The sequence below is a fragment of the Grus americana genome, chromosome 3, assembly GCF_028858705.1.
Source record: "Grus americana isolate bGruAme1 chromosome 3, bGruAme1.mat, whole genome shotgun sequence".
In the NCBI taxonomy this organism is placed as follows: Eukaryota; Metazoa; Chordata; class Aves; order Gruiformes; family Gruidae; genus Grus; species Grus americana.
In genome coordinates this window covers 16,494,699-16,638,156 of record NC_072854.1, presented here as the reverse complement: position 1 = coordinate 16,638,156, position 143,458 = coordinate 16,494,699, and the positions used below count along the sequence as shown (strand labels likewise).

The window sequence follows — 143,458 nt, the reverse complement described above, 5'->3', positions numbered from 1 at the left end:
TTTTTTGTTTGTTTTGTTTTTGCTTTTGTTTTTGTTTTGGGGTTTTGTTTGGGGTTTTTTTTGTTATAAAGTAGATATAGAAGAGAAATTCAAATTGACAAACTAAGCAGCAGACTATTTGGAAAGTTAACTTTCCCCATACTCCTGTGCTCAGCAAAAGCCCTTCAAAAGGAGTGGAGATGAACCCCCTGTCTTTAAATGCAAACTGCATTTAGACAATGGATTTTATTAATACCATCTTCATATAAGCTATTGTATGAGTAATGTTTTGCATTATTTGCATGCCTCTTACTCCCTTAGGATTCTCAGTGAGATACACTGCCCAAATTGTCTTCCCATTTTCCTTCTTTATTAAGCAAAAATGACCTCTCTCCCTCCCCTGGTTTCCAAGTGTCCTACCAAGCAAGAAAACATAGCAAGTCATTGTCATCTGGGTGGAGAAATGATGTGCAATGAAAGCTACCCAGAGATGTGTCTCCAGGTAAGCAATACAGTGCCAATGAAATTCTGAATGAACCAAACCTATGGACTGAAAGGAATACAACAAAGCAAAGGAAAAAAGGGAATGTGCATTTAAGCAAATGTGCATTAAAGCACCCTGAGCCCTTATGGTCTGTTTAGAAATGTCTTGTCAAACATAACGTTTAATTTCCATAACAATGTCAGCCTTAGATAGTATCTCTTCTACCTGATGCGAAGACTTATTATTAATTGCTGTCTGAACGCTCATCTCTATGCAGCATTGTGGAGACAGAGAAATGTAGCATTCAGGGACTTTCAGTCAATCCACATAAATACGAGCCAAGTACTATTGCAGGGAACTTCTATAGCAGGCATGGGAGTGCATTTAAAGTTTATTTGCTGGGAAGATATCAGGTAATCATCCCTTCTTTTACTGTGTGAGATAGTGTTTGGGTCAGAATCGGAACTAAAATTACATGATTGTTGTTATTCTGACTGCTTCCATAGTTGGGTAGAGAATGAATTAAAAAATGTAATTTCCATTTTTACAACTTAAAGATAGTGTCAATACTTCTCCCCTATTTAGCCTATTCTAGTTACTGCCTACTAATCTCTGCTTTTTATAGTAAATTATAATTGCTCTTTGCAAATCCTTTCCTTCTTATCTGCTGACTTTTAAGGGTGAGTTATGTTGGCAGATAGATTCCAGCAAATTCTTTACTCTGAGCTGTTTTGAGTTCTGCTTATGCTTTTTTATGATAGATTGATTTTTATGCTTACATACATAGTGAAATCTTCAAAGCCTGCTGTTTCTTTCTGAAAGAGAAAACAAAAAGAAATACCCCAAACAATAAAAAAAATTAATCTCTTCCTATCCAGTGTCTCTGACTTCACTCAATCTTTCTTGCTTATGCTAAATAAAGCTTTTTGTACCAAGGAGTAGGAAAAAGGATTTTATTCTTCTCCAGGTCTGAATGTATTATTTTCTAGTTACCTGATGACTCCACTTCTTTGGAAATCTTTATATCTTAATCGGAAAGGTACACTGATTAGAGTGCTCCTTCTCTTGTTTGCAATCAGCCTGTGTTTTGTTCCCTGAACTTCAAAGAGCTTATTATATTGTATCCTGGCTTCTTCTGGGTCTGGATTTTGATCTTTCTGATAATGGTGTAAATAGGAAAAACTTGCTTGAAATCACTGTGTCCTGTCAACAAAAATAAGATCTGACTTGGAACTTATTAAGAGAACTATATTTGCTCCATGCCTCACACTCCAATTCTCCTTTTCTGTCTGCCTCTGAATCCTCATTTCAGAGTTTCCATCTAGTACAAGGAGTACAAACTCCTCATGAGCTCTAAACCTTAGCTCTAAATCTTACATTTTTCACACTTCTAATTCCTGTTTCTGGTGCTCCTACCTTGGGCTTGCTGTGACTAATCAGGACATTATCTGCTGTATGAAATGATGGCTTGCAATATTTGCTTCCCTGTAGGTCACAACACTGGACAAATAATATTCCAGAAGCAGCATTAGACTTTCCTCTTGTTTGCTCCAGTTTCATTTTTTTGACACCCTGTGGGGAGAATTGACATGGGGTTTTGTGAAGACAAGATGACCCTTGCCATGGTTTGCAAGCAACATCGAGTGAGATAATTTAGATTTCAAAGCCTTTATCTTGATATGACTTTGTGTTTGTGAATTTTGTGCCCATAAACAATATGTGACCAGATTATATCATGGGACTTGGGTGTTTAAGCAAATTTGTTTTCCTGACCTGCTTCAATGAGCAGTTCCAACTGATGATGTGGCCTTGCCTTTGGCTATGGTTGCACTCAAAGAGTTGTGGTCAATGGCTCAATGTCCAAGTGGAGACCAGTGACAAGTGGCGTTCCTCAGGGGTCAGTACTAGGACCGTCACTGTTTAACATCTTTGTTGGCGACATGGACAGCAGGATCGAGTGCACCCTCAGCAAGTTTGCTGACAACACCAAGCTGTGTGGTGTGGTCAACACGCTGGAGGGAAGGGATGCCATCCAGAGGGACCTTGACAGGCTGGAGAGGTGGGCCCATGTGAACGGCATGAAGTTCAACAAGGCCAAGTGCAAGGTCCTGCATGTGGGTCAGCGCAATCCCAAGCACAGCTACAGGCTGGGCGAGGAATGGATTGAAAGCAGCCCTGAGGAGAAGGACTTGGGGGTATTTATTGAGGAGAAGCTCACCATGAGCAGTGTGCGCTTGCAGCCCAGAAAGCCAACTATGTCCCGGGCTGCATCAAAAGAGGTGTGACCAGCAGGTCGAGGGAGGTGATTCTGCCCCTCTACTCCACTCTTACGAGACCCCACCTGGAGTACTGCGTCCAGCTCTGGGGGCCCCGGTACAGGAGAGACATGGAGCTGTTGGAGAGAGTCCAGAGGAGGACCACGAAGATGATCAGAGGGCTGGAGCACCTCTGCTATGAGGACAGGCTGAGACAGTTGGGGTTGTTCAGCCTGGAGAAGAGAAGGCTCCGGGGAGACCTTATAGCAGCCTTCCAGTACCTGAAGGGGCCTACAGGAAAGATGGTGAGGGACTGTTTATCAGGGAGTGTAGTGACAGGACAAGGGGTAATGGGTTTAAGCTGAAGGAAGGTCGATTTAGATTAGATGTTAGAAAGAAATTCTTTACTGTGAGGGTGGTGAGGCACTGGAACAGGTTGCCCAGAGAAGCTGTGGATGCCCCCTCCCTGGAAGTGTTCAAGGCCAGGTTGGATGAGGCTTTGGGCAACGTGGTCTAGTGGAGGGTGTCCCTGCCCATGGCAGGGGGGTTGGAACTAGGTGATCTTTAAGGTCCCTTCCAACCCAAACGATTCTATGATTCTATGATTTACTGAGGTGAGATTTTTTTAACCCTCTGGAGAAAAATGTTTCTTCTGTGAATCTTCTCTGGTCATGACAGTAAACAAATAATAATTTCTTAGACAGAGCTGCACGACACTTCCCTACCTCTCTTTTCCAAGAACACAGGTCTCAATATTCTGCTCCAGTGCTCATCTCATCACACAGCCCATCTGCTCACAGCCTTCTAACACAGATGACTTTCTTTTGACTGGTCACTATAATTGCTGGTGTGGAAAGGCTGCACCAAGAAGCATTTATTTTTTTTGTTGCCTCTTAATGACATTTGGCAACTGACAGTGAGAAGGAGTAGCCGGCACCATGACATTAACAAGCAAGAGGAAGAGAGCAATGGAGAACTTCAGAGAACTTCAGCACAGAGCAGTGTGGGACAAAGGGTTTCTATTTCTGGGAGATGTTTCTCTAAAGGAAAAGCATTATGAGAAAAAAATCCATTATCTATTAAGAATCAGAAATCATTCCAAGAAAATGGAACAAAGCAATTTACCTATGCTTTTTTTAAAAGAAGTGAGCAGTGGAGGTAGTTTCTTAGCTTCATCCGAATGCATTCACCTTTGTGATAATGGCATTTCATGGGTCCCTGAGGGTAACTTGGCCTCATCCCATGCCTGGCAATGCAGTGGAGACTTTCAATTACCCAAGGACAAGGAAAAGGCTTGTTCAAACAATGGGTAGCATGAAGCCAGTTCTGTAGAGTTTTTTAGAGCATTATCTTGCAAGACCATTTGTTTATTAATGGCATTCATCTTAGGTGATCAGAGGTCAAACTTGTGGGACAGCAAACACGTTTGGGATCTGCATTTACCTGGAGCTGCTGGAGAGGAGAGTGAGCTCTGGAAGGACCCGGGGGGGGGGGGGGGGGGGGGGGGGGGAGGAAATTGGTAGTTGTGAGTTTTGAAGGTTTGTAAGTACTCTGAATATTACTGTGTGCAACTTGTATGTTCAATGCCAAGCTAAAAATGCCATTGTTACTGATCAATGAGACTGTATTTACAAGGTTTGTGTTCGCCATTTTCCTGGAAGAATGGCAGTAAGAAGTACTTGGAAAACTCTAGGGGAAGCTCTAGACTCGATGGAGGAAACAGGAGTCCTCCCAATGGCTTCATCTTTATGATGAGATGGCATCTTCCCTAACAGTGGTCCAAAAACCTGGTGCCTGGTCCGTGTGGGTCCTCCAGGATCTGCCTTCCATGTCTCCCTGCAGCAGGGACTGAAGGCCCCATGGAGGTGCACGTCCTCCCACTGACTGTAGAGGGCCAGCTCGGACTAGGCACCTAACGGTGGAATGTTGATGGTTGAGAGGAGTCCTGCTTTCACCAGCTGGGGCCAGATCCTCAAAACAAATCTAATCCCTAAAGACCATGCTTGGGGGATCTTTACAGCTGCCTAAGCAGGTTAAAAGCCTCCTTTGAAATGAAAAAATCTATATAGCTGCTTTTGAAAATTCACTGATTTCCAATCAGCACTGTATGGATCTACAAGTTTGGTGGTTGGTGGTTTTTTTGTTTGCTTGGTTTTGTTCTTGGCTTTTTTAAATCTAATTTTAAATCATTATTTCAGCCATGAAGCAGCAGTCAATATTTCCTCTCAAGAAATTCATCCCCAATTCTGCTGATACTAAGACCTTCTCCACAGGGTCATTTGTGTTACTGGGAGCCTCTCCTGATAGTGTTGATTGCTCTTTGGCTGGGAAGCATAAAATTAAACAGAGAAAACACTGAAGGAAACTAATGTCTGAATTTGCTGGGGTAGAAGCAGGGAGAATTCTCCCAAAATGTACAATTTCTATTGCTGATGATAGTCTCACTGTAGACAACTGGGACATAGAAATCCACATTTGGTCACATCCAGATGACAGACTCCTGAATATCTTGGACTTTTTGGAAAATGTTGAGTAAATCACTCAAGTGGCATAGGAAAACTTGGGAGATTTGGTTTGGGGAGGAAGAGGAAAGATGGAAGACTTTTCCATAACTGTTCCTAGCTTCATATATCCTAAGAATTAAATAATGTCCTTCCCCTACTCCCTTCCACGTTTTTTGTGAGTGGTTGAAAATTTTTTTCAACATTGAGGTACTAGTATTGAAAATTGTAGAAGGCAAATGTGGTGGGTTTTTTTTTTTAAATGTCATGTGGGGTTTTTGCAGCTGAGAAATACTGCAATGAATACTGAGTTAATGCCACTTATATATCAGTTCAAAACCATCTTGCTTTTCTCATTGTTTAATTTGGAAAAGATGAGCATCTTGTCTTGTGTCTCCTCACTTTACTGGAGTTGGCACTGGTGCAATATGGAGCTTGGACGTGAATCACAGCTCTCCTGTTTTCTGGTGAGGTGGGAGTGGGAGCGGGAGCAGCCCACAGAGCAGGCTCAGGCTTCCTCAGTGGTGGTAGCAGAATTCAGAGATGGATGGAGTGGTGTGAATGAAATTTGTGGTAGCAGTTAACTCAGTGTCTAGAATAAAAATTAAGAATATTTATGAAATTTTGGGGTGTTTGGCTGAAAGAAGTGTCAGAAAACTTTGTGGGCACTCTCTGTGGTACAAGGGAACTATTGGTTTTAGGGATTTTGATGCTGCTCCTCACTTTCCTTCTGCCCTAGAAGAGGTTCCATGACCTCCTGGTCTGTCCCACAGCCCTGGAGGAAGGATCCCTACCAACATCTTGGACAGCAAGGACAGCCCATCCCCATCTGCTCAGGCATACACAAAACAGCCAGTGTGAGAGCTGAGCCAAATTTTTCATGGAAGGTTTGTCTCCCAGTAGTTTTCTGTGAATGTACATTGAATAATCTGTAAGAAACAATTGGAAAGGAGATCAGTTTTAGCCACAAAAATGCAATGTTAGTGACCTGTTTAATGGGATAATTCTGCTCAGATTACAAGTGTACGTTTCTGGGTGTGGGACCTCAGCTCAGTGATCTATGGCATGGCACATGAGCAGCCAGCGTAGCTGAGTAGATGGCTCTGCATGTCGCTGCTCAGCCTGTCCCCCGGCCGCTCATGTATGCTGGGCATTACTGTCCTGTTCATACACGGCTGTAAATCTGGCTGCTAATGCTGCTCATTCCTTAGCAGACACTCCCCTCATAAACAGGTTGCACCGTCTCTGGTTTCTTGGCCAAATTACAACACAGACAATCCCCTTGGTGCTTTCAAATAAATAAGTTTTCCTCCATCCCATCCAAAAATTTGTGACATAGTCTTTTCCCTTCTGGTAGCACTCTCTTTCTGATTTGGCTGAGTTTCAGTAGCAGATGAACGAAGTACTTCTGCAACAGGTGATCAGCAGGCATCAGCCAAAGCAGCTCTGCTCGTTATAATGGAGTTTTTCTTGCACCAGCGGATGATCTCACCCAGGTTCCCTAAAAGTGCCTGGGATGCAGGTGATGAGAACACAGTATTAACTCAGTGCTCACTGGCACTTGGGAAGATCCCCACCAGAGCCAGCAGGATAATTTTTATGAGCAGCAAGCCTTTTGGCAAGGCTTTGCCCTACAGGACAAATCGGTCAGGAGAGTCTCCAGCTGCAGCCCTGGCATCGGTCCTGGGCCAGCTGCTGGAGTACGACAGAGCTGCCTGTGCAGGTTCGCTTAGATTGAAAGGTAATTATCGCTGCTGCTCTAAACTGTCTCTGAGCGTACAGCCTTAATGGTTATTTGTGTTGTAATAGTGCCTTCAGGTTCACAAAGCCGCTAAGGGCCTCACTCTGTTATGCTCTGTTCATACAGCTACTAGGAGACCATCACTGCCCCAAGACCTGCCAGAATAAAGACAAATGGGTCATTATTCTGTGAGCCGTGCAGTTAACGAACCCTAGATTCATACAGATTTGAAGCCTATATGTCTATCCTTTTCCAAAATGCTGCCTCTCCAAATCCTCACAATCCCTTCTGTTCTTGCCGCAGGAACACCAATTTCTCTCCACAGTGACTTTTTTTCCCTTCCTCAGCCTCAGCCACAGGTCAAGCCAGAGGCAGAGCCTACCCTGGCTGTGTCAGGGATGGAGCCAGCACGTACCCTGGCTGTTTCAGAGCTGTACGTGTGGTTTGGTCAAGAAGCATGCACGTGCTGAATGCTTAGCAAAAGAAGAGGGAGCTTCAAAGCTTGCCTCTGGTGGGGCCACTAGGTTGGCTTTCTTTCCTTAAGCTCACGGAAACACGATGCAAGCAGTTCTTCTGCCAGGGAGGGTGTTTGATGGCATTAAAAATGATCAGGTTCAATATAGCTTGATACCTATTTAAACCATCTTAAGGCCTCCATCCAACTTTTGTAGCAAACAATCCCTTTGCACCTCTGCCTTTTTGATTTGCAAGTACTCCAGAGCTGTAACAGGAACTCTTTACTAGGGGAAATGGAACACTCCTAAGCTGTGGAAAACACAATAGCAAAATATGTGCAGTTAATACATGTAACACTATCCTTTCCAAATACCTTTATCGCCATGTATCTAATCACCTGCTCTGCTACAACTGCAGATGTGTTGTTATTGTAGTCTCTTAAAATGTAAATTAAATAATTCACTGATGAATCTGTTGCACAGATTTAGCATACTGATAAAGAAGATTTTAGGTGCATCACAGAAACATCTTACAGCATGCATCTGGTCAATTACCAAGTCTTGGCAAGGAAAGGGTTTTTTGGTCGGATCTCTTTGGTCACCATGAGCACAAGCTCCATCTCAACGGCTTTGCCTGCATTCAACTGAGTTGTAGTCTAAGGATCACACATTGTGCCCAGCCCCGACAGAGACACCTGAGGTCTACATGCATGTGTATTAGAACAAGTCCTCTGTGGTCTTAGAATGTCTGAGGCAGTGTAGTCTAATGCAGAAAGGTCAATTTAAGAGCCATTTGATCTTTGATTCCTGTTGAATCTTCTCTGACTTTAGTCAGTATCTTTGAGTTTTGATATTTTTCAGCCTATTTGTAGGTGCAGGCTAGTAAGAAGTGGATTTCCTAATCTTCCTATATAGTTACTAGAATAAGAAAAGACTTGATTCTCCTTCTGAAATTGCTTGTTTCTCCATTGTCTCTGTTGTGAGCCTACAGCAACTGCAATACTAGCTTAGGTACCTAAATATTACATTGGGTGCATTTAGACTTGACTTTCATTCTCTCTTTGGTTACATTTAACCTCTAAGGAACAAAAGATTTTGCTGTGCTACAGTGCTAATTCTGTAGCACGTCCTTTAGGAGATGAAAGAAAGAGAACAACAGTGATCAGAGAATGACAAGGGAAAGCATGGTTGCTAACAAAAGAAAAATAACTTCCTCTCCCCATCCTGGGTTGTCAGCATGCCACCAGACCTCCCTACCCACTCACTCCTGCCTCCCTGGCTAGGCTGGGCAACAGTTGCCCCCTTTTTTTCAGTAGGGTTATAGAAATCAATCCATGTAAGAAAAGGAAGAGAGCTAACAAAATGATGAGGAGACATTTGTGACAGTTAGGGGGTGGAAAAGAAAGTGTGGGTGTGAATGCTAGGATGAGGAAAAGAGAAACAGGAAAGAGCTGATAATAAGCCTGAGTAAGGCCATGAGTACAGGAAAGAGCAGTGTAGAGATGGATAGCACAGTTCAAATGCAGAAGAAAATAAATGCAAATGAAGAATGAAAAAGAAGAGTAAGAAAAGAAAACTGAGTTTGGATTAATTAATTTTATTTATACTCTTTTAAATATAAAGAAGTCTTTTCCTGGAGACTTCCTACATCACAGTTTAAAAAAAAAAAAAAAAACAAAACAACAAACAAACCAAAAAAGTGATGTCAGTCAGTTAAGAATGACAACTCGCGCTGCCTGCCTTCGATCCTCAGGACAAACATATGCGAACAGCCCTAAGCCTGGAAATCCTGCTGCAGAAATCCACTTCTGCCAAAAGTCCTGCAGGTGCAGTAGAGAGATTGCAGTACCGATAAACAATTCTTGTAGGGATGCCCGGCATGTGTCCCGCTTCATCTTGTGCCACTTGCCTCCTTTTTCACGTAGACCTGTAGTAATCATTCAGAGGAAGATGAGGGAAGATACACACGAGAAAATTCCTTTAACAGAAAGCAGTGGCTTGTGGTTGGGCGTGTTTATCTCGGCTCCCTGGGGTTTCAGAGGGCTTTCTCCTCCCCCTCTTTCCCTCTCTTACTGCTGCCCTTCCCTTGAATGTGGGTTAAGCTACTGCTGCAGATCTTTTTAAATACTGATATGAAACATCCTGCCTCTGTCACCATTGCCTAGTTTATGCTTTTCCTAGGACCCTATGAATTAGTCGGAGCTGGGTCAGCTGGGGCTTAGTGGCAATTACTCTGAGGGAAGGATTGATTGCTTCCCCAATCCACCATCACTCCACATCAAGCTGGGGAGGGGGAAGAGAGGCTATTTTTTCATCACGTAACAGTGTTTGCCTGAAGATAAGCAGAAACAATCAAAACTAAGCTATAGCTTTTCTGTTTCATGAAAAGAAAGTGGCTTTTCCTACCAACTTTTGCTAACTGCAGGAGTTCTGCTCCACATAATTACCTCCTTAATTACCTGCTCCAGAAAGACTGTGAGCATCTGCAGATCCCACAGAAAAAGGAAATAATGGCAGGGAAGAGGGAAGGAAACGACACCCTCTTTCCTCTGGAGGAATGAAGTGAATGGGCAGAATTTTGCAAGTATTGGTAAGACTGTGTGGGAAAGATGAAAACTGAATATCACCCATAAAAAATAAGCAAGACAAGCACAGAAGCACAAATTAATAACTTGCCAAGGGCCTCTTGTTTAGTGGTGCTTAGCTTTAGAAAAGCTGGAGGGAGTCTACAATAGGAGGATAAACCAGTCCAGAAGGCATACAGCATCTCTCTTGTTACCAGCAGAAGATGATCTGCTCTGATGTATGTCCCAGGTTTACCTGTGGTGATGAGCTGATCATCACGGCAATCCAGTTAGATGTTTGTTAGGTCTGGTGGTAATGTGTCAAAACCCCTGACTATGGCAGAAGAACTCTACTGTTCCCCTTGTCAGCAAGCTGCTGGTCTTCTACGTAAGGAGCACGCACTTCAGTATGTGCTCAACCTTACAACATATTAAACGGTATGTCTCCCAGGAATTAAAAAGCAAACCCCAAACAGGCTCAAGTTTACTCACTAGATCCTCCTCTTGAATCTCACTAGTCCAATTTAAAAGATGGTCCCTACATCTCCTGAATTAGCCTGGTGAGCTGATACTGGGAAGAGTGTGACTCCTAAGTATAATTGCTATGGTTGGTGTGGCCGATCAATGCCTTTCAACAAGGTGGGAAGCTCAGATTAATTGTGTGTGTGATATGAATGGAAGCATATTGACAAGTTCCACGTACTTGGCTTCAGTCCTGTTTCATGCAATAAGGACATGTGATAGTCAAGTTGCTGTTAAGACTCTCCCCATTGAGTTGGAAGCTTGGGGTCCTGGATTCAGGCAGATGTGCTCAGCATATACGAGCTGTTTGTCTGTAGGTCGTTGTGAAATAAAGTGTGAAATCGAGCAAGTGGCAGCACTGAGGCTGGTAGGAGTCTGCTATTCTGGAATTCCCAGATGCTCATTTTGTGGGCCAGCGTCCTCTGAAAATATCCTCACAGATCCATGTTGATGCCACGTTGATGCATCTTGCATCCTAGCTCAACAGATCAGATGGTGTCGCAGGCTACACAGTCCAGGGAGACAGCCATGGTTTTATTTTGTTCCCTCTCTTCCCCTGCCTCATTAAAGAGTATTCTTTGCCTGACTTTGCTGCAGTCATCCCCTTTGCTTTTCACCACGCCTTATGTATTGTGCCTTTCAGTGTAAGAAACTATGAGGACAAGCAGCCAATATTGGCTTTTATTTTCATGAGCTGTAAGACATCCTTGTCTTCATCTATCCCTTTGAATTGAGCTGTGGAAATTCTGTACACATTTCTTCTTTTCCTTATGAGTCGTTCAGTCTTTATTTTTGTCCTCTTCAGTGAGGAAGAGCAGCGAGCCCTTCTATTGATGTGCATCTGGTTTTGTGCTGCACCAAACTTATTTGCAAGAGTCCCTACTTCCATATCATTTTAGCATGCATGTTATTTAGTTGACTTCTCTCCAGGCTACAATTTGCACTGCATTTGTCCACATTTATTTCTGGATTGTGTGTGCAGATAAGGAGCTGTTAAAATTTTTGTAGATACAGAATATAGTTGTTTTTCTGACCGCAGGTGGCTGACTGGGAGATTTCCTTAGAGATTGCTTCAGTAAACTTTGAATGTGGTCTGTGGTGACACTGCGTAAGATGCAGACAACATACTGAGCTCTAACGGAGTTGCTGCAGTCTCCACTACTGCAATTACTAAGTAGTCTTGGTGTGTTAGTCACTGTCAACAGGGTAAGCTTGGTGTGGATGAGACCAAAGCGAGTCTAGCGGCTAATCAGCACACTGAAGTGCACCCAGGATCTTATCACGTATGCTGTAATTACCAGCTAGGAGGAATCGAAGCTGTTGACAGTGAACTGAATCAACTGAATCCTGATAACAGTGGATGTGGGTATAGCTGTGTTTATCCACAACTGTGTTGGCCTCGGAGCCGATACTGGAAGTTGAGCTGCAACTCTACTTTTGAAAGTATTGAGCTTTTGAAAATACTGTCTGTCATGAGACTGGCAATAAGAGTGCAAATTCAGAGCTCCTGAAGGTAGGTTACAATCGATATCTGATACCTAGTTTCAGTCTCCTAAATTACAGTGGACAGAAATGCTGTGGCTGAAACAGTTAGGTAAGGCCTGACTTTGCTGGTACATAGAAATAGTCTGTGTCTGACTGTTGCCATGGTAGTCATAGCCTTCTCTTGTTGGTCACCCCAGCATGTCTCTACCTGTGTTGGGAACCTTAGCCACTCCTCCTGGAGTCCACAGAACTTGTACAAACTCAGCTTCTCATGATGAGCTGTGTCATTCCCATGACCCTGTATACCCATCTCCGCTGAAATCACAGCTGTAACACTGGGGCTTGTCTGTGGTGAGATGGTCCTACCGCCCCATGGATGCCTGTGCTCTGCTCTGCCACTGCCGCTGCTCTGAAGACAAGACATGCACATGTGAAGAGGACCAAATATGGAGCTCCCCTCATGGCAGGTCTGAAAAAACCAAGGGAATGGCAAACTTGTGACATTTTCCTTGTGGAGAGCAAAAAAAAGTAATTCCTGAGAAACTGAAGAATGGGTAATAATACTAAGAAAAGAAAGAACAAGCACGTAAACAGATGCTTATGAAGCAATAACACTTTATGCCACCAGAAGAACCAAACCTGTTCTGTGTCATAAAGCAGTGACAAACTGACCCTAGTAGGAAACACCGAGGTCCCCTTCCCTGTTACTTGTCATGGGGAAGGAGAGAGAGATGTGCAGAGCAAGCTGAACAAGGGGAAGAGCCAAGCTGTGGTCTGCCTCCGGCTGGGTGGAAGGTCTTGAGCCCATGAAGCACAACCATCTTCATCTCAAGGCAATTAAAACTGTGACAGTCTTAGACTACCACAGTATCAGCATCTTCCTCCGCATGGCATTTGGTTTCTTGTGAATTGAAAGCTGAAGTCAAAGTACTAAAAATGGCTGCATAACAATACCAAGCTACTGTGCTGGCTAAGTCCATACACTTAAAACAGTGTGGGTATTTCTGCTGCTATGGGATCACTGGATAGGGATTAGCCCAGTGCAATGCAAGTTATCAAAAATCATGAATGTGTTTTGCTAATGTAGAAACAAGAGCAAGTTTCAGAGTGGCTTTCTTGGGGGCAGATGGGGTGACAAGCTTAAATTAATGTCAAAGACCACCAAAGCTGACAGGCTTGAAAAATAAGGGAAAAGGGGGGCAACAGCTGGTTGCCACAGGAGTCATCACTATAGTACTGGTAATGTCATGAGAAGAAACTAAACCTGCTGGTATGCTGGGCGTAGATGTTCGGTCAATGGGGAGTTGCATGCTCTCAGCACCAGGGTGGGATGTGCTCTTTGGTGGATATTGAGAAGGATAATTCTCTAGCAGCTTCCAAGTAAACAGAGGTGAAATTGAAGTTTGCGCTGAGAGATCAAACTGTATTAAGCAATAAAATTGGCTTTGGCTTGCACCTCCGAACGCTTGCCTTCTGCAGCCACTAGCACTGGCTCACAGATCAGTGAGTTACGATACGGGCGAGTGTGCACTGGGGCTGCGTGGGTGCCATTACTGTGTATTATTTGTTTCTGTTGCAATTCATCTCTTTTTCCAAGTGATAAAGCTAACAGCAAATTAACAAAGAGTGACAAAAATCTATCTGGCACGTCTCCAAATCCCTCTCACCAGCTGTAACTCATTGTGACTTTATTTTGGGCTGATATTTCCTTCTTGTTGAAAAATTACCCGACCATTCCCATTAGTTCTTTGACCTATTACTTAAAAAGTCGAGCCTTGGCACACCGTTTGTTTGTATGAGCCTTGGCACTTGATGAAAAGCTCTCCAAACAAAACTCTGTGCCTACGTAGACCAAGGATACAAGTCCAACTAAATTCTCTCCTGCTGCCCCTCTTAATTTTTTTAATGAAGTTTATTTAAAATGTAGGATTTATAGATTTCTCTTCATATTAATTAGATTAAAATGCAGTGGGCATTTTCCTCCTCCCCCCCCCCCCCCCGCCCCCGGAGGTATTGTGCAAACTTCATCTAGATAATATGCTTGTCTGCTCATTTCCTCTTCATATATTGACTAGAATTTTTCACCATTTCTGTGCCGTAGATTGCTGCACTCTCCGGTGGCTCTTGCATTTCACTCTGAGTGATTGCAACAACTGTCTGAAAGCATATGCAGAGAGATATTTGTGCTTCAGTGAACTTGATTGCTGTTCAAACATCAACCAACCATGCTGTTTGTTTTAAGACACTATTGTTAGCATGACCCCATTAACTACAAATTTGCTTGTTATGTTCTCAGAAATCTGAACAATCAACAAGGAAGGACCATGAACTCTGGAAAAGTGCACCCTCTTCGCATGGAATAGAAAGGGAAAAGTGAAAACAGAGTACTGAGGTGATGTCAGGAATGGAGAAAGTCCCCCCTCTACCAAATAATTTTTTGAAAATCTTCTTTGTGAGATGTTAAAACTTCCCCCCCCACCCCCCGCTCCCAGGAAACTGGAAAAGGGAAAAAAAAATAGCTTTCATAACAAAATATGATTTAATATCTACAATGCAATAGTGAGAGAGAAGGGGGCAAATGGGAGAAAGCAATAAAGGGGATTGATGAAGAAACCAGGAAAATGCACTATCTTAAAAGATGAATAGAAAAGTTTTAGGCATCAGTCAGAGGTTTCCAAGCTTCTGAAAATTTGGATATGAAGGGCTAAAGGTAGGGAGGAGCAGGCTGTCTTTGTTCCTTTTTTTTTTACTGAAAATGGTCATAGTGTTAGTGAACCTGACTGAAAAATGCAGCAACACTTTCCATGATAACCACTTTTATTACAATTTAGTTTTCTAAAAATTCTGTTGACCTGACCTACACAGTTGTTGGGTGGTGGAAAACCAGAAACGCTCCTCCCCATCCTCCCAAAATGCTGTCAAGACCCCAAAAATTTCAAAAGCAATAGTAGTGGTGGTGGTGGTGTCAATGTGGTAACTCACACCATCCAGATGTGTCTTTCTAAATACATTTATACTGCCTGCATCACTATAGACATTGCACATGTTCTTATTCTGCTCTAGACATGTTCATATAATAACCGTGTGCTATTTGGTATTGTGTTGAGTGATGTGACTTATACGTCTTACATGTTAGTGGTTCTTCTGTCTTTTTCCACAGCAACGTACTTACACAGTGGGAGATTTTGCATATATGTGTTACGTGCGTAGCGTGTGGCTGTTGGAAAACCTCTCACAGAGAGTGCAGACTGTGGAGTTGGTGGTTTGACAAAATCTTCATTCTGTCCTAAACTAGCTCCAGAAATTTCCCTCTCCTCAAGAGAAGAGGCTGCCCTGGCTGGAAGCTCTCAGGACTGGAGGAACAAGGCTGTTAGTGGTCTGCAGCCCAGAGCCTTGCAGGAGGCTGCTCAGATGCCCTGGGGTACCTGCAGCATGAGTGACTGGGGTTGCTTTTTTCTTTTTTTTTTTCTTTCTTTTTTGCCTCCAGTAAATATTGTGGAATGAAATTCTGTCTCAGTTGTGGCTACAACAAAAATTAACTGTGCTGTAGACACTGTTGAAAGCCATTCTTAGTCTGACTACTATAAACCACCTGGATAAATCTGTCCAGTTTATCTACTGAGATACTGAGCAGCCTCAGAAAGACATTTGTTATGATCCTTCAGCATAATTCCTCTTTATTTGGGTTGTCTGTATTCTTTACTATCTTGCAGTTTTCCTATGCTGTTGTATATACCAGTATAAACTGTTATACTATGGAATGCCTGGGATGATAGTGCCATGAATAAATTAACGTTTTCATGAAAATACACGAGGAAAAGTGTTTATGGAGAACTTGCCTTGCACCAACCAAAAATAACATGGAGCATGGTGCAGGGAAGAGATAGCAAGATGTTGGTAGTATAGTTAGAACAAATCTAGTTTAGTTGGAATTTTTCTCTCATAGAAAAGGGAAGTCATGTGGATGGTTTGCCCTGGTAACAAGGGTGGTCATAATAGGGGTCTGTGCTAGAACTATAACTGTTCTATGTAAAGACATTTCTTCTTACCACCCAAGCTTTGTCGGACATGACAAATTTAGAGTTGAGTCCAAACTGCAGAGTTTCTGCTTCCTTTCTGTGCAGACCCAGATTCCATCATCACAAAATAAATGTAAAATAAGATGAACATCAAGTTGGAAATATATAATCTGTATGTCTTAAAGCCCATGCCCAGTGTGAATGAGACAATGTTGTCCCTTTTAGTCAAATATCCAAACTATTTAACCCACCTTTGACCTCAGTAAAGCACTTGTATCTTATGATATTACTGTGAGGCTATTCATTGAATAACATCATACAGAAATTTCTAACTTTCTTGCTTGAAGACTTCTGTCCTGAACTCTATCTCTGGCTAGTAGCTGATCACCAAATATTATTAGTATGGGATTAGCAGGAGTCCAACAGATATATATCATCTTTTTGGATCACCTCAGTGGTTAAAGCTACCTTTCTGTTCTGCAGCATTTAAAGGATTTTCACAGTCCACTTCTTCTAAGCATGCCCAGTCTCTTTCCTTATCTTTATACAACAGTGGTTATAAATTGTACAAGTCAGATCAATAAAAGGGGATTTTGAAGAAGGGTGAAAATAAATGTCATGCTTCATAATTTCTTTCAAGACATTGCTATCTTTATTATTGTCATGCCTACACCTTGCTAAAAATAAGCACAGGTTAGAAGCCAGAGTCAAATTCATTTTCAGAAATGTCCTTTTCAGGTGTTCCCAAAGAAATACTTAAGACTGATAATATGCACCACCACTATGCCAAATTGTACACCTTCAGAAACTCAAAGAAGGCAAATCTTCTCCAGGCTTCCAGCCCAAAGGGTTCATGATGTTGTCACTCACTGTGAAATCCTCTGTGAGCTTTTCATGCAGTCATGCCCTCTCAGTGGAGGAAAAAGTAGCCTGATCCTTAATTTGGGGTGTAAAATTGCTAGTGTTTTCATTGGATTGCCATGTGCATAAATACCTGCTGGGGAGGAAGGCAGGGGAGGAGTAAGGACGAGGGAGCCAGACATTTCTCCAGGGTGCCCACTGACAGCGCAAGAGGCACTGGCCACAAGTTAAAACACACAAAATTTCATCTGAACACAAGAAAACACTTTTTTCTTGTGAGGGTGGTCAAACACTGGCACAGGTTGCCCAGAGAGGCTGTGGAGTCTCTATCAGCGGAGGTGCTCAAAACCTGACAGGACATGGTTCTGGACAACCTGCTCTGAAAAGGTGAGGTTGGACAAGACAGTCTCCAGAGGAGACCCAGTTGCAAGGGGCTGAGGACCCTTCCAGCCTCATCCATCCATTTTGTGAGTCTGCAATTTCACATTGCACTCCAGGAGCTTGCAGATAACCTCAACACATTGAAAGGGATGGTGCATTTCAGCATCCCTAAAGCTATGTTGTGGCTGTATCAGAAAGAAATTTCCCATCTACCTATGAGTCTCCTTTCACATGTCCATGGAAACTTTTTTCCTTTGGAATATGCAGTATATAGACCTTAACACTTGCAGGGCTCATGTCTGAATGCACAAATATAAAAGCAGGGAGGGAAGGGGAAAATCTTGCTGGGCTGCAAAGCTTTATTGTGAGCTGTAGTTTCCTGCTGTGATCAATGAAAGTAGAGGGAAGCCTCTTCCTCTTACGAATTACCGGGTCAAGCCCTTCATCTGTGAAGACTAAAACTGCGGAGAGAACCTGCAGAGGTTATATTAAAGTTATGGATTGAAATCCCTTGTGTGACAGCTTGATACCTTTAGGTTTACAGAGGCAGCTAATTTATTACATCAGGATTACATTCCTTTGAATGCTTTTTGTGATCCAACTGTTGAGATGTAGTGCAAATGCATACTTTAAAATCTTGTAGGAAAGATCTCAGCTCATTTAAGTGCTCTCTTGGTAGTTGCTCTGTCTTTTAGGGAAGATAGATTGCTGTATGTATGTGGAGACTTTTGTTTTTGAAGTGCCCTTGCTATACCTTTATTACAGGCTTTATTATGGTTTTACATGTAATGGGATAAAATAAAGCTTAATCAATCTGAAAGAAAAATTAAGGCTACAGAAACAGCACTTACCGCTGCCTCCTTCATAGGTTCATGCCTGCAGCTCTGGTCTGGGGCACTGCTGTGTTCAGCAGCCTCAAGGGACTGTCCCCAGCCCAGATGCTGCTTGTACAACACCAGGGCTGCGGGGAGTGGAAATCAGCCCCTGTGATGCCGAGGGTGATTTGGAAATGCTTAAGGAACTCTCCCTTCTTAAGCTTTAGCATTCATCTTTCTCTGCCCCAGCTAAGTCCCTCTCTCTGGTGCGTTTACAGCAGCCTTACCTCAGCCCTGGAAGTACTCGTAGTGCAAGGGGCTATACCCACCTCCCTGCCGGGGCTGGGCTTGTTAGACTGTATTGCTGAGCTAGCAGTAGCACAAACCCCTTACACCCCACACCGCAATGGTAATTTCTGCATTTTCACACACGCAGCCCTCACTTCAGGCCATCTGAACCTTGATGCATATGACAGGCCTTCAAAACAAGCCTTCAAATAACATCATCAGACAACTTGCGTGAATAATTTTTTTGAGAAAATGTGATGCGCGAGGACTACTAATAAGGAGAAACAGAGACAGGGAAGTGAGGGAGGCATCAGAGACAGAGACTGGGGGAGGAGGATGGCTCCAAAGTAAACCTATGCCACCCACGCTGCCAAATTGTTTAAGGAGAGGCTGGAGTTTAGCATGCATCAAAGTGTAATACTCCTGTCCACCTCAATAAAGAGCACTGTTGTGTCAAGTAGACAAAGTTGGAGGGAATTTAGCAGGCAGTAAGCCCCAAAAATGGTCTGAAAATTAAGTATGGGTGGAAGAGCCGAGAAAGCCAGAACTGATCAGAGCAGACTGAGCTGAAATAAGAGTGCCTGAGTGGAGATGCGATGGCTACAGATACACAACAGGAAACAGTAAAGAGGTCAGGGATGGAGTATCACCGTTAATGAGTGAGGACAGAACGAGGAATAATGGGCTCAGCATGCGGCTGGACTCAAAAGGTGACTTTGAAAATGGCACCATATCCAGGAGATCTCTTTTTTGTTTGTGATATTCAATGACTTGCACAGGCAAACCACTGCAGCACAGGCTTTAACAGTGAGCTTGTGCGGTCCCTCTTCCTTGCCTGGGAGGATGTATATGCAGCAGATACTCCCTGGGGAATTTCCCTGCTTTTCTCCTTTTGCTGGTATGCTGGAGCTGCAAGAGGACCCAGTGTAGTGAAGGAGCATGCACCTGAGATGCCTCAGGGGAGAGGGGGTGTCCTGTATCCCAAATCAGCACATCACAGGGGTGTAGACAGAGGAAAACTGCAGAGGATGTGGGAAGAAGAAAAGCAAAGGAAAGGGGCAGGAACATCAGAGGGAGGGACGAGAGGAGGCACTGGTTAGGAAGGGTGACTACAGGAGGTGAATGGAGGGAGCAGGACCATGTCCAGCCTGCAGCAGCCCGGGAGTGGGGTGATTCCTGTTTGTGTGTGCCCATTGCGGTGGTCTGGTGGCTGAACTTGCTCTACTGAGCAAGTGAAAACGCCAGGGCTGCTGGTGCTTACAGCACAGCACAGCCGGGCATGAGTGGGCAGCACTGGACACAGCCTGTAATGTCACTGTTTCCCACCTCCCTGGTGTCCTGTGCTCCAAAGGAAGGACTTGGAGAGTTCAGAGAGAGGCGGTCAGAGTGATCCTTGGAAGGTGGGCAAACAGCCTTTCTCCTCTTGGCCATTTTACCAGTTTGGGCTTATGCGTTGTGAAAGCTTGTTTGCAACTTCAGTAACACTGAGTTTGGTTTCCTCCTATAGCAGACAATCACATCTCATTACTAACTACATTGATTTCTTTAAATGGAGATGGACACTCCTTAGATCCACTACCCCATCTCCAGGGCTGGTAATCATTTCCTTTTGTGCCACTATTAGACTATGAAATACTTGTCCTTCTCTTTATTCCTTGTCTTGTGATGTGTTTAGAAAGTGCAATCACATTCCTTCTCAGCCCATGGTTAGCAAAACAAGCAATTCTTTTTCGCTCTTTGTGGCAAGTTGTAGTCTCCTGCTCATGCGAGTTAACCTCCCTCAACAACTGCTCTGCTTTTAACCCTTCTCTTGTGTGCAGTGGGCAGAACAAAGCACCCAGTTGCAGATTAAGTCTCATTTTCTGTTAATACAGCTTCTTCATCCTTGCTGGAAATATCTGATGGCATCCTAAGTGTCCTTCAGACAATTTGTTGAGGTTGGTGAGTGCAAGCTGAACAGGTCTCATGAGTGTGACTTCAAAAGCTTACAAGACCTGAAAACAAGTTTGAAAAAAAAAAAAAATTAAATGGATAGGATAAGGTATAAAGTAAGGGTGGGTCGTGCTGGAGTAATCCAACCTATCCTTGGTAAACGAGGCAAAGAACTGCTGCACTGTGCATATATGAAATGGTTTTGCAAGGAGAAATGTTAGGGAAGTAGAGAAGATTGCTTCTGCTTCAGGGACTGCATCTCCAAAGAACTGTCTCACAGGGCGGGTGATGCAGTGAGGAGGAAAGCTTTGGCAGCAGGAATTTGCTAGAGGAATTTCCCAAGGTCTGTCCCAGTGGGAAGTCTCATGGTAATGTTTTCATTAACGGCCTTGGCACAAAAAGGAGTATGCTAATGAGCTGGTTTTTGGCATTCCCAATAAATAAGAACGGAAGATGATTGAAGAAGAGACCTTCAGAATGAATAAGGTAAGTGGATGAAACAGGACCATACAAAGGTCAGGATCATGCATATGTGAGTTATGGAAATATTAATGGAAAATATCCGAGCCTAGAGCTATTAGGGGTCTAACTCCAGCAATGGAGCATTTAATATGACTTGAAACTTTAATTGGGAGTTTTGGACAGCCTCGGTGGCAGCTATTAAGTTGTGTGTGTTATCCAATATGTTGTACAATAGTTTTTCTTGTGCTCCTACTTGTAGCTCTTTTGCTCTGAGGAATAAATGCTATGTCCTTGCCGTGTGATCCACATCCAGCTGGACTCCACAGGTTTCTGTGGGGCCGTGAGCAGGCAGAAAAGCCACAGACAGCACCTAGGCTGGACCGAGACCTCTGTCATCTCCATATCACCAGCAGATGTGTGGTACCTGTGTCAGCCAGGAAGCAACTGCTTATCCTCAAGGAGATGGAAGAATCTGGGATGAGAAACACTGCTTTTGTCAGTCTTACCCATTCTTGCATTTCAGCGTTGCTTTCAGTAATGCATTACTTACACCTCTGGTTTCTGATTGTAACAATTCACCTTTTCTGTCTTTAAAAGAACTGTTCTTTCTTGGGAGAGTATTGTTGCTTGCTAATATTTCCCAGTAAGGTGGTATCCGGTCCTTATTTTAAGTCATTCTCAGGAGTGCTGAATCAAACAAACTACCTTCTGTGAAGCATGACTAAGCTATGTAGCTTGATGAAATTTGATTTACACTGTAAAGTCATCTTGAGGAAACCTACACCTTTAATAAAGGACAGGAGAGCTTGAAAAAGAGGTATAAGAAAAGGTACTCGTATTTTTACCTTACCTTGGATTGTCCTGCACTTATATACACAAAAATTCAGGGTATAGTTTTAGGTGGGAAACATGACGGGGAGGGGGTGGTGGGGGTGGTGGGGTGTGCCTTTTTCTGGCATGTGCATATGATTTGCTTACCTGGATTAGAAGGAAGGACGCTACTAAAGAGGTCCATTAACGGCTATGCCAACAGCAAAGGCTTGCTACTAGTAGATGCTAGTGTTTTCATTGCAAAGATTTGGTGGGCTCTGTGTGTTGTACAGGACCCTGAGTAATGGTAGGAGCCAGGTCCTCCTGGTGGGGTCAGGCCTTTTCGCAAAGGTGTTAATGGAGCTGCCTAAACTTTCATCCCAGCTGAGCAGCCCATGGACACAGAGATGGCTGAGCCACTGGTGCCTCCATCGCAGCCAAGAGAATTGCAGCAGGAAGGTGGCACAGCCTTCGGAAGGAGCTCCTGGTGAGCCTGGGGTGAGGACTGCAGGAGAAGGCGATGAAAGTCTCAGGCATTTAATGAAAACCAAGACACATTAGGGAAGAGATTCTGGCAAAGCTCCACCAAGGCTGCTAGAAGGATGAGGAACATGAACAGACTTAGGTGAAGATCAGGGAATGACTGATATGCCCCTGGGAGAGGAAACAGTCATTTCTGAGTGACTCAGTCTGTAGTATTGTTGCCCATGGCTGCTTCATTTCCTCAAACAACAGTGTGCATTTATGCAATACATTTAAAATCAGCTTTATGCAGAAACAATTTTAACAGCCGCCAAAAGGCAAAAAGATACACCGAAAATGTTTGTACAGGATGAGTCATCTGCCTGTAAGGTTATAGTGGGATGACCATGTCAACATGACCATTTGATATCCGAAGGTGTTATTGATTCATAACCTTGTATCACGTTCTAGATGTTGGCTGTATGGGGAACAGTCTCCAGGATCTCCTTACCTGGAATGAAGAAGGTGCAGAACAGAGAAAGCAATCATGTTCTAAGTTTGAATCTCAGTGTTATTTATATATTCCTAGTTGTTGAAATTACAGCTCCACCTAAATGATGACCATGACACTGATGGTTGTCTCAGCATTTGAAGATACACCTCCTGAAAAGAGAAGAGATTTACACTTTTCAGTGAGTTGAGAAATCTTGTATAGACCTGTAAAAACAGGAATAATATAGTTTATGCAGATTTTACATACTAATTTGCTCATTATGGACTGTCAACTGTAAGAGTATGCAAAAGGGACAGATGATAATTCTGTTATCATCTAAGAACTAAATTCTTAAATCTTTTTGCCAAGAAATATGAATGTGCAAAAACTAATGACTTGTAGAAACAGTGAAAGGATGCCACAGATTTTTCCACTGTTTTTTATATAGATGAAGTGATTGTGACAGTAAATTTAAAACTGGTCTTCCTATATTCACCACAGCTCGAGTCATACATCTCAGAAGGACAAAAACTTCAGAATTACAGAAGGGAATTCATTTTGTCAGTACGTGAACATGTGGAAATGTTAAGGCATGTCCAGCTGAGAGGCTGTTAAATGTTTTCTAACAGACGTGGGTTTTGGTGAAGCTTACTCACTACAATATTAAGTTCTTCAAAGATTTTCTTCCTTCCCTAAGCACGTACAAAACAATAGGGATGATGGACAGATACTTTATTACTGAGTACTATTAGCTTTTTCACAATATCCTGAGTGCATTCCTGTTATTGTGTTAAATTTAGGAAAAAACCTCCTGATCATATGTGCTGGAATTTGACATGAAAATTAAGCTGAATCAAAAAATATTGGAAAAATATTCATTTAATGAGGCATATATTAGCTCTCAAATACTGGCTTCACATTTTCATTTCAATGGTGTTCATATGTTTCAGGAATCTTTGGGTTAGAAGTGATTTGGTATTTTTATCTTCAGCTCCTGGCTGTCTCCACTTCTTGGAACTAATGGAAGTTGCTGCTTTCATTTCTGCCTGAAATTCAACAATGGAGAGACCTTTGTGTGTGTGTGTGTGTGTTAACAGACTTGGACAGATTATATAAACCTGCTAAATATTGATTCTGCAAATGCTGAGTGTCAAATTAATTTGAATTATCCCTTTAAAGAGCTTAGGAACTGATTAAATATACTAAATGCAATTTTAAATAATAAATTGATGCTTTGGATAATGTTATATATTAATATAACTGCATATTTTATGATGATAGAAAAGCATGCATGGCAGTAAAAATGCACACTCCGTTAAGGGCAGTGGTTCAGCTTTTAATTTTTAAGAGATGGTCCTCATTTCCACCCTAGAGACACAAAGATGCTACTAGTGAATGATCCATTTAACATTTTTGGCAGGAGAGGGTTAGGAAGCCCAAGCCCTCATTCAGCTCTCAGCTGCAGGGGTGTAGCTCTCCCCACCTCTGCCCTGGCCCCTTTCCATGAAGGTCTGCACTGCTGCAGAGGGTTGTCCAGCTGGATTTCTTTAAGGACAGAGCTCTTTCTATAAAACAGTAAGAAACACTTCCATATCTGCCACAATTATATTTTACTGATGCAAAAATGTACATTTTACTGAACAGCTGCTTGAAAATGCCTTGAATAGCTATCCAGTCGCCCCTAGATGTGAGCCGCTGCTCCAGCCTCTGATGCAGCAGAGATGCTGGGGTGTACCTTACAGCAGAGCTGAGCTGGAAAGCATAGCTGGCACCTTTGGGGATGGGGTCAGGCTTTGCTTCCCAGTGCAAGGGCACACGTGCTGCGCTTTAAAGTGCAGTTTGCACATGTTGGCACTCATCTGCGTTAGCAGGCAAAATTGCCTAGAACTGCCCAGGGATCAACATTTACCCAGATGGCACAGACGGTGTAGTGCTGGTGTGATGGGAACTGTGTCAGCTCGCAGGTCTCAGCGGGTCCTGGGTCTGGCTGGCCCTACACTAGCTATGTGTCACAGGGACCTCCAACAGACCCTAAAACCCCTTCTGTGCTCGGTGCAAGGTGCCTGATGCTTGCTAGTGAGTGATCTTGCAGGAGTAGCCAAGGACAGGAGGAGTATGAATTATCTTCTTGGTAGCTCTGTAATAAAGCATAGGGCAAGGGGTAAGTGTGAATGCTCTGTGACAAACATTTATTCAAGCCAGTGGAGCTATGTCCTCTTACTGGCATTGTCCCTCTGAAGAGCTGTTTTTCTTTTATGATCATAATGTGCACTTGTATGATGGTTTCTGTCTGATGCTGAGGTCTTTGTGCTCTTTAAAGTTCTTGAGTGAGTTTTCTATAGGCAGGAACAAATATCAAATGTTCCCCTGACTTAGCTTGTCAGCTGTGTTGGTGAGTCAGGAGAAGAAGGGCTGTGATATGTTTCTGCTGCTGGGACGTTAGCACACTGGCTGGTCTGGCAAAGAGCAGTGATGCTCTGGTCTGAACTAACATACTGGTACAGAATGTCTCATCATCATGGAGTGGAGGAGATGGATTTAGATTATATGGAAATCTTCACAAGAATACACCTCCTTTTGCTTTTAAACATTTTTCATAGAATCATAGAATGGTTTGGGTTGGAAGGGACCTCAAAGATCATCTAGTTCCAACCCCCCTGCCATGGGCAGGGACACCCTCCACTAGACCACGTTGCCCAAAGTCCCATCCAACCTGGCCTTGAACACTTCCAGGGATGGGGCATCCACAGCTTCTCTGGGCAACCTGTTCCACTGCCTCACCACCCTCACAGTAAAGAATTTCTTTCTAACATCTAATTTAAATCAACCCTCCTTCAGCTTAAACCCATTACCCCTTGTCCTATCACTACACTCCCTGATAAACAGTCCCTCACCATCTTTCCTGTAGGCCCCTTTAGGTACTGGAAGGCCACAATTAGATGTCCCCGGAGCCTTCTCTTCTCCAGGCTGAACAACGCCAACTCTCTCAGCCTGTCCTCAGAGGAGAGGTGCTCCAGCCCTCTGATCATCTTTGTGGCCCTCCTCTGGACTCTCTCCAACAGCTCCATGTCTCTCCTGTACTGGGGCCCCCAGAGCTGGATGCAGTACTCCAGGTGGGGTCTCACAAGAGCAGAGTAGAGGGGCAGGATCACCTCTCTCGACCTGCTGGGCACACTTCTTTCACTTCTTTTTTTATTAAAGTAAATTCTCCCATTTCTAGCCCTCATCTCCACCCAAAGCCTGTTTTTCTATTTATCTACTATAACACTGTTCCTTAAGTAAATACAAAGATTTAATGAAGTGATATCTCAGAGTAGTTCCTTTCCCTTTGAAGCCCCACTGGAATTTTCTTACGCAAACCATATTATATCAGGACAAATAATATTCTTCTGATTCCTTCACATATGATATGTTGAAACAATACTAAGTTCATGGCACATAAGATGCCCCTTTGAGTCAGTACTGGAGTCAAGTGAAGGAGATAAAATAAAATAAATTATTCAGTGCGGTTCAGATTTGCTCATGCAAGTGAGTAAGCTCAGAGCTCTTGATCCAAGGCTCTGAAGCATAGTAGCAGTCAGAAGTTCTGCTGCCAGCCTTTCTCTCATAAAGTCACTTGTTGTTCCTCCCTGTATTCAATGTTGCATATAATGTGCACTGGCTGGCAATAAAACACTGCGTGCAAGGCTGTAAGTAGAGCACCATGTGCACTAAAGTGCTTACCGAGCACTTTAAGGAGCATTAGGTTCCTGCCTCTTGGAGACGATCTGTGGGAACTGTGTGTTCAATTCCCATGTGTCCTCTCCAGAGAGGGGGAAGGACCTTTGAAAAGACTTATGCTCATTCTTGCTAAAGCTGTATTAGCTTCTTTTCCAAGCTGTAGGCTTTGGAAGCAGAAAATATTAGGTCTGTTGCTCTCTGTAGAGATGGGGACACCTGCAATGCGTGGACATCACCTTCCTGGAGTCCAGGCTTGAAGGAAATGCAAGGCAGTGAAAGAGGTCTCCTATAGTATAGCCAGGTGTCTAGGGGAGACAAGGTCAGAAATGGTGCACAGGTGGCTGGCAGGGAATAAGCAATTTGCCAGTTCCTAATTAGAGCTTGGGGTAGAGGAAAAACTACAGTTCTCCGATATGGATTCCAAGGAGGGTGGTTTAAAAATCCTGCAGGGTGTGAGGGATGGAGTAGGATTTCAAAGTCAAAGCATGAATTCAGTAGAAATTTGCTTTATTTTTACTGTATTATAGTTACTTATCTTCGCTTACTCTTGCTAAAGAGTGAAGAGACATCCTTTGATTTGATCAGAAGAGCAGGCTATTTTCAGGAGCACTGTGATGAAGCCCTCCAAGATCAGGGGCCTGAAGTGTCTGGAGCTCAATGACTGGTGCGGGAGACAGCAGCTCAGATAAGGAGGAAGATAAGATATGGTGCAATGGACTCAAACACAGTAAAGCAATCATGCCATCATGAATTCCCAAATCTCAGACTTACAGCTTTTACAGTGACTTTAACCACTGCTCAGGGGTAGTTGAACAGCTACATCTCTTCTGAAGATGAGGGCCAAAGTTTTTATTACCTTTCTACTACCTCTTGCGGATGACATTCTGGTTTCATTCCAGTCTCATTCCAATTTAAGAGACAGAGAATCACAGCTGTAACTGCTGACATTTACTCTTCTCCACAGAGAAGCCAAGTACAAAGACCTAATTCAGCACAGCAGTTAAGTCCACAGTTTGTCTTCTACTGAAGTTTGCCGAGCCTCCAGACAAATATGTGTGTGTGAGAAAGGGTGCATTCAAGTGCGTGTTTAATCACGAACCAGCGTAGGATGAACACTTGACTTCCCACCCCAGATTAGCTGGTCTGAGGCATGCTGGTCTAGTGATGCTGAGAAATTGTGGCAGCTTGAACCCCTCTGTAGAAAAGAAGGCATCTTCGGTCTCCAGGAGTGGTGCCCCAGCACTTTTTGCAACATTTAAATCATTTTAAAAGGTCTTTAAGAATTTACGTAAGCCCTTGAGTTCTTCCACAGGCCCAAATTAATTAGCTTGCTCCTTAAATTCCAGCAAGCTAAGTGGAATTGCTTCAGAGGTTCCTTCCCCGGAAAATGTAAAACATCTTTTGATTAACTCCCCACTTTGTGATAATGAAGGCCTGGATTTTTTAAAGAGCTTGATGTGATTTTTAAATTTGTTTAAGTGTTACAGTAAGCTTCCAGTCAGAGTGTTCGAGATTAAACTGGTACTTTACTCAAAGTCAGAGGGAAAGAATTTAGTTGGCCACCAACAAGGAGAGACCCTTCTGCCATGAGAGAAGGAGCATCCAGCTCTGTCTGCTGGCTGAGGCAGTCTGAAAAAAGAAACCCAAAAAACTCCCAATGTACTACTTCAAGTTGCAGATGGAGATCTCAAGGGATTTGAGATGCTACAGTGAGAGAACAGGCTCCTCGGAGCTGCTGAAAACCATGAGCTGGCCAGCCCCAGAGCAAAGAAATCATGCTGTCTTTTACCTGGAGATAAAATAGTTAGAAGGGAGGTGGGATTTCTTGCAGAAGCTCTAGTTCCAACTGACCAGCCAAGGTGGGTTTGTTGCCAGCTCCTGGGAGTAGGTCCTGTGGGGTTTGGACCACAGAGCCACAGAAATAGTCAGACATTACCCCAGTCCTGATGCTGAAGCCTCCTCAGTCAAGGCCTTGGAAGAGCTCTGTGAGGGTGCGCTGCAGTAAGGAATTGCCAGCAGGTGCAGGTATGGAATATCTATGCCAAAATACACAGCTTCACTGCAAAACAGGCAGCTGAGAGCCGTATCTGGACCTTGAGCCAAGGATTGACTTCACGTAAGATCTGGAGGAGCTGGTATAGCTGGCACAGTTTAAAAATCAATTTTTCCCCATTACATCCCTGTTCTCAGATCCTCTCTGCAGTGAGAGTCAGGACTGGGTAGACCTCTCCACAGCCTTCAGTATCCGTGATCACTTAAAAGCTGATATCCCAAGTCCTGAGACTCCTGGTTCACTTTCATTAAATTCTGGACAAGAAAATGCTTGCACTGAGTTAACTAACATTTTTGCTTTGTATATCCCAAAATCCTTCATGACCAAGAAATATTACATCTCCATGGTATTTATTGTGGGCCAGTGCCAATAAGCCCTGACCATAGAGATGATGCCACAGAGATAGGTGCTGTACTATTATGACCAGCTAGTTGAACTTGTGAAATAACAGACTACCCTACAGTTCCTGAAATGCTTAACATTTCTGCTGCCCCACGAGATCCAAATACACAAGTGCCCCTGCGACATGAGGGGTCTCGTGCCTGCTGTCTCAGTGGTAATTGCCTCCCAGCCCCCCATCGCGCTGTTCACCCCTCAGTAGGGTCCTGGGTGAGATGTCCCCTTTCTCCTCCCTGCCCTTTTCTGCTCAGTCCTCATCCCAGATCTTTTCTTCTCTGCCTGCAGCTGATGGCTCAGACCCACATGTGTGCCAACTCACTGACATGCTGCATTTGCCTGATTTTCCCAACCTTGGCAAAACCTTTCAAACAATGGGTGGACCCTCAACAGTAAATTTTAGCTGCCTGTCAATAACCTTGTTTTAGCTACCTCATTTAATTTGGGCAAGGCAAATCTTGGCCTTGGTTTGTTAACTGTTTATGAATGTTTGCACTGTATGTAGAGTGCAAAAACCTCTACAAACTCTACTGCTGGCTGTATCCTTAATGTACAAGTTGCTAAAGTATGGCTGCTAAAAAGGCTGTGTTGTTTTGCCTGTCATCGGCTACTCAACACTAAGTCTCATTCCTGTAGTGGGATGAGTTGGTTGAGTGAAGCAGCTAACAAGTAAACTTCAACTAAAGAGGCTTACTATTTACTTCATATGCCACAGAATTAACAATTTCCGATAATTTGGCTCATAAGGGATGAGACTGGCAGGAGGGAAAACCTTTTCTACCCAATCCTTGTTAATAGCTACGTAATACTTGATTTTGTTTCCCAGAGGAAGCAAAACATACAGCTGCCAAGGGTGAAAGATCTGGGCAAAAGACAATTGAGGGGAAAGGTGAGAGTGTAATAAACTTAAGCCTAAGGAAAAGGCACTCTTAGAGGGTAGACAGGACAAGTACTTGGGCAGTAGGTCATGAAAGTCTGGGGAAGATGACTAGCCCAGCAAAACACTTTATTGCTACAGGATGGTTGGCTTTCATCCATCTTCCAAGTAAGAATAACATAAACATACTCTGAAGTCAAAATGTACTGCTTTATTTTTCCTTCAGTGGAGACATTGTGGAAGGTTATGAAGTAGAAACCATTGCTATGTTGCTGCAGGACAACTGAGGTCCTCTCCATCTAATGACAGTTTTGCACTCTGATATGCCTGTATTTCTGTATCAGCCTATTGCTCCCTTACTTAGGTTGTAACATAAGGCAGGATACAGATTGTGTATTTCAATGAGTGCAGTAGTATTTAAGGAGATAACAAAAGCCAAAGTAGCTGAAAGCAAACTACTCAACCTTATTATAAAGGGAAAACTTGCAAAGCAAGCGTGCTACAAGGAAAGGCGGTTGTATAGTCTCAGAAAGTAGGTTAGGGTACCCAAGAGACAATTCAAATGAGCTAGTAAGGAAAAACAGATCTGGGACTATTGTGAGACATTCCTCTCTGTTAATATTGTAGAAATTAGTAAATCCAAGGGAAAAAAAAAATAATCACATTTCATATATACTGTTCATGTTGTGCTGATTTCTTAAGACCTCAGTGAATCATCTATATCTAAACTCCACGGGAAGAAAGGATGCCAGGAGGAGATTAACATTTGTGATCCAGTATAATAATATTACAGCAAAATTTATGAGGGAAGACTAGCTTTTGTTTTCTGTGATTAAATGTAGGGGAATATTTGGGGGTCTTTCCTTTTTTGTGCACGGTGTATATCCCTGCTAAACTGTTACTGTTGCTGTCAACAAGCAAGAATAAAAGCCTACCCTGACTGGGATGCCATGATTTAGTAAGATACACAACAGGAGTTAACACAGTTTCTTGGGATGGTGAAGGACAGGAATGAATCATGGCAGAAGTGAGATGAGGAACATGAATGGTGGCACATGAGCTGGGAAAAGCTCTTGCTAAGGCTGCTCTGAGCACCATACCTGCTGCTTCAGCAGCAGTGTCTTGATATAGAAGCCCACACAGTGCAAATAGCAGTCAAAAATCAGAAAGTGAACCACTGCAAAATGTAAGCCATCAATTTTGGCTCTTGCTAGCCAAAGGCAAATCTTTATGCCTGAGGCTGCTAAGGGAGGGGGCTGCAGCCAGCCCCTGCTGCGGTTTCCATGGCTCTGAGCACCTCTGGGGAGTCTGGTGCTCTGGGTGCTCTCATTCGGCCATCCCAAGAGGAGTCCTCAACAGAGACAAGCCTCAAATCTTTTCACTTGGCAAGCCTCTTTCCTAATGCAGAAAGGATCCTCCATTTTAAACACACTAAATTACTGAGAGGCAGAATATCCTGCGGTCCTAGAGCAGCTTTTACGCCTTTGTTCTGTTACGCTCCAGTTGTTCCTTCAGCTGAGAACTTGCCATAGGGGAAAACACCACTTATGCCCTGTCCTTATACCTTCATAGCATCCCCAGGTGAACAACATAGTTTAAAAAAACCCCTCAGTATTATCTTCTATCTTCTTTATGATGTGGGTCACTCACTTGAAAATAAGATCTTATCTGTTGGTAAAATTAGAAGCCTTCATGTGAAGCCAAACTTATTTCTATAGCAGTTTGTAACTACACTTTCTTCATTTGGGATTAAATTCTGCAATTTCCAAAGCAGTAACTGTGAATGCTGGTGAACCTTATGCAGCAGAACTGCAATTCTGACTCCATTACAGTCTATGGTAAAACTTCCAACTCAGCTGGAGCCAGGATTACAACACAGGAACAGGAACAATATACAGATTTTCATCCAGATGTTCCCAGTTTTAACTGTTCGGTAATATCACTACAGTAAAAGAAAGGGTGTATGTATGCAAGTTTGCTTGTAAATGTTTATATTGATATAGAAAATAGAATTCCAAAATTCAAATAAAAATATTAGGGAAAAAAGGGATTAAAAACAGAGGAGAAACCCTGTCCAGCAGCAGCAAAAGAAGACAATCGGCCTGATCTTTCATCCCTCAGGATTTCCAGAATCAAATGCTATTTATACTTCTACCTATTGGAAGAGAAGAAAGAACAAGTAATTTTATGTGCACAGGTATTGATGAGGCCCAGTTTCCAGTGGATTTGTCTGCCAGTTGACCACTGGCCCAGTGGATGTCTTCTTCCTAGGGAACAGAATGGCTCACATAGCTGGTGTTAACGCGTGAGCTTGGGCTACAGCTTTTCCATTTGTTAAGGCACTTACAGTACGCTTTCTCTTGCTGCTACTCAGCTACTCACTCAGCCCCTGTGCTCATGATGCTTGAGGAACTAGATTATCTCTGAGTTTTGCTCTTCTTCTGTCAACTTCAGGCTGGGATGAGCCAAAGGCTTCAGAAGTTATTAGGAGGAGATGAGAAGACAGTGTGGCTGCGTTAAGCCTCGTTCCCATAGAAACACGTCTAAAAAGTGTATTCATCGTCAAATGGCAGGAGGGGAGAGCTGTAGGGGATGGCTCACTGTTCCCAAGAGCTTGGCCGTGGGCAGGGGGACATGCAGTAGCTGTCTGGTTTGCATCTTCATGTGCTCGATCCTGTGTGCTGTCAGCAGGATATAGCCTGACACCAGGGAGGAAGACTCCCCCCCGGGTCACCTTGTTCTGGCTGCTGGTCCTGGGTGAGGTGGGGTGCCTATTTTGGAAAAGGGGCTGCATGCCTGCACCCAAGGAAGGCATGTTTTCAACATAGCCTCCCAGAGATCAGGAAACTCCTGAGAAAAGTGTGCTCCCAGCTGGACTGAGAGAAGAGGGAAAGACAGACTTTTCCTTAGAGCTCAGAGGGGCTCACTGCAAACTAGGAGCCTCGTTGGGCTGACCAAAGGTTAGCCGAGAGGCTGGGATCTGCCCTACAAGGCCATGGATGGCAAGGAACAGACCCGCTTATATCTTATCTGGCATAGTTGATTTTCTTTACATAAAAAACTTATTTTGCAAGTATAATATAGCCTTAGAGAGTTGAGACTTTTTGGTGTCTTTGAGTGTTCACGTTAGATCCACCTCTTAGTTTGCACTGTTCTGTGGTGAACCACCTGTCACACATGCAGTGGTTTGCCATCGTGGGGTTTCACTACAGCATGCAGCTTTGCTATAGCAAGAAGATGCGTAGCAGCAGAGCACGGCTGCTCTGAGCTGAGAGCAGATTCACTGTGATTTCACTGTGCCTCAGTGACAAGGACTCTATTCCTAGTACACACATTCTGCATGGGTGTCCTGTGGTCCTTATGTCCTGTCACCTGGAATCTGGGGGCTTTTCTCAAAGTTTATTGAGGGACATCAGGTAGAATTTGGACAGAATGAACAGGGTTTCTGGAAATTCAGGCCAAACTTGCATATTTCTTCAATACATCTTTGTAGAAAATGATATTCCAGTGTCCAAGTTACCATGTTGTACCAGACAGTATGCTGCAGCATTACAGAGCAACTTTTGCACCCAAGGTCCTCCCACGTTATTTCTCCATGCCAAGCACAATACATCCTAAAGCATCTTGACTAGTTCTTCGCACTAAGGGTGTCCCTTGAACTCCTGACCAGCTGTACGTGCTGGGTCACTGAGCAGAGCGACAACACGATGATGAGCTGTTGAAGACACAGGTTGTGAGTTCAGTAGACAAGACTCTACTGGGTCTGGATGAAAGGTATTTTCCAAAAAATCTGTGCAGGGTCTTCCCTGAGCCATTTAATAGTAAGCATGGGTCATGGGGATGGGAAGAAAGGGAAGCAAAAACCAGACAAAATCCCCGTAAGGAACAGCACATTTTGGACTTACTCCATTGCTTTTGCTAAGTATCTCTTTCCAAGCAGTTACTAAAACCTTGTGGGACCACATGCTGCTCAGTAGAGCTCCTCTTCTTGACATCTTCAGCAGGATTTCAGCCCTTAAATGGACTGCACTTAATATAAGTTGGCATTCCTGTATAAATCTAAACTGACATTCCTGTATATGAGTGCTTACTGCGGTCATCTGGGCTCCTTTTGAAATCAATCATTGTTCTTAAAGAACAGAGCAACTGAAGCCTTGGAAATATGGAAAAGAGACATAGAAGAATAATTAAAATGATAATAGGAAATCATACCAACCCAGTTCATGGCTTGAGGTGACTCCTGTTCCAATTTTGACAGTGCGATTCTGTTAGAAATGTTCCTTTTTTCCCCACTGGGACGATGTTGCAGCCTGGTGATGATCCACGCCAGCAGGGTTGAAATGCCAGCTGTTTCTACCCTCCTTAGTTGCAATATTGCATCAAAGAAGATGAAAAGTCTTCTGTATATGTATGTGGAGATGTGGCTGAGGGGTGAGCAGTTAGCGGTCTGGTAAAGGCCTGATAATGCTGAGCCAATTAAAGATAATTCAGGATATTTAGGTTCTGATTCAGTAACTGCAGGCTGAAAAAAGTTTTTGCAGAAAATGAATACATTTTCTTCCTCAACTATTTGGAGTTGGAGAATTTTCTTTTATTTTTAAAGCAACTTTTTAAAGCATTGATCTTTTTTCCCCTCCATGTCACTTGAATCTGATAACTGCATATTTATTTGGGCAAGACAAGCTCTTTCTTCTTTACACTGAAGTTCTGGTAACTTATTTTCTGTTTGTCTCTTTGAAATCCCGAGGTTTTTTGTAACCAGTCTAAACTTGAGGAACTAATGAAGACAACCAATTTAAATGTGCGTAGAGAAGAACTGGGTCAAAAGTTTTGGCCTAAAATGCGCTGTTGCTTTTTAAAACTCATTTTCCCTTAGTTAAATCCTCTGAAACATCAGAATGGAAATCTTCAGGCTTTCAGAATGCCATTTTATATGCACAATGCTTTTTTTAACGTCAACAGTTGTTTGTGGGTGTAGCTCACAGTTTTTGGAAAACTAGCTCACTATATTCCATCAGAAAACTTCTTTAATATTACATATGTTGAATTCAGCAAATTGCACCTTCCATGATAATGTAGGCTGATGTGAGATCTTTCCCAGACTATACCCAGCTACCTTTCTGCACAAGGTTTGTTTATTTCTCATTTGTCAAATGTACCTTCTATCCCATGTTTCTGAAATTACATATATAGATATGTAGCCATTTTACAGAGTTCACAGTTCTCTTTTATTTGTCTCTTTTTTCTTCATATCAGTATTCTGGGTTCACTGTAGAGCTCTTCACCTAATGTGTGCTCTTAGTTACCTGAACAAGTTGCTTTGCAACTGAGCATCCCTTCTAAAGACGTGTTTGGGGTTTTTTTAAATCTGTATAGGAAAGCTTTGTCTACACTGACTTTTCTAAATAGTGTCAATCTCTTGATTGCATCCTCAACCAGCCTATGACACCAAAGCTGCTCTTCCCTCATTTACATAACTTTTTGCAATCTACATGAGTACCATGGCTCTTGCCTCCTGGTGTATGTGTTTCCCATGCCCGTTGAAGCACCGTCCTTCAGGAAGCAGCCTGAGGTTTGCCCATCTCTTGCTCTGGTTGTTTTTTGTTTCTGCCCAGCAGAGAGAAGTGGGGTGCTGCAGGTGCCCAGAACAAGGGCATTGCTGCTGGCCACGCTCCAGAAGCAGGTCCCAAGGCAACCACTGAAGGGGAAGGGCTTGAAGGCAAAACCAGGCATGAGATCACCTTTGATGCAGAAACCCAAGAGCTCCTGCTGTTGGTCTGCATTTCTCTTAGAGGGTGAATTTTACATTGCAGAGAGTTTGGACCTCAAGTTTTCCCTAAGTATATCAGCACAGCTGTAGCTTTAATAGCAAATCCCTTCACGTAACCCTCCTCCTCTGTTTTGGACTCCTACACAATTTAATAACGTTCAATAGCAAGAGATTAAGGACTTGGACTGTGTAAAACCCCCTTGCACTTCATTTACATGTGCCCATTGGAATTGCCTCTGAACAATAATTTAATAAAGTGTAAACCTGGATGAACAACTATTCCCACATTTACGAATGCTGGCAGACTGTCATCCACACCGAAGCAGGACAGGAACAAAATGTTCTTTGCTCCACAATACGAACTTTTTGGAGAAACCACAGGGCTTCCATAGTATACTTTTTTTGAGAACTAGGCCAAAGATCAGCAAGTAAAATTTTGGGCTATAAGAAACCAGCACTGGAAACTCAAGAATGCTGCTGATACAAATTCTAGAGAAAAAAACCAAATACTTAAAATATTGATTTTGAATGCAAGGTCATTGGAAAGAAGTTTTGAATCCTTTTCTATCTTTAAAGAACTCAGGAGGAATAAGTCCCCAGTCTTCACAAACTGCTGCTTCAGTTTTAAAGGAAAATCACCATTCTCTAACGTTTTTACCACTGGACAATTTTGAGGTACCGTTGCAGAAGCTTTAAACTCCCTTAACCCCAAAATTTTACTTCTGAGGAAATGAGAACAGGATGTAAAAGCCATAAGTATTGTTTTTTGTTAGAAGAAATTTTAGCTTGCTGTAGGGATGAGTTTTCCTGTTCTTTTCCATTTCCATTTTTTCTCCTTTCATAACAAATGAAGCATTTTGAGAGGCAGAGAATAGGCTTAGAAAACCAACGCTGATTTAATTAGTCCCTGTATTTGTTAGATTGTAGGTGCTTGACCAGTGTAACTCAGGGTCTACTTACCTTGCTATAATTGTTCGGTTTCTCACTTTCTTATATGAAGTGGAATAAGAAGGAAAGCATTTTCTTCCATTGCAACCACAGTGAATAAACTCTGAGGAAAAGAGCAATAAAAGCTTCAAAGAAATAGATGGCAGAAATATCTTAGTTCTGCAAATGCATACAACATTGTGTTACTATTATTCCTGAAACAAATTCAGGCACTAAATTTGTGAGGTCCAGGGATGGTGTTCCCTGACTTCTAGCAGTAAAAATTTGAAAGCATCATAAATTATCTGATGGGAATGAGGTAAGAAAAGCATCTTAGAGGTGGGTTAGTGAGGAAATAGCAGAAAGTTATAGAAAGCTGGGGCCTGAGGGGGGAAGATAGGCCTGCAATTAGGCAGCATGTGAGACTCCAATCTTGAATCAGTTCTTGGCTCTGTCACAGCCTTTTTTTTTAAGCTTGGGCAAATTAATTGGTTTCTGTCCCTCAATTTCCAATCCATAAAATGTCCCCAGAATGTCTGGCAGGAATTCAAGTGCTATTGTTACAGGCTCTCTGTAAAATCTGAGATATTTGGGGTTTAGGCTGAATTTTTGACAATGCAGAAATCTTACCTAATCAGTAGCTCTTGCATTACTGTTACTTCAAATGGTGCCAGACAACAGCCTCATCTTTTCCTACATATTTCAGAAATTTAATTTGGATGCCTCCTCACTAGCAAGAACTAACAAAGCTCAAATTGAAAGTTCTATTTTTAGTTGATCTCTATTACAAAGTCAAGGGTTTCTGGGTTTTTTCTTTGTTTTTGTTTTTAATGGAAATTCTTCCCAAAATATGTCAGTGATGAAGAGAGTCAGACGCGATACACAGCATGAAGGATGTGATAGCGGCTGCTCTCAGCACAGGCGGAAATGCTCAGCTCCCCCAGTAGCTGGTTACTGCAGAGTGATTAATAAAGCACTGATAGCAACTGACTGGGACGCTCGAAAGCAGGGAGGTAACACAGCTATGTCAAAAAAACCCCAAAAAACCCAAAAAACCAAACAAAACCCAAACAAACCAAAAAACCAAAAAACCAACCCCAAAGCCAGAAACCAGCAGCTTTCTTGTTTTCCTTCAGGCACAGTCCCACAGGACTTTGTACTCGGGGTGTTTTTCTTCTGTAAGTAACTTGGATTAAAAGAGACTTTGCAAAACTTATAATTTTTACTGTTTGCAAAGAATTGGGGTGCAAAGGGGGTAGGAAAAAGAGAGGGTAAAGATTGAATCTACTGTTTGCTGAAAGGGTGTGTGGTGGGTTAAGTCCGTCCATAGGGTGGGAGATTACTGTGTTATGAATTTCATTTCATAAATGCATGGTAAAAATTTATCACCAAGCATTCTCTAAGCAATATATCTCCCAGCATCCCAGATCACCAAGGACTTGAGCTTTTCCATCTTTCTCCAGAGCTCTTAGAATGAGTCATTTGTTAGGAACAGGTATTGGTGTCTGAATCCCAGATAATTAATCTCTTGTGATTACAGTGGTGTCATTGCATCTTCATCTGTCTTCTGTTTTTCATGTGAAACAAATCTTTGGTTATTAAAGTAGCCAACAGAAGGGAAGAGGCTGGGGGAAATGGTAACAAGAAGCAGAGGAGTGAATTAAAGTTATATATATGTATGTATGTATGTATATACACTGTTATTTATCAAGCAAGTGCTGTGCCTTGGAGTACAGAAAAGGCCTGGATTAGACTTCGGAATGATGGTAATGATTAGTCATTAGTGATGTTAGGATGGATGTAAGAGAGGAAAGTGGACAGAAATATGTGAGCCCTAGAGAGCAGCATTCAAGTTTCAAGGATTAACAAGGATTTCCAGTTGCTAAAAACAAGAAGAAAGCTGCTATGAAAAAGTATCATCTGCCTGCTCTGCACTTTTTCCTAATGAATTTGCTGTTATACTGAGATGTCTAGCACAGTCACTGTACTTCCCTGCTTTTTTTTCCCCCCTGTTTTCACTCTATTTTCTATGGCTTTTCACCTTTTGTACCTGTAGTTCTCTTTTTTAATCATAGGTAAAGCTTTCTTGGCCTGTGTGGTGAGCAGCTGATGGTGAGTGATGGGATGAGGGAATAGAAGTCTCACTGACAGCTCAAGGCTCAGCATTAATGGCATGGCACAGCTGCCTGAGATGGCCAGAGCTGAAGAAGATAAGCCCAAAAATCCCTTCTACCCTGCGTTCCTGCTAGTGAGTTACAAAAGATAGGAAATATGTCCTTCTCCTCCTTCTCCTTGCAAAGTAATGACAGCAGCTGAAGAGTAGACTGAACATAGAGGTCCTATGAAGCAACGGGAGCTGCAAATTTTTGGCCATGCTATCCAAGTGAGGACAGCTAGTTTGGGTATAATGTGTAGTTGTCATTTTAGAGTATTGACATTCTTTGTCATCCAGTATTACCTGGAAAAAAACTGCTGCTGGAGTTCAGCTGTAGCTTGTGCCAAGCACTCGGTAGTCACCACTCAAAAGATGATCTGCTGGCTTCAGTTTCCTCACGTAATGAAATGTGAGACAAATACTAAAGAGGAAACTCTTGCACAAGGAGACGAAGTGAGTCACTTGTGGTTGTGCTATCAGTCAACTGCAGAGCCAGGACCAGCGCTCAGCTCTGGAGGGTCCCACCAAGGCAGCTCAGTCCTGTTCATAGCTTGAATTGACTGATTTTAACTATAACTTCCAGCTGTAAAAAAAAAGCAGTTGGTTGTATCCTGTTGTGCTTCTTGGGATTGTGGCAACTTAGCAGGGCTGAGGGCAATGTTCTTCTAATGCAAAGTTTGGGGGTGTCATCCTTTGGTGGCTTAAAATTGTTTTCCTGTTAAGGGGTGTGCTGTGCAATCCATGCATTTCTGACTGAACATAGCCAGAGAGACCCATCTTACTAGCATTTCTACCCACAAACATTTTTAGTCTTTACTCAGAAATGGGAACTATTTTAAAAACAAACTGTGAATACAGATTCAATGATGTTGTTATAATTACTGTACCAGACAAGATGGCTCATTTTAGGAAGGGGAAAGTAGTTACAAATACAGCATCTCATAAAAGAGACTTTAATTAAGTCGAGAGGCAAAATATAATAATAGTCTTTTTAATGTAGACATGCTGTATCAAAGATCCCCAGACTGACAGGAAGATTAAGCTGGTTATGGTTTCTACATCAGCATAACTGTTGAATTCAGCACTTGCCAAAATAAAGCCTGGCTAATAAAATAGCCGAGTTCCCATATAGCAAACTATGGAAAGTTTTCAGGATTTTTAATTTTTTTTTTTTAATTTAAATAAAACAGTTTTATTCACAGTGAATGGCTTAATACCATGTGCATTTGTATAATAAGAGATAGAAGATTCTTAAATTAATGAAAATTACCCAGCTTCTACCTCAGTTCTTCCAAATAAAATCAAATGCTTGGCCCATCTATTCATATATACAGTGCTATTCATGTGTGCAGTGCTCCCACTAAAGCAGTGCTGGTCATGGCAGCAGCTTCAATGGCTTTTCCCATGTCCCACAGGAGTCCTTTGGTGCTGGTGTTGTGATGCTCCCCACTAAAACCCTCAATGACCTTCCCAAAGCTCCCCAGCCCTTGTGCTTCCTACCCCAGCTTCTCCATGCTTGCACTCTTTCCCCGCTCTGTGTTGCAGTCTGTTCTCCATCCCTGCAAGGCGGCAGGGCTTCTCTTTAGGTTGGGCTTGGGATGCGGGAATAATCCCAGTGGAAGCAAGTCAAACTTTTTCCATATCCTTATTCTCTGAATAAGCAACAGCTTCCTTGTGTGATCTAGAAAGCCAGGCTGTGTTGGCTTGATCCCTAGCCCTGCCTTTGGAATGGACAGTCAATCTGGGCTGGCTCCTGGATGTCCCCCCTGCTTCCACGCCGTGGTTAAAGCCCCTGGGTTTGGCTGCTCTAGCAGCAGATGGGACCATCAGGGACTAATGCTGGAGCTTGCATCCCAGGAAGGAAAAGGTGAACTTTTCTGACCAAATAAGCATCAAGTACCTCTTGCACTGTAGGCTTGTGCTGCCAAGTCCTTAAGACCTTCGACTGAAATCAGAGGCATCAGTTCCTACGTTTGCCATAGACTTTTTTTCCAAGTCAGGTAGGTCCATGTTAATAAAGATAACTTTAGCAGCCTGACTCCACTTGGAATGTTATTTATTTACAGTTAACGTCAGTGTGACTTAAGTGCTTGGATGTAGGTCTTCTCTATTTATGAGACGTGGATCCTTTGCCTCTTATTTGCCAAAGCTAGTAAGCCTGTTCCCCAAAGAGCTAACTCTGTGCATGTGAAATAATTTGTATAATAGGAGACTGCTTCAGTAATACTATTAATTGTTAGTGAAATTCTGGCAAAGTAGTAAATGAGAATTGAGAATCACAATCTACTTGTACAACTTCATTGGGACTTTAAAATGGGGAGCAAAGCAAGAATATAGTGCTATAGGCTAGACTGTAACTTTGATAATTTTATTTATAATCATCCTTTTGAATGAAAGATATTTTGTGAATGTTATTCGTAATCATTCAATACTTCAGAGCTACCCTGCTACTGCTGACTGTCATTACCAGGAAAAAGCAAGCCTTTTGGAATTCAAATGAGATGCAGAGAGCATCATTTACCAGGCTGGCTCCACTTTTGTTGGCAATCTATCAAACACGCTGCCAGTTGGAGTCTGATTCTGCAAGATGAAGAACAGTCAAATCCACTGGCCCCACCGCACCCCACGCTGGTTTTCAGCCAGGTTTGAAGACAGGTTACTAAACATCCCTTTTCAGCCGCGGCTGGTGGTGGGGTTGGTCGTGGCTGCTTGAAATTCTCTCAAAGGTGGGAATGTTTCGCTGGCAATGGGAGAGATGCTGAAGGCTCCTGGTCCAAGGCGTTGTTGCAATAGCATCAGCATTTTCATCAAAAGGATTCTCAGAAAATCATTGCCTCTACCCGTAATATTTTTGTTGCTTGGGTTTTTTTGCTCCTCAGGCTTGTTGGCAGTTTTTAGTAATGATGTAAATGGCATCTGTTTTCACTAGTAGTACGTGCACAGCATTCTTGGGAGACAAGTAACCCTTGTCTGGTTAAGGGTTTGGTTTGTTGGTTTCTTCCATCCAACTTAGCTTTCACTTAACTAAGAAATTACAGGGAGGTATTGGCTTGGTTTTGAGCCAGGAGGCAGTTTCCCAGAGCTGGGGTTATCTGCCTGTTTGTTTGGGTCAGCTCTCTGGGCACAGTCCCACAGGCGGGGAATCTCTAGGGATGTCTGGGCAGAGCTGCTGTAGCTGTTGCAGTTCTGCTGTTTCATGCAAAAGCTGCTCTGAACTGCTCCATCCCAGGCTGCGTGGGAGATGCCTCCTCATTTTCGGCTGCTCTGCAACTTTCAGAGGTGTCCTTCAGCTGCTTGGCTTCTGCTCTGCCATGAGCATCCCTCTCCTGCTCTCCTTGGGGGGGCCGCAGGCTCCAGCACACTCATACATCCCTGTTGTCCCAGAGCTCCCTGCCTTTCTGCCTGTGCTTCCTCGCAAGCACAATTCCTATCAAAAACCGAAAGTTTCAACACAGGATAGGAAAAGAACAGGTTAGAGGGTAGTTCCTGAAGTTAAGAGTTCATTCATGCTTTCACCTTTGAAGACAAAGCGATGTGAAGACTATGATGGATGGATGAGGTATTTGGAAGTCCAGGAGCATGCATGTGTACCAAAGAGAAAGTGAGAGAAAAGACTCAGAGATGAGTCAGCTGAAGGTACCACCCTCCTACCCAAAAGCACATGGAACAATAGACTGTTGGAAAGCACCTGGAAGGACCAGGTAAGACAAGTAGCAGCAAATACAGCCCAGTCTCTTAAATTCCCAGGTATTTTCTCTTTATAGTTAGATAAAAGCCAATACGCTCAAGGGAGAAACAGGTACCAGAAATACTGTCCTCAGGCTTTGGATGTTACATGTGAATGCCCCATCTGACCAGGAAGGCAAACATGGTCTGGCTGAACCTACCATGATGTATGTGTGAGGTTAGTTGATAACAGTGTATGAAGTGTGCTAATGGTTCGCTTCAAACTGAAATGAGGTTGCTGTTGAGCATTGCTGCATCCATCCTGGGTGTGGTTTTGCTCTGTTCTTCAATGATTAGCTCGATGATGGACCTAGGCAGTCTGAGCTTGTTAATCTGCAGACCATATGCAACCAGGAGTATCTGCAAGTGCATCGGTGGGCAGGGTGAGAATTCAAAATAACCTTTAAAAAACTGACTAAAACTGTAGGAAGTGAGTCAGTGATGGCAAATGCAAGGTGCTGACGTGTGGGGGAAGATAAGGAACATGAGGGTGGGTGGCGGCCCCTCTCTGGGGAAGGGATGACAGAGGTGGCAGGCTCATGGTGACCCCAGTGTGGGGCTGCTGGGAGAGGCAGAGAAGAAAGGAGAAATCAGTTCTTTGTGCCTGTAGTGGATAGGATAAGAAATTAGAAGGTTAAATTTGCAGGAAGAAAGATTCAGGTTTTACATCATCAAGAAACTCTCAAACTGCCAGGAAAGCAAGGTCATGTCAAAGCAGGGGGAGGAAATGTTTTGTTTTCTTTTCTTATGTCTCCCTTCTGTCGACTGCCAAATTATTAACAGCTGAACTGTTTCCGATGGTGGACAGTCTAGTTCATCCGAATTGGTTTCAGGCAAGTGCTTCTTGTTTTTCAGACCAAAGTGCAGAGATCAGTGCTCAGTCGTCTGTCTCCATGACAGCAAAATACTAATTTTGTGGGGAGGGGAACACTCAGGGAGATTTAAATCAGGAACCTTTTGGCTCTTGAAACCTGGTGGATAAACACTGTTTTTGCTCCTGGCAGATGTTCTTAGCACAACTCTTAAAGAAAGTGAGATGCGAAGTTGGGCAGTGACCGAATGCACGGGCAGTGCGGGGCGATGTGCTGGCACAGGATGGGCTGGAGGAGAGATGGCTCTGCCTCTCTTCACAAAGTGCTTCAGAACTGGTGAAACAAAGAGCTAAATATGAGCCTGGCATGGTCGTTAATGTTATAAATGAGATGTTAAGTCAAAAAAAATGGAGAGACCACGTCACTCCTTTTTACCCCTTACCCTCTCTACTTGCCATCTTCAGCTTGCTTCTGCTCATGGTGCCCTCTTCTCACACTCAGTGACCAGCCACAGGCTTTGGCAGGTTTCCCAGTCCTCCTCCATGGTCTGGCCACCGCAGCTGGAGACAGCAAGCTCTGCTGCTGGCCACACTATCCCGAGAGGGTGGATGAAGACACTTTCCTCAATCTGGGACTAGATTATAACATTCTTTAAAAATAATGGGTCCTAGATTTTGCAAAGATCTTGTCGTGCCTACAGCTGCACTTACTCCTCTACAAATCCTTATGCAGTGAAGGATCCTTATCCCAGCGCTTGCTGTGGTAAGGTGTAGAAATAGCTCACTTATTTAAAGATGTAAAGCAGTGATAACCTTGCTGGGTTATATTCCTATGGCTGAATTCTCTTCTTACGCAATGTTGCCCATTCAGTTACTGTCAACGCCCAGGTAGGTGAAAGGCAGTGTTGGGTTTCTGTTGTTTTACGTTCCTTCTAAGTTGCTGTCAAATTGGAAATTTAAATAACATATGTGGGTAGAGTTCCAGTCAAGCTGTAGAGGTCCCATTTGGGTGCTGAGTGTCAGGGTTATGTTCTGATCCTTAGAGATGCTGAAATGTGTTTTGTGAGATGGAGGCAGGCAGTGGTCAAGGATACTTGAATCTTTTATGACTTATTTGATAAATGAAACTTTTATTGCTATTGTAGCAATCAGGCTAATAGATTTTCTGATTGTTTTCTCATATCATTTAGCAATTCCAAATGCTTAAGCACCTTCATAGGTTTTGATATCTGCAATACCAGGATTAAATATATTAAATAGAAATTAAAGTAAACCTTGCTTGCTGCTCTATGAGAAGTATTTCCTATTTAATTTCTGAGATGTTACCAGTAATTGCATGATGCTGGTATCATGCTTAGGAAACGGTTTTACCTGGTAAAACATGACAGCTATTAGTACGTTATAGGTTACGGTTTTAGGCACAAGGAATTCCTCAAGTGCATTACCCTGCCTAGATGATGATCTGGCCCTTCCCAGAAACATGGCAATTTTCAGTTATAGAAGAGTGAAGAAACAGAGTGAGCATGTGGCAACATGTTCACACCTTCTTTCCATCTGCATCTCCCACCTGTTGAGAGCCGCAGGTGGTATTTCTCCAGGTTGATACTCTTCAGTGGGCTCCCATCCTCCTCCAGAGTTGTGTAACTCCATTTTTTGCACCCACAAGCTTTTTGTAACCTGCAGCAAGGAGCTCTAGGGATGTTTCATAATCAGGTATTTTCTGCACGTTCACCATTTTGTCCACTTGGAGAGCATTAAACAAAACTGATAGGATCCAGGTTCAGAAATGATCGTCTTGTTTGCCCTCCCTGTCCCACCTGGACTTTGTGTCTCTCTGTGTTGTCTCGGCTGGCCTGAGGATGACTGGTGTGTTGAGCCTTCGCTGCCCTTCCCCGTGGCTCTCCCAGCTCCAGCTGATGCTGCTGGAGGTGGAGGGTGCCTGACCCCCACACCATGTGCTAGACAGAGATGTGCCCAGCGTGGTCCCAGTCCCGCTAGGGACTGTTCTTTGCTTCTCTCCTTATTTTTATGTTCCCTACTTTTAAAAGCTACAGCGCTGAATTTTTCAAAAACTATCCCCTCCATTAACCATATGGAAAAAGATAATTTACAATTCATCTTTGTGCAGGATTAGAATTTTTTCCATATGTGTCACTCTGTATTTATCCATAAATTACCTACCAGCTTGCTGCCCAGTTGCTGCCCGGTGAGGTCCTTCTGGAATTCCTCTGTCATCTTCAGATTTTTTTGTTCCAAATAACTCTGTATCATCAGCAACATTTTTTGTGTCATTATTCAAGCTCTTTACAGCTCATTACATCTATTATAACTTCAGGATCTTTTTCCTGAGTGGTAATGGTTTGTTCAGAAACCACTATCATGGAAGTAAAGCAAGAACTGTTCTTCCTGTGTTTATTTATCTACAGTGAATTTAATTTGCCATTATAGAAAATTATGTTGCTTTAAAAAACAGAAGATATTTGTTTAAAATAGATTTTGGTAAGAAGCAAAGTTAAAATTAAACTACAATAATGAAACTGTTTTAAGACATGAAACTATGACAAGTGTATTAAGGCCAGAACTTGCTATAATATCTGAGAATTTATGTAAATGAAATATAATATTTAAGAATGATATTGCTTATTTCCAAAGTTTGAAAAAGAAAGATCATAAAGCTCATAAAAGTCACCAGACAAGCATCTAAAACAAGTTTTTTGTCAAAATAATAAGACAGTTTTACAGCTATTTCATCTCAGCAGGAATTAGTGGGGTTTTTGTTTCAGCATGTTCATCTAGTTCAGCTCAAAGACAAGTTAATTAAAAGCTGAAAAACTGTTTCGAAATAGGAAAAGCAAAGTGTGATTTTTCTGCACTAACACAGAAGTAAAAGTGGTATGTGAGGCAACCAGCTCTACTGGTTTTAATGTCTTAAAGGACCTTGTGGTTAGTAATGGCCAATTCAAATTCACTTGCCATAGAAAATGCATATGCTAATAAAGGAGAAACTTTTTCAATAGCAATCACATTTCATTAAGGACTTAAGACTATACAACCAAAATATTTTTAAAGCTGCTATTGTGCTTTGTATCTGTATTTTTTGTCAAATATAGCATGACCCCAATTACCTGGGAAAAAAGTCACAAGCAAATAACAAATCTTTAACTTACATTTTAAAATAGGAAATTATGAGCTACAATAAAAATTTACAGTCCAGATGTACAAATACAGCTTATCCCCTGGTCCTCAGAAAGTACCAGGTGTCCCTCCATCTTTTATTGAGTTGTAAAATGTTGTAGCCTGGTGGATGCCAGGCAATAAGTACGACACTTATTTTTTTTCAGTTCAAGTAAAATACGCAAAGTATGATTAACATTAATTCGTTTCTATCTGTGGTTGGCAGAACTTGTTGAAACTGGTGCAAATTGCAAGTGGTCAAAGTCAGTTCTGTAGGAGAGAGCTGTCGCTGTACCTGTACTTCAGCATCCTCCAGTCAAACAGCAGCTCAGTGCACAATTGTCCCTGGCTGATGAAATCAAAATAATCTCATAATCTTACTTCCAAGTCTGTAAGCAGGATATCACAGCTAGAGAGTCCCGCATGATATCGGTCTATGGCAATAGGTTAAAATCAAAGGGAACGGCTGGGTGACTCGAGTAATATATTCTGGATAAAGTCTTAATGCAATTTAGCAGCTATTCCAGGTGAACCTTAGCACTGATAATAGAGGCCTCCTGACTGGGAACAAACCAGAGATTCCCTTCGTGACAATGCCTCTCGCACCCTGAGCTTGTGTGAGTTTTCATTTTCAGGGACTCAGTAGTGATGTGTGAATGGCCATCAAATGCCGCAGCTTCCTCCGGGCGAGATCTGGCACTGAGAGCTTCCCTAATTCCAACAGGCTCCTCCTGGACTCCTTCGGCACCGACCCCAGTCGCGGCCAGTGCAAATCCGCGTAGCCCTGTTGACTGCAACCATGGACTGAGCCTTGTTTATGCATACGTGTGTGTTTTAGCTCTAACATAAAAGAAATGTGGTAATTGTTCGTGTTGGTAATGGCCTCCCTTCTTCATCTACCCCCTCTGAGACATGAATTAGCTTTCTTGCTTCTTCTCTGATGAGCTAAACAGGGTGGCCTTCTCAGAGGAGGATTCAATTAACATGCAAATATCAGATTGTATAGAGAATAGCTGACACCTCTGTCTAGACCTTTGTGAACTTAATTCATAAAGCATTGTAAGCAAAATAATTGCTTCTTTTCTGAGGCTGTAATTGCTGAGAACATTATACTCAGTGTTCAGGAAGAAATTATCACTGTGCTATCAGACAAAAAATCAGGAACTAATAGGAAACACACAATTTTATGTCAGGGAAATACAAAACAAGGTCATGTAATTTCTGCACATAATTGTGATAATGTAAGGCCTAATTCTGCAAGACCATGAAATTCACCCACTGAACAGGAGTCCCGATCATGAGGGTAATTCAGGAGTGGGCTCCTATTAAAATAACAATTGTGAATAACACTCCTAACTAGATTTAAGTTAGGATAACACAGCACTGCAGTAAGCATTTGGATAAGACACAGATTAGATTCAGTCATAAGATGCATATATAGATAATGACATTTAAAAGTTTCAGGGAGTCAGCTGACTTGCTTTTATCACATGTAGCTTTTTAAAGCAAATTATAACAGACCACTTGATTAGAGAGATAGTATCTCAGTTGCTGATTTGAGGCAGAATCTGAGAGTAGATACTCTCACTCCAAATCAGTGACCTAGTACAATCAGGCAGATTTCTTTTGACTGTGGTATTTTTGTGGATGGATCAGATAAAGGAGATCGAGCTAGTCTTAAAAAGCAGATTAAAAATGTAAAAAGAAAAAAAAACCCACCTTTTTAGCAAAGAAAATATGAATAAAACTGTATTGGAAACGGAGGATGGTAGAAGCTGAAATCTCATGTACCAAACTCATCTAAGCAAAATACCTGTAATGGGGTTATCATCAGCTTCAAAATAAGGCTCGTGTTGGTAGCATTGCCTGCTGAGCTATCGCAGTGCTCCTGGGATAGCTCAAGCAGCCAGAACACTAACAAAGCGGGGTCTTTAAAATATGAAATGAGGAGGGGAAAAAAAAAAAAAGTCTCTCAGCATAGAACAGGAGCAAGTAATGGCACAGGGTAAAATAAGAGGAAAGGACTAGACTCCTGCCCTGGCTCTGCCTGCCCGGGTGGCTTGGAGCAGTTCAGAAAGCACCATGCCCTTCCCTTGGGAGCTGCCCTCGCCAAGCACTGGCAGGGGATCGTTTCAGATGCACCAAGGAGTGTAAATGCACGTGGGGAACGGATGGGACCCTCGCTGCCAGCTGCGGCCACAGGACTGCTGGAACCACCTCCCCACGCACAGCTCCCCCGGCCCTGCGCAGGAGAGGGGACAGCTGTCAGCACAGGGGCAGGGCTGGCCAGATTACACCTCCCTCGCCCCTCGGTGCTGACAAGGTGAAGTGCTTTGCAAGGGTGGATAAAGGCCTCAGATGTCCCTGTCCACACCGAAGACGACAATCTGCAACAGCAGCTGAGAGTCAGTAACTAATGCAACTTGGTGCCCAGTACTGAGCTCATTTGTCTTACTGCAAAAACACACTTCGTCTTTCCACGTGTGAAGCACTGCTGTGTAACAGTTGCATTCACTGTGAAAGGAGGTAGTAAGGGCTCTTTAACTATGCTTTTTAATGCAACTGGATACTGTTGATGGAAGTGTGCATGGGCTTGCCTTGGACTAGGTGAGGGAGTAAGCAAGCTCTGCCACAATTGCTGTATAATAGCAGGTAAGATTATCCCTTGGAGAGAGATTTTCATTGCTACTAGACTAATCTAGTTAGGCTTACTTGTGCCAGGCATTTATGAGTATGTTTAAAGAAAGGACACGCTCCTTTTTCAGGATTTGCTTACTGCCAAGGCACTGCTTGCCTTTCCCTGCCCTTCACCCGCTAGTCGGTACCCAGTGGGAGAAGCCACAGCCTTTGGCAACTGAAACTGCAGCTTCTCATACCACGGGACCCCAAGTCAGGGCATCGGGATGCTACCCTAGGGGAAAGAGCAGAATATGGGTGGTAGGATGTTACATAAACTGTGGGAGGAAGACATGTTAATATGATTATGAGACATTCACCGTTGCACTCCTGAATTTCAGAAACTAACACTTCGCGTACACATGCCACTCTGTACCTGGGATTATTGACAGAATTTTAATTTATATGTTAAATACAATGCACTCATAGTACGGGTGTGATATTGCAGCAATCTTCTTATCTTTCATTACCAACTCCAGAAACAAAGAATATTTTATGCTGGCATCTGCATTATTTGTAAGATGTTCTCCCTATTCATCACAATAATTTTGTTTCTTCTCTCCTTCCATGTGCATATGCAACATATCAGCTGGGTTTCACCATTTTCTTTCTCTTATTGTTCAAGATTAAATTTCTCAGAATTGTATTTTCTCTTCCAAGTAAGACTGACCATGCAGTCTGATATTGCTTCTTTTCCGAGAGTATTAGATTTCTCAACAGATAAAATATGGACACTATTAGATGGCATTGACTTTTTTAAAGCTGTGAGTAGTAACTGATAAAATCAGTAACACAGAGCATTTTAAGCAACCTTTCATCCTTATAATTCTTTGGCTTAGTCTGATACGGAAATTAATTTTACATAATGGGAGAAGATATATTTATGGAGTCTTGAAAGAGCATATCTTCTTCCAAGTTATTGAGAAGAGCAGCTCTATTTTCTTTTTGAAGTTTGTGTCATTCTTTGTGGTAAATGACTAAAGATGCTATTTGACTCTGTGTGTTAAAAATTTTGTGCAGTGGAAGATCTGGCTAATCTGCCGTATAGTTATTACAGTCACGCTGTGCAAGTTTTATAGCTCCGTGAGGGTCTGCAAGAGGCAATCTGCAGCTGATGCTGCTTGGCTATTTGAAGGTGGGTATTTGCAGGGGTTTATTCTCTGAGACAGTAACACCATGACTTACGGCAGTGAGATCGGTAAAAATGAAGTCATGAAGGTGGAGTGGCAAAGGGGCCCCTGCAGTGCTGGAGTCCTCTGCTAAGGCTGTGACAGCAACTGGAGAAAGTGTGTGTAGCTGAGGATGAGGGCGGTGGGATGAAGCCACCTTGCCCAGGGGCTGTTTTGTGTAGATAGGTTCAGAGCCAGCTTGGGTGCATATGTTTGGGGATGGTCCAGCAGCTTGTGATCTGCAAGGAGGAAGGTTTACATGAAGAGCTGAAACAATGTCTAGCAGATCCCTAAGCCAGAGGTACTGTTTTTTTTCTCCTTTACCATAGATGACCGGGTAGAAGAGATCCCAAATCCAGAAAAACTAGTGTCCCAGGTTCCTCCAAAAAGGAGCTGCAGATACTCACTTAAGTGAAGGGCAGAGCTCCCACTCTTGTTCAGAGACAAATATCTTGGTCCGCATGTGTAAAGAGGACTGGGGTGGGAAGGGCAGCCTGCAGCGTTAGGGTTGGGATGGGACGGGAGCAGAGACTGCAGCTATTGCTGTTACTGAAGTGGGACCAGTGGTGCCTGCTTCTGTGAAGCATGGAGATGGAAAGAAAGACCTGGGGAAAAGCTGTGCTGGTAATAGAGAAGTAATACTGTTGTTTCATATAGTTGTAACACTCAAAGGGCAAAGCTTGGGACTCTGCTGTGTTGAGTGCTAGGTAAACACCTAATCGCCATCAGCAAATGAGAGCAAATGTCAGCTTTGCTTTGAGGTGAGAACCCCTTTCTAATTAAGTGTAAACTAAAGCCCATGACAGGCCCAAATTACTTGGAAATGTCATGTTCTGCACCACAGTACAGGGTAACATAGACGCCTACTTCTTTGGATAATTGAGCAAGGGATTCCTGATAGATGACCATGAAAGGTCTTCCCTCAGCTTGTAACTCAATCTTGCTTTTTTTGTCTTTCAGAAGCTTGAACTGGGTATTTAGGAGGAGCTCTAGATGACTGCTGGCAACAAACTTGATATTTTTCTGGCACTTAATGAGATAAAGCTTGTTTAGTCTTTAATTTTTTATGTTACAAAATATGAAGACTATTACAGGTAACTTGTATTTCATCAAGGCTTACCTTTTCTTTGTGCCTCCAGACACTTTGAGGAGAAGAACGTTTAGAATTGCACAGCTATGTAGACTTAGAGTTACTAAACAATTTCCATTCTCAAGTCATAGAATCAGAGAATGATAGAATCCTTTTGGTTGGAAAAAACTTTTAAGATCATCAAGTCCAACCATCAGTCCTAGTTTTACTTGCTTATGCCTTGTCAAATAAGATTGAATCCAAGTGGATTACATATTATGCTGCCTATCCCAGAGCTTGGTGGCTTTGCAGGCTTCAGAATTCTGATCCAGCAAATTTGGAAGAAGTCCGACACAAACCAGTTTAATTTCCTTAAGTCAGAATTCTTGGAGCTCTTTAGCCCATACTGCAGTGCCTCACTTTTGAGCAGGAATTGAAGCTCAGTAGGAGGGTTTGATTTGCTATTGGATCAGTTTTCAGTTTTCCCTCTCTCTCAAATCTGACCAAGATATAAACCACAGGGGGGAAAAAAAAAAATCACTATGTCACGTACACTTTAGATATATGGTGGTGCAGGTAAGTTCTGGGATGATTTCACCTCCCAGCCCAAGGCTCCAGCCCAGCATAGTCTCTGGTGCTATTCCTTTGCAATTGGGCATTGGAGCCAAGAGCGAAGAAATGCTTCACTTGCCGTTGAACCATATGGATGCATAAGGCAGAGCTGTGAAAAGCAGATTAAGATGAGGCAGACTAGTGAGTGAGGAACAGATGTAAAGATAGACAGGGGTAATCTGAGTGGTAGGAATAGGAGCAGGGTAAAAAGCACAGGAAGGAGCTGAGATACAAAGCAAGAGAAGATGGTGTGGAGATGAATGGATCTGTAACCAACATATGACATAGGACCTTCTAAGATCAAATTCAGGATGAGTGAGTTTCTTTAGCATCTTCCCCAACAAATGGACTATAAATAATGCCAAGTAAAACGTGAGCGTCTTCCTACACAGAAGGCAAGAGTTTGCTGTCTCTGCTCCACTAGCTTAGTTTGAAGGGATTCACAGATCGAAGCAGCCCAGTTTGGGTAAGGACTGCTTTGAGTTGGAGCATAAAGACACTTGATGTGCACCATACACACAAGAGAGAACAAGGGGGAAGCAGAAAAGCATTGAGGCATTTCAGTGGAAAGGCTCCTCAGCCACTGCTGCAGGACAAGGCCAGTTCTGAGGAACATGGCCACAACATTAAGCAGACTAGTCTCTAGTGATAGTGTTTGAATAATACTGTCAACATGCTGGCAGATGTGTTTCAGAACACTCTAATAACTTATATAGTACCAGCCAAGGACTGAATTGCTTTGCCAAGCTTCATCAAGACAACTGGGACAGACTGGCAGAGCACATCATACTACAGGAGGCATGATACTTCCTTCAGGGGAGAGAAGTACAGGAGAGAGGAGATATTGAACTTAATGACTTTTGTATTAACAGCGGCTGCAGAAAATAAAGAGCTCTGTGTGTTTCCACGCCAAACCTGAAGCAGTCCATTCACATCTGTATGTTGAAACCTAGCACTTATTTGCCATCTGGGTTAAGGGCCTGCTTATCTCAGACAGGAGAGACAATTTGGGTGGCAATGAAAGGGCTGTGAAGGGTTGTCAGCATTTGAGCACGGTTGATGTGGAGATGTAATGAGTGGACCAGGCAGGTATTAAACTTTGCGGGTAGCCAAGGGGCGTTGATCATAGGAAAATGACAGCCCTGCAGCTCGAGCACAGGCTGGGTGTGGTACCTTGGCTGGGAGCAGAAGTGAAAGACCAGGGAAGAAGTGAAGGATGCAGCTGAGTCATGAAGGCAGGAGGCCGGGAGTGTGTGAGGGGGTGCTGTGTGCTTCCATTCAGAGCCAGGGAGATGTGAGCAGCAGTATTTCAGTTGTGAATGACTGGTGCAGGCTTATTTTGAAGAAGCAGCCTTAAGTCTCTGCACAATACATTTCCAATACAAGATTAGTGCTCTTGAATCCAAGAAGGGTTTTGTGAAAGATGATTTGTCTTGCAGGGAGCTCAGGGGTGCACCCTTGTTGGGGCCTGGGGGCCAGGAGACCACCCAGCAGTCTCGGCAGGCCCCCTGAGCAGCAGTGCAAGGGGCTGCCGGCTCTCAGAGCTGTCTGAAGGCAGTTGTGCATTAGTACAGGGAGGGGACCTTCCCCGGGCTTCCAGGTACATCCTGAGTTTGACCACCTCGATGGCATGCAACACGAATGATCCCATGGACGCTGAATGCTTGTTTGTAGAGCTGCTAGAAAATAATAATGATTTTGCAAGAGTAAACTCAAATAATTGAATTTACTCATTTGGAAATTCTTCCTAAAGCCTTGTTTGACTTCTGCATGCCTTTAGCATATGCATATCTTGTTAAGTGCCAGGAGAAATTCTATATGCAAGTCATGAAACAGACCTTTGGATGGCCTCTCAGGGAAATGTGGGGATATTTAAAACAAGACTGAAAAAGGACCCCTCTAGGGCAATGCTTTTCTGGCAGAGATGGCCTAAATGGCCCTTTTTGATCACCATATCAATGCAAAAAAGTATATCAGAGTCTTATTTCTAAAACAGAGTAGGATTCAAAACTCTCAGATATTGGATTTAGCAGAAATATATAATTTAACAATTTAATATTAACAATATATTAACATAAATTTTGTATTGAGTGCTGCTTCATCTGTACTTAGACTGAGTCTAAAATGAGGCATGGGTCTGTGGCCCTGTCCCCTGCAGCCTCGGTCCTCAGGCTGGGACCAAGCTCAGAGTTTCCTTTCTGTGGACTGAAGGGATGAGTTGGGGTGTACCCAGGTCCTAACGTGGACTTGGGCAATGTCTGGGTCCCTCTATGTCCAACAGAGCCTAACAGACATTGTGTGTGCCACAACAAGCTTTTTCTTGCCTTGCAAAAGTCTGCATAGAAGCAACTAGCCTTGAGATATACTTTCAGTGGAGAAATGGTTTGCTTAACATACAGAGAATTTAGGGTTCATGCACTTTCTTGGAAACACTGTTTTCATGGGACAGCCTTTTCTGTCAGTGTTAATCATTTAACTTGGGAATATGATTCTATAACTACTCAGGTTCTTCATATAAGAAAAGAAGATAAAATGTGAGCTTCAGAGTTTCAGTCAGGGCAGGTAGGTAATGTCTGAGAGGGTTTGCAAACCGGTTCTGGTGGTGGCTGCATCATATTTCTAGAAATGCTGGTTTCAGTGCTGATACCATCAACATCATATAGGCCTATTGCAGCAGCATTGTGTATCCAGAAGAAAAAAGAACGGGGGGGGGGAAGCATTGGTTTGGAGCTGAAATTTACTTTTTCTTCTTTTAGGCTCATGGTTTTTGTATTATTCATTTAATTCTGTGGTCACTTTTCAGGAGCTCCTGCAGGGGATTTTGCCTCCTCCTCTTCCCTGGGAAGAAGGTTATACAGGGAGTTTCCAGCTGTGTTCAAGTACTGTGCAAATATGAACTTTAAAAAAAAAAATCTGTCTTTTTAAAAGGTGAGAGTCAGACATCTTTGCACAGAGTTGCAGGAAATGATGGATGAAGTTTGGAAGCTTGTTACAAACATGAGTGGTTCTGCTGCCTGATCTATTTGTTTTGTACTTAATTGTGGCTTAGCTTTAAATGAAGCTAAATGCCAGAGCTGTCAATCTAGTGCAGAAATGGTACAAAATCTGGGAATCTGGTTGCAGAACTCACATTGCTCAAGGCAAGCTGCATTTGTAGTCAAAGGAAAAGGCAGCCCATCTTGCTCTTCCTGCAACACACACAGTCAGCCATTTGGGTGATGTATATGCTGCTGTCTACTGTAAGTGTTGGTAATACTTTCCATGTAGAAAATGCCATCAGCGTGACAGATATTCACTGCAAACACATTGAAATGGAAAGCCTGCTGCAATTCGAATAGAAATATCCTGGGAGATTCTCAGCTATGTTGAATTAAGGAAGAAAGAATAGATCAAATGTTTTTTTCTAAGCTCAGTTAACTCCATGAGAACAGGACACAGCTGTGAGTCCCTTAAAGGCAGTACACATTCTCTGCCAAGTTAGAAGGCAATTATTCTTCATAAATCTGTCTTTTTAAATTCAAGCAGATCGATTGCCTCGTCCATCCTTTCCCTGTGCAAGCACCCGGAAAGGCTCCTTTAGCACCACCTACGACTAAGCACCCCGCTTATCAGGAGAGCCACACCATGGAGGTGATGAAAGCCCTGTCAACCCTGTTAGAATGGTGGACGTAAAGGTACGTTCAGAGTTTTAACGTTTTATCCAAGAAGTTTCTGTGCTGTTTTTAAACATTATCTTGGCTTTAGATATCTGACCTCCATGCAAAGAAACAGGACACTCCTAAAAATTTATTGTTTAGCTAATAGGCAGAAAGGTGTTGCAAGAAGATGGGATAGTTTCCTTACGTATACTGGCATGGTTGCATCAGCACAGGGTTTCCAGAGCTGTGCTAAATTGGCTTGGTTACAAGACAGTCATCCACTAATAGCCATGTTCTGCCAAATCACCCTGGCTCTGAAAGTCAAAATGGCTTCTGCCCTTTCTGGTGACCTGTAATCACGGCTAGACGTTCAGCAGGTACAGCGAGGGCAAATATTGCTTGGTGCAGTTGTGAGCAAAGCCTGTGTAAAAACGTATGTGAGACCTGGGAGGCTGGGCTGCCTTCAGGGCTTTAAGGTGCTCATTGTGATCTGAGTAACGCACTAGTCTTGATGGTTTTTCTTTTTTTTTTCTTTTTTTTTTTTTTTTTTCCAGATAGGGATAATGCTTTGCAGTCTTTGTAAAGTGCTTTTTGAGATTGTACTGATTACACCCATTACTGCCATGGTGTGTCTTCTGTGGCTGACATTTGGTGGATTTACTAAGGCCCTGAAAAACCAACAAACATTATGAGAAAAGGAGAGGAGTTAGCATAAATTGTTCTCTCCCACACTGCAGTGGCACAGCAATAAAAAAAAGGGTGTTCATTTATTGTTTTTATTTTTTTTTAAGACCATATTGGTATATGCACCTCATTTGCATTCTGTTATAATGAAACAAAGGAGATAAATGAGATGTTTGTCCTTATCAACCAGCCTCCAGAGCCCAGCAGGAGAAGTGAGCCAAGGAGAGTGGAGGGATAGGATGTGGAACAGACCCAGCAGCAAGTCCTGGGTCAGCTGCTTGGTGGCACTGGGTAGGGCTGGGGGCAGCCTGGAGCCACACGCTGATTGTTACCAACTTAAATCCATTGGGAGAGTGTGTTCTAGGTATGAAGAAGTATGGGAAATTCTGCTGTCACTTAGGAAACTTCTGTTTTACCTCCACTGGCATCATAGAAGGATCCTCTGGGGTCCTAGTCCCACCTCAGATCACAGTATGGATAACTTCAAAGTTAGGAGAGGTTGTCCAGGGCCTTTTCCCATTGAGTTTTGAAACTCCAGGATGAAGATATCACAGCTTCCCTGGGCAACTTTTTCCAGTGCTTGACTACCCACCCTCATGATGAAAATTTCCTCGTTTCTAACCGAAATTTCTCTTGCTGCATCTGTGACTGCTGTCCCTTGTCCTCTTGTTCTGCGTATCTGCAAAGAGTCTGGCTTTGTCCTTCTCTGTCGCCCACCATGCTGTTAGGCAGCGGGAGGCACTGCTGCTTCCCCCAAAAATAGCAAATGAAGGAACTAGAACTGAGCCAATATATTCATAATAGCTTCTGGGGGACTGAAAGGCCATGTGAATCTCAATTTGTGAATCATTTCTGCTACAAAAGCAGAAGGAATTCAGAAAAATCAACAGCTTGGCACTGGCACTTCCAGGACAGGAATTTGAGTTTTCTTCTTTCACCTGGACTTTGAAGAGGCCTAGATGTTGACAAGGGATGGGAGAGGAAAGGGTTAAACAACCTGGAATATGAACTGAAATACTGCTCTTATTTTGGCTCATCCATAATTTGTGTTGATATTTTAGTTCCAAAAAAGTTGGAGAGAAAAGCTTTGAGCATTACTTTCTCAGGTCCCGAGGAGACCGGAGCACAGCTTGCTGGTGACTTCATGGGGGCTTTACTACAAAAGTGGTGGGGTGTCACTGGGCTTAGACAAGAGGGCTTCCACTTTCTCCCAACATCTACACTGCGGTGTTGGCCAGCAGAGCTGCATTTTTAAACCCTGAAAATGTGGAAAACTGCAGCTGTGAATCCTCTGATAAATCACAGAAAAACAGGGCTAGAAAGATTCACAAGGGCTCATTTAATCTCTTCTCCAGCCTCAAGGCAGGTTGTACCACTTTATCATCTCTAACCACCACTTGTCTGACGTGTTTGTAGTGTGATGGAAATTTCAATCCCCCCCAGCGATCCAGTCCAGTGGTTTGCTGCCCTTACCTGCAGATATTTTTTTTTTTCATGCACGCTCTGACTCTTACTTGCTTTAATTTAAGCTCATCGCTCCTGCTCACTGCAAACATCCCCCTCCACTTAAGACAACATTTTGCATAGCTGGAGGATTATGTTTCCCTTCAGGCTTCACATATTTAGGCTAAACCCCAATTTAGTCAGCTACTGCTCTCAGGGTGTTTTCCACCTCCCTGCTCAGCAGCTGGGCTCTGTGCAAGTGCCACTCCTCACGCCACAGTGCAGCACTCTGGCTGGTGTCGAAGGGTAATTTCCCATTGTACGGGCTCTGCTCCTCCTTTATCTACCCTAGAACATCTGTCTTCTCCACAAAAACATGACGTTGTTGATTCATGTTCACTCTGCAATCCACAACTACCCTCTCAGACCTTTTTTTTGGCAGAACTGCTGCAGCTGAACCCAGGCTGTGTTTGCACAGCTGATTGTTCCCATCTACCTCACACGTGTCTCTACTGAACCGCATCCTTCTTTCCAGGCCTTTTCCCCAACTTGTCAGCATTGCTTTGAATTGTCATCCTGCCCTCCTCTGTGCCTGCAGCTCCCACTTGCTTTGCCTTGCCTATAAGATAATAAGCATAGTCTCCATTTCTTTATCATCTACATCCTCACCACATGATCTCTTCAATTGACCCTAATGTTTTTGGACACAAGGGAAATACGTGATGCTTTACCTGCCACCCACTTAAGAACTTAAAAGCTCTAAAGAGCTGAGTCTCATAGATATGGCCTTTTGTTTCCCTTGCAGCAAGAACCCCACAGCAGAGCTGGATGCATTTTTGACTGATACAGTTATCCTTGCGTCCTCTCTCCAGCTGCTTTGTGTCGTGTCAAACAGCTCCCGCACTTACAAATGAAGGAGAGGATATCTGCTTATAATACATGTCTCCTCTTATGCACATTTGAAGTTCAAGGAATGGCATGGGCTTATAGGAGAGCCTTTCACTTTGAAGGATGCCAATGCTCTTAATAAAGTCTATAGAAAATCATGGCTCAACACTATGAAAAGAGTACTTGTTTGATAAGCATGCTATGACTGCACCCAATAACTTCATACTGGAAATGAATAATGCCATAACAGGGAGCTCATGGAAACATGAGTTGACACGGGACAGACCCCTCTGCCATTCTGCACGTGTCTTTGGCCGGGAGGTACGACTGGAAGTGCCTGGTCCCGTGCCACTGGGAGTCATGCTGAACCAGGGCAGTGGACATTAAAACAGCTTTTCTGGAGCAGTGATAATCTCCCTGTTTGTCAGTTTTTGTAGCACCCTGCTGCTTCTGGCTTGCATGAAACTGAATTCTCAGGTCATCTGTTGCTGTTATTAAAAACAGGCAATAAACTTCGGCCTCTGTGCAGGTACGCTCTTTTTCTAGAAAGCAACATGGAAAGGCCAGAGTCTCTCCTGGGGAGCCCTGTGCAGAGCCTTGGGGAGCCCGCTGAGATGCTGAGGGCACTGGGGTTGCATGCTGCCAGCCATAAACTGGTCACACAACATTGGCTCCTTCAGTATTCAATTAAAACCTGCCCAGTATACAGCCTGAGTACGTGTTAGTCTGTAAGCTATAAAAGTCCCACATCCCACTATCTGAGAGTGACAAATTAAACGAGCAGTCCCAAGGATTCAACACCTTAAAACGGACACTGTAGTGACTGGCTTAGACAGCTGGGAAACTGGAAGAAAACATCTGTGTTTGCTTGCTGTGACTCATGGATCAGGGTTAATTTTGCAAACTTGCCATGAAAAATACTAAAGTCGTGGTTTAGCCCCAGCCAGCAATGGGGTGTTTTTCCCACTTAGACTCACTTCAGTCTCCAGTACAGTTAACTCTTGGGATCCCCCTGTCACTCCAGAAATACAGATGGGTTCTGCCCCTTCATAGCTGATGGCATTAGGGTACACTGTGCACCGCTGTCCGCTACAGCCTTATACTGTTGTGGGTCTGACGTGCCAGGCCATCAGATCCACACAGTCCAATAAACCCTGTTGTCCCTTTCCTCCACCTGGCTGGAGGCAGGGCCCCTCTATTCCTGGTCATTGGATAATGACTTAGAAGTCCCTGCAAGAGGATCATAAGTATGATCAAGCCTTCCACTCACTCTGTGGAACTGCCAGCTGGAAACTGGAAGCAATCTTCTTGGAAGAATCCCCATTTGGAATTGTTCTTCCTTGCAGCTCACATACTTTGCCCGTAGGGTCGAGGTAGATTTTCCCTCCCACTTCCTCATGTCCTCTCCACGGCTGCACAGCTAAAACCGCAGGGTGCCTCGTGGTGTGTACCCTCTATATCCTCTCTCTTGAGCAGAGAAATGCTTAGTCCTGATAGCTGAGATACTGGTCCATACAGGTGGGGAACAGGACATATTTTCTTTGAATTGCTGGACCTTCCGGGACAGTTTCTCCGCAGCTGAGACGAGGGAGGAAGAGAGACTTTCTTCGTATTGCCAGAGTCAGCCAGCCACTGCATCCACCATTGGTGCCTTTTCACCTTTCCAGTCTGTTACTGCCAATGAGTTGGCATACGACAATGGTGGACTCTGTACAAACTTCCGCCATGTGGGTTGTGTGTGTTGGACTTCATCAGGATCTGTGGGTAACCGCTCGTTGTCTGGGTCATAATAAACCATGTCCCGCACAGCTAATTTCTGAGGTACTGGATACCTCCCTCCATGGTGGTCAACTTGCCTGGATGATGTACATCTTCACTGAAGGAATACCTTTCCCCCAGGCCTAGCAGAAGTCGCCTCCAGAGGCTGACAGCTTGTGTCTTTTTCCCAGTTGCCTTGTCTATGCCCCCTTCCCTGGACAGGGATCCCAGCTGCTCGGCCTCCTTACCCTCTAATTCCAGGCTACTGGCCCCACTATCACAGCATTGGAGCAGCCAGGTAACAATGTGCTTGCCTGGATGGTGGCCGAAATCTTTTTGCATATCTTGCAGGGATCAGGTGATTACCTCTGGTTCTGCCTCTTCCTCCTGTTCTCATGATGGTCCAGGTTCATCGTCATCCCTTACTAAGCAAAATGATTTTTTGTGTGTGTTTCTTGTGTATAGGGGAGACTGATACCGGCACGGGTTGGTTTTTTTGGTTCAGCTGCTGTGCCTGTCACCAGGGCTTGAGTAGTGTCAGTGCCCGTTGCCGGGGTTGGGGTAGCCACAGCGCCTGTCTGTCTGTTTTCCCTCTCTTCCCCCTGCGGGCACTGCCTGCTATTGAGCAGTGTTTGGTAGATACTGGCCAGGGCCCAGCACAGTGCGGTGAGTTGTGCCTCTCTGGAATAGCCGCAGCATTTTTCTTTCAAATATTCTATCACTTTATCAGGGTCCTGTAGTTGTTTGGGAGTGAAGTTCCAAACCATTGGAGGTGACAAGTTCTCTAGATACCTGCCCATACTCTCCCACATGCCATCCCACCCATGACTATCCAGCCTTGGGGCAGATCTCTGGGTTGAATTCTTAAAACAATTTTTTGTAACCCTAATCAAGACCTGGAACACATTCAGGAGATGTAGCAATAGGAGCATGCTGGCTTCAACATCCCAAGGATATTCAAAATTCTCAAAGGCTGCTGTAACCAGCCTGAAGGGAAAAGGGGAGGTGAAGGAGTGGGTGAAAGTATACTCCCCCCTTTCCCCCCATCTTCTCCATCAGTTGGGTGCGATTATTAATAAATTCTGAGAGATGTCCAAGGTACAGACATGACAGCAATGCCACATACAATTACCAGCTTAACCATATGGCCAGTGATGTTATCACATCATAAGTCAATATTACGCAGTACAGCAAAATGATAATCCAGACCCCTCTCCCAGAAGTGATAAACAGCACCGCAGGGAATACGTACAGCAAGTACATATTTACATACCACATGAACAAACAAAACACCGTTGTGACCAGCAACTATTTAACTAAGATAATAAATGAGTAAAACAACTTTGTTTTAACACGCTCTGGTCAGATCTGTCGTTATCGCAACCCTTTGAGCCCCACATTGGGCACCAAAAAGGACTGTCATGGTTCAGTCCCAGCTCGCAGCTGAGCACCATGCGGCTGCTCGCTCGCTCCTCCGCACTGGTGGGATGGGGAGGAGAATCAGAAGAAAAAGGTAAAACTTGTGGGTTGGGATAAGGACAGTTTACTAGGACAGCAAAAGGAGAGGAAAATAACAACAGCAATACTAATAAAACAATATACAATTGTGTGCAATTTGCTCACCACCTGGTACCCAATGCCCAGCCCATCCCTGAGCAGCGACTCCTCCTCCCCGGCCAGCTTCCCCCTTATATACTGAGCATGGCATCATATGGTATGGAATATCTCTTTGGCCAGTTTGGGTCAGCTGACCTGGCTGTGTCCCCTCCCAGCTTCTTCTGAAAATCAACTCTGTCCCAACCGAAAACCAGGACAAATACGGACTAGAAATATAACTGGTTTGAAAATTGTAGGTCTGTGTTCACAAGCAACATGTGAATTCCAGCATCTGGAACTTTGAAAAAAGCCCGAATGTGATAAGGTCAGCAAACAAATGGAGATTTTACAGGACTCATAACACAGTAGATGTGATAGTGGATGCAGGGTGGGGGGGAGCAACTTTACAGCTGGGGTAGGAATGCTAACCTGAAACAACTTCACTCCTTTCTTTTATGCTTTCTATATTAAGAGGTGCTATTTTAGATTTCTACTCACTTCATCAATCTAACTGCAGGGTCTGCTTTCTCTCCCTGGGCTGAATCCGTCCCAGGAGGAGCTCTGTAGAAGACTGCAGTTCTGTCGAGTACGAATTTGACCCACTGTGCTCAGTTGTCCTACTAGTGCATCTTGGGTCCAAGTGCTCTCCTGATTTGTACTATAATTATCCTAAAACTAGATTTTTCTAAATTTCATTCCCTCGTAGCTTTTTATAGTTCTGGGAATTAATTATTCAGAGCTGTGGAAGTTCTCAGCAGTGCTTTTCCCCAGCTTTTACGGACACGGGTGCATTTGGCTCATGTAGAGCGTAGTGCATGCTGGTGCCTCAGATGGGGACGAGGGAATGACTTTGGCCAAATGTTGAACACACTGTGTTCAGTGTTTTCTTCTCTGACACCATCTCCTTGATCTTTTGAAGCACTGATAATCTCTGAGCCTAGTAACATCTGTATTCCCTTCTTGGTGTTCATAGACTTTAAAGTAACCCTTTACCCGTTACAGGTTGATGCTACCTGTAGCATGGTGGGGCAGGAGAGTTTGTGATGAGCACGAGGACCAGTGTGGTTGCAGAACTGTGCTCTGCCAAAACCAGCCCCACATTCTGACTTGGATTAAAGTGGAGGAGGGGTGCAGTGGGGAGGCTGAAGGAGACAGACTTCTAGCCTGGAACCAGAAGCTGGGGAGAAGTTAGCAATCTTATTTAGCTGACTGGGAGAGAGCGGACGTGTGGTCGGGGATGGCTGGATGCTGGGCAACATGCCAGAGAGGGGGAGATGTGTCCTTCCAGCCGTAAGGCTTTGTTTGAATTTCACTTGAGTTGGAAGTTGAGGCATGTTTGGAGGGCCTGGAGGCACCAAATCACAGACCTACGAGGCTGCTGCCAGCAGAGCTCTTCTGGCTTCCTCAGCTGGGGACAGGGCAGTCTCCAGCACAGGCGTGCGGGGAGCAGCTCCTGCTTTGGGGTGTCGCTCCCTCCCTCGCCAGGCTCACCCCATTTCCCTGGGGAGTCACAGCCACGTCTTTCACTGAGCCCTTTCCCCTGGAGGTTGCCACTCAGACGCTGACAGTTTCCATCGCATGGAGTGGTAGTGAAGGGTCCACACTGCAGCTGCCGGGCTCTGAGCAGGACCCCAGTTCCTCTGCTGTTGGCTCTGCAGAGGCAATACTGCAGCGGAAAATGAGATTGAGCCTCTTCTGCCTCCCACATCCTCGTTTGGGTAAGTGCACTTTAATTAGCGATGATACATGAGGGAGACAGGAGATGAAGCAACGTTCAAATTAAGTATCTGCAGAGCTGCTGAGAAGGTAAATATGAGCTCCCAGACTTGGGGGATTTTTTTCAGTCTCTTCTCCCACAGCAACAGTTTGAGTTTTAATTTAAAAAGCAAAGAAATCATTGTTGCAGCATTTTTTGCCCCCAAACCCACCACCTTTGATGCCCACCTTCCCAGCTCTCTGTGCTTTATGGCATTGCAAAACCCAGGCATGGTTAGCTGGATTCCTACCATGGATGGGGGCCGAGTTCCCCCCATGCACAGCTTTCTTCAGGCAAAGAGATGCTGTTCCCATGCTGCCGACCCATGGGGAGGGCGATGGACTGACGCCTGCATGACAGCACCAGCATTCCTGCAGCAAATCACCTTTACAAGAAGTAAAACACAATAGGTTTTGTGTCTTTCCTCAGGGACGGAGGCTTCAGCAACCTGCCCAACTCCTCTCTCCCATTGGTTTGCATGGTCGGAGGGGGGGGGCTGTGGGTGCACCTCTGCCCCCACCCCTGCATGCATTTCTGCTCCCACGATCGGGAAGTGCCGCTCACAGCCATGTACTTTGTACCACTGCCCATCCACAGGACATCCGAACACCTCATCCTTTAGGCTGAGCATCCTCTTCCCTGCTGGCATGGATGGGGGCTTCAGACTGAAAGCAGGTGGGATGCTGAACACAAGTATTACATGTGTCAGGAGGATAATTGAAGGTTTATTGAAGAATAAGTTAACCTTACATTTCAAAATTGTTGTTTCTTAAGCGCTTGACTTCCTCTGTGCCCTATATGACAGATTTTTTGCTTGCTTTTGTAAATAACACAGTATTTAATTCTTGGACAAAGCATGCTCCATAGCGAAATATGGTTTGTAATGCATTTTAAACTGGTAAATACCAAGTATTCACACCCTCTTTGCTACAATTTCACTTTAATAATGATTTTGGTGTTTCAGTATGAGTCAGGCAACAACACAGGAATTGCTGGAGAAATTTCACTGAAAACCTCTCTGAAAAACCAATTATGAGTCAGAGGAAACACAGACGAATTTTACTGGTTCAGGCCTGGCTTGGTTGGGTCTGTAATTTCAGAAACCAAATTCCACATCTGGAGTGGTCTACAGTTTGGCTATTAATAGGATGTCTGTATTTTTATTTCAACACCACCACCAAGGGATGAGACCTGCCTTGGGGAAGGCGGCAGTCGCCAGCACCCACCGCTGCCTGGAGGAGATGACCCCGCTAGAACCGGAGACTTCCTGCAGAGATAACTCAGCAAAAACAACCTTTTTTCCAATGGAAAAATGCATTGTCAATGTGAAAGAAAACCATAAAGAGAAGCAGCCAGGAGAGGAAGACACTGGAAGACCCCAAAGGCTCCAGAGTCCCTACTTTTTGCTTTCTGCCCCTGATAGTGTAACTCATTTACCTACCTTTTCATTACCAAAAACTAAATTTTATATGCCACTAAAGGCTGGCTCTTCCCAACAGGAGCCCAAAGCAAAGCAGCAGTTGTGTTGCTCTCGGGAGTTCACATGTGCAAGGGCAGAAATGTGCTCTTTGCATGGTCGATGCCAAACTGTAAGTTAATTAAGCAGTGCTGAAACTCTACCCGTTTATGTTAAAGGTGACCCTGTCCAGCACTTTTTAGGAATTTATCTGGTTCAGGAACACAATGGGTGCCCTTTATTGCTTCTTAATCTCTGTCAGCATGAAGGGATGTCTCTAAAGGTCTCTATCAGACAGAATTAATGTCTTTCAGATACCCCCAGCACAGAGTCAGTAACTGAATTTCTCTTACTTGCCTGGATATCATTTTATATAAAACAGGACACCTGGTATCATGATAATATGAAAAATCTGGCGGTATTTGCATGGTAATCTGAGCGCAGAGAAGCTGCTGTGGCTTCAATAAGCTGTGCCTCTGTTTGCCTTTGAACACTGTTGGGTGTATCAGCTGAAGGCGACTGCACCGGCGCATGCCGTGAGCACCAGGTACCTTGCCAGAACACCAGTGGGATGCTGATGAGAACATGGTGTCACGCGTTGTCCAGGATCCTGCTAGTGGGCCTTTTGTTGGATTATTGTCTGTTTGGAGGGGGAGAAAAATATCCTCTGCTTGAAGCAAAATACCTCATGGTTTGTGTTCTGATAAAACGTGATTATACATCCCTGAAGACCGCAATTGCTTTTATTTGCCAAGTTGCTGCCCCTCTGTCTTTTGTTTTTATAAACAATGAATGTTTTGGTAGCACTACGGCAAAGGTAGGGCAGGATGCTTGGCAAGGCCAGAAAGTAACCTGCCCTTCGGAAAAGTCCTCCCATTTCAGCAAGAGCCCTCTACATTTTGCTGTGATATCCCCATCGGGTGAGCAGCACCAGCTGCTGCTCAAGCTCCTGGGGGGGGATGCTGCTCCCCTGTGTGCCTGCCCCAGGCCCACCACGTTAATGGGTTCTTCTGCCTCCCCCTCCTCCTGTACCCACCAGGTCAAGCACTGAGCCTGCATTGCTGCCCATCCCAGCTAAGCCCATCCCAGCTAAGCACGTCCCAGCTAAGCCCAGTGCCCAGCGGGTCAGAGGCCCCAGCAGCACCTTTTGCTCAGTGCACAGGCTGCCATGGCTTCGTGGGATCGTACGCTGCAATGCCGTCCGATGGGAATCGCACGTGGATTTTTCAGGCAAAGGCCAGTGAGTGAAACGTGGCTGTCTGCACACTTGTAGGATCAAAGGGCTGGAGCACCTCTCCTATGAGGGCAGGCTGAGAGAGGTGGGGTTGTTCAGCCTGGAGAAGAGAAGGCTCCAAGAAGACCTTACAAGAGCCTTCCAGTACTTAAAGGGGCCTACAGGAAACATGTAGAGGGACTGTTTATAAGGGCATGGAGTGATAGGACAAAGGGTAATGGCTTTAAGCTGAAGGAGGGGAGATTCAAACAAGGTATAAGGAAGAAATGTTTTACAATAAGGGCGATGAAACACTGTAACAGGTTGCCCAAAGGTGGTAGATGCCCCATCCCTGGAAACATTCAAGGTCAGGTTGGATGGGGCTCTGAGCAACCTGGTCTGGTTGAAGATGTCCCTGCCCATGGCAGGGGGGCTGGACCAGATGACCTTTAAAGGTCCCTTCCAACCCAAACTATGATTCTATGATTTTTCACTCCTTGAAATCAAAGCTCGAGGCAGCAGATTTGGGACACTTCTGCAATAGCACGGAGGATCTGGTGATTATCTAAACGCGTAATCAATATCACCATTTAATTATTAGTGTGCATTTGTCAAATGCCCAACAATGTGATTACCCTATTTAAGGATTTTCTCCAGGCATAAACCAACCTTTTTAAAATTACTAACTTTTTTCTTACTGAAAGTGTTGTTAATTAATACTTTTATTGTCCTCCCCTGTGATTTGCTTTCTCTTAATTACCAACAGGAGTAATACAAGAGTGCTCCATCACCCGTGCCAAAATTAATCTGTCTTCATCCAAATTGCACTGCATGATCTACACGGCTTCACCTTTGGGTACTGAGCAGGAGAGCCTGATGCCATGGGAAATGGTGTTTTTCCAGGCCCTGTGATTTCGGGGTGGGCTTATGCAGATGGCAGTGACATGAGGACCAGCGTGTCCCAGCAGGAAGGTTTGAGCCCCGGGTGAGGGGTGCAGCGTGATGCAGCACCCCTTAACCCCAGAGTGCTGGGGCAGCAGCATCCTGATGCTGGTGTGTGGGGTGTCCCAGCTCTCGCAGGGCTCTGGAAGGCATCCTGGAGCATGCAGGCTGGCAAAGTGCTAAATTAGCATCTTGTTGGCTCCAACATCCCAGAAAGTGCTGTTGGGTTTCCTTCTTTTCCTCTTTTGTTCAGCCATATGAAGAAAGTGGCCTTAAGAAAACAAAAAGTCACTGTGGGAAATACCGAGTTTTACTATATCATTTTTTATTGCCCTGATTGAACAAAAATACTTTGTTTTGTTTTGCTTTTTAAAGCTTTTGTAATGCCAGGCTAAAACACTGATTTTCATTTAGACATTTTTCACACTTAATTTCTGGCTTTTGCATTTTCCTATTGTGGTTCAGAATAGAAACAAGTAACAGCATTGATATTTTCTGCTGCATAGAAACACTTGAGTTTTCTTACGCTATCCCACCTCTCAGAATAAATGTGGAATTTTGGACTACAACCCCAGAGTTCACTCTGTTGCATCCCATAGACACAATAGTCTTTTGACAGCTCTGTGGGACCTCTTCCATTTCGAAAGCTCCTTCTTATTTTCTGCTTGGACAAATTAAACACGTCATTTTGTGTTTTGAAATTGCTGCTGCTGCCAGTGTGAGGAAATAGCCCAGGTGGGAATGCCAAGTCCAGGTGGGAATGCCATGGGATCACAGGAGGACACCCAAGGCCCTGCTGCTCTGCCCTGGTAACTGGTATCCTTATGTGTAGAGCCAGCGGGAAAACTGGATTCTTGATAGATGCAACTCGAAATAAGCATGTGCAGGCTATGGAGCATAGGATATTCCATTTTTTTTAAATAGTTTTAGTTAAAATGCCCCCCACCCCCCACTTTTTTTGATGATAAATCCCAGCAAACATTGTGGCAAACCCCAGAGTGCAAAACTACAGTAATGCACCACGGAGATAAATGAGGCTTTTTAATTTTCCCTATTATTTAGCATGTTTTTTCCCTTTTTGTGTAAGAAGCTTTAATATTAAAATCTTATTAAAACATCTAACTTTAGTGTCTGGATTCCCATGTAATAAACTGGTAGACAACAGTAAATGAAATGAAAATGTGCTGGTTTAATTCATAAATTCATCACCTCCATCAGCCCTAATTTTTTTTTAATATTTCCTCCCTCAGTCATTCTATTATCGGAGAGAAAAACCACGCAGCCAAACTTCCTTTATGTTACTTTAATCGTTGCTCTCTTTGACTTTGAAAAGGACACCAAGCGTTCTTATATATGTAAATGTACCCGGTGGCTATGGCTGTTCATATGCTAAGGCCCCCGTAGGCACTGGGGTATCCCTGGGGCAACGTTAATACAAATGTAGGTAGCAAAGTGCATTTTTTTCTTTGTCCAGCTGTGCAGGCTCACATCTGCTGTTCTCAGGCTTGCTGTCAATCATCACAGCTCTTACTATTCATTTTTCCTCTCAGGGGAAGAAAGCACCCAAGACAATCTCCTGCTAAGAGAAAAAGCAGAATTCAGGCAATGATGGAGTATTGCCACTATTTTTGTTCCTTTTTTTTTTTTAATATCTATCTGATGTTACTGGCACAGCAGCAGGAATAGCAAGTAGGTTGAAGATGAAAAAGCATGCAAAAAACCTACATTAAATATTGTGTTGTAACTAAATTCTCTGAACACCCATTTGCACTTGCTCCACATTATATTATTCAAACTAGACAAAGAGACTCTGGTGGGTACTAGCTGATTCCCCGCTCCCACCTCTTCCCATACTCCAAGGTCATTTAAAACAGGCCAGGAAAGTACACTAGAAGATATTGCAGGGAACAATCCTGCTTTGGCAGGAAAATGCATTGTAAAATCCTACCCGTTCTTTTCCACCTCCAGTTTCTGTGATCCAGACTACCTGCAAAACCCCTTGGCATATTTGTTTTGGTAGTACATTAAATACTGGGTCTGCCTGTTCAGGTGATGTTCCTTGCCCATACTGCAGGTGAGAGCAATGCCTGCAGCTGGCATTTCCCAAGTTATGTTTATTTGCCTCGTATGTCCAAGCTGGAAATGCAAAGGAAAGGAGCACAAAGAGGGGTTAAACTGATGCAGGCAAAGATTGAAGTCCCAGCATCTGGTAGCAAAAAAATGGGAGGCTTTATAGATTAGCATCCAGGTTTTTATTACTGGAAGACATAAGTTATCAAAGAAAATAGTTCTGATAAACAATTTTCCCTCATATTTCCCCAAGCACCTGCCATCCAGCTTAGCTTTATCATAGTGAAATAACACCGGCTGCACTTCTTCATTGCTGTTTTCATTTGAATTTCTCTAAAGTGATTCCTCTGTGAGGGATTTCCAAAAGCAAGACTAAAACAGGATGAAAAAAATAATTTATGTCTTTCAAAATGTTGCTTTCTTCCATCAAATATAAGTTGTGAGGATGCTCAGTGATGGAGGGGGGTGCTCCTCCAACCGCTCCGAGATTGTCCTGCAAACCCTCCTTCCCAGGCTAAACTGCTGGCCAGCAGCTTCCCCCAGAGAAGTGCCATCCGCTTCCAGGAGGACAGTGTGGGCATGACCAGGATGACCGTGTCCCCAGCTCAAAGCCAGAAATCGTGCTTTTGCTGTCACTGTCTGCAGTGGAGGCAAGTCCTGGTTCTTCTGGGAGAGGCAGATCAAAGCCTGTCTGACCCACGCAAGCTTTCCACCAGACACCTGGCCTGAAAGTGGCTGGAGCAATCGGCCACCTTCAAGGATGCTGCTGCCGACCAGCCCTTCCTGAAGCACTCACATTTTCCATCCCAACAACCATGACAAGTGTCAGGAAACCAACAGGGAAAGAGCGGGTTGAATCCTTAATCCTTGCCAGCAGTTTCTTCCTTTGGTTTTTTTTGATTCTAGGCTGTCCAGATCAAGCTGATGAACTGCTCAAAAAAGGTAAATATCGCTTTAATCTCTTCCTTGAGTTAATCATGCCAAACCACAGGAAGGCAGGTAATAATTCAAGATTAGCAATAGCCTTATGAAGCTCACATTATTATGGCAGATATTTAAAGAATACCAGCGTGCCACACACCTCAAATACTTCACCTTCCATCTAATCCCTTGGTGATTAAACCCCAGACAGCAGAAGGAATTTCACACAGTATTTTTAAATTCAGCATAGCTGGAATGATCCAGATGAACCTAATTTAATCCCTCTTTGGTTCTCTCTCCTGACTCGGGAAACAGAATGAAAAGCAGAAAGAAAAATCAAACAAAAGGTGAGATGCCAGAGCAGCTATGGATTTAAGTTTGTGAAAACCATGCTAGGTCATCACGGGAGTATTACAGATAGGCTTAATGAACATATGCCATCAAAAGAACTTCAAATAAGCCAGATAAACCCAGTGGGCCCAATCTTGCAAATGTGCCTACTTTCACAGGACACTAAGTTCTTGTAGTAGTGCGCTCAAGTACACACTTAAGTGCATAATATGAGAAAGTAACTGTCTGCATGTGGATCTTAACTTGCAAATGCAGGGCTTGACTGTCTTCACGTGGCACAATCTCTGAAGAGGACAGCAGAGCTGGGAGTCTGCAGAGTGGGAGCAGCAGCCCTTGCAAACTCATTGCAGGAATGAATCTGCAGCTTCTTTTCATCTCAGATTGTTTTTGAGCAGCCCACAACTTGCTAAGGTCATCTTTCCTTGTTTCCCAAGGGATTTCTGTAACTCAGGAATTGCTCCTTATCAAGCATCAGGACTCAAAATCATCTGAAGTCTTGGCGGTGTTTCTTTGGTTGGCTATCTATCTGGATTGCACCATCCCGTATCTGGTCACAGCCGGAAAGGTGCAATTCTTGAAGAAAGAAGTTGGGTATAAGTGATAATAATGCCTTGTTTGGTTCTTGTTGCGTATTCCCCAATAATTGCTGAACTCAGAATTATTTTCGGTATTTATGCAATTTATCACAGGATAATATACAGAATATTGGAGGGCTTGAAGAGAGGAGCAGCTATGAGTCCTTCTCGAGTAAGCACCTGCTGACCATACAATGTCCCTGAGTCTCCCAGCACAGGCAGCTCCTGACAGAAACGTTTGAACGCTGTGCTGAGCGGGTGCAATGCAGCACAGGGACATCCACCCGAGAATCACCCCAAACCGAGGGCAGGGCGCTTGCAGCCGCCGAGCCCCATCGAACCAGGGCATCCTCACGAGGAACCGCTGGAGCCTCCAGCAACGGCTGCAGGTCTCATCTCACAACCTGTCCTCTGCAGGACATGGGGCAGTGCCATGCAGAGGAAAACCTGCTGCTGTTGGGGCTACCAGGCGACAACCACGTTAAAAACGAAAGTGGGATTGAACGCCACAAACCGTCTCCTCTCAACAGACGTCAGCCCTGAGAGCTGTACATCTCAGAGGAAGCCTCAAGTAGGTACTTGCTGTTGCCACCTGTTCCTGGGTGGAGGGTGGTGTCGTCATTCATGCCACCGCCCTCCCTGGCAGAGCAGCCGGAGAGGCACGGCGGGAGCTGCAGCCCCATCCCCGCAGCCGCTGCACTTACGTAGGCAACGCTCGCTCGCGCAGAGAAGGGTGTGCAGGGAAATCAAGGGGATTACTCAATGTGTAATCATCTCCTGCAAGGAGAACCCAGCTTCAAGTATGTGAAGTTGGCAGCAATGGTGGTTGCATACAGTTTTCCATTATATGTTCCTGGTCGAGTTGCTTCTAGTTTTTAACTGTTCAGGTTCTTTAATTTCCAAGCTTGTTCTTTGCCTTGGGCCGACATTTTTGTTATTTTTTTTAAGCTGGCGAAATGGTTGAACCATTTCTGAAAAGTCTTGGAGAAGATGGCTATTGTTGAGTAGCATTTTCATCTCTTTGCATCAGTGTATTCAGTTCCAATGTATTCAGGCTTTGGGGTACATGTGAAAGGTTTGGAATTTTTTTTTTTTTTTTTTTGCTGTCCTTATAAAAATCTATTGGTCTTAGTACAGAGATAAGCTTTGAAAAACTGCTGCTTTGGCGGTGGTGGGATTTTTCTGTTTGTTCCTGCCCCTGCCTTGCCTCCCAAGGTTTGTCGCTAAAATCTTGAAGTGTCTTTTTCCTGGTGTGGCCTTGATTTCAGCTCTATTCAGTTCTTATCTCGAGACTGCACTGAACGTGCCCACTTAGTCTCCTATAAGGTAGGCAGAGTGAAAGCTACTGATAAGGCACAGTGGCAACTACATTAAATTCTCCATATATTTTTGATTTGAAAATGTGCTGGGCAGGAGTGGGGGTGGGGTGGGGTAGGGGGGGGATATCCTAACGGGAGGATTCACTTCTTTGTGCTGCAGGCCGTATTTATGAGCAACGCTTCCAATTACCTCCCTTGGGAAGCAGATTAGCATCAATCCCTAAATCCCCTCCATTTTGTGATGGGGTGCGCGGGTAAGCTGTGCAAGTTCACGTCTCGCACAGAACCGCGAGCTCCGGTCACCAGCCGGGTGGGATTACAGCCATCCACAGGCTCAGCTGACTGTACCCAATTTTTCCTGCACCAAATTCACCTGTATCGCTATCAGCCTTGGTGGGGGGCACTGCTGGGATGGGCGGGGGGTGCTTCGGGTGGCACGGGGGCTTGTCTGCATCGCCCTGCTCGGCAGGGAAGCGTGGGGTGTGTTGTGAGGCTGTTGTGCTCGCTTCCAGCGGCCGCTCCAGAGCCGCCACCGCTGCCAGCTGCCACCGTCCGCCTTGCGCACCCAAAACTTGCCCCCTCCAGCCTCGCCGCAGATGCGTGCAGGGCCTGGTGCGAGCTGGTGCCGCGGGAGTCCTGCTCCATCGTTTTCTTATTTGCTTGAGGGTTAAAAAAAGGGGGGGAAAAAGAAAAAAAGAAAAGAAAAAAAAAGAAAAATACAAACTTTTTTCCACCCCCTCTCCAAGCCCACGCCCGCGTTGCCGGTGAGGCCGGCAGCGAGAGCCGGTGGGGCGGGCGTCGCCCCTCCGCGGGCGCGCAGCCCCGCGGAGCCGCCTCTCCGCGCTGCCCCGCCAGCCCCGCACTTCCTGCCCGCCGGCAGCGGCGGCGGCGGCGGCCCGGGGAGGGCGGGCAGGGCGATACCAAGTGGCCCGGCTCGGCGGGAGCGCCGGCGGCAGCGGCGGACGGCCCGTCCGTGCGCGGGGCTCGGCGCTGCGCACGCCGCGGGGCGGCCGCAGAGCAGCGGCGCGGTGCGCTCCGCCCCCCCCCGGCGCGTCCGCTGCCCCGCCGGGGAAGTTGAGCTCCGTCCCTCGCTCTCCCCGGTCCCTCGGCGACGGCTCCTTCCTCCCCCTCCCTCCAATGCGCCTCCCGCTCATTTCCTCTTTTCCTCCCCGCTCGCCGCCGCTCCGCAGGCGCGCGGCTCGCCCGGGCGCCGCCGCGGAGTTGTAGCTCCCAGGAAGCCGCCGCCGCTTCCAGGCCGCCGCGGGACCCCGCTCCGCCAGCCGGGTAAGGGGCTGGGGCTGCCCCGCTGCCGCCCGGGCGGCCGCTCGCCGCCGCCCGCGGAAACTTAAGCGGGGCTGCGAGAGACCCGCGCTGCTCTCTCCCGCCGCGGGGACCGTAGAAGAGCGGAGCTGGGGTGGGGGAGGCTTTCCGGCTTTTTTTTTTTTTTGGGGGGGTGGTGGTGGTGTATTTTTGGGGAGCGAGGGTTGGAAAGATCCCGGCTGGATTGCGGGCGCGGGGCGCTCCGCGCATCTCTTGCACCTTCGCGGAGCGGGGCGGGCGGCCCCTTCGCCGTCGGGGGATGCGGAGCGGATCCCCCCGGCCCCGCCGCCGGGCTGCGGTGGCAGCGCCTGCCTCGCCCCGAGCGGGGGGGAGTGCCGGCGTTTTCCCCTGCCCTCGGAAAAAAACCATATCTGCGTATTTGTATGTCTTTCTCTCTATATATGTCTGTATATCTGTACATATATGCGTGTGTGTATGTGTATATATATATATATATACACACACATGCCGCCCGCGTGTGTGTTTGGGCTGTGTGTGAGTCTCGCCTGATGATAAAGGAGTTATGCAGCTCTGCTTTATGGTGGTTAATGGTTTACCCGGCAAAGTTCCCGCCGCATGAATGTAGCAGGGCGCTTTGAGTCAACTCCTTCAGATCCGGACTTCCTATTTGCCACCTTCCCAAACGGCCTCTGAAAAATGCTGGCTTTTGCTTCTGGTGAGTAGGCTTTTTTGGCTGCCTCTTCCCCTGGGAGATGTCTGCGGCCACGGTGGAGGCCGGGTGGCTGCGGCCGAGGTCACCCAGGTCCCCTGAATCCAGGGCAAGGGGGGACACCCTGCTCCCGGGAGGTTGTGGCAGCGAAGGCGGCTGCCAGCCATGGTTTGCATCAGGCTGCCGGGGACTGGCTGGAACGCAGGGCTCTGGCACGCAGTCGCTGCCGGAGTACCAAGAACCGCAAAAATAGGGAATAAAGCAAGGCAAGTGTGTTTTTGTACAAGTAAGTTTCCATGCAAATAAGTTTCTGCTCATTTTGGGAAAAGGTCGTGTAATGCATTGTCTGGAGTGAAAGATTTGCTGAGAAAGACAGCTGGGTGTTCAGCAGGTCTGTGTCTCCTGCTCGCAGCTGGGTAATTTATACCTTTATGACAAAATCCTGAGTTTTTTCACAGGAATACTTGTAGGCAAGCACTGGAACTGAGCGTTATCCTGTAATCTCATTCACAAATGAAAATCTGGTAGAGAGATCAGATTTTCTGTGTGCGGGAAAGAAATGAGGAATCAATTACTCCCTCCTCAAAATATTCCGCACTTTTCCCAGTAGGAGCCATTTGTCATGGTTTCGGGTTCCAAAGCTCTTCTTGCCTGAGATGAAACTCAAGCAAAGACCAGGGGGCTATTTCAGCAGCCCACTGGCATGATAACACTGTCCTGCATGGGGTCCCACCAGAGTCATCGGGTGATTCCCATGGCAGCCAGGGAGGGGAGCAGAGCCAGAGAGAAGCCCGCATGGGGCCCTGCCTACTCTGGGGCCGAATATCCACCCCGCTCCCGGTGCTTCTGTTGGGAGCCCCGAGATTCAGGTGAAAGGATCTTACGACTGCGTATGTTTGACTTCATCTAGTGTGGTGAGGCTTGGGAATAATCAGCCCGCACCCTCACCAAGGTTAGGTGGGAAGATGCTGGCCAGCCAGCAGGGCACGCGTCGCCTCTTCCTGACACCTATTTTCTTTTTTTCTTTGTTTCTTGCCTTAAATTTAGGGTTTTTCTGTGTAGAGGTGCAAGTGTAGGAAACTGGGAGGGGGAAAAAAGTGGGTGTTGCTATAGAGTGGCTGTCAGAATGCTGGCAGCAGCTCTGCCAAGGAGTCAGCTCTGCTGGCAAAAAAAGTGCTTTTTGTTGGCGTGGCTTAGTCCGTTCAGGGAATTGCAATGGTGAGAAGAGTTCTGCCAGCTGCAGGAGTGAGGTTTGCTCTTGCAGCTGGATGCTTGCACCAGCAGGAACTTGTCTTAAGTGTAGACAAACCTTTCGAGTTGCCAAATGAGGCTGTTGCTGTGTAGGTGCAGGCGATGCTTTGCTCGCCGTGTGTCGCAGCTGGCATCGTGGCCCCTTGTTCTGCCACCCAAGCTCATGGGCATGGCAATAACATGGGGCAGTTGTTGGGAGCTGATGATAGAGATTACTTTGTAGCCTAAGCAACATTAAACTTGGATTATGACTGTGCAAAAAACAAAAAAAAAAAAGGCAAAAAGAGAAAAAGCATGTGATCTGTGATTAGAAATGGTTGCAATTAAAAATACTCATGCAACATGATTATTTTTTTTTTTTCAAGCAAGACAACATTCTTTTGAGTGTTGATTACTTTGATGTGAATGAGACAGGAATACTGGTAGACCAAGGGGGCAATCTGAATTAAAATTCTATATTGTTGGGGTTTGTTGGGTTTTGGTTTTTTTTTTGCTTTCAGTGGTGCAAGACTGTAAGGAATGAGCTTGTGCTGTCTGTGTATGCAAGATGCACTGATACTCATGGGAGGATGATCTCTCACTTTTCTAAAGAACTTCTGGTCTTTCCTTCAAGCATGACTTTTAGGTCAGATTCAGTAACAAATGCAATATGTTTTCCAGTGAATGGAAGAAAAACAGACTTTGTTTTTTCTTTTTCAAATGTGCTTTTCCTAATTTTCCTAGGATGCTTTCCATAACGTCTGCTTGTGGGATCAGTTTCTTTGTTCGTTGTCTGTATTTGAAAATAGTTTGTGTCCAACTTCAGTATCTTCATGGAGCTTAACTCGGACTGAAGTTAAATTTCTTTTGGCACGAGGTGATGTATCTTAGCTCATATTGACTGTATTACTGTATTGTGTGGGATCCTACCCATGGATACTGCAAGGATTTGCTCTTGCAAAATTGTTGGGTTTTAATGAGCAGAAAATGTTTTAAATCAATGCCTGAAATTTCTGTTATTCCAAAAATCCTGAGTATTCCGTTGTTCCTCTACCATCCTGAGATTATAACAAATGCAAACAATTATCTTCACTTCATCAGCCTTTTGCTGTATAAAAGCTTTCACGGGTAGGTTGTGTTTTGCTAACCTGCTTATTAACCCATTGATTTCTGCATTTCTTGACTTCCCTAGATAAATATCTTCTGCCTGTTGTCACGCTCTGATAGCAAAGTCATTGTGAATCCTTAAACAACGGGGGCAAATACTCCATGAAGGAGCTCCTTACCTCCCCGAGCCTTTCAATTCTTCAGCTGAACCTCCTGGAAATGTGACCTTTCTGGAAGTTCGGTGTTGCGTTCCTTAATGACTGGGAGACCCATAGGATCAACTGCGGGATGAATTATGCATTGTTCTGCACTGATTGCGCTGGTGTTAGAAGGCAGGAGCTGCGGGGGGGGGGGGCAAATCCATCTCATGTTGCAGTTCTTTTGGACTGTACTGCATGAAATATGCCTTAATTAAGAAATGCTGCTTATAATTGACACAGGAGGTTTGTAGGTACTCGTGAATAACCAGGGTGGAAGAGATGGCAGTGGTACTTTGACTTTTCCATTGTTTCTTGTCCTGTAGGTGTATATCTTTTTAAAGTCAAAGAAAGCAGCAAGTAATTTAAGGAATTCTCCCTGGTGATCTATGTTAGTTGAGATACTGTAGAAACCCATGCCAACAGCATTCAGTACAAAAGATGCCAGCTACACCCTGGTCAGCTTTTCTCTTCTTTTGCACACTGCGTGTTCCCCGATGATCGAACTGCCTACATCAAGCATCACAGTCTACTTGAATCTGGCTGGGGAAAAAAAAAAACCAACAAAAAACCCCCCAGCAACAAACTTAAGACGTAGCTATAGTTACATACAGTTCATGCACCAGCCTTCAAGACCTTCTGCCAATTTTTTGGTGACTTCTACAAATATGTTTTAGCCTTTTCTTTTTCTGCCCTCTTTTGAAGGGAGATCATGCTGCCTAAAAGGGAAAGGGTGCAGCTGGATAAATGCATGTTAAACAACTGGGGAAAAAGGGTGCTTGCTCGTGTTTCAGTTGCTGTAATCTTAACCTATTCAGAGAGGTGTTCTGAGCTGACAGTGCCTCTTTAAATATCCAATTGGGTTGGAAAATACTGGATTTGGGTGATAGGGACACCTGGAGAAGTCGAGGGTAGAAGGCATGGCTTGCACCTGCAGAGATGCTCGCTGAAAACCGGCTGTACTGAAATCCTGACACGCTTGCCAAGAGCAACAGCTAAACTTGGGCAGCTGGTTTAGCAATTAAATTATGTTTTTGTTTTGGACAATGGCTTTATCGTAATGAATTAACCGGTGGACTAGTCAGAGTGGCAAAAGGGTTTGTTTTTGATTCCCCAACCATGCAGCATGCCAGTATTGGGAACATATTTCCCACCAGTGGAAGTGCAAGAAGCGTTTCATTGAGTGCTCTGAGGAGAGGGAGGGCGTGTGTGTACGTTCTGGTGTGCAAACCCCAAATTCTTGTAATTTCTTGAAAATACAAGCATGTGATGGATGGCATAGCTTGGGCATGGGATGTGGAAACATATCTTGCCGATGCTTGAATGTTGGCACGTGGCTCATGCAAAGTCATTTTAGAATAGGCGGGGGTGGCAGCAGTGGGAGGAGGGAGGAAAAGAAATGCCTTCGGGGGGCCGGGAGCCAGCATGCGGGCGTGCTGCAAGCCTTCCTCGCCACGCTTCTCATTCACCTCTGTTGCGCACAGGCTAGCGTATCTATGCAGAAGGGATGCTTTTCCTTGCTCAGAGGTAGCAGGAATTTTTTTCAGGTTTCTTTTTTTTTTTTTTTTTTTTCTTTCTAAAGGGCACTGTGTGCAGGATGCTCTCTGTTCTTGGCAGTTCGCCCACGGTGTGAGGGGAGAAAGCTTGCTGCTTTTGGTCATGCTGCAGAGAGCCGCCGCCAAAGCTCGTTAGCGTTTGTGGGGCATCCTTTCCTTTTTCTCTTTATGGAAGCTTTTATTTATTTTTTTTTTAGCAGGTAAATGGTGTTTCTCCAAAGACATCACTTTGTATTTCTTAAAACAACTTATCTGGGAGAAGTAAATTGTCCTTTGGAGGACAGCTTTGGGGCTGGAGGATGAGAGCTGCACACGCATGAGAGGGGAGTGGGAGTTACAAGGGAGGGCATTGTGGATGCATAACCATCAGCACCGACTCTAACTATGAAATGTGTGTTCAGAAGAAAGCAAGCATACTTTGCGGTGCTTAGGAAGGGGCCCAGAAGCAACATCTGTTAAGTATGTTAGAAGATGCTTGAAAACTGCAGGGAAGGCAGCAGCTCGAAACCTGGGCTTGGGAGCACAGGCCGGGCAGGAGCTGCCTGGCTGGTGGGTATCTATCTACCTTTCGTAGTCCTCTGCAGAGTGGTCAAAGCAGTGTCCTGGAACAAGCCGGGGCTTGTGCTGTTCCTTCCAGTTTCCACTTTGAGTTTCTTCTCCAGTAGTCAATACCCTTGTGTCTCGTGTCGCCTCTCTGTCTCCTCTCCCCAGTGACTGTCCTCCTAAAGCTCTTCTACTGAAGGAGCTGAAGTTGCTGTACGGGGGAGAGGGGAGAAGAAAGTGGACTCAGTATAAAAGGCCCTCTGGGATTAGACACTGCTTTGATTTTGGGTGGGCTCAGTTTTATTGCTCTTGATCTCATGCATGTCAGCTTTGCTTCAGAGGGATTCTGGGGGGCTTTCCACAAAATGGGTGCTCCTGCAGGGAAGAGTTTATTAAAGGAAGCGTTTATGCAAAATAAAATGGGGGTTGGAAATACAGGTAACTGACAGTCACCTTTTTGTGATCAAGTCTCTGAAAGCCAGAACCATTTAAATGGGAACGAGCATGTGCCTGTGTCCAACCTCTCTCCTGGCTTTGTGCAGTGAAGCCTGGATGGTTACATCCAGTGGTGGGTGGCCGGCCAAGGCTGTCCCTGGTGTGAAGAGCCTGATTCACCCAAATCCCATGGCCAATGATTCCCCTTGGCTTAGGTTTGACGTGGAGCAAACCCACTGAAATTAGTTGTGGGAGACCTTTTCATCTCAGTTGGCTCCTTTGCTGTTGGTAACTCATTGGCTGCGGGGGGCGGTTTGCTGGGTGTGGTACCCTCAGTGATGGCTGTAGCTCCTTCTCAGGTTGTGGGGACAGGAGTTTGGTTGCCGCACACGTGCCTGTCCCCCCGCAGTGTGAACCTGGGGGTGCTGCGCTCCTCCATGCCAGGCTTGTCCCAGGAGCAGCAGCTCTGCCTGGGCCAGTCAAGGGCTCTTCTGGGGTTGTCAGAAGATTTGTCAGAAGATTTTTTTTTTTTTTTTTTAAAATGGAAATTGGATTTCATTCCAGCTGACAGTAATTGGAGCTGTGGTAGTGGTCTGAAAGCAAATGAGAATGAGCTCTGTAGACTCCAGCCACAACTTTCTGTTCCATTCATGTCATGCTTCTTAAAATGAAATTTGTTCCTAAATCTAGCCCTAAAGCTTTGTTACTAAGAGCTGTGTTTTTCTCAGGAGATATGCAAAGTGAGGGAAAGCTATTCTTTATTTTTTAATTCATCCTCTAGTCCTCTTCCCCCATTTCCTTAAGGATGCCCTGAACCTGCGGGCTGACTTGCCCAGCCAGGTTTGTCCCCACAGGAAACCTCCTGACCCTGGTGGGACTTTGCAAAGGAGCAGAGAGTCTGCCTTTGTCCTCCTCAGATTGTGAACAGCCGTGGCTGGACCCTGCAAAGCAGCCTGCAGTTGCAGGAGGAGGAATGTGTGACTACAGAAATGTCTCCCTGCCCAGCCGGGAGGAGGAGAGGATCTTTGTAGAAGAAAATCCCATTCCTGACGCCTGCCAAGGTACTGCTGGATCCTCCAGAGCAGAGAGCCGAAGCAATCCCTGTGCCTGTTGCAGGAGGGGGGTCTCTCTTCAGAGAAAATGGCTTGCTGCATGCGGGGTTTGACAGATCTGAGCTTCTCAGTTGCGCTGTCATTTCTCCTCTCTCAGATCTGCTGGTTTTTGCCCGTGTCTTTCATCACCCCCAACAGGCGCTGTTGGCAGGTTGTTTGCAAGGTGTGTGCTGCAGCTTTCCAGAAGTCCTGTCCCTCAAGCAAGGCAATCTGTTACGAGCCGATAGCTTTGGTTTCAGATGCTTGGTGCCCATGGCTGGTGCTGGGGTCTTGTACGCCTCATTAATGGGCTTGATGACTTTTTATACTTGGTGGGGAGGCATGTTTGTTGCAAAGATGCTCTGCAATGCTTGCTCAGTTTCATGAATGCATTGCAAAGACATTTTGGGGGAAGTTTGATTATTCTTGAGCTGTGCACATGTGAAAGGCTGCGCTGGCTATTGAATATTAATGCCTGCTCAGGGGCTTGTAACGAGCGTGCCTCCTGGTGTAACAGTCATTAGACAGAAAGAAACCATCAGTTGCTTTTAAATATCATGAGGGGTATGGCGTTGTGCCTCCTGCTTTCCACGCGAGCACACTCGCTGTTTCTTGCCCGCTGTTTGGGCGGTCTGTGACCCAGGGAAGATGGCAGAGCGGTGCCGCAGGCTGAGCTCCTCGGGGCTGGCTACCACCTCTGTGACAGCGTTTGTGACATCCCTGTGCTGGGTTCTGCGGCTCTGGCCGGAGACTGTGGTTGGTGCCACAGGGGGTTCGCAGGGTGCTCGTTTGCCACCGCTTGTCTCCTCTCCTCCTCCAGCTCACCATAATGTCCATGTCAGGCCATGGAGATGCCACGCTCCTGCTTTCCATTATCAGCCTCCATTTAAACGTAAGCTTGGCCACAACTTTTCTTAATGTCAGTCAGCGGAAGGAGAGGGAAAAAATCCCTAACTGGAGTAGCAATTGTGACACATCCCAAAGTGCAGACTTCAAGGTGGTCACCCATCAGTCTTCTCCAGGTGCCTGGTTTCACACAGGTCATGGCTCCCACCAAGTACAAAGAGGAGGGGACTTCCAGTGCTGTCACCTGAGTGTCCCTGCGGCTCCCGAGGAGGGGTTCACCCGTCTGTGTTTCACACAGCCCTGCTGCTGGCTGAACCCCATCTCCACATCCCCCGGTTGTGCCGGGACAGCCCGTGCCGAGGTAAGCTGCCGGGTGCTGCGGGGAAGCGGCTGCCTGTCCTGGCCAAGCAGGGAAGACCATCAGCCTCCTGGAAAAAACATTGTCACCTGAGGTTGATATTTTATGGTCTCTAATGGAGTGATTGACGTGTGCAGGAAGTTCTGCTCTTAACGCTGCTTTTCCAGCTCTCTGGAGGTTAACAAGACACTGGTGCATCTGGTTTTTGCTTTGCTTTCAAGGTGGTTTTTTTCCCTTGTAATTATAAAGATGAGAATGTGTAAATTTTTTAAACCAATAAATGACCTGCCCAGGAGTGCTAGTTTGTGATAAACTCAGTTTAAACTCAGCTGCATATTCCATAGCTGGAGAGTGCAGGGAATCTGTGGTTTTATGTAGCGTAAAAGGGCCTCAATATGCAGAGAGGGTTAAGGTTATATGAGGCACGTTAGCCGTGCCATAACAGCATTTATCAATGTAATTTGGTTTTTTTAATAAATTCAGGCTTCTTTCAGTCCTTGGAAAGTTTTTAAAGTATTACATCTACTGCTCTGTTACATCCTTCCACCTGCTATTGTAGATACAAATTTGCAATCTCCTTTAATAAAAGGCAGTTGACACTATGCCCGATGTATCTGCTTAGCAAATCTTATTTTAGCAGATACCTCCCTTCCCATAACCTGCCTTATTCACGCCATCCCTCCCGAATCTTGATTGTGTAACTTGAATGTAATGTTTAGTTTAGAGCATCCTGTGAAGCAGGGAAACGCAACTGAAAAGGATGCTAAAAAGGGGAAGAGAGAAACTTCCTGGACAATGAATGTGTAATGACATAATTTAGTTAATTGTATTGGGGAAAAAGTTTGAAAGAGGAAATAAATAGAGGGTAGATTTACTTTAGATATTAAGAAGAAATTCTTTACTGTTAGAGTGGTGAGGCAGTGGAACAGGTTGCCCAGAGAGGTTGCGGATGCCCCATCCCTGGAAGTGTTCAAGGCCAGGTTGGATGGGGCTTTGGGCAACCTGGTCTAGTGGAGGGTGTCCCTGCCCATGGCAGGGGGGTTGGAACTAGATGATGTTTGAGGTCCCTTCCAACCCAAAACATTCTATGATTCTGTGATAACTGGCAGTGTTCTGTCCCCAACTGCCTGTATCCTTTTTAACTGTAGCCTGATCGCTTGTGTGCAAGTCAGACCAGGCAGTATGTGGCATTTGTCAATAGTCTTTTTGGAAAAAACCCAAAAAACCCACCACCAAAACAACCCTACAATTCAGCAAGAGAAAAATATTTAAGTGAAAATAATTCATCTTGTTCTGACACTTTAAATTAGATTAAATAAAATGTAATGCATTTAGTCGGCAGTCTTCGAATTTCCATACCTTCCTTTCCTTCTTTCATGTGCATGCAACTTCTAGGGGAATTTAGTGCAGTGAGCTTATACAGCCTACTCTGGCAATCAATTCTGTGATAACATCAACTTACCTAGCTTGGCTTCTAGTCTTAGTCCTAGTGCTGTCCTGAAAAAGCCTTTGCTTACCCTTGAATTTATAAAGCTTCCTTACCCTGTTGTGGTTTCATTTTAGTTGCTTTTGTGGAACCCAAGTTTGGGGTGTGTTTAATAAACCAAATAGCTTTGCTTGTGTGTAACTCTCTTAAGGACTGCAGATACTAATTACTCATTGAATTGGGCAGAGGAGAGGTTTGTACAGCTTCCTCACCCCCCTGAGGAGGGGCATCACGGCATGGTCATCCTCAGTAGCCAAAGGTCATTGGCCAACTTGTGAGAGGGTCTGTTAGCAGGAGGGACTGGGCCCAAAACCGACGTTGCAGAAATGCAATCTGCAGCTGTGGGTTGAAGTGAGCAAAACTCTAAAGCCAGGGAATTGCATCTGCCTCCACGGAGATGAATCTGTGGCGGTGTAGGCCATGATGTATTTCATGGTAAGCCTTGTTGGCATGCAGGTTTCTCCTTTGCACAGGATTATTTTGGTTTCCGTTGGTTTCCCTGTTGCTCCCCTGAATCTGGCAGGGATAACTGTTTGTGTTATGATAGCATCAGCCAGAGATAAGATTCTTGTACCACAAGCTTCAGGCTGTTCTTCAGTCAATGGTTTAACCACTGCATTGCAGCTGTGTTCAATAAATAAACCTTTGGGGATGCTCAGAGTGGCGTTTTTGGAGATGTGAAACAACAGTTACTCACTGCAGAATTAATCTACTAATTTAGGTCCAGACTTTTCAGATTGTACTCAAGTGTTTCTGTGCTGTAAAGAGTGCTCCAGCACAGCAGATGTGCAGTGGAGATGTGCAGGGCAGCATGGAGTGTGTCCTAAAATCCCACAGTAAAAATTGAGGGGATAGATGTGTTCATTTGATAGGATTTCTGTGGCTCCAGTGAGCCCAACTCTAATGTCACACAGCTAAGGCGTGACATTCCTGCTAGGGTAAGAGCACAAATCACAGTCTTCCAGACAGAGACATAGGTCTCTTACTCACCTGGAGAGTTTACATTTAAGCACCCAGGTAAACATCTTGTCGTACACTCAGGACTTGTTGACTTACCTGATAGACCTGAGTGCCAAGGGAAACCGAAGGAAAACAACCTTCTACCAGGGCAGAGATTACACCACCATCCTCGCAACACCCAGGAGCCCCACTCTCTCTGTTCTGATTTTTTTTTTTTTTAATGGTACAATATCCACCATTATTTGTTCTGTCCTCTCTGCTGAGAGGTGGACCTGGCTTTGCATTTCACCTTGCTGTTACAGGTTAAATTCACCAAGTAGTGTCAGAGTGGCTTTGTGAGCAGGTGTAGGTACTGGTGATGCTGCAACAGGCTTCAGGTTGCAAAAATTTGTGTTGGAAAGTTGTCCAAATAAACTGCACAGGGAGAAGGCTTGAAGGCAGAGAGCTGTCAGGAGTTGGACACCTCAAAATGCAGGCTGCTTTACAGCATGAGAAATCAAAGTAGCCTGGGAGCCTGTTCAGTCTGTTCAGTCAGGAGGTGCTCCAAATAAGCAAACACGGCCTCCGAGGAATGTTTTGAACTCCTCCCTGTTGCCGTTTCCTGATACTGTCGGTGTTTGGTGTTTCCTTCATGCTCTGGCAGCCGCCTGGTTACTGTCTGCCCTGTGAGAAGTGGTGCTTCTCTACGGTGACTGCTGGGAACTTCCATCGAGAGTTTTTGGGCTGTGTGACCATCTCACTGCATGTGTCCAGTCTGATGTGTTCGAGTTGAGATTCACTGTTGTTACGGTCGTGGTGACAGCAGGTATAGGGCGTATCTCCTGTCTGCTACCAGAGCTGTTGTACCTGTGGCTTGGCTGATGGCCTGGGACTCGAGGGAGCGACATTATAAATATCTAAAGGGTGGGTGTCTAGAGGAAGGGACTAGACTCGTCAGTGGTGCCCAGTGCCAGGACAAGGGGCAACGGGCACAAACTGGAACACAAGAAGTTCCATCTCAATATGAAGAAAAACTTCTTCACTCTGAGGGTGACCGAGTACTGGAACAGGCTGCCCAGAGAGGTTGTGGAGTTTCCTTCTCTGGAGATATTCAAAACCCACCTGGATGCAATCCTGTGCAACCTGCTCTAGCTAATCCTGCTTTAGCAGGGGGGTTGGACTAGATGATCTCCAGAGGTCCCTTCCAACCCCTACCAATCTGTGATTCTGAGATTCAATCTCTGATTTAACTGTGTGCCTCCTGACATGTTCCTGGGGAGGCTGCAAGGTCTCTGTACATCAGTTTCCCATTGCAGTGGTTGGATTATAATACATTTCTAGGAGTGTTGCAAGCACGTTTCTTAGGTGAAATGGTACAGGGAGAGGTGCCGCTAGCAGCATCCAAGGCAGAGAAAGGAGGGGCAGCAGTTTATTCTGTTGACACAACAGAAATGTCTCTCAGCAGTACCAGCCCCTCAGGGGATGCTCAGCCAGAGGTGTATCTGCACTGCAGCCATAGCAGGATATCAAGAGAACACTTGATTAGCTTTTACATAGCCAGCATCTCAATCTCAAGTTGTACCGCCCTGGAGCTCAGTATGGGCTAGAAAACCTGCCCAGGAGCCAAGGGAAATGATCCTGCACTGGGCTCTGGTGGCATCTGGGCTCTCTGAGCTGCGCCAAGTGGTGTAAGTATCCCTGGGACTTAGGCAGGTTGGCAGTGATCTTAAGTAGTGACAGTCCTTTGATGGACAGGGTGAACTGACCAACTCCTCTTCTGGGATGTAGGGGCCTCAAAGAAAACAAACATGGAGGACAGAGTCCTCTGAGAGTTTCCTTGCACTGTGGGTTGAATTATATGTCGAGGTGGGACCTCTCAGAGCTGCTGGGTGGGCTCCAAGTGTGATGGCTTACATGCACTGTAAAAGGGCCTAGTGTGAAAGGTGAGGAGGAGGAAGGAGGCAAGAGGTGAGTGGGGAGAGACTGTGCTATGGAGGAAGGGTTGGGTGGACACACTCCAGAGCAGTTTGTCAGCCAGCACGAGTGCAGTCTGGATGCATCCACAAGCATGTGTAGAAGTGCAACAGCCAGAGGTGAGGTGCAGGTGGGTGATGAGCTGGCTGGCTGAGGGGGACTGAAGGAAAATTACAATAGTTCAGTTGGAAGGGACCTACAATGATCATCTAATCCAACTGCATAGCAAGTGACAGGACAATTAGTTTCTTGGCTGTCCATGGACTATTGCTACCCATGTGAGGGCTTGGAGGACATACAGTTTTGCAGTCCACTTCACACCAGTTTGCATTTGCAAGGAAAAAACCCAACATACTTTTATAACAATAGCAGAGTCTAGTTGGAAGAGAAATTGCAAATAAGGGAGAGCAGAGACTTCATGTAGCGCTGGGAGTTATCTCCACTGCTGCATGCGGTGTTTGCAGGCAGGTCACACCATCCACAAACATAGCAACGTTAATAAGAGTATTGATTTGTCTTAATGCAGTTATGAAAGCTGAACCTTGGAGGTGTGGGAGGGCCTTATCGGTAATCAGCATTGAGATTGATCAAGGATAGTTATCAGCCAAAGGGGAACAAATGGAGGCTAGAAGAGGGCAGGGTAAAATAGTGGCTATTAAAGGAAGAAAAGCGCCCACAACACTTGAGGCTTCTCCATCATGTAGAAAGAAATCTACTTAATATATTATGTCTATGACTCAAAGCAAAGGCATGGGGTTAAAATCACTTTTGAAAACCAGACAAAAGAAAAATAAAGATGTCTGTAATGGTTTTGGTGCTAGCTAAGGTGGGACCGAGGGCACTGCAGGATGTGGCAGAGCAGGGACGGGAGGCAGGGCTGGGTGATGTGTTGGGAGGGAGTTTCACCCCTGCCAGACAGGTCAAAGCATGGTCTGAAAAAAAACATTTGTCACCTTGGTTTCTCTGGTCCATCAGTGAAGCTCTTTTTATAAGGAAGATCTTTACAAATGACTCTTTGGAGCAGTCTCCTCCTTAAGGTTTTTGCTAGCGGCTCTGAAAATAGTAGATTAATGCACTTGCCTTTTCCTGCCCAGCCTCCAAAAGTTACTGACATCTCTTCCTTTAATTCTGCTTTGTAATTGAATTTCTGCCATAAGTTGCTTCTGCTAATTCAATTATACCTAACTTTTAATTGGCAATGGATTTAAATACTTCATGTGCTGTTAACACAGAAATTAACGTGTGCTGTCCGGTTACACTCTACTCCATCAGGTTGGAGCAAAGGTTTTGAATAATTATAAGAATTTAAGTAGCCATATTTTTTTTCCCAAAAGTCTTTTGGAATGCCAAAATCTAGCCAAGGACTGGGAAATGCCATTTATTTTGAACGTATAAATATGGACAAATAATGTTACAGTATTCTGTAAGGTTCGTTGAATTGGGAAGGCACAACAGTTGTGTACCAGCAACACAGAAGAGAAATCAGAAGAGTTTCTGGGTTGTGTTTCCTATTTTGCCATTGACCAGGTTGAATCCTTACCTTGCCTTTCCATTGGGTTTCATTGGGTTGGCAGCTTGGAGAGATACCATCCAACCCCGTATAAGGATATCAGGTTTTCTCCTTAAAAAGATGTTGAAGCTAAAATGACTTGTTTAAATACTTGTATTGCTGCCAGGATGCAACATTTGTGAGTGCCTGCCTGGGGATCTCAAGAGTAATAGAAAGTTTCATGGAGTCTTGGATCTTCCTGCGAGCAGAAGGCTGATGTAGTTAACATCTGCACTGACGAGGGAAGATACCAGGATAAAATAGGAAAATAACCATTTAGGGAGCACTCGCTTAGAGGTTTTTCTCTTTTTCTTTATTTTTTTTCTTCCAGGTCCTCTGGGCCTCAGGGAAGGGTTTGTTTAAAACAATCCCCCAGATGTTGGGAGGATGCATGTGGCAAGGTTGGTCTTCAGTAAAAGCTGGTCAACCAGCACCACCGGTGATTAGGGGAGAGGGCACCTGCAGGAGGTGGCTGGTGACTCCACTGCAGGGTGAGATGCCCTGACCTCACCTCTGTGACACTTGTCTCATTCTCATGATTCGTAGAAGGAGATGGATTTCAGCTGGCTGCTTAACTTCAGTTCTTTTCAATTTCTTCTGGGTGATTATTTCTGAAAACCTGTGGGGAATTTGTGAGGTTTCCATAACAATGGAAAAGCAAAAAATATAGTGCTAAATTTTTTTAAAAAGGAGATGGAATTGCAGTACAGTCAGTCTGACTTTTATTACAGTATTTTCCTGAAAGTTAATAACTTATTTCCCACCTAGGCATCTTCTGGGTGCTTCTGAGTAACAGCGTGGATTAGTCTGGAACAAATCATGTCAGACATCCTAATTTCCTTCTACAGCAGGGTAACAGGTCTCATGGATAGAAGAAGAACAGATTATATGATGTACTTCAATACTAGTTAGGTTTTTGGCACTGTTTTGATATTCTCAGAAGGATGCTAGGGAAAAGAAAGTTTGGTGAAACTTTTGCCTTATAGATGGTGTAACCATGCTCCAGGCTTAGCTCCCGTTTTTTGTGAAGTTCAGAAGAAGTACTGGGTGGGGATTTCCAGAGGTGGACCTTGTGGCTTCGGTCATTGTAATTGATGCATTTGATAAAATACTGGTTCAGACTCAACAGGTAGCACCAAACTAGGGGAGGTTACAAGCACTTGGGAGGAGGGATTAGATTTTCAAATAGCTTTGAACAAAACCAGAAGATTAACTTCACACCCAGAGGTGTTAATGTGTGCTTGCAGTGGGGTTCCACTGAAAAACGTCTTGGGATTGTGGTGGGTCACACACCACTTTGTCAGTATCATCCTGCCCCAACAGCAGCAGACACAGTCGTCCATAAACAGGGGGATGGACTTGCTGCGTGCTGTGTTGCATCTCCTGGTGCTTTGGCATCCCTGGAGTACTGGAGCCAGCGTGGGGCACTGCGTCTGGGGGAAGACGTGGAGAAAATGAGAGACGCCAGCAGGGAACTGAGCAGAACTTGAGAGGAAAGATGGGAAGGAGTAGGGTGTTTGGTCTGGAGAGAAGGTGAAGGGTTGGCAACGGGTTCGCAGTGTCTAGAAGACTGCTGTGAGAGGAGAAATGTGGAACCTCTGCCCCATGTCTGCGAGGGTTAGGGCAAGCGATAAAGAGTTTGAATGGTATCATGAAAGGAAGAAATCCCTGCTTGTAGGGACAGTGAAGTGTTCAAGGAGGCTGTTGGGAGGCTTTGGTAATGTCTGGGATCCCTGTGGCTGGGGTTTTGCGTTGGACAGACCAGATGTGTATGTTAGGGGTGGGCTGGAGGTGCCTGGGAGTAGGGTCCCAAACCTGGTGGGATTTTGCTTGCAGAGGTTGTGGGGTTACTGGGTCAGACAAGGGTCTGGCAGGAAAGAAGCTGGCATGGTGGGACTGGAGATATTGGGCTGGAGGAGATGATTGCTTCCCAGCCGTGCCTGGCCTCGGCCGTGGGGAAAATCATGGAAGGCTCCATGAGAGGGTGGAATCGGTTTGTTTTCAATTTTCTAATCCACAGACTTTGAGAGATTAGGAATTGCAGGAGCAGGTGAGCTCAGTCCTGGTGCTCTCATCTGTGACTCCTTAAGCGCTGATGAACCCTCAGGATTCATAGCTGGCAGATGCCGAAGGGATGCAATTATACTTGTGCTTCCTCAAGAAGCATGCTCAACGGAAAGCGAAGCGATTTCTAACCTTTCAGAGCAATGCTTAATGGCTTCAGAAGACTTGAAACTGGCTCCATCGTATTTTATTTCTTTTTTTCCTGTTTTTAGATCTTGGCATAGTAATATATTGAGGTATAAGCCAAGCAAACCTTCTGAATCTAAACTTGATACTTGCTTATTTTGAAAGGTGAATTTAAAAAAATAAAAAATTAAAGTAGGCAGGGTGCTTTCACCAGATTTTCGAACACCAGAAGAATTTGCTGTCCGAATTTGAGAGAAATCTCTACATTTTTCAACATGGGAGCTGTTTTCTATTCCACAACAAATAATAAAATGCAAATGCAGGCAACAAAGTTGTTTCTCAGTGTAGTGTAAGAAGTGGAGCAGAGTTTTTGCATGTTTAGATTAATTCTGATTTCTTTTTCAGCTGGGGAAATTGTTTTTTACAGGGGAGGCCAAAAAGTGGGAAGGTTGTCACTTCGAAGAAAGCTGTAATGTAAAACATGTTTGGTTTGTGTCTTCTCCTCCAGGCAATTGAGCCCCGTGGACTTTCTCTGAAGAGGTTCCAAGATAGGTGGTGAGTACTCTCCAGAACCTGCTCCTTTCAAGGCGCTCTTTAAGTTAGTAATAGAAAAATTAAATTAGTAATACAAAATACAAATGTTGACTTTTGTTCTACATTGGGCGCAGAAGTTTGTGTTTGCTGAGCCTGTGGCATGCTTTAATTTTAGAGCTGGCAGGGCAAATCTTTGAGTAGAGGTTTGACATCAAAATGTTTAGCTTTACCTTTGCACTAGAAAGAATTTTCTGAGACTTGATTAGTGAAATAAATGTTATATTTTAAAAAATATTTGACTTTAGGGAAAATCTGTACAAATTGCACTGTATTTTTTACTAAAAGCCAATGTTGTCCAGTGGGGCAAAGTGTTTTCTGTTCAGAGAGCAACCTTATTTATATTTATTTCCTTCTGTTCTGACCATCTGTGTTAATCTGAAGGAATGCAACTTCCAGAGGGTTAAATGACCTGCATAACTGGCGCTAATCTCTGCTGCATGTGACTGATTTTGTCCTGCCTGCATCCAGGACTTTCATGTATTTCATTTGTATACACTTCATTAAGTCCTTATTTGTAAGTAAGAGAAACATTAAATCTGTAAAGAGCTGAAGGAGAATGAGATTGCTAAGAAATGCCGACGTTGTGGCGTTGCAGCCAGAGAGCCACCTCTTAGGCAGATGTAAATCAGTGCAATTTCTTTTCCTCTGGTGGAGCCGATCTCTTCCGGCAAATGCTCTGTAGCACCCTTTGCTGTTTGTTTTCATTGTTTCTAGAGAAATACGTACTCCGTTTCCTCTTTCAATTCTAGATTTCTTTCCAATGAGATTAACCAAATTATATCATTACCCATTAATTGCTCAGGAAGTTTATTCTTTAGTTGCATTTCCCTAGTGCACAGGATACAAGCTATTAGAGCTCTTCTGTGTTCAGACTGACTAATGAACTACAGTTGAATGTCCCAAACATTTAATGGACTTCTCCAACTTCCAAATCAATGTATTTTCCATAGGTAAGGTGCCTTTTGATACAGATGGTCCCAGCTTGATCTGAAGTGTCCGTACAGCTGAAATGTAGCCATCTGCACTCGTTTCTTGTTGGGACAGGGGAGGATGCTGCGGTTTGGTGTGTTGTACTGTGCTTGTGTCCACCTTAAATGTATGTTCATTTTGGCCAGAAAATGCTTATTTAACATTTATAAGGGTCGTCTTTAATGCCCCTTAAATGTATTTGTCAGCAATTACATCTTTCATTGATAAAAACATCCCCTACTTAATAAACTGTTACCCGTGTTTTCTGTATAAGGGGAGCTAATTTAACCCCAGACGGTGGTTCTGACTAAGGCTTAGGTCCAAAAACCATGAGTCTTATAAGGCCAAATTATGAATCCTGTGTGCCTTCTGCCAAAATGTTCTTGTGAGTAATAGCTTATGAACCCCTCCTCTTCCCCAGCCCTGCAGCTACGATTGGATCTGGATGAGAAACCTGCACACAGTTTGTACTGATAACTGCTATATTGGGACCTGAATCATCAGTTGATCTTTTCGAGATGTTGAAAGATGAATCAAGCTCTTTTTTCCTGAGGGCAGAGGGGAGGATGGGGTCGGTGACTGTAATACCATGTGTGTAAAGGCCAGGCAATTATAAATTGTCAGTTTAAATTGTATTTACAATTGGATTTTCTTTTCCTGTTTTTACAGGTAACACCTGAGTAGGTTATAAGTAAAAAAAATTGTTAATACTCCAGACTGTGCTTGCCAGAGTTAATGTTTTAGTAGTAGGTAGTCCCTCTGGGTAGTGCTTTCAAAAGCATGAATGTCCTGCGGTCTTTTAGGGAAACTGGTTCCCGCTGCACTCTTGCGAGCAGAATTTACAGGTGCCACGTGTTTATACATTGCATTTTTGCTGCTTTAATGGTCTGTATTCCTCCTCGCCTTCTCAAATTCAGGTGTGTCATTTATTCCAGTTTGGGAATTTAGATGATCCGTACCAGTATGAAGGTACGCCTCCAGGGTGGAACAGTTTCTGTATGGAGCCTTATGGCGGTCTGGCTGTGTCGGTTCATATTTAACGTATGGTAAGAGACAGACTTGAAGGCAGACCAGTGCTGAGCCAGCTGGGCATTTCCCAAAATGGAAATTGGCCAAATGTGGCCAGAGGCACATGGGTGGCTTCAGAGCAAAGCGTAGCATCGTGAAAGAAAATATGTAAGTGCCTGAAAGTAGCTCAGATTTTACCCCAGCTGAGCACACCTGGAGGCGAAGGTGCTGGCTGGGGAAGGGGGGAACAGGCACTTGGGTGCTCTCCTGATGGGGTACCGTGGGCTCTGATGGAGCAAGCTGCTTACCCGCGTTCCTGCCTGTAAGCACATAAGCAGCTCTGAGCAGTGGAGACCGGGGAGCCAGACACACGATGGGAGAGGCACCCACGTCGGGGCCACCCCGGCCAAATCTGTACCTGTGCTGGGGCTCTTGTGCCTCAGCGTGTTTCGAGGTGCTGCTGGGGCGCTTGTGGCAGGCGGCTGGAGGTGTGATGTGGGTGTGAGGGCTGTCTCGGTCCCAGGTGTGATGCGGTGGGGCTGCAGCAGTGGTGTCACCGTAGCCTCTGTGCTGTTTCAGAGGAGTGCACGAGTAGCTGCGCCCTGCGGCCGAGGGAGGCAGAGGACAGGGCACGAAATGGTGTGAACAACAGCAGAGACTGCTCGTTGCTTGCACGGATGTGTGTCTCTGCAGCTGAAATGGGGCTCCTTGCTCCTCCGGGCCAGCGCTAGCTTGCATCGCTGCACCATCCATGACTTGAGTTTTGAAGTGAAACTTTTTGCAGCCAGAGACTGACAGATGTGTTCTACCAAACTGACTTGGAGAAACATTTTGTTTTTAAACTGCAAGCAGAGCTGAAACCTGTGCAACCTTTGTTTTCGAGGGAAGGATGGTGGCATGGAGTATTGGAGGGTTGGGCTTCTGGAGGTGCCTCAGGACCACCCGTGGCTCGGCATTGAAATCAGTGGATGCTCTTGCCACTGGTGCTGGGGTGTTTTTGGAAATACTCTTGTGCATAGAGCGAGGCTGTGGGTACCTCCCCATGGCCTGGCTCCGGGACCATCTCCACCAGGATGCCCTGGCACGGTGCCTCGGTGCCTCCTGGCATGGCTCCTTCTCTGCTGTCCCTGCCGGCATCTCCCTGCCTTCCCCACAGCCCATCTGTGTCCCCACTTCCAGGGCCCCGTGGGGTCACCCTCCCAGTGAGCATCTGGGCTCTGTGGGGAGGAAAAACCCGCAGCAGAGCCAGGGAAGGGGAGGAGGAAGCAGGCAAGACAAGAGGGAATTTGAGGCTGTTTTCCCCTTTCCGTGGGCATCCTCTGCACTGCAGCCTTGGAAGGCTCACTGGTTTGAGGATTCAGATTCTGTTGGGGAAAGGGAGACCTGGCAGCGTTGTTACCTTTTTCTGTTACCTTTCCCCACAGTCTGATAAAACCCTCTGGAGGAAGCTGCGAGGGCCACATGTCTGCTATACATATGACTATATTGCAGCAGAGGGGGAAAAAAGTGCAATTAATTGTCAAATGTGTCTTAAAAAAGAACAAATGGGGAGCACAATAGCAAACGAAGTACCTTGTGTGAGTGGCTTATGTAATGAAGTAATTAAGAAGAATTTATTACGGTTTAATGTGTCACTAATCAAAGCTTGCTTTTTTCATCCTTACCACCTTTAAAAATTGCTATTTGAGTCTTTGACTTCTACATTTTTTTTTATAAATAGGTTTTGTTAGTATTTTCACTGTTTAGGATTTTCTTTGTTGTATTACATATTTCCTTTCCATATACGCTGTTTGCTCATTCAAGGATATTAAGAAAAAAAAAAGAATGTGCAACACTGCGATTCATCTATGTTTATTTTTATGAATGAATCTTCTGCCTGGATGCACACAGGCTTCGGGATTGCCCACTTTTCAAAAACTTCTAAAATTCAGACTTTTTCATTAATTCTTTACTGTGACGGGGAAAATTTAAAAGCAGGCTTTGCTTTTAAAAATGTAAGCTATTAGCCAAGATTTCCAAGCTGAAAGTAGTGGGGTACCAAGTTTGGAATATTCTGTAATAGCGCTGTTTTCCCCGTTGTGTATTGTGCCTCCTACAAACACCACCTGCCTTCTACGTTTTGTGTAGATGATGCTGTATAGCACAAAAAAGGAGTGTCTCCTAATGCAAGTATCTCATGTTGATTCACTGCTATACAACTGTTCATCCTCTAATAGTGTGGGATTACGAAGCATTATCATGCTCAGATTGACTCAGGTAGTGCTATTTTTATTTAAGCTGTATTAAGGTATCATTGTGAATCTTTGGTCTTGCAGCATGGGGGTAATACGATTTACTATTTTTACAAAAAAATCAACATGGCTGTACAAATCCTGTCCATAGCAAGAGCTGCAAAGATTAGTCATGAGCTCAACACTTCCCCCCCCCCTTTCCTCCACAGTGAGTTTTTAAATTTTTAATTTTCATGTGACGTCCATCATGTTGGCCAGGCTTGGAATAAAATAAGAGGGTGCCTTGGCTTATGGTTGGGGACTTCGTACTTGCTGGGAGAAGCTTTGTTGTAAGTGGGGGGCTTTGGTGTAAGAGGGTGAGCGGGTTTGGGGATGCTTGGTGGAGCTACCTGGGCAACCACCGAGGGGATGCAGTTGGTTTCATCCATCCGAGCCCTCGCAGGGTTGTCTAATTCAAGCAAATGAGCCCTCCCGTGGACATCATACCAGCACTCGCATCACTCCACTTCACTGCTTTTATATCAGGCCCCACCCCTCTTAATTAAAAAATACTGCGGTAATTTGGTGTGAATCCTTTCCTTGCTCCTCTCCTCCTTCTCACCCTGCAGCAGCTTGGTGCCCTGCTAAAGCCAAAATAAATGTACACCCTGGGGCTGAGGTTGGCTGAGGGGTGCAGTCAGAGCTATCTATGGACAGCATGTCTGTCCGGCTGGATCCCTGTGCGTCGGACGGACCGCCAGCCATTGTGTTTCCAGAGGGGAAGGGGAAAAAAAAAGCATGGCCTTTCTTGGGAAGAGAATGCAATGAGAAGTGAGGCATGATTTTCTCTCAACTGAGACAAATATTCACACTCTGAAGTTGATCACAATTAGTTTGCTTTGAGACAGGTCTCAGGGTTTGCAGAGTCAGCGAGGAGCTACTGCGGAAAGTCACCCTGTTTTGGTTCTAGCTGTGGGTGCAAAAATGGCTTCACAACGTTGCTTTGGTGCTTTAGGGATGGCCTGGAAGAGTTGCACTGGGCCAGGGATCATTTCCCATAGGCAGTTTGGCTGCAGCCCCCTTTCTGGGGAGCGTAGTAGGAGGGACATTGCCCACCTCCAGACTTCCCACCTCCAGGGTTTGATGGGATTGGGGCTGCTGCGGAGCAGGGGATGTGGCACTGTCTCTTCTGGGGAGTTTCTGGCCTTTGTCGGCATTTGAGAGGACAGGTGATGGTTGATGGTGGTGGGGCAGCTCAATGCTGGTGTGCACATGCCTGCAGCATCCTCCTGGGCTCTGCATCCCTGGGCAGCCTAGTTGGCAAGCAGCTTAATTGTTCTAATTGGCTCATGGCACCCAAAGGCACCAGGATCCTGGTAGAAAAGTAGCAGGCAAGCCCTGGGAAACGCTACCACGAACTGTCATGGCTGTCTCAAGTGTGGTCCCCAGTTGTGAGAGTGTGAACATGAACAAAGACGCACGAGGCCTCAGCCTACTAAAAAATGTGAGTGCTTCTGTCTCCTTCAGACCTTCATTTGAAATCAAACAGACAAGTAACGATGGAAATTTTTGCAGCTTTCTCTTTAATTATCAGGAATGCAGAATAACTTTCAATAATTACTTGATTTCTGTGTTACACAGAAAAAAAGCCAGTGGTAGTGGCTGGATGCTCCACAGTTCGGCATGGGCAGCACAGCACGTCCACTGGAAGGGGTGAGAAGATGCTGTAGGTTTACCAGTGCAGCACTGCAGCTGGCTTCTTGAGAAGGCTTTCAGTCCTGTTGTTCCCTGCTGACCACGGGCTGTTGAGTTAGGTATGGAAATCAGCTGGTGAAGACTGATCTCCGTTACACCACTTAGGGTACATGAATGTAAATTGTCAATTTTGCCATAATAAAATATGCGAATAATTTCGATGTGGGATGCATGCTGGGTTTCAGAATAGCCAGGCTTGAAGGCAGGGAAAATTTTCTGAATGTTAATTAAAAGGTTTTTTCAAGTGAAGGCTGAAAACCCTATCCTATTTTGAGGGTTTTCACCCATCTAATATGTTTGTCTTTTTAAAAGAACAACACCCCCTATTCATTGTACTCCTTTTTAGGCTTGATGCGTGTTTTAGCTGTATTTAAGTTTTTTGATAGCAAAGTTAACCATTTAACTAGCTAAGCACTTGCAGACTTACAGGTCTGAGCATTTTGCTGCAGCCTCATTGCCACGTTCCTGCTGTGGCCAGGGGCTTGGGCTCCATTGCTTTGTTAGCGGCTTGGTTTGGGGGGCTTGGTTTGGGGCTTTTTGGGGATTTTTTGTTTGTGTTGGTTTTTTTTACCTCCCTGACACCACCAAGTGTTGCATCTACATCTGCTGTCACGTCCAGGCATTTTTCTCCTCTTTGTGCATGGTGTTCTGGTGAAGTTCCAGTGGAGCATTGGTGGGGTTAGTAGGGTCCAAGCTGTTTTTTGTGTGAGCACAGAGGGTCTGAGCTAAGCCAGACAGTTTTGTTTCCTTCTCCCTAAGCATTCAGTATTTATAAATACTGCCCTTGGGTTACCAGAAAATCTCGTCTCTTAGCAATCAAAATCCCAACTAGTTCCTTCCAGAGAGACACTTGCATCACCAGGGGAAGCAGATGTGGCCATCAGACCCTTGTTGCCGTTTCCTGGGATGAAGCATCAGGATCTGGAGTTGGACTAGATGATCGTTGCAGGTCCCTTCCAGCTGAACGCTCCTCTCTTCTCCTCTCTTCTCATGAAGACAGGATTGGGGAGCTGGAACAGGACTGGGCTGTAGATCTCGGATGGTATCTCCATTACTTTGGAGGGGTGAGAGAGATTTTCTTTGCTAGGTGCTCACTCTCTGTCTTATACCCCAAAGCCTCAGAATTAGTCATCGTGACTCTGATTTCACCAGCAAATGGGGCATGGTCACAAAATGCAGTAAATCTGCTACAGTAAAACTGAAGTGGATTCACCTACAGAATTTTCATTTCACAGAAGAAATAATATGTGGTCTTCATTGAATTTCAAGGGCAATGTAATTTGACATTCTCAATGAAATGCCAGGAAAAAATAATTTAGGAAATATGTTAATTTTTGTAATTTGTGGGAGAAAGTTAATTTTAGGGATTCACCATCAACAGATTATTTCATGACGCATCAGTGTTAAAGCATAGATCATTAAGGGTGTGTATCATGTTTTGTTGTTTGTTGGGTACCATTACCACCTATATGTCAGAATAGTTAATTATCTAGTTCTGATTATTTATATTGGAATCACTAAGGCAATTTGTTTTTAAGTCTTTTTCTAGCTTCAAATACCTTCTCTCCAAATTATGAAGAAATACGTTAACACTTTAGAGCACAATAGATATGTTAATATAAGAGTATGAAAATAAAACCTTCAGGATTCAAAACCTTGAGCAGATTGGTTTTGGAATATATTAGGAGTACCTTCCCTGAATTTGCATATGCTTTCAAAGCATTTTGAATCTGAGGAAAAGAGCTTTTTCCTTTTGTTTTGCTTGGGCTTTGGTTTTGGTTGAAGTTTTTGTTATAAGTTTGACCAAATATATTTGACAAACTCTGCTCCTCACTTAGAGTCAGGTAAGAGGATTGAATGGTCCCCGTTCACCACTGTAAAGATAGTGGGAGATGAATTTACCTGCAAAATGGCATCTGAATGGAGGATTGAGAGATGATAGCAGGTACAAAAGACATTTCAAAGTAGGAAGGTACTAAATGTTGAATTTTGTAGAGTACCTGGGAAATTACTTCAGATTGTCCTCTTGAATCAGTATGCTTTCAAAGCTTTAAGCTGGTTTTCTAAGGAAAATGGTTCGGTTTTCCAGGCTATCTGGTTCGTAGGCTATTTCCAGACATCTACCAGCTCTGCGGTTGCGTTCCCCTTCAGCCACATCCTTTCTCTGCACCTTGGATGAAGTGTGACCCAGGAGGACGGTGGGCCTTTACCATGGTCTCCATCCCTTCCTGTGATGGCGAGGGACTCGTTCTCTCTATTTCTAGCTAAACAAATATAAAAGTTCGATTTTATTTCTCATTGCTTCTCAAGCATCCTTCTCCATCATCCTGTGCTCTGTGAGATGCCCTGGTCAGGGGTGGCGATGGCTCTGCCTGGAGTCCCAGACACCCCAGGGCAGTGGAGCAGCATCCCCCTCGGTGACAACACCCACGCAGAATCCAGCATTCGTTCTGCCTAAAGGCACGTCAAAACCTGCAAGAAGTGGTTTAGTAATGGGAATGTCAGCAGACCCCTGAGTACAATGATGCTGCTGGATGCTTTCATAAATCTAAGGTTTAGGGATGACAGTTATGATGCATGGCATTGGGAGAATGCGAAACTGCAGTCATTAAACAAAAATGGGCTTTTAAACTAATGGCAGCTGCCTAAACAGTTTTGCAGTGAAGCAGATTCCCTTAGGCTACCATTCTTCAAATAATACAGGTTCTATTGACTTTAAAAAAACAGGAAAATGTTTTGTTTTGGTGCTGTAGCACTGCTTTTACATTCATCCCAAAGGTCAGGGTGTTAAGTGTTTGCTAGTTTTTAAGCTGGAGGTGTTAGAAAATAACGAATGGCAATGTTCCTGGATAATTCATTCACTGTTACTCCCCTGAATTAAGCCACCTGCGATACCAAGGATTCACACCTGTTCCTAGATGGGTTTCCAAGCGAGTATGGGGGCACTTTTCTCCATCCAAACTCGGCTGTGTTTAACTCAGTAGGTAGTTCTGCACAATGGCTCTGTTACACAGAATTTTATCCAAATATCTCCATCAAAACCTGTTCCAACTCCTGCTGGTTTAAAATGATACACAATAAAGCAGCATGTCGCTTTGTCTCCTTTGAAGCCATCATTCCCAGCCTAACGCTGGAGGTGTAAAGATGCATGCATTGCCTTGTCCTTCATGCTGGAGATATCCTGATAGAGAAGGGCTACCTGTGATCTGAAGTGTGTTGGTCGGTTCCTTGAAGAGGCATTTCAGGAACGTTTGGAAGTTGCAGAAGGCCAACCAATTCTCAGCCGCTCACTTGCACATCTTGCATAACTCTTACTTTTCCCTGTGCAGGCTTGGTTTCTTCGTGAAAAGAGCATGTTATGTCTCCCTGCCCCCCTTGTTCTTCAGCTTGATCAGAGCCCATCATCTTTTTTCTTTCCTTTTTTTTTCCCCCCCCATTTTATTACAAGGAATAGAGGAGAGGATAAAATAACCCAGACTATGAAAGGATGCCGACCGGTAGAACTTGGCTGTTTTGCATCATCTCTCTTCATACCATACGCAGCCCTGAACTCACTTCTTTCCCTAGAAGCTCAGTTTCAGCCTCGGGTTGGCCTTGCTTGCTGAGTAACTCCAGACTGATTTTTAATTTTTTTTTTTAATTATTATTTTTTTAAATCAAACAGTTCCATTAGAAATGTATGTGAAATCCATTGTGAACAGTCACATTTCACTTTGAAGCCCTCTATATCATGAGATAATGGCAATTTGAAGTTGGATGTTGTAACACTCCCTAGTTTTTCTAGGAGCACTGCGAGACCCAGCAGAGGTTGGGAAGGATGGGCTGGAGGTCTCCCGCTGCGTCGGGGACGTTGAGCGCAGCTTTCAGAACCTGAAACGTTCTCTTCTGAACATCACCTGCAGTCCCGGCTCTCTGCAGGATTTGGCTGTCCTGTAAGACCTGGATAACATACTGCTTCTTTCCACCACTTTTCTTTTCTCCTTTGCTTCCATAGTCTGTCTTAACCATAAATGTGTTTTCTGTGGGCAGTTCTTTGTGGACGAGGAGAGCTGTCTAACTGCAGTGACGTCAGCCAGGTTTTCTTCTTCCTGGGGAGTACGCCTGAGTCAGGAGAGGAGAGTGGAAGAAGAAAAGTTAAATTAACTATAACAGGAACATTTGAACAGATGGCTGACCTTTTGTAACACCAAGAACCATTTAACTGTAGAAATTTGCAGGCTGTTTTAAGTTTGTCATGCTCTTTGGACCATCTGAGCTTAGACACACAACACAATTTTTATTAGCTTACTGCAAGGCTGTGTTGCTTAATTTGCCTGCTGTTTGAAACACTAAACTTTAGGTGGAACGAGCAGGATCCAGGAGCATCGATGGGATCAACTGCCTTTGTGCCAACTTTCTTTAAACCCCTGGAAGCTGAGGGAGGAGGGATGCTCCCAGTCATGCTGGAAGGAGCTCTGCCCCTCTGCTTTGCTCGCTGCCCAGAGAGAGCTCAGCCCTTGCACGGACCATGCAACAGTTAATTGTGGGCAGGGCAGAGACAGATGATCATCCTGCCCCAAATCACTTAACCGTCTTAAGGGTCTACCCTTGCCTGCCTGAACGAGCCAACTAATCTTTCAGTGAACTGCACAAGTGAGCGCTGAGTTATATATGGTACGAAGAGAGAGGTGACACAAAATGATCAAATTCCCTTATCCCACCTCTCCCCAAAAAGCTCTGCACCGTATGCCTGCTTAACGGTGGAAAAACATCACTGTTTGGAGCAAATTGTTTCAGGCTATGGTGGGTTCTCCATCCTCTGCAGGCTTTTAGGTCAGGGTTGCATATCTTCTGAAAACGTGTAGGCCAAATGGGTGGTGACTGGATGCAGAAATTCTTGGAGAAATTCTTTGAAGCAAGAGGTATTGGACTAGATCTGTGGTTTTCAACACTTTTTGTGAGATCACGGCAAACTCTTTTGCGCTTTGGGCACTTGTGCGGCGATTTGGAAGAGCAGTATCTGCATGGTGGCCACACGTGAAGTCCTTGGCACCGTCCTGGAGCACTGCTGGGATAAGTGATGCTGAGGGTCTCGTCTGGGATTCAGCGAGTCAAGGGTGGAGGAGCAACTATGAAGTGCTTGGAAATTGTCTTTTAAGGAGCGCACCATGTTAGTCCACCAAAAAGTGAAGGAAAACAATAATCCGTATCAGTGCAGTACGTATTTCTTTTAGAGAGGTCTGGTTTATCACTACTGCTGGCTCTTCTTAATTACTGCTAATGCTTCTGCAGGCTGTGCAGTTGGAGATGGAATGTGGCTGGCCCGAAGTCAGGGCGCAGAGGCTTTTATCAGGGCCACTCGGAGACAGGCCATCTGCAAGATGTATTTATTTTTTTTCTTATTTGTCGTCTCTAAATAAAAACGTGATGCTGTGAGAATGTCCGTTCCATCCTATTGCTTCACTCCACTGAAGTTGCCATTTTCTGACAAACCGCTTTAGAAAGTTATATTTGGCAAATGGCTGTTTACTTAATTCCTCTCCTATCGTTGCTGCTTGTCTGTGAAACCCAAATCTGTTTGCGTGCGAGCTCAGCTGTGGCTCAGTTCAGAGGATTCTTTAAACCGTAGTTGTTTTCTCCTCTGTTTGCTTTTTTTAGCTCCTTCTCTGTCACGATAGAGGAACTGCAGGTACTTCATATCTGATGAAGGCAAATCCAGTACCTGCAGAGCTGAGAACTGTTAGAAGCTGCAACAGCCACGTGGTCGGGCTTCCTTGCTTACCCCAAGTGTTGGAGCTTCAACACTCTTGGCATCATGCAGCTATTACACAGCGTAACGAGGATTAGCTTTGCAGGAGTGAGTTTCTTGTGTCTGCAGAAAGCCATGTGAAGCTCCATGAAGGAGCAGCGGCCCATGTTGGTTCCCAAAGTCCTGCTGGCTCAAGTCCTCAGCCAACAAGGGAGACTTCTTCAGCAAAGCTGGCTTGTCAGGAGGAGACTTGGGAGAAGCAGGGTTTGGTGGGGTTTTTTTTTTTGGTTTTGTTTTAAGAAAACAAAAAGCTCTGAAGTGAACTTACCTGCTTGGGACACTGGGATTTGTTTTAGAAATAAAATACTCCTTCATCATGGAGCTCTGTGCAAAACTGTGCTGTTCAAATCGCTGGGGGAAAAGGGAGAGTCACTCGGTGACACCAGTTGTTGCAAGTTTTTTCTTAAACTTATAAACTCTCCTTGGCAAAGTGAACTTAGGCAAGGCTTAACATGCTTTGCCCATAGATACTGCGATATAACCCAGCTTTGGCCACCCTAGCCTAGCAATGGGTGTTTCTAGAAGAAGGTAGAACATAGGGACTGTAGTTATAAAGGGAAATGCAATTATAAAAGCAAAAGAGCAAACAGTTGGTTATAATCTATAAAAATTGATACTTATTGCTGTCGTTCACCTTCTTTGCCTTAAGGTTTTCTCATTAGCAGCAGTTTCTGTAAATACCATCTCTTTCCTTCCCCTTGGAGAGATCTCATATTGCTCAGCTCAGATATGTTGACTGGGTAATCAATAAACTTTAATCTACATGACAGAGTTTTTTCCTTGAAGTCGGTTCTTTCTGTACTGGAGATAACATGTCTAAAGCAAGTGTAAAATGAAGAAGGGTTAGATTCGACTTGACTCTTACGATATGCTCTTACAATTTTGCAATGTGAATGTCTTCTAAAACAATTACGGTTATTGCTAAGTGGGCACTAAATGATTAATCTACTAGCAGACAGCCAGCGCAGTAGTGTCTTTGAAACTATTTTTGAGCCTTTTCCCCGCTGTTCTTTCCTTGCAAGACTGGCTTAAAGATAAGACACTGACAATAAAATAAATTGTGATTTGTAACCCGGTTCTCTTTCAGCGTGTGTCTTTGCTTCAGCGTTGCACTCTTGTCTGGCACTGAAAAGCATGTAATGAAAGGGGTTTAAAGTCTGTCCTGAGCCAGAAGAACATTCAATCTTGTATTTCATTTGAGGCATATGCTTAAATTATCATGGGGTTGGCTGGATTTATTTGTGCACTTAGATCCATGCTTAATCCGGGTGAGTAACAATGCTTGAGAGCTTTTGTTGATGGGAGGTCACCGGTGCTGCTGTTTGTGAGTTGGTGGCATCATGTGCAGAGCATGTGAAAATATTCATCCATCGTTTTACTGTCTGGAGTAGTCCTTGTACTGGGAATATCTGCTTACGCCCTGGCTTTCTTCTCAGAAAGTCTCTCCTTTTGGCTATGTGGTGCAGAGGGAGAATTTCCCAGCGCTTAGTTAAGGAGCTGAATTTGCAGCTGAATTTAGGGAGATGACTAAACACTTCAAAATGCAATGTTTTGTGAGAGAAAAGGCAAGACTGCAGAAAAAACCTCCAGTTTGGTTCCTCATACATTCTGTAAACTTGTACATTTTTAATGTTTTTATAGCTACAATCATAATGCTACGTACCACGTTGCATCGTAACAACTGACTCAGAAAAATCCTCTGGTGTCTGTTGATGCCGTGGACTTGCTTATGTGCTAGTGCTGGTTTTAATTGTCTTTCTGTTTGAGGAGATGTCCTCAGAGTATCTCCTCAGGTTAGAGGTTAAGCTGTTTCTCATTACTTTGCATAGCAATGATACGTTTGGTTATACACCCAGTTGAGCCAGCTTGGAGCTGGTGAGCAGCAGTGGAACTGGGCATAAGTCATGGAGTTACTCATATAGCTTCTTACCCTTTCCTTAAGTTGTTCTGGTTAATAATGTGATAATATAATAATAATTCTGGACAATAATAGGTTTGCTGCTCTGCCTTGCGTGATGGCAATTCTGTTGTTGCACAGGTTTTGAGTTTAACTCTCAATAAAGCGCAGGCACAAAGCCAATGACTGTGTGTATGGTTAAATACTGGCTTGATAGAGCTACAAATCAGATCACACCCATGGCGTGGTAGTGAAACGAAGGGCTCATGATGTGGTAGGGCTCGGTAAAAAGCAGTTGGTGTTGGTCTAGGCAAGAACTGCATCTCCTTGTTGGGAATATTGTCTCATGCCCTGAAGGCAACCCTGTGCTCTGATAGTGACACTTTTGTTGGAGGAGAAGGTGGTTTAAAAACTGGCTCATACTGCACGCTTTTTTAATCCCAGCTTTCTCAGGTAAATGAGACACCTTTTCTTAATTGCACGTGGAGGAAGAACCAGTCATGGCAGTGCTTATAAATGATGCGGTTTGCTTTTGGTCAGGAGTGAACTCCAGGCAGACATCTGTCTTTATGTTGTTATTCGGAGCAAAGCTTGGCTTTAGTCTTAACATATTTGCTACCAAATTTTAGTTAGTAAACAGAGACAGACTGCTCCCACCCAGCAACAGATAGGATTGTTTTGGTGGTATAGCTTTGGTGTCTGTTCCAAGATGGATCTGATCTGATGACCAGTGTTTAAAAACAAGCACCCTCCCCTCCTCCAAACCTCCAGGTGTGAGAGCCTGTGCTGCAACTCCTGCTGAAGGAGATCAGAGAGGGATGATGGTCAGAAAATGGATGTGATGATGCTGAAGGAGAGCACCAAGAGCAGTCTTGTCTGTGGGTGCTGAGGGATGGAGCTACAGGTGCCAATTAATCCCATTTAATCTTATTTTTAAGATAGTTTTCTCCATGCATCACGAGAGACTGTCATCATCCTGTTGTTTAGGTTTCTCTATGAGCTGGTGGTGGTCAGCGTGTTTCAAAACAGCAGATTTCATGAAGCTGGGTCGATTGCAAAGCCCAATCTCGTGCTGTTGCAGCGAGTGGCAGGTAGGCTTCCAGCCCCAACAAACAGGTCCCCTCTTGGATGCTTGCCCAGTTGAGAGGCTGTTCACCTCCCTCCCTGACTAGAAACCACCCCAGTTTCAGTTTTAACTTACAGGCTGTTCAATAGTTCGGGGTTTTTTTGTCAGTGCTATGGGTTTATTTTTTTCCATCTGCTGTTTGCTGTCCCGATGTGGTTACAGCAAAAGCTCCTCTCCCTTCTCGTACTTTTGTTTTAAGATGCATCAGCCAAGTGCTGCTAGTTTGCCACTTTCCTTACTATGTTTTTTTTTTAAATTTGTATCACTAAAGAATAGTTTGGTCTTTGCTCTTTATTTTTATTTGCATGATCTAATTCAGCTTGACTTTGGCAATTTCTCTTTACCCCTTTGCTTCCTGACCTCTGTGACACAGCTGTCTTTGCAGAGCAGTCCTTCCTTTCCATTCCTCGGAGGCACTCTGCTTAGTCCTAAAATCCCTTTTTTGGTGATTGTTTCTCCAGTTAGATTGGGAATCATTCCCTAGATGTCTCCCCTACTTTGCTTGGGGTTATAAGTATGAACTCTTTTTTTTTCCTTTTTTTTTTTTAACTTTTTTTTAATCTTTGCCATAAAGATAAGCGAAGCTTCTTACAAGTGTGTCCTTGAGCACTTCAGTCCGGTTGACTTCTATGCCCATTTCCTTTGATTCCTCAAAGCTTATGGGAAACTGAAAATATTAATTTCTATGTTTCACTTCAGAGTATTCTTCTACCTAAACCAGCTCTCCGTGATTACAATTGCTTCCACAGTTACTTTCTGTGAGCAGTTCCAGCTACTTACAGTGTCTAAATTAGTATCGTCCTTTTCTAGTTCGTCAACTGGAGGATTACAACTGGTGTCTGCTGCTTCCAGGAATATCTGTGGTCAGCTCTTAATGTTAACAGTAGGTTCTTCAGTTGCATATTTTGTGAAGTGACAGTCCCACAGTAAGATAAGCTGTGTTAGCACTTCTATATTGCTGTGGACCTTCCAGTCTACACTGCATTCCCATGCAAACTCTGTAGAGTGTAGGACAATCCGTGCAGTTGTCCCTCTGTCTCCCAAGCAGCGTGGACCCCATAGCACCATAGGCCGACCATGACTGCCATCCTCCTGAGTTTCTTCTCCTTTTGCTTCCTCACTTTTCCATTGCGTTGCCCTGGCTCCCAGTATTAGTATGTTATTCCTTGATCATGTTTCTTACTCATCATCTGTGAATTTCTGGCTAATTATCTACTGTCCTATCTGACTGCTACTATTGACGTTAATATGCTCTTTGTTCTCCTAAGTTTGGATGATATTATGTGCTTTTTTGTCCACATTTACCAATCCCCCTGTCTGTTTATTAAAACCAGATGTGGGAATTAACTGATTTTCCTGATTATCCTCTCTCTAGAGGTTTTTTTTCTTTAGTTTAAAACTCTCAGCTGTGCCTGCTGTGATCACAGAAGTCCATCTTTTATCCACAGAGAAACATCCTTTTTCCATGAATGCCTTCTGTTGGTGAAACACCCTAAAACTTCCCTTGCAGCGTCAGTTCTTGAACCATATGGATGACATTAACTTGTAATGGCTTTTCCTGCCTTTTGTAGTGTCGAAAGTCAGTCCCCGGGGATGATGCTCAGAGACTAAGCCTGGTCTCCCCAGGCTCTCTCTATAGCTAGAGGGAGGTAGGCACCTCCAGGGAGCATCTAAAACAGGCTCCAAATTGCCTTCCTAGTCTAATCCCACTGTCAGAGAGACTATCCTCTTCTGGGCTAAATTTAGTCCTCAGCCTTGTTCATGCCTCTGGTTGAGTTCTTCAGCTGCACACTGGGAGCAAGAGCACTTCGTCTCTTACTGGAAGGCCAAAGATAAACCTCTCGGGGAACAAGGAACTAGAATACTCGTAATAATAAGGACCAAATAAAGTGGTGCAAGTAAACAGAGAGCTGAGGACAGTACAGTGGAGCAGCTGGGGGCACAGAATGGAAAAGAAGATGTAGAAGTGGAGTATGATGGAGAAAAGTCAAGTCCCCGACACGTGAGCTGCGGCCTTGCAAACAGAAGCAGCTGAAAGACTTTCATGGTGCAAAGACATCTTGCAGCATCTCTCCAGCAGGAAAAATGAGACCAGATTGCTGTGTCTACAGAGAGCAATTGTTTATTTCCCATTAAGAAGGTAGACACAAAATCAGATTTCCACTCTGAGTTGTCTTATATTTTTAGGCTGTGATTGGATTGCAAATGCACACTGGATATTTACATTTCTGGAAGCGGCTCTGGTGCCGTCTTCTTAACCAGGATCCAAGTTAATTTGCTGAGCTTCCAGATGGGAGCCATTCATTTCTCTATTACAAATTTGCAGGAATGCTTAATTTAATCTAGATTTTCTAGCTCAGTAGTTTGCCTATTCTAACTTTCAAACATTTTCCTTACTTCTTCTTCCCCTTCTGCTTTTTTTTTTTTTAATAAAGAAAATGGGTTTTGCAGAAGGAGCCACCTGTCTGTCATCCATCCTGTGTGGAAGCAGATTGTCCTTCTATCTCCTGTAGAAGGTTTCCTAAGAGGGGACTAAGTGCAAGGTGTAGCTGGTAGAGCCTCTTAGCCCTGTTTCGCTTGGTTTGTCAAGGCTTACTAAATTTTGCTAGCTTGTTTGTTTTAAACTATTTAATGATCACCTTATTCTGGTCTAGTGCATGTGCTGAATAAAGATGGTGTTAAACTACTGGCTCATTCTCTGTTGTGGGTAGATAAGGATATTTGCAGGGGGAGGCTCATAATTTTCCTTAGCAGCATTCAGCCTCCAGTGCATTGAGTGACTTGTGATTGTATTATAGCCATTTCTTTAATGAAATTTTAAACTACATGTCTCTTTACAATCACTTCTGCCTGGGGTTCTTAGATAGCCATGCAAACACTATGTATATGATTGCCGTGGCATGCAGTACATACTGAAGAAGCAGATGAGGTGCAGACAGGTAAGGTTAGCTCACAAGCCAGCCCCTTTCTTCGTTATTGCATTTTCCATAACAGTTAAGACTGTGGTAGGAAAAAATGATGCATCATGGTTTTGCTGCTTTAGTTTCAGAATGAGTGTATTGAACCAGCTTGAGGTCAACTTTATTATTTCTTCTTCTTGTGTTATGAATTCCCAGTGCTCCAAATAGCGAAACGTCATCCCAGAAAAACACGGAAGTGCTGCACAGAGAGACTGCGTCCCTAAGCCCCAAAGACATAGAGTGCCCGGAGCGACAGGCATGCTCGAGAGTTCGTGCTGAGCAAGTTGGGTCGGTGACCTGCAATATGTAGCACATGGATGAGCATTTACAACTGTCCTGCCTGGTCCCTGTGTTGCTTATGGTCATGCAGCAGCTGAAGGAAGCTGGGGTCGGTAGGGAATACGCAATATGAAACTGTCCTACTTCATTCCTTGCTCGGGATTGTTGCCTGTGAGGCAGTGACGTTGGGGATGATGTGATGAGGTACCAGAAGACATCTTTTTGTTCTGCATCTGTACAACATAGAGTCATGCTGCCTCCTGGTCTGTGGCTCAGGCCCCAAGGTTTCAGGGTGATGTTTTCAGCCAGGTGATGCTCAACCCTTACAACAGTGGAGCAAAGTGGAGTGTTTGGCTATGTAGTCAGGAGGCTCTGGCTGCTCACTTCTGCTGTAAATAGTCCTTGGTACTTTTTCATTTTGGAGATGGAAGTATCAATATTTGGGTTTTTTTCCCCAGAGCAGATGAGCAGACAGGTTTTGGAGTATTTTATCAGGTGAGGGAAGTGATGGCAGCTCAGTTCTGGAAGGTGGATGGCAGAGGTGAAGTGATGCTGTGGTTGTGCCCGGGGAGGCAAGAGCGAGCTCGGCAGCGCAGCCCAGCCCCGGGACCGAGGGCAGGGGATACATCTTGTACATGCTCGAAGGGTCAAGGCACAACCTGGACCCGATTCTCAGCACCACTGGCTGGCTGTGAAACTCTGCAGAAGTGGTGTGGTGGAAATGATACAGTTAAAGATATTTGCCTAATAGTACTCAAGTCAGCATCTCAGTTTAACAGACAGTAATCCAGACAGGGTGGGAAATTATTTGAAATTATATAAATGGTACTATCATATATATATTTTATTAGACCATTGTTTTCTGTCTTACTCTACCACTGTAAAAAAAGGATGGATATAAAGGAGAAAAAAACAGCATTGGTATTAGAAACAGAAGCCTCTCTAATGTAGTCGTGAGATAAGCTTGTTAAATCGAAACGGTCAGCCTGGAAGTTTTTTCCCCATCGTGCTGCGTGTCCAAATTCGTTAAGACCCTTTAGGAATTTCTCATGGTCTCCTCCTGCCTCAGTTGTGACCAGGACACTGAAAACATGGGATTATTCCTGTGCTCCCCCCACACGCAGCACCGTACGGTGCACACGTGTTGTGAAAATGGCTCGGCGAGGCTGCCCTGCAGCAGCCGGAGCTGGTTTGGGCTACCTAGCAAATCCTATTAAGTCAGGAGTGTCAATACAATGTGTACAACTTTGGTTCGGAGGGGGCTATTTATAGCTGCAGTAAGAGTATTGTGTGTGCAGGGCTTTTCTTTCACACCTAATCAGGGACCTTGGCAGATTCGCTGTCCCCTTTACCTGCTCAGCAGCTTGGGTGCCAGACCTCTGAGAGCACCAGTGTTTTAGCTGGAAATTCTGGTCATCTTCTAAGGCCGTCTGAAGGCCATCATGAAAGAGGAGGTTGTGATTTTCTGCCTGCCTCTCTGTACAGCATCTCCTCCTCTCCTGGCTCACTGGGTTCAGTGGTTTGGCTCTCGGGGTGTGCAATGCCCCACTGTCAGCAAGAGCACTGCGGTGGGGAGGAGGAAGGATGCCATATATGTGTCAGCAATGTCATTAAACCAAGCTCTTCTTGGCGTTGAGTGAGCTTTCTGAAATGGGGTAAAGTGTGTAGGATTTGGAGTTTGGAGGGACTGAATGTGGCGGAGCTGCAGGGGCAGGGTAACAAGGAGATGTACTTGGTCTTCGTGGGAAGGATGATTTACGCACCCCGTGGGCGATGTCAGTTTGTGGTTTTGGGGTCTGGCTGGGGAGATAGGAAGGACTCATCTTAAGATGTTTCCAGCCTGGGCTAATCCAGGCTCCAAAGGAGCGAGGACCTCCTTTGTGAGTCTGGCTTTGGCATTTGGCGAGCACACTAATGGCATGTCAAGGAATTGCCTCTAATTTAGTTTTAAAATAACACAGCATTAACAGAGTACAAACAGCAAAGACCAGCAAGAACACGTTCCTTCCCGCAGCCAGCCTGGGCTGGGGTACCCCCACCGCCACAAGCCCCCCGGGATGCTGTCATGAAGTGCAATCAAATGTGTTAATAAAGCATAGGAGCTTTCTGCACGCTTACTGCATTACATCGAGTGAGTTGATTATAGGGACTGTTGATTTTATGGGTTTTTTATATTCTTATTGGGAGCCATTTGTCAGTCTGCATGGAAATCTGATTAGCTGAGAATTGCTAGCTCTCTGGTATATGTTGACCTATAAAGTGAAGGATGCAGCAATAAACAAGTCCATTAGGCTGCTGGAGAAGTCTGTAGGCTTCTTTGGAGGTTGGAAAGGAAAGGTCTTGACACTTAAATGCCTTTCCCTTGGGAACTCACCCATGTTTGGGGGGGGTCTGTGCCAGCATCCCTTGGGGGGGCTGGCAGCCCGTTTCAGCCCAGCAGTGCTGATCTCTGCTCCTGGAAAGCTGGGGTCTGGGTGTCCGTGGGTCTCTGTGCCCACCCTGAGAAGGAGCTGCCTTACTATGGGTGGTCTCGCGTGGGAAGGGGACAGGACGCTGGTGTCACTGCAGCCACAAGTCCACCCCGTCGGCAAAGCGGTGTGGCAAAGCCTCGGGCAGCAGGAAGGGGAAGACGTTGCTTCTGTAGATGAAGGGAATAGGGCATTGTAGCTGACTCTGGTGCTTCTGCGATGCTTCCTAGAAGTAAGCATGCTGCTCCTTGCAGAGTGCGGTTCGTTAGTTAACTAGGTTTCAACTCAAGTCTCCTTCAGGGTACGGGGGCGCAGATAAGGCTTCCACTTTGCACAACAAACGCACCTCCCCATCGCCCCACGTAAAATAACTTTCAGTTTTTAAGCAAGGGGATACTTGAACTTGGCACCAGGCACCGTGGTGTGTTGCCAGAGGGTATTGAACGGGCACCGTACACGATCGGATAAAGCACGGGCAAGGTGACTAATGACACCTGCAGCGTTGCAGCGATGTTTTTGTGAAATGTCTCCAACGTAGCAAAATCCCAGGGCTCTTCTCACCAATATCCTCTTCTTTTTTATTACAACAAAAAATTTAATTTTTTGTTAACAGCATAGGAAAAACTTCTGGCGATAAGGCAAGCAGAGGCTGTGGGAAGTTTTGCCCTCTGTGGCAGTGCATTCAGGGTGCCGCTGCCGGCATCACGCAGGGTGAGGTGGTTTGGGGCAGTAGAGTAGTGCCGCTCACGTCACCATCCTGGCATCCCCAAAAGAGGCCAAGCCTCCATCCAGGACAGGATGAAAGTATATTTTTAACTACTGTTTTGACAGGAGGAGTTCAGCTGTGTGATCAAGGTGGATCTGGGCTGCAGCGTGCCTGAACGGTGTGTCAGCATGCAGCCTGCCCTGGTGTCTTCTGGGCACCCCGATACGTTGGCCTGTTTTGAAAACCCGGTCTGGCTGGTTGAGACGTGCCAAGAGGGCTGGATGATAGTAAAGCAAGGGGGGGTTGTTAGCTAACGTAAGCTGCTGGCCTAAAGCCAGCTTGTGTCTTACCATGTGTTTGTTGGGTTGGACTGGGAAAAGATGTTCCACATCAACTCTGCTTCTTAAAACACACAGAAATATTTTCCAGCCTTTCCAAAAGATTTTTGAATTAGTTAAAAGTGTCTGAAAGGCTGTATTGAATCTACTTTTTATCCCAGCATAGGCGACCACTGGGTGGTTTAAGTGACCCAACCATCTTAGCCTCCACCTTTTTATGTTCATGAATATCTTATTATTATTGTTGAGGTTGTGGAGCAAAGCTTGTGTCTTCAAGTCTTGTAGTGCTTGAAGCTGTCCAGTCCATCCCTGAGCTGCTGTGCAATGGCATACTCACCAAATTTTTCTTGTCTTGGAGGTAAAAATGAGTAGTGAGATACTAAAACCAAGGCAGATGCCTTCTTATGACTTCAAGTGGCTTCATTTTGTCTTTCAAGTTTGCTTTCATCAAAATGATGGCTTGTATTTGTTGTCCAAGCAGTATGGTATCCAGCAAGTAGTGAGGGCATTTTTATGCCTGGAATTAGGCATCGCCGGTGACGTCAGGGATTTGTGCAGAGCTGGCATGGCATTTGCAAATGATCACTCATAAAACCAATGCTGTGATTAATTAGGGTTTTCAGAGCTCTGAAACAGTCATTTCTATATTAATAATGTTCACGTCTAAGTGACCCTCCGCTAGCGTGGGGTTTCTCTTTGAACAGAGGTAGAAATAGGTAATTTTGCTATTAGAGCCTGAATATGTAGCCACACCAGGCTGTGGGCACAAACTGGGTCTTGTGTAAATGTATTTGCTCCTTCAAGGTTTTCTTCTCTTTGATGCAGAAGTCTTGCTGCTGTAGGTGTAGATACGTGTATGCTGACTTCATGCCCCCCTTTTTTAAAAGACAGACCTATGAATTTCTGATAGACCTACTTTGGAAAACCAGGGAATCTTTCAACTTTTTGTCTTTATTTTACCTTTGAGGGAAACTAAGTGCTCTACCAGAAATTCCTATGGTGGAAGGGTGACCAGCCGGTTGGTCTCATGCCTCCAAAAATTCAACCTGAGGAGCTGTAGACTGCAAGAATATCAACTGCTTGGAAAACCCTTCAACCCTTCCTACCTGCCTGTGCCTCTGAAACTAACGTTTGGGGCTTCTTGGTGTCTCTTGGCATCCTGTATCTTGTTTAACAGGAACAGCCAAAGATACAATAAGTAATGGTGTCTGAGGAGCTGCAGAAGAGAAGCTTCAGCCAACTTCTGGCTAGTAGGGATTCAAAACTGTGTTTGGACTGATGGGAGGAGACAACTAATCCCACATTGGCTCTTCTTTCTCTGAAAAGTCTGCAGCGAAGCTTTGGAGGTGTGAGCTCCATCTTCTGCTGGTGCTCCTGGATGTCCTGAGCCTGGATGGTTTTTTGGGGAGGTGGGAAAGCGGGAGACGAGCTGAGAGCAGAGCCACCTGGAATTGCTTTTCCACAGGGCGCCTTCCCTTTCTGAGCTCTCGCTTTGGGCTTCGCCTGCTTCGTGGAGAGACTTAATTTGGTGTTCGCAAGACTCTTCTTTTGCCCGTGTAGGAATGGGGGTGCTGGGGGAGGATAATGGAAATGTATGGGGTGATACGGTGACGTCTGTTCTCCACCATCGCCTGGGAGTTTCTGAGTGTTGGAAGGACGTAAAATGTAAAACCCATCGCTGGGCGGAGTGAGGGTGAATGCGTGGTTTCTGCATGTGTTTTCGCTTCATAGTTAAGAAAAAAAAAAAATCTAAAAATAAACTCCCCACTCGCCTCTGCTTCCTGGTTTGCGTGGGGCTGCGGCAGAGCAACCGGAGAGATGGGGCGTCCGGCCCGGCCCGGGGAACCCCCTGCCTGAGCCCAGAGCGGCCGGAGGGGCGAGGTGAGGGGGTGAGGGGGGCGGGTGGCACCCCCTTGGGCAGCCGGCTGTGGAGCAGGGCTGATGGCGCCTGGCTGGCCGTTCTCGGGGTGCGGGGGGGTCATGCTGTCAGTCGGTACGTAGGCACCCTGTGGGTGTCTGTCCCACGTGGGGTGGGTGCGTGAAGTCCCTCTGCAAATACACGTCGTGGTTTTGGTGATGTGAGCGCGTAGGTCCTCCGTTGGTCGCAAGCGTATGAATTTTGGTGATGAGGGAGGTGGTTGGCTTTGAACCCTAAATCCTAGAGAGTGGTTTAGAGGTCTGGAGTGGAAGAAGCTCTAGGTGAAACAGGTGAGCAAGCAGAGCCACGGTGAAGCCGTCAAAGATGCATAATAACGGCAGCCTCTCGTGCCGATGCAGCACTGTGGTGTTGCGGTGGTATAACCGGCACCAAAACTCGTCTCGAGAGCCGTGGGGCCGCTGTTGAACAGACGCCGTGCTGCCCGGCCCGCGGGGGTTTGCTCTCCGGGCAGGGAGGAGTGGTGCCAGCCCGTACACCGGCGCTGCGAGAGCTGCAGATGGGAAGCGAGAAAGGCAGCACCCAGCTGAAACCACAGGGCAGCTGTGTTGGTCAGGAGGTACCCTGGGAGCGTCACTTTTCATTAAGGGTGCTACGTTTCCTAATATGCTGCTGGTTTGTTTGGGGGTTTTTTAAAGAAAGCGTAACGATACTGTGCAGGGGATGCACAGGCAATTAAAACGTTCGCAATACTAAAGTGTTTACGAATAAGCTGACGAAGGCAATAGGAAGTTGCATAGTTTTCTCTGCTCTTTACAGGCAGGACTGAAACTCCCCTAGCCTGTGGTCAGTAGGATATTGCAGAGCCTGGTTCTGGCCTGAGCTGCCATCAGGGACCTTTACTTTCTTCTCCCTGTGACCTAAAGCCATTTTACTCCATGAACCTTGTTTTTACCTCCATGAACTTGCCTCGCTTGTCTCAAATGCAGAAGCTGATGATTTGGAGAGATTTCTGTGAAAGTCCTAAGTTTTATCAGTGATTTCTCATCATTAGTCCTACCAACACATATATTGTCTATATATTTATATTGCATATTTATGCTTCACAGCTTGTTAGTTCTCAGAGGTTTAGCAACCTCCTGGAAAATTTGCACTGAGCAATAAGGCAGCTTGATCGGGGAATCAGTGGCTTCAGTCCTTTGTGATCTCGGTTTTCTGACCTGTATTAACGTATCTTTCCCTCATCCCGGAGGAGATGGCACTTGCAGGTTCAGTGGTGGGCTGGTGGAGCAGCACCGGGGAGGTACGGGCTTGCCAAGCACCGGGTTACCCAGCTGGGGCAGCCAAAGAGAAGCATCCGGCATTTTAAATGCATTTAAAAAAGCATTAGTGAATGATGGATTTTATATCTGTACGTAAAAGGTACTTTAAAAAGCACCTGGAGGGGCTGCAGGTTGCCTCTCTAGCTGGCAAAGCATCTGAGTAGCAGAGCTGCATGGAGAAGCATCTTCCCATACCTGGGGCGTTTCTGAGCAGGGATAAAGTTCACGGATGCAATTTAGTTTCCAGAAGACTGTAGACAGTTTTGCACAAGTAATCATGAAGGGAATAATCATGAGTGGAAAGGGAAATGTGGCTGGTGTGGCGGAGCAGGTGTCTGTTGGGAGTCGCAAACAATCTGGCTTTTTTTCCACTTTTTTTTCGTGAAAGAAAGTCCAAGCCCTGGTGGCTCTGTCTCTGCCGTGTGGCCCCGTGCTTTGCAGAGCTGTGGCACCTGGCTGCAGGGATGCTCTGGGATGCGGCCACTGGGTACCAAAGCACCTGGGGGGAGATGCTCCTGCATTGACTTGAGTGGTGGCACGCGGGCCGGCTGTTTAACGAGGGCTGCCATCGTCTCGTCCGTGCTGGTGTCACAGCCCAGGGACGGCTAGCTGCTTTTTAACCACGGGTTATTCATCCGCTTGGTTTTCCTTTGTGGGGGAAGAACTGGTTATGGTGCAGGGATGCTCTTTGGTGTATCCATTGGTTTCAACTTGCCTTGAATTTTGTGACTAATTGCTGCAGCAATTAAATTTGGTGTCTGACGGCAGCACCGCAGTCATGTGTGGTGGGAGGGGACAAAAGTAATTTTTCTATTTGGCTCCTCTGAAGACTGTTCATCTGGCCAGTTTGGCCAGTTGTTTTGTTGGTTGGGTTTTTAATATTTTGAGGTGTATATGTGGGGTTTTTTGTTATTAAAGAACAGACAAAATAATAGCTCCTTGCCTGTTTAATGTGATGTAATTAGATGGAGGAGCAAGCTATTGAATGGTTCTGGCTAAAGCTGTGAAAAGAATAATTTTAACTGCTGTTATATGAAGAATATTCCTTTTTCTGCTTTTATGATGATGACTGCCCATTCGTATTTTAGCATCTGTTCCTGTAAGAATATGGAAGGAAATGAGCTGGCTCAGCAGAAACTGAAACCCAAACTAATCTCATGCTGGAGTAAACACTTAATGGTCTCATTGTCCGTGGGCACTTCAGCAGCAAACCCAGAAAAAAAATAATCAGCGTTAAAACCCAGAATAGATGGCAGAGAAAGCATCAAAGCCCTCTTGTTGTTTTCCCCAGCACCCCACGGGCTCCACGCATGTGCCCAGCAAGCACAAAGCTCGTCAGCAGACTGCCGGCAGCTTTGCCCTGCTGCTCAGGGTGCCGGGCACGGAGTCCTGCAGCCGGCGGTGCCGGGACCCGGCTCCACCATCACCGGCGGGGCAGCCGGTTCCTGCCAAAGCTCTTTATGAGCTTTCTGTGCCTGGCTGCCGTGCGTCCCGCGGAGTCCTCCCGTCCTTTCACCCTGCATTTCCCCACTTGCGTAACTGACTCAGGCATTAGCCTCCCTGCCCTCCTTGCCATGTCTTTGACACTTGTGCATCACTTGGCCTCTTTGTTTTGATAAATAACGTTCCAGCCAAGTCGCTCCTTAGGTGTGAGGCTGGGAGTGTTTAGAGGCAGTGACACAAAGTTTACATTCTTGCCTATTTAATTTTGCGGATCTGTTTCATACCTAAACTCACTGGGATTATTTACCAAAAGTATATGGCAAATAATATTTCTCATTAAAAAAAACCCTCAACCCGATAGCTTGTGAACTCTTGATGCTTTTGGCAGTCAGAAACTGAAAGTGGAATAGATTTATTTTTTTTAATTACTTTATCAGACTGAGAGAAATGTAAAGATTAGTAGAGCATAAACAGAAGGAAGTAAAGCAGCTCTCAAGTGTTTTAATGATCCGAGTAGCCAATTTGTTTAGTATGAGTTGTCACTGAGCCTTCAGTTTGGTGCTTAGGGGTTTAGTTTGTTTAAAAAAAATAAATAAAGCATGGAAATGGAGTTTCAAGAAATTATGGTCCAGCTTAGCTTGCATACACTCTTCAGCCCCGCATGCGGGATCGCTCAGTCCGTGCTGGCATTCCCCGTCTGGGCTTTTCCTTGCGAGGTGTTGTCATGTATTTTACCTTACTAATGCCATGGACAGTGGGATTGAGTGTGCCCGCAGCCAGTTGGTGGGTGACACCGAGCGGAGTAGTGTGGCGGATACATTTGAGGGAAGGGATGCCATCCAGAGGGACCTTGACAGGCTGGAGGAGCAGGCCCATGTGAACCTCATGAAGTTCAACAAGGCCAAGTGCAAGGTCCTGCACATGGGTTGGGGCAACCCCCAGTATCAATACAGGCTGGGGGATGAAGGGATTGAGGACTTGAGATACTGGTGGATGAAATATTGGAGATGAGCCAGCAATGTGCGCTCGCAGCCCAGAAACCCAACTGTGTCCTGGGCTGCACAAGAAGAAGTGTAACCAGCAGGTCAAGGGAGGTGATTCTCCCCCTCTACTCCACTCTGGAGTACTGCATCCAGCTCTGGGGGCCCCAGTACAGGAGAGACATGGAGCTGTTGGAGCAAGTCCAGAGGAGGGCCACGAAGCTGATCAGAGGGCTGGAGCACCTCTGCTATGAGGACAGGCTGAGGGAGTTGGGGTTGTTCAGCCTGGAGAAAAGGTGGCTCCGGGGAGATCTCTTGGGCCTTACAATACTTAAAGGAGGCTTACAAGAAAGATGGAGAGAGACTTTTACCAGGACCTGTGGTGACAGGACAAGGTGCAACAGTTTTACACTGAAAGAGGGTAGGTTTAGATTGGACATAAGGAATAAATTCTTTATGATGAGGGTGGTGAGACACTGGAACAGGTTGCCCTAAGAAGCTGTGGATTACCTTTCACTGGAAGTGTTCAAGGTCATGTTCAATGGGGCTTTGAGCAACCTGGTCTAGTGAAAGATGTCCCTGCCCATGGCAGCAGTTTGGACTAGGTGATCTTTAGAAGTCCCTTCCAACCCAGCCCATTCTGTGATTATTCCTGTGAGGTCTGCTGCCAAAATCTGCATTTGTTTACTGGCAAAGGCTGATATTTATGCTGTACTTGGACAACTGTTGGCACTGCTGCTTGATGAAGGTAAGCAAAATTCCTGTGTCTGAGTGGAAAAAATGTTCTTCAAGTTTAAGACATGAGGCATCCAGCATTTTCAGTCAGAGTAAATTTAATGACATTTTATGGGCTGGGAGGCAATGGTAGGAAAGAGGTCCATAACCTTTTGAAGGAGGGGAAGCAGATATTTTTTTTAAGGCTTGCCAAGTGTTGCCAGTTATCAGGCAGCTCCTCTTTATTCCCAGCGCCTGTCCTTGGACCTGCCCAGGACTGGTTTGAAAGGACCCTCCAGCTCATTGATGCAGAGTGATGCTGCAAGATCTGTTTCTCCAGCTAGCTGCTTGGCAAAGCAGGGAAGTCCCGTCAGCTGCCTTTGTACTTAAATTATCCACTTTTTGGCACAGTGACAGGCTCTTTTTAGCCTTGTGCATGGTGCCTGGCACGGCAGAGGCCAGATCTCAGCTGCCACTTTTCTGCATCGCAGCGGGAACCCTCCAGCATCTCGCTTTTGGGCTGGGGCAGCCGCCGGCAGATGCGATCCCCCTTGCAGAGCCGGAGCAGCGGGCTTCACCACTGGTTAACTTTAACATGTACCAGCCTAAGACGTGCCCTTAGCAAAGAAACAATAGCTCCCACTGCTTGTACGGTTGCGTGAAACCAGGCTACTCGTGTTAAACGTAGTGCAGGCTGGAGCGTGTGTGTGCCGTGGTTTTCTCCTGGAAAGCTGCAGGCTGGAAACGTTGGCTGCAACAGCGGCGTCAAGAAACTGGATGTGTTTTAGCGGGGTTATTTGTGGGTAAAGAGTGGTGCTCTGTTGTTGAGGAGCTCTCTAAGCTCTGCCTGCGGTGCTCCTGGCACCCCCCACGGCTTTGTGGTGCAGCCTGGAGAAACCTGCTGCCGCAGCTCCCCTCTCTGCCTGCAAGAGCAGTTTCGGTCGAGAAACGGTCGCTTTTTATAGGAAAAGTCGGTCTGGGGGATTTATGCATACACAAATTTTATTCAGTGGCATGCTGAGACCCGTAGGGGTGTAAAGCTTTTTCACAACTTGTATGTCGGCAGTGATGGGCCATTGGTGTGAGCACCCAGCTGAGCATGCTTGTGGCTACCTGTGTGCCCCAGCGTACATCCAAACATCCTTACGGCTTAGACCAAAGTTTTGGCAAATGATGAAACTTGCAGTATTTTTGCATGGTTTGTCCCCATCCATTTGCTTGCATGGCGACCTAACCTAGGGTGCCTTTCTGGTTTGCAGAGGGTCCTGCCATGTCGCTCCAGTGCAGGCACTGCTTGGAGCTAGAGGAGGACTTGTGCCAGACCGCAGCAGTCATGCCCCGGGGAGCTAAAGCAGCAAAGGACATGCTTCTCTTGATGTCAAAAAAAAAAAAAAAAAAAAGTGCTTTTCTCAGTGGCAAATCTCTCATTTACTGCAAGCACTGTGTGTCTGTAAGCGTGCATGAACACATCGTTGCTGAACTGCTTCCCCTGCCCGTACGGCAGATCCTGAGGCCCCCCAGGCTCCAAGGGGGCTGCAACCTGCTCGTAGCACTCAGGGGTATTTTCAGTCGCCTTTCTCCCTGCTCTAGTTAAGGGGGAGTTGTTTTTTTCATTTTCAGAGCAAACTGCCTAATGGCGTTTCTGTTTGTTACAGCTGTTCCTCTGATATGCCAGATCTGAATCTCCTCCTTTAGGAGGAAAAAAGCTCAACAGCTGGATTATGGATAAAATACAAATATATGTGTCTGAGAAGCTGCACTTGCTGAAAATGTTTTCTAGTACACAGATACTATTGAATAGCAAATAGAGAGTGATTGTGGTCTCCCCTAGTTAAGGCTGTGGTTAGATTTGGTTGGTTGGTTGGTTTTGTACAAGCCTGCTGCTTTGTTTATAAAACAAATACGCCGTTATTCCCTGCTCTCCCACTGGATGGGCAGTAGAAGTGGTCCTCCTCGGTTGTCCAACACTTACAGCTGGAGAAGAAACTAGAAAATCCTTGTGTGACGTGCACCACTAGGTTTTATATGCAGAGATGTTCCGGTAACATGTTGGATCACTTATTTCTTAATGTTGTTTTTCCACTGAGCTTCACATCTCTTCCATTAGAACTTATCAGCGGATGGGTTTTGAAGCTCCATGTTTGGAAGTGCGCAGATCAGATATCTGATGCCACGACATTGCTTTTTGTCATTAACATGAAAGAAGATCAGGATGTGGTTCTGAGAGAGCTGGTTAACCCTGGGGAGGGAAGTCACAGAAAAGGCAAGAAATGCAGGGGGAGTCTGTGTCTGGAGGGAGGAGAAGCTGCTTGTCGGGACACGCAGAGAAGAGCCCGGGCAGAGCTGAACACATTGACCCAAGGCACTAAGGTGAAAAGACAAATCCCCCTCTTGGATGTGTTCCCAGTGCAGATAAGGAAACTCGGTGTCACTGCGCAGGCACGGGTGAGACCTCGTCCAAGATGGTGCAGTGTGGTCCCAGTGGCCAGGAGTCAGGAGGCTGTCACTGCTCTAAGTGCAGAGGAGGATTTCTGCCACACAGGGAAAGGAAAATGTGTGTCTGAGAGGGGGTGAGAAGAGCCTGCTCAGTGAAGCCAGGAAAGCCAAGGCTTTGTGAGAGTGATGGATCTCTATACCTGTGTGTAGCAGAGGGGAAGTTCTAGAGAAGGTTGTGTTGGGACCACAGCAAATGCTGTAACCAGCACTGAACACATTTGGGCTGGAAGTTAGAAGATGATTTTGAGCTGTTAGAGGAATCAGGCCCGTGACTGGGGTGATGGGAGCAAAGCCTGGCTGGCTTTTAGGATGAAGCTCAAGAAGAAAGTCAATGAGTGATGCTATATCTGCTGTAGTAGGGGCCGAAGCTGATGAGCTGGATGGTTCCTTCCCCTGTTGAATCCCCACTGTTACCTCAGCAGAGTGAGGGGAATTGCCAGCACCATTAGTTTGGTCTTGGCTGTATGAGGCGGGGTAGAGCTTGCCTAGGTTTATGCACAAGTGCCCGTTGTGTCTCAGCAAGAAGCAGGAAAAATGTGCAATGCAGGGGGACAGCCAGGGCCTTCCAGTGCCACTTGTACCCTGGAGTGACAGACGAGCTGTTGTTGGGCTTGAGCTCCCCTAACATGTACCTAAACATACCAACACACATCTGTGTGATGCTTTAAGGGCCTCAGCGTGACCATATTTCCAAGAGGAGCAGCTCATCTTCAGGAATATTGAAAATAATGAGTATTGACTGCATTAAAGTGCAAATATATTGAGATACATCCACCCTGGCATAGCTCTGTACAGAAGCCATTAGGACAAACCTGAGTAACGGAAACTTATGGGACATTGAGGTGATTTGGAAGCAACAAGAAAAAGAGAAATAACCTCTAATGGCTGAACTGAATTTGCAGGAACGGTGGCACTCAGCATCTTTGCTTCAGTGCATGCCCGTGGTGGATATGCCGCCTCTCCAGGGCTGGCACTCGGCAGGTCTGCCCCTCTCACCCCTGGCTGCGAATTTGGCATCTCTACAGGCTGTTTCTTACTGCACTTTGTCTAATTTCAGCCCAACAAAGCCATCTTCTCAGCTGAGTGCTCACCGTATTGTCATCATTTGAATTAGTAGAGTTTTATAACAACGGTACTTTTACTGAGTGCAATTTGTTGTCCAGTGAACCCAGAAGCTGCCAGATAATTGTTTTAAGAAATAGTTTTAACTCTTTCACTCCCTTGTAAAACCAGGGAGGAGCTGATAACTTTAACTCTCCCAGTTTTGGACCGAGCGCAGTTTCGATGGCTATCTCGGCAGGTCAAAACCGCAGACGTCTGTTCCAAACCGGTGGGTAATTGCTTTGTGCAAAGCCATTCATGAACTAATTTTTTCCTCCAGGAAGGTGAAGTTTGTTTATTCAATCCCATTTCAAAGCAATGCCATTTCTTACCAGAGACTGTAGCAGAAATGTGGCACAAGTCTGTTCTTTCCGACCTGCCTATATCTTCATTTTTGCTTTGAGAATATAATTTGGAGTGTATTTTTTCCACATTGCTTCTTACTCTGTCTAGCCTGATACTTTCCAAACCTGTGGTTGTCTTCCTTCTCTCCCTTATTTTCTGTTATTAAATCTTCCAGGTATTGAAAATATCTGAGATGTAGATTTAAGCAACTTTGGCACAGCACAGGTCTTCTGTTGGGTTAATAGGCTCCAGCACACTAAGGATGGGTTGAAAAATGACAGGCTTCCTCCCACGGGCTGACGTTCAGGGCAGAGAAGAGCAGATGAAAGGTGTGACAACTGAATATGTACATTAAAATAGACAGATAACTGATGCAGTACTCTACAGAGGAAAGATCTGAGTAGTGTGCAAATATGTATTACTGTGTTTAAGGTCTGATTCTGTTAAATGCAAGGAAAGTAAACATTCAATTGGTATTCATTAGGAGTGGAGATTTTTTGGTCAATGCCAGTTATTTGCTGATCAGTACTGTTGCCCAACCTACAGGTCATCCTGGCTCCAGTGCTCATGGTCTACATGTGGGGCCATGCGACAGGAAGAAGGGAAGCAAGGGGCGAAGGTCTGGTCTGGCTGCAGAGGTGGGATGGGAGGGACGGAGCTGGGAGGGAGGGAGGGAGGGAGGGAGGGAGCAGGTTGAGTGTCTCCATCCATCAGAATAAAGGGGCTGCTGCGTCCCTACAGGCCATATGAGGAAGGGTTAATAGGTCAATGGGCTTGAGAAATAGTGTAACGTCGAGATGGCATTGCGAAGTGTAAATGTAGCTTCTTGAGTTCCTTTTTCAGCAAAGGATGTTCTTGGGGGGCAAGTCCGGCCTGCACCTTTGGTGGGGGAGCTGAGCGCCCTGTCCCGGGCTTTCCACAGGCTTTTTAATATGGATGATCCCAGTCATAATGGGACTGTGGGCAGCCCAGCCTTCCCCTTCCCACCAACGTGGTGGGAACCACAGCACGGTGGCCACATCCCATGCGAGACCCCCGGTCTTCAGCCGGGTCCCAGCCAGATAGGACTTTATTCCAGTGGCAATGCTCTTGGTCTTCAGCAGGGCTCAGGAGGAGGGTTATTTAAAGCCCTCGTCCTTTCTGTGGAGTATAGGAAGTAGGAAGCGCTTCCTCCCCGTAGATCTCTATCCAAAGCTTTTGTCTGCTTCCTTACAGTCCCACCCTGCTTGGAGTCGCTCCAAAACCCAGCATGCCGGGGCAATGTGCCGTTGTTCAGTGGGGTCATCCTCAGCTGCGGCTCCTCTCCTTTTCTAAAACAGAAGGTTTTGGCACCAAAATGCCAAAGAACGCTGTCCTGGGCTGGTCTGTGGGATATATAAATGCCCATCTGTCTGCCCTGCCCCACCACCTCTCCTGCAATTGGAAATGCTGGTGTTGCAAAGAGGAAATATGGGGGTCAACCTTCCTTTGGGAGCCTGATTGATGCTTGCTGCTGCGTTTTAGTTGTGAAACGTAAGGGAGGTCTCAAAATAACTCTGACAAGTCATGATCTCTGCAACCGAGGGTCAAGAAGCTGAAAAAAATAATGCTAACCACAAGAATTTGAGGGCCTGAAATGCTTTTAAGGTACTGCCTACTCTCTTCAGAGCATTGACGGGGGGAGAAATATGGGACTATTTCTGTTGTGCTGGATATATCTCAGGAAAGTCCAGCTGCAGGATCGTGCAAAGGGGAGAGAGAAGAGACTGAATGGGAGGCTCAGCCACGGCAGAGCATCAGCTGGAGGATCTACCTGGTGCCTCCGTGGTCCGGACTGCCCTCAGCTGACCAGATAAAGCTTCACCTTCCTCTGGCAGGAACCTCTTGCCCAATGCAAATGTGACTCCAAACATCTACACCAGTTTTGGAGCTCACTCCCCTGACCCCGAAGGTGGTACGTTCGCTGGCCTTCCCTTTTCAACATGGACACTGCCAACAAAAAGCTGTTATCAGGCTTCAAGGCCAAGGGAAGTGGCCTCGTTGTTGTATGCTGAAAGATGATGTCTGCACACCCCAAGAGGAGGCACCGCTTCAGAAACTTCTAATGAGTTCACCATCCTCCACCAGCGCAGCCCTCCTTTTAACCACTGCCGTGTCCTTTAAACACTTTTTTCCTGTTCCTCTCAAGAGGAAAAAAAAATGATAAATTATTGTGTTGACGTTACACAAATGTTGCACTTCTAGAAAGATCTTGTTGACATGGTTTCTCACACAGGATACCTTCTTCTTGCACAGAAAAGTTGCCGAAAATATCCAGGAAAATAGAGATGTCATCCTTGGGGAAGGGAGATTTAAAAAAAAAGACAGCCTGGTGGCCAGCATGGATCTTGGTTTGAGAAAGATGCAGAAGTTGGTGAAAGTGTTGGGTTTAGTAGGATTTTCTGTAGCCCTGTTAGAAGTGGAGCTGACTAGTAGCTGATGATAAATGAAAAGATCAAAAAGTGGCTGAGGTCAGTATCCTGGCGTGGCCGGACACAGAAGACCTTATCTGTCCATGGCCTGATATGTTAAAACCTTACTGATTACATGCTTTTTTTTTTTTTGCCTTTGCTAAACCAAAGTTCATGAAGATAGTGCCATCTGAAAGAGACACCTTAAGGTGATATCAGGAGTAGGTTTTCTCCCTTGTCCCCTTCTCCCTCCATGAATGCCCACCTTCAACGTTGCTGTTGAGAGAAGACACTTATTTCCTGTTTTTCCAGTCGAGACCTTCACCAATGTGGCACCGAGGTGACGGGACAGGATGTGCCCTGTGTGTGGTCTCAGGTGGAGGTCAGCTCTTCTCATCCCACACCTGTTGGGGTGCTTCCTGCTTCAAAACCATCACATCTCCTTCCTGTTACCATACCGAGCTAGGGAGGAAAATACACCCATTTGGCCACGACTGGCATCACTTAGATACAAATATAAAATTCAGTGTGATTTGATTTTCCATTTGCTGTCTTACACAGCTTGCTGACAGAGACTCAGCTCCAGGCAGCCCTCACCCGCAGCGCTCAGGAAAGCACATTTGGTGTGGATATTGCTGGGGATGGAGCCCTGTGGTGGAGGTTAATGAAAAAAGTGATGTCTTGAGTGCACATTGCATGGTTTGTTTCCGAGATGATTTGCATTCGGGTGTTGAATGCTGTGCAGAAATGCCAGAGGAGAGAAAGGATTTTCATAGGGCTGTTCTTAGTGCCCCTAAAAATGTCATTGTGTGTCTGGGTCAGGGGGTCTTCAGCTGTCTCCTCTGATATGGAGTGCTCCCTTTCTCCGAGACAGACAGTCATATTGCTCTTCTGCATAATTTATAGCGAACGCACTTAGAAGCAAATCATACTGTTGAGTGTTCAGCATTAATGAAAGTTGTGACTGTTCAGTGCGTGGGCTGGGACTGGAGGTGTCCTGCCGTGCTGCCATGTCAGCCTCTGCTTGCCTTGGACTCAGCTACTGGGAGAGTCCAGCAAGTGCAGCCCCTGACAGCAGAGTGAAGAGGTGTTGCTCGTTGTTGTACTGTTTTTGTAGGAACTAGTCACAATATAATACAATGTTTCCTGTGTAATGGAGATTTTCTCCGGTTTTTGGTGATGGCAACTGAAGAGGGGGTACTACTTGTATCACTGAGCATCATGCATGGCCAGAAATGTGGTCTGTCATATCACTGCTGATAAGCAAGGATGTCCTTCTCATCTCTGCAACGAGTATAGAAGATAGCACTTTGTGTTCAGGATCCACCTAAGAGGAACACCAACGCTCCACTCATCCCTGCGACCATTGGGACTGGAGTTCAGACCACCGAGGCACTGCCTTGGGCAAACACCCACGTGTGCCCTTGCACACATTGCCCACGGGCAGCCACCAGCCGGGACAGTCTGCCTGGGCAGACCTTGCCATCCCAGGAGGACAGCAGGATGTTGCCGCAGACGGGTGTCCACATCCCAGCATAGATTTTGCTGTAATTCAATAGAAGGTTTTGGCGTTGCGTTGTCAAGGCCTGAAGACTTGTGGTTGCCCTGATACTAACCTGAGCATGAACGTTGCATCGCGTTTCTCATGCGATGCTCTTGTCCAAGATGTGTGCTGAGGACATGGCTTTCCTGCACGCGATAGTAGTCTCTGCACTTTTGGCTCCTTGATTTTAAAAATAATTTTTAAAAAACCCTGGTGAGGCTGGTACAGTCATGTCCACCAAGACTTGAGCAATATCTTCAGCTTGTGTAGAGCTTGGGCTGATTCCTAGCAGCAGAAGATTTGGTCTTCTGCTGCCTGAATTGCTGCATCCAACAGAAGAACCAGTTTCCTTCTTTACGGATGGGATGCTGGTTTTGTGTGGTTATTTTACGGAGTTTTTATTTCACAGGGGTTTTACGCCTCTGCAAGAAAAAAAAAGGTTAAACTCTAGGTTTGCTTTTAGATTTTTAACTTCAGCATTTCTTTCATTGAACAAACAGGAAAATAAAGGTGTGAAACAATTAGATTACTATTATTAGTGGTTGCCACTGAAGGGGAAAGAGAACAGTGTTTTGAGAAGAATTTTGGTTTAAAAAAAAAACTTGTTTAGAAAGCTAGATTAATAAAATGAATGGATGCATTTATATTAGATTTGAGATTTTTGGAACAAAAAATTGGGTACTGGTAGAAATTGTCAGCAATAGCTCTGTATTTGGTGGATGAAAATATTAGTGACAAACAATCTTTCTCTTTTGGTTTATTTTTTTCCCCACTCAGTGTTTCAGTATTTTTAATTAAGCATCTAAATAACTGTTGGTTGAATTTTTGTTAAAGGTAGCTAGTTGGCATATCTCCAAAACCATATTTTTGAGCATCTTTTTACTGAGCATCCCTCTGCTAAGTAATGCTTTTTTCTTTAAAAAATAGTTTCTTTCCACTCTTTGAAAAAAAAACCCCACTTCTCTTCTCTTCCCTGTTTCAAAGTAGCTACCCTGACATCCCCTTGATTCCTCCAACCTCCCTGTCTCAGCACAGTCCCTGCAGCTGGGGAAGGACTCAGATCTCTCTATTTTTTTTTCATTTAGGCATCATTAGCAGTGAAGATGGTCTTGCAGACCAGCCTCTGAGGGCTGATTATCATCTGTCACTGTCTTTTTAGCAAGTGTCATCGTCCCCAAACTCTCCATCTTCTCCACATGAATGGCTCTGATGCTATGGGGTTTGCTCGGGTGCTGTTGGCTGGCTCTTGATACATATTTTGGCTAATTCTTCTGAAATTTAATCCACCTTCCTTTCTCCCAGGGCTGTGATTATTCTGTAGAGAACTATCCTGTGATTTACCTTCATCAACTGAATTGTGTGAAACTTTTAAAATCCAATGACAAACAGCCCAACCGTGCTAATTCTGTGGTTTTAATTATATTCAAAATATAATGCCCTCTGCTGATTTTTGTCACTTTTCTTCCCTTTTTCTAAAAGGTTACAATGTTCTCTCTGATTTCCCAGTTCGCATCAGGCACCTTTCCCTGTCCTGCAGGCCTGCACTCACAGAGCTTTATTTAAAATTATATATCATAATAGTACCTTCAGTGAACATGACGTGGGTTTTTTCCCTCGTGCAACCCAACCTTCTCGGAAAAAGACCTTGTGTGCTAAGACATTGTGCTGACTTGTTTTCCTTGCTCTGTAATATTGCGTAAACAAACTGTAATGTTATTTTTGTTAAGCCTTGCTAACTTTGCCCAGCATCTGAAGACAAAATAGGGTTGGCTGCTTCTCCCTTGGTTTCGTTTTAAAAAAAAAATAAAAGGAAAGGGCAGAGGGAGGAGACGAGGAAAATCCACTCATGATTTTCTTTTCCTGTCTGCAATCACAGGCTGCATTGCTACCCAATCTGCTCCCACCCAAATTAACCCAATTTCCTAATTTACTCGAAATATTTCTGTGCTTTCCTTATTGCATTGAGAATATTTGCCCTTAACAGTAATAAGCTCTCCTCCCTGAGCTGGAGAACATGACGGAGAGCTCCCCAGGAACCGCCACTTCTCTGGCCCCAGCACAGGTCTCGTTTGTTTTTTTTTTCTCACTAGCCGCAATTTGTGAATGTTTGGGGATGTTTTGTGGTTCTTGCGTTTCTTTGCAGTTAATTTGTAACCGTGCTCTCGATATCGCAAATGCTCACCTCCCAGTGATGGGGATCAGTGTCGGCAGGCGCAGCGGGTACCAGCGTGCCCCGGCTGGTTGCAGTGACTGCAGCGGCTGGGAAGATGCTGCAGCTATCTTGCAAACATAAAATGATTCTCAGGTTAATGCATCGATGCTTGATGTCAGAGACTAATTGATTTTTCTCTGTAAATCAGGAATATAATCCCAAGTAAAGTGACTTCAATAGACATGAGCAATCCAGAGACCTATAAGTGAATTTCTTGGGTTTTAGCCCTTGCAACTGACTTGATGAAATTAATATGCCAGCCTGCAGATACTCCTCTCACGTAGCTATTTGCTGGATTGGAGCCTTTGTAATTATATCTTCCTTTGGCGAGCTGGGGGTAGGTGGTTATGTATAGTGAGTTTTCATCCCAGACATGGGATTGAGTTTTCAAGACCACACAGTTCCTGGGTACATGTTTATGGATGAACTTACAAAGTGAGGTGGCTTGAGGTCTGTTACCAATTCAGTGTGCCTTTCGGAAGGGTGTTCATGTACGTACCTGAATTATTATTGGGTTTTCTGGAACTGAAAGTGTGGGTGATACAGGTGGTGGTCCTTCCCCTTTGCCCACTTTTTTAAATAAGCTTCTGAAAAGGATTAAACTTGAAAATAAGTCACAAGTAAGCCATGTTGCTTATTTAAATAAAAGCGTGAGTAGTCATTGAAAGTGAAAAAGTTAAAAAGCCCGTTTATTTATTTAGTATGGTTTGTTCTTCGCTTGTCAGGTTTCGTTTCTCTTTCTGTTTCCCCAAAGGCAGTGGAGGAAGGAGCTTCAGCTCCTCTTGACACCAGCCTTTCGCATCTCAAACCCTGCAGCATTCCTGCAGCGTTTGAATTTTTCGCCGCGTTATTGATTGAGGTTTCTCTTTTGTCTTGCTGCTTCTATTATTTACTTTTCAAGAGGTGGAGATATTTCTCGTTGCACTTTGAACTTTATCAAAAGGTGTTAGTTTTGGCCCCAAGTCTACAGCTTGGGAAGGTGAAGCGGGTGCTGCGGTAGCTGGTACGTAAGCGTTGGCGCTGCTTTTGCCGCAGGGCAGGAAAGAAGTTCACAAGTTTACCAGGCAGGACCAGATATCTATAGCAACGTATTTGTATATCCTGTGCCTTCTCTATTGCAATGCTCGTTGCTTAGGATACTGGCATTAAAACACGTAACAAAATCTGCTCTTTACTCCAGAGTTCATTATCTGTCCCAGGCCCGTGTAATTGCACATTTCCCCTCCCAGTTCAGATCAGACCTGGTGACCGGCCCTGGGCAAAGCACGGGCCAGAGAATATTGTTATAAACCCATTTTACAGCCTATTTGCTACATGATCTTTTCTTACCGCTAGGCATTTGTTGCTAGCTGGGGTGCCCAAGAACCTGTCTCCCTCTTGCAGTTTGGCCCACGGGAGCTGGAGTCTTCTTGAAGACATCTGTGCGTTGACCGAGTTGGTGAGCCCTGGTGCTACCAGAGCCCAAAACATTTTTCCCCGGGGTGTGTTCCAAGGGTGTGTGGCTGCACAGATCCTTAGTGACTGAGGCTTTTATTTGAACTACTGGTGGTTTTTTGTGTTGTGTTTTGGTTTAGTTTCAAATACAAGGATCAAACTTTAAAAAATACAGCCTCAGAACAAGGCACCACGGTTGCCGAATTGCCCCAGGGGAGCAGGACCTCCTCATGGCTCTCATCGTCACCTGGCCGTAGGAAAAAGGATATTGAGGCTATTTCACAGGACAGTGATGTTAGCAGGGACCTCTTGAAATCATCCAGTCCACCCCCCCTACTCAAGCAGAGTCAGCTAGAGCAGAGTGCCCAGGACGATGTCCAGTTGGGTTTTCAGTATCTCCAAGGATGGAGACTTCACAGTTTCTCTGGGCAACCTCTGCCAGTATTTGACCACCATCACTGTAAAAGCCTTTCTTAACACAATTCTCGCAAGATCCCTGTAGGCTAAATCCTTTTGTCTCTTCTTTTGCACCCCAAGGCAGAAGGCATCAGTGACGGATCTGATGCTTTAGGAGTTTTAATAAAAAATCTTGCACCCTTGTGGGAATGGTTCTTGCATTTCACACCAACTTAGAGCAGTATTTGCTGTCTGGCTTATGCTGTTCATTTGCTTTGGGCTCCTGCAGTCCCAGAGGCACTGTGCTACAGCTTCAGGACCATAACAGATCTCAGACACGTTTGTGCCGTTTTATAAGTGAGCACTGCAAGAGAAATGGTGCTAGATTTCCCTCTGCAAAGCAGATAGCTCAGGTAATATAGAGAGTATTTATTCTATTCCTCTGTGCACTGTCTTTCTCTGCTGGAGAGCACCTCTGTCCTACAGACATACATTTCATCAATTTTTGTCTTTTTATTAACACTAAATCAGTATCCAAGGGGGTTTGCACAAGGAAGAGCAGCTCTGAGGAGTCATTCCTCCTTTTGCAGCCGTAACGGATGCGTTAAGAGGATCCCATCAGGAGTTCAGTTTCGGGGGGGGGCGTTGCCTTCAGAAGGTCTGCAGCAAAAAAGCCGGGCTGGCCTCTGGCTTTCTGGGTTACGTGCTCAGAGAACGCTTCTATCCGCGGTAGCTGGTGGTTGCCGGAGAGTTAATGTAAAAGTAGGGTGTACTGAGCTTTGTTACAAGTATTTCAAATACTTCAGGGCCTGGATGCTGACAACTAGTCCATCTGTTGGTAAAAACACAGAATTGCTACTTTAGCTGTTTCAGAGTTACTACAGTTACTCACCATAGTGCTGCATAACTGATGTGCGTCTTGGCCTCAGTAAAAGACCTTTTTTCTCATTGCTGGGCTTTCGCCATGAGATTATTACTTATTTTTGGTGAGCCTAGAAGGACAGAGGATATATTCAGGTAGGAGTTCTCTGGCATCTTGGTTTGTTGCCCGCCTGGATTTAGCTTGTTGCAGGCAGGCAGCAGCACTGCATAATGTTAACAAAAATTTTGATGTGAAACTGGAACAAAAATGCATCTGCATTTCCTTCTGTTTGAGCCTTACATGACTGAGCATTGCTTTCATGAGCAATGATATACTTGTGGAGTCTACTGGTCTGCAATTATACATCCAAGCCTTTCCTTGTCTGATCACCTCAAGAGCATTCCTGTGATTATTTTTGTTACTGCCATGGCAGTGCCAGATGCTCTGAGGGCTTCTGCTCATCCAGCTAAGCAGGGATGGACCTTGCTGCAACGTGAGTGGCATCGCTTCCCTGGATTTCACCCTGGTGTGATGGGAAATGAGGGACAGGCTGTGTTGGAGTTAGGTCTCTGCTGACTGCCCGGGGCGACATTGGGTGCAAGGATGTCTCTCCTCCCTTGCCTTCTACACCCACAGCAGCGAGGATTTGGCTGGTACAGGCTTGTTACAAAAAACACCCCAGGACCCTAATCACAGGACTGACCTGAGCATCCCAGACCCACTCCCGGTGATTTCCATTAGCAGCCATCCTCCGAGTGGTCTTGTGGCTAAATCAGCTGCTGAGCCTCCGGAAAGTGATTTGATGAAAGCATTTTATAGCAATCGAATGAAATGTCACTTGGATGCCAGCAGCAGGGGTTGCTGTCGTGATTAATGAGATATTTAGGCATTTCATTTTGGAGGAGCTACCTGAAATCACAATTCATATCGAAGCTGGTTTTTTAGATGGGCTTTAATAAATTAATGTTAATGTTGGTTATTTAATTATTCGTAACAAATTGGTTACAACAACTGCAGGGTTATATTTGGGTTGAACACTTTATGAAGCCTTTAAGAAAGCTCATATGCAGGGTTGTATTCAGAGCATTGCACTGCATGTTACTTTTCTGATATAAAATGATGTAAAAGAGGAGGAAGGGTTGAAATAACCTATAATTTGTTGAATGCAAAGACTACTTGAATATCAAGCTTTTGAAGCTGATATTAAATGAGCATCCATCAAAGAACAGGATATATCTTACTGATAGTAGAAGTAGTGAAATCTAATAAATGGAGTTAACATCTCGCCTCTCTGTTGTCTAGGAGCCTCTATTTTTAAAGGAACAGAAATAATAAAGGTATTATAGGAAAAGGGAGAAATGGCATTAAACCTTTTCAAACCTCTTTTAACTACCAGTTGGAAGTTTTACCATGTGTCCTCCAACCCTGTGCATGATTAAGGCTAAGTTTATTTCTGCTTGAAGTCCAGCTCGTGCATTAAGTAGGCTCTGCTGCTCCTCCAGCCCCTCTCCCAGGAAAGTCTGAGACTGCTGCCAGTGAGGCAGGGACTGGTTTTGGACTGGGCACCATGAAGCCAAGGGGATTTGCTGAAGGACAGGACCCAAAGGCACCTCCTCACCCAAGGACAGAAATGCAGTGTTACAATTTCTGCTCTGAAAAAAAAAGACCACGGTCAATCCATTATTTGCTCCAAGCCACTGTTTTCTGCAAATTGACTGCAGCAGAGTAGAATATTGTGTTTTCTGCCCTTGGCACTGCAAGGATGAATATCTGGAGCAGGGAAGATTCAAAGATGGAAAGGCAGCGGGAGCAGCTGGGAGTTAGTGGTTTAACTGGAGGGCAGCCCAGTGCTCTCCTAGGGATGAAGCTGGCAGGGACCGGGAGCTGTAGCATCCCTGCATGTTGGGAGCAAGCAGAGGTATGTCAGGGGGCCGGAGAAAACTCTGCAATATAATGGACTAAAATAAAGCTTTGAAGCTGAAATATTGGCAGCTTTTCTAGAAAACAGAAGTGCTAATGACAACACAGTTTTCCGTTAAGCCCGATGCATTGAACTAATGAGCAGCTGGCTGGTTTTTGTCTCTAAGCATTAAGCCACAGAGCAGGATGTGGATTTTTCACATTGCTGAGGCGACGCAGAGACTAAGTGGAATACAAATAAAACGAGCTTAAATTCAGCTGTTGAAAATCTCTCTGCTGTAGAGCAACTTATTTTTTGTTGACCTTTAACTTTTTTTTTTTTTTAGGTTTTTATGCATGCCTGAGATTTTTACTCTCTGGGAGGTGCTTAGCCCCTGTTATATTTTTTCCCCGGTCTCTGCATGCTTTATTGCTCAGCTCTTGCAGTTTCTGAGTAGCCACGCGATGTTGGCCTGTTACTAACCTGCCTTCTGCACCGGCTGTGAGTGAGCCTAATGGGGCATAACAGACTGTGCAGAGAAATGTCATTTATGCCGGACCAGACACAGGGGTTTGGATGTGACTTTGTGCAAAGCTGATGAATAAACCTCTTGAGTTTGGGGAAGGAGAAGCAGCTCAACCTCTTGCTTGGCAGCTCGGTTTGGTATTGCTGAGAAGCTATGAAAGGCTGAAAGGGGTAAAAGCCTGTGTTGGGTTTGCGTGGCAGGGTTTTGGTAGCGGGGGGGGGCTACAGGGGTGGCTTCTGTGAGAAGCTGCTAGAAGCTCCCCCTGTGTCTGACAGAGCCAATGCCAGCCGGCTCCAAGACGGACCCGCCGCTGGCCAAGGCCAAGCCAATCAGCGCCTCTGTGATAACATATTTAAGAAGAAGAAAAACACTTAGAGCTTTTGCAGCCGGAGAGAGGAGTGAGAAGATGTAAGAAACTCTGCAGACACCAAGGTCAGTGCAGATGGAGGGGGAGGAGGAGCTCCAGGCGCCGGAGCAGAGATCCCCCTGCAGCCCGTGGTGAAGGCCATGGTGAAGCAGGCTGTCCCCCTGCAGCCCATGGAGGAAGGATGAGGGGGTGTAGAGATTCCACCTGCAGCCCGTGGAGGACCCCACGCCGGAGCAGGTGGAGGCACCTGAAGGAGGCTGTGGCCCGTGGGAAGCCCACGCTGGAGCAAGTTCCAGGCCGGACCAGTGGACCCGTGAAGAGGGGAGCCCACACCAGGGCAGGTTTGCTGGCAGGACTTGTGACCCCGTGGGGGACCCCACGCTGGAGCAGTTTGCTCCTGAAGGTCTGCACCCCGTGAGAGGGACTCCATGCTGGAGCAGGGGAACGATGAGAGGAGTCCTCCCCCTGAGGATGAAGAAGCGGCAGAAACACCGTGTGATGAACTGACCGTAACCCCCACTCCCCGTCCCCCTGTGCCGCTGAGGGGGGGAAGGTTGAAGCCGGGAGTGAAGTTGAGCCCGGGAAGATGGGAGGGGTGGGGGGAAGTGTTTTAAGAGTTGATTTTATTTTCTCATTCCTCTACTCTGTTTTGCCTAGTAATAAATTAGATGAATTCCCTCTCTAAGTTTGGTCTGTTTTGCTCGTGACAACAATTAGTGAGTGATCTCTCCCTGTCCTTATCTCGACCTACAAGCATTTCGTTATGCCTTTTCTCCCCTGTTTGGTGAATGAGGGGAGTGAGAGAGCGGCTCTGGTGGGCACCTGGCCTCCAGCCAGGGTCAACCCACCACAAAGCCAAAAATGCATCATGGTATCTTTTTTTCCTGTTGTTTCCTACGTGCAGATTGACCATCTTTTGTTTTGTTGAAGGAGCTTTCCTGTTGCTGGGCAGTCTCACCTGCACGGTCACCAGCGCAGCACGGGCACTGTCAAAGGAGGGGACAAACCCAGCCCCCTCCTGAAATCCTGATAAAATCCTGAGGTTGAAATGCCCTTTTGCCCACATTGGGGAATATTGAACTGAACAAGCTTATATAAACGTATAAACCCCAATAAACCTGGAAGGCGTTGTTTTGCCAAACATTATGCTTTAAAAAGCCTTTTTCTCTGCTTGTCCGGGGAGGCAGAGGGTTGCGATCTGCTGGAAAGGATGAAGTCCCTTGTGCTGCTGTCACGGGAGGAGGGAGGAGATGCTCCATAAGCCGAGGAGTTTCAAAGAGCATCTGGACGATGCAAATGCGGCTGGCATGGAGCCAGCTGCCCTTCCTGCCCCTCGCTTCGTCCCTGTTTGCTTTCAGTTTTGAACAGATAGATTTTACTTTTCATCGCCGCTACTGTCCCTTCCCGCTCGTTCACCGCAGCAGATCAGCCTGTTGGGGTGGGTCAGGAGTTTGGATCCAGACCTGGGTATGACAGTCCATATGATAGAGGAGTGGGATTGTAGCAGACAAATAAAATAATGAGGATTATTATTTCCAAATAATAAGGATTAATAATAAGGATTAATATTTCCAAAGAGTCCCTCCCAAACTGCCTTCCCTTGTCCTTCCGCAGCATACTAGTTACTGAGAGAGCCTAGAGGAGAGGAAAAGAGGCGAGATGAAATGAGATATTTTCCTAGTCATTTATAGCATCCTGTTTCCTCCTCTTTCCCCCTTCCCCTGGGCAGGGTCTGCATTTCCCACAGGGCTCTGCCTGCCCCTGGCCCCTCTCTGCCAAATGGGGCCAGAGCTGAGGCAGATGCTCTCTCTTGCTTTGCAGCCGCTGAACCCGGATCCAGAAGAGGATGGGGAAGCAGAACAGCAAGCTGCGCCCCGAGGTGCTCCAGGACCTGCGCGAGAACACCGAGTTCACAGACCACGAGCTGCAGGAGTGGTACAAGGGCTTCCTAAAAGATTGCCCAACGGGCCATTTGACTGTGGAAGAGTTCAAAAAAATATACGCAAATTTTTTCCCCTATGGCGACGCGTCGAAGTTTGCGGAGCACGTCTTCCGCACCTTCGACACCAACGGTGACGGGACGATTGACTTTAGGGAATTCATCATTGCCCTGAGCGTCACCTCTCGGGGCAAGCTGGAACAGAAGCTGAAGTGGGCGTTTAGTATGTACGACCTGGACGGCAACGGGTACATCAGCCGCGGGGAAATGCTAGAAATAGTGCAGGTGAGGCGTTGTCTCTATTTTATATTTTATTCATGTTGCTGTAACCTCTTCACCCTGAGACAGCTGGAGCTGGAGATGAGGGATGTGCTGGGCTGGGTCCCTCCTGCCCCGGGGAGGCTCCTGAGCCCATGGTCCCCAAAAGGATACTGGGGGTCATGGTGGGAGCACGAGGCGCAAATGAGGGAAGAGCCCGAGAGACGAACACGGCACTGTGCAACTAGCCCGCAGCCAAAGTCTTGCAGCTCTTCCTGGGGATTTCTTAGGGGGGTGTTGATGGGATCAGAAAACCCTAAATGCAAATTTTACTGACCTGATTAATCTCAAAAGTAATACTTTCTAACTTCAAATATGAGTCAACGTGAGCTCCGAATGAAAGGCTGTAGCATGTCTTCGTCTCCCGAAGGCTGGGAGCGCGTAGCCCACGGGCTGTACCAGGAGGGTGTGCAGGGCAGAGGCATATTCAGGCATATTCGCCTGTAACCATACAACACCCCACATGCATACTCATAACTATGTTAAGAGCCAGCCAAAGAGGCGATGGCTTAGCCCAGTATTTTAGCTCAGACCTGCTCGTACATTAATTTAAACCCTGACTTTCAGTTAAACTGACCCAGCGGTGCGGGCCCTTCTTTTGAAGTGTGAATGAATACAGGAAAGAAAAATTAAAAAAGCTGCAGTCAGAAATTCCTATTTGTTCTGGTTTATAAAGTCCTGCAGCTGCCTGCCAGGGTTAGCTGCCTTTTTTTATTGCTGCAGGCTTAAATTCTTTTTCTCAGTCCTGATGCTTTATCATTTGGGTCATGGTTTTCCTATATCTTTTTTTTCTTTCCTTTTTGGTTTTTTTTAATACTCAGGCAATCTACAAAATGGTTTCATCAGTAATGAAAATGCCAGAAGACGAATCCACTCCTGAGAAGCGAACAGACAAGATCTTCAGACAGATGGACACAAACAACGATGGTAGGATCTCCACCAGCACCCCCTCATAGGCTCTAGAAATAGAGGTTTTCAGCCCGGCATTGACAGAAGCAGATGATGGTACTTGGGGTGGGGGGTAGAGGGCAGGGATGTCCCCACCAGTACCTCTAGACTCTGCCTGGCCTCGTTGAGCATCTCTGGACCATAACAAATAGGGTGAATGAGTGGGTCAGAGACCTTTCCTGCTGCGGGGGGCTGGGAGGGGGCCAGTCCTTCCCTGACATTTCGTGGGTAAATCCCCTTCTGCAAAGGCTCCTCTGAAACTCCCCTGAGTCCAGTGTCTTTGAGTTATTTTCTCTGGGCGTAGCACAAACTAGGCACAAGGTTTTGCTCCCATTGCCTTTGGTGGGGTTGCAGTCCTGGGCTTGTTGGCGATGCAGCTCGGGGATGTGGTTGGGTAGCAGAAAGTAAAAATTCCCCTGGGTCCATAATACTCATTTTCTGTGCATGTTTGTGGCGTGTGTACGTATATGCGTGGTCACACGCAGTCCTGCAGTGTTTACTCCGTTGCAGTGTGCGTGTCAGGGGATGTAACGGCTCCTGAGCCAATTATGGAGCCACTTGATAAATTATTTGACAGCATACCCATCACGACCCCTCCACCTGAGCTGGCTCATTGCCTTAGGCTTGAAAAACACGGGCAAAAATGAGCAATTTCCTCTGCCCGTCAGCCTGCTGACACGTTTCCTCCCAGTGGAGGAGGAGCTTTTCCTGGGAATTACCCTGGCAGTGGCCAAGGTGGCAGCTGCCGATGTGAAATTCAGGAGCTGTATCCTGCTGATGTGCTCAGTGGGAGCAAAGATTTGGTTTTAGCACAGGATTATGGAGACCTGGCAAAATGTGACCTTATGCATAGAAAGGTTTTTGTTTCAGAGAATTTTATGGCTGCGTTTTGGCATCTACTGCTGCAGCCTCCGGGGCAAATTCCTGGCCTTGCTGAAGTCCTCGAGTATTTTACTTTTGACTTCATCAAAACTAGCACTTCATCCCCTGACTTCACAGGTGGAGAGCCCTAAAATAACACAATTAAAGTATTTTTGTTCTGTGGAAAGTAGCGGCGTGTACACATGTGCAACAGAGTAGTGGTCGCAAAACCTGCTCTATACATCATCCATCCGTTGCACTTGGTTGCTGAAATAAAGTCATCCTCTTCCCAGTAAAATACCAGCCCTGCAAGCCACGCAGTGCCGAGCAATAAGGTCTGTGCGTAGGGAAGTGCGTTTGCTCTTGGTGGCTGGAAATGTTTCTTCTTCCCCATCTTATGGTTGGACATTGCAAATAGATTTTGATTTATGCTTTGCTTTTAAGTATTGCAAGGAAAGCGGAAAACCAATACACATCCTGATAAATGAGTACTCTTTCTCAGACTGATAAAAAATGTAAGAAAACACTGGGTTTGGGAACATTAGCTTAAAAACCAGAAACTAGGACAGAAGTGTGCCACAGGTTTTTGAGCTTCTGTAATTTCTCCAAGAGGAGATTTTGCTCATTCCTCCCCACTTGACCTGATTCAGGTGCTGGCCACCGAGCTCAGTCCTCTCCCCGTCCCCGTGGCAGCCTGAGAGCATCCTGGGGCTGGTGAAAACTGGTGCGATGAGCTTGTGCCTCCCTCCTTTTGGGGGCAGGTGGCCAAAAGTGGCAGCAGGCAGCTGCCAAGTGCAAGGTGTTCGTGTGTGGGTCCTGCCTGTCTCAAGCGGAGCGGTTTGGGTTGGGTAAGGATGGCCCTGCGGTGCTGTGTGAGGCTGGGGTGGGTTGTGCTGGGAGCATGGGATGGATGGGAGATCACCGGACATGGTGTCAGGAATGCAGCAAATGCTTGTCTATTTTTCAGTTCGTAAGGAAAACTGTTTCATTTCTCATTAATATTGCTTCGGCTTATTTCTGCCATGGTTCAGAGTGCTGGAGCAGGAGAGTATTGGTGATAGCAGGCAAGGCAACGTCTGCTCAGAGGCTCCTGATGGCATTTCTGCAGGGGACTGGTCCTGAGCTTGGGAAAAACCTGCCGAGAGGCTGGGTTGCCCCAGGATGAGGTCTGGGAGACAAGATGGGATCTTTTTTCCTCGCTGTACCGTGCCGTGCCACGGGACTGTTGGAGCCAGGGGGTGCTGGGGTGGTTGCTGCTCGTTGGTTGCTCCTCCGGAGATCACCTTGTCAGACCCGCAGACTGTCACAGGGTCCGGTCCAAGTCAGTGCATCTGCCCTAAAGATGTATAAACCAGAAATGCGCAGGAGCAACATGTGGCAATGGGTGGCTCCCCCAAGTCTGGCTTTTCTTGCTGCCCCATGAAACTGGTCCTGTTCCTGTGTACCCAGCGGGGCTCAGCAAGTGGCTTGTAGAGTCAGAGAATCACAGAGAAGTTTGGGTTGGAAGGGATCTTTAAAGGCCATCTAGTCCAATCCCCCTGCCATGGGCAGGGACATCTTTCACTAGACCAGGTTGCTCAGAGTCCACCCTGGCCTTGTAGGTGCAGGACAAGCCATTGCTGCTCAGCCCTACGTGTCACCACAAGCCATGAGGGTGCAAAGTGGGGAGATGTGGGATATTTAGGTTTAAAATGTCATAGTAATATAAGCATCATTTTCAAAGTGTACATGTGTTCAGCTACTATACCTTGTGTTCCTGTGTCATGTAATTTGTATAGTCCTGTTCTGGGCAAAAAACAGCCAAATGATATTAGAACAGTTGTTTTTGTATTTGGTACTGTCTTTTTAAATAAAAAATAGCAATTATTATGCTAGATTGTTTTGCAGAAGAAAAATGCATCTGGGCTTAAGGGCTTGAGTAGGATTTGGCTGCTGTGCATTGCACTAAATTCGCCTCGATGCCTTTGCAATAGATTAAATATACGTATGTTGCTTCGGTGAGGAGGGTTTTGTTTTTAAGCTACAGCGACGGTGGCAGCTGCAACTGACCTTTTTTTTTTTTGTTTTTCCATTATTTCCATTTTGGTTTTCCTCCATTTCAGGTAAGCTGTCGCTGGAAGAGTTCATCAAAGGTGCCAAGAGTGATCCCTCCATCGTGCGGTTGTTACAGTGCGACCCCAGTAGCGCGAGTCAATTCTGATTAAAGCGGACAGTTGTGCACAGAGAATCTCGGCTTGTGTCCTTCAAGCTTTGCTCGCAAACGGATGCCTTCTCAACCACCCCTCCACACTTCGCGGATAAGATCCCATTGCCAGATTGTGCGTGTGTGTGTGTGTGTGTGTCCGAGCGAACCAGCCCTCGCTCCCCTCACTAACACCAGTGCAGCTCTCCTTCGGCAGCTCCGTTTCTGCTTCCCCGTAACGTTACGATTCACTCTACACGTTTGAAACGTTAATCGAAAGGTATGTTTACATGCAGCTACAAAAGAGTTCAAATCGCTGGTGAGATACCACTTCACTTAGTCTGTAAGAAAGTGATGTTCTAGTAGTTCCCGAGAAGATGCTAGGTAGGACTTTTACCCAACATAGCAGATGGTAGATAATTTATTTTGCTTCAGAAATTACTATGTTTAAAAAAAAAAAAGTGGACTGAATGGAGTAGAAAGTTAAAAAAAAAAAAGGGCAAAAAAAAAGGCAAAAAAAAAAAGCAGCTTTCCTGGGCATGGTTCCAATTTTCTTTTTGAGGAAAATTGCTTGCACTTATCTAATGGTCTTTACTTTCTTTTAATATATATATAAATTATATATATATGGTGAAGTAAAATTTTAAATATTTAGGTCATCTATTTAAGGCATAAAATAGAATTTGAGCTTTGTTTCTTCTAGTCGTCTGTGATTTATTCAAATCTTGGAGATTGTTTTTTTTGTGATATTTATGCATTAGCAAATTGCTGTTCCAAAAGAAATGCATGACTAGCAGTTTGTGGATATTTCACTCTGTTTAATTCCTGAATGCAAATATTTGTTCATTTTTACTGTCAATTGTTCCAACATTACTGTATTAACAAAAGAGTTCATCCTCATTTTGTATTGCTCAGTGGAGTCCTACTTTCTGGTGGTTGCTGCATTAAATGGCTTTTGAGTGCCCCGAGGTGACGTGACTCGCACTGCTGTTCTCGACTTGGCTACACCTCCTCCCTTTTGCTGTCGATATGTTAATAGTCTTGTGCATTCCAGTGTTATTTAATATCTGCCTAATGCCAAGAAATATTAATTGAAATAAAAGACTACTTTTCTTGTCTCTGACTGCCTTGGTCTAACCCATGCAACAAGTTCCTAGCATCGCATATTTGGGGGAAGGACAAGGCTGGCTCCCTGCCCGACGTGTCCCCGTCTTGTCTGAGACATGTTGCCTTGTAAGTATGTAGGGGTGTTTTTTGGGAGCCCGCTCCTGTGGCTGGGTTAACGCAGCAGTGTTATTGCCTGTGGGTGCCTGTGGGATCCTGCTCCATCCCAGCTGGGTCCTGGGTGAAGGCAATTCCTTGGTGAAGACCGCAGCAAGGTGACAGCTTGGTTCCTGCTAGATGCAGAGGGAAAGCTGCCGGCTCACTGGCCAGGCTGTTGTGACCACAAATTTAAAAAAATAAAAGTATCTTGGTCCTGCTGGGTACCAGGTACGTGCTGTTGGAATAATGTTTGACATTGGTGGCATAGAAAGCAGTTTTCCCCATGTTCAGTGAGTCTGCAGGTAGCTGCTTAAGCAAAATAAAGTATCAACAAATGATTTGTCCCGAGGTTAATGTTAAGCATGTAATTAAGGGATTTTTGCTGTGTAGAATGACCTGGTAGTGGTTAGGTGTTAATGCTTTAATATTAAAAGAGAGAGATGGTTGCAATACCCAAATGGAAATGCGTTGTTAGGTTAGACTCGGTCTGCAATACAGGCTCCTGTCAGTACTGCCAAGCAGAAAAGTGTGTTCAATTTTTTCCTAGAAATTCAAATTTGAGCTATTAAAAAACCAGTCCTTTCAACTGCAACACCCTGCTGATGAGTGCAGCCCTGAAAGGGGAGTTAATCAGCAGCCTACCTCCTTTCCCTGGGCGAGCCCAGCAAAAAAAACCAAGTATGGGGAAAAAAAAAAAAATTCCATGGTTGCTTATAGTCTGTCTCCAGCCTCTTTGTGTTCGTGCTGTCTGCCAGAAGATGCCGTGGTGTTAATGATGCTGCAGATGTTGTTACACTAATGGCTGTTCTTGCACAGGCTGGGTGGCGGTTGTGTAGATGCACAAGGTTTAGATGCGAATTGGCCACCGTGGGCTTTAGCATCACTCTGCACTTGGGAAAATGTGCAGAAACATTTCTGACCTTGTCGCGGGATGGTGCCTCTGAGAGGGACCGCTGCATTTGAACCTTGTTTGTGCAATCTTAAAATGAGTCAGGCATATTTTTAGTCAAGCATTGCACAATATCCTTTTCTTAGGTATCAAGGATGTAAAAACTGTTTTGCTGTAGCATTCATAAATGCAGCAGTTCTTCTGTCATCATTCATCTGCTCCTGTAAGTGGGATTTTGGTCACCTTTTCCACTTTTTCCTGACATCTCTCCTCTTCTGGTTTCCACTTCTGTCTGTAGTGAATAGCAAGTTTAAGTAGCTGTTTAACAAAGCCCACACTCTTCTCATGTGAAAAGAAAAGAAAATTTCCCTACAAAAGCTCATTTTGACCTTGTTTTTGCAGAAAAAAAATGAAAGAGTCTGAATTTTAGTGGTCAAAAAATTCCCATTTCTTTGACTATAATTTTTGCTCTGAAATGTGCCAAGGTATCCACGATGGAGTTTGCTACCCGCCGCGGGCTGACAAGCCCCTGAGCAGCCCCATGAGGACACTGGGATTGTGTCCTGCTTCCCCCAGCCCAATTTCTTCCACCTTTCCAGACCCAGGTTTGATTTTTTAGGCTGACCCCCCACTGCTTTCCCAGCTTTTAGGGAGTTTCTTCTTTTCAGGTGGATTGTCTCTGTTCCAGCCCGGGGCTGGCACAGGGTGTGTGAGCAAGGTGCTCCCAGCTTGCCTTTTGGAAAGCAAGCATGGAAGATGCCCAGGAAAAGTGGTCGCACACGGCATCCCGCAGGGACCGGGGAGATGCTCTGAAGCCCAACCAGGCTGAGCTTTTCAAAGGTGGCTTCTGATACAGGGAACCTTTTGATTACAAGCCAGCTAAGTAGTGGAAAGGGTGTTATCTGCTGCTGCCAAGCAGCTCTTAAGAAAATCAGATCTGTTTCAGAGGCTGAAGTTGTGCATCCACAGTCCCTGGGTAACTTTGAACATCTTGGCTGTGCTTTGAAGAGCTCCTGTGAGGATGCGTCTGCTTCCCTGGCTGGTAACGAGGACTAGGAGGGGAGAGCAATTCCCAGGCTCATCCTCCTGGATGTGCCGTTTGAGAGTTGATCCAGTGGAGTTCAAGACTAACGGAGAAATCAATGAGAAGCTCGCAGAGCTTTACTGCTCGTTGGGCTCAGGGGTGTCTTTTGGGGAGGGGCCGGTGTGTAGAGGGGGTTAATCACTTGGGAAATCATATCCAAGAGATTAATAGAAAACTTCAACTTG

The 143,458-nt window shown here is 45.2% G+C and overlaps 1 protein-coding gene across 6 annotated transcripts; it reads left to right on the top strand.

Annotated features, from left to right (window-relative positions):
- The first annotated feature begins 55,268 nt into the window (after positions 1 to 55,268).
- Positions 55,269 to 141,160, top strand: HPCAL1 (hippocalcin like 1). Of its 6 annotated transcripts, none has more exons than XM_054821594.1 (5): positions 55,269 to 55,318; positions 90,254 to 90,300; positions 135,611 to 136,013; positions 136,868 to 136,973; positions 139,958 to 141,160. In XM_054821594.1, exons 3-5 carry the CDS (start codon positions 135,636 to 135,638, stop codon positions 140,053 to 140,055), a joined length of 582 nt encoding a protein of 193 aa, XP_054677569.1. In that variant the 5' UTR covers positions 55,269 to 55,318; positions 90,254 to 90,300; positions 135,611 to 135,635; the 3' UTR covers positions 140,056 to 141,160. The 6 variants fall into 6 exon arrangements, with proteins under 6 accessions (XP_054677569.1, XP_054677566.1, XP_054677567.1 ...); XM_054821591.1 differs by lacking the exon at positions 55,269 to 55,318 and adding an exon at positions 72,182 to 72,261; XM_054821590.1 differs by lacking the exon at positions 55,269 to 55,318 and adding an exon at positions 73,079 to 73,538.
- Positions 141,161 to 143,458: the final 2,298 nt, after the last annotated feature.

What these genes read in the sequence shown, in the direction of transcription:
- HPCAL1 (XM_054821594.1), top strand. Translation starts at nt 135,636, where the DNA reads ATGGGGAAGCAGAACAGCAAGCTGCGCCCCGAGGTGCTCCAGGACCTG. An exon ending in AAATGCTAGAAATAGTGCAG is followed by an intron (nt 136,014 to 136,867) that starts GTGAGGCGTTGT and finishes TTTAATACTCAG; the next exon opens with GCAATCTACAAAATGGTTTC. An exon ending in GATGGACACAAACAACGATG is followed by an intron (nt 136,974 to 139,957) that starts GTAGGATCTCCA and finishes CCTCCATTTCAG; the next exon opens with GTAAGCTGTCGCTGGAAGAG.